Source organism: Mus caroli, unplaced genomic scaffold (assembly GCF_978045245.1).
Source record: "Mus caroli unplaced genomic scaffold, Mus_caroli_1 scaffold_19, whole genome shotgun sequence".
In the NCBI taxonomy this organism is placed as follows: domain Eukaryota; kingdom Metazoa; phylum Chordata; class Mammalia; order Rodentia; family Muridae; genus Mus; species Mus caroli.
Genome location: NW_028227274.1, coordinates 39,423,650 through 39,567,828, shown reverse-complemented (window position 1 = coordinate 39,567,828; position 144,179 = coordinate 39,423,650). Strand labels below are relative to the sequence as shown.

At 43.4% G+C, this 144,179-nt stretch overlaps 2 protein-coding genes across 2 annotated transcripts in view; one reads left to right on the top strand and one right to left on the bottom strand.

The window, feature by feature from the left end:
* The window catches only part of Plac8l1 (PLAC8 like 1), a 17,081-nt gene extending 12,203 nt beyond the window's left edge, over nucleotides 1-4,878 (top strand). Inside the window, exons 3-4 of the mRNA XM_021150997.2 lie at nucleotides 3,276-3,412; nucleotides 4,613-4,878. Coding sequence (XP_021006656.1) covers nucleotides 3,276-3,412; nucleotides 4,613-4,753 — 278 coding nt within the window. The 3' untranslated portion in view covers nucleotides 4,754-4,878. The remainder of the gene's footprint in view (nucleotides 1-3,275; nucleotides 3,413-4,612) is intronic.
* A 23,848-nt stretch (nucleotides 4,879-28,726) lies between these two features.
* Nucleotides 28,727-134,768, bottom strand: Sh3rf2 (SH3 domain containing ring finger 2). Its single transcript, XM_021150804.3, has 10 exons — nucleotides 134,674-134,768; nucleotides 133,066-133,550; nucleotides 85,522-85,791; nucleotides 82,860-82,955; nucleotides 75,564-75,884; nucleotides 46,986-47,077; nucleotides 45,510-45,680; nucleotides 37,820-38,064; nucleotides 34,255-34,613; nucleotides 28,727-31,371 (listed from the first exon to the last, which is right to left on the bottom strand). The coding sequence occupies exons 2-10, from the start codon at nucleotides 133,441-133,443 to the stop codon at nucleotides 31,096-31,098; spliced, it is 2,208 nt and encodes a 735-aa protein (XP_021006463.1). The 5' UTR covers nucleotides 133,444-133,550; nucleotides 134,674-134,768; the 3' UTR covers nucleotides 28,727-31,095.
* Between the last annotated feature and the right edge of the window lie 9,411 nt (nucleotides 134,769-144,179).

The following is a 144,179-nucleotide window of genomic DNA, read 5'->3' as shown; positions in this document are numbered from 1 at the left end:
ATCCCATGCAACAACAAGGGAGCTCTCTCAGTGGGTCTGATGTGGTGGATGCTGGCCTGGGAAGTACTCCGCATGCGAGATACTATCTCCCCTGGGCATCCATGGGAGGTTATGCTTGATCTTCACTTCCACAGAGACCCAGGGGATACTGAGAAGGAGGAGCAGGCTACTGCTGAGAAGGCTGTGACCAAGAAGGAATTTCATGGCTAACGGACCGCACCAGCTCCTGAGTTCACTGCTGCTCAGCCTGAGGTGGCTGACTGGTCTGAGGGTGCGCAGGTGCCCTCTGTGCCCATCCAGCAGTTCCCCACCCAAGACTAGAGTGCGCAGCCAGCCACTGAGGACTGGTCAGCAGCTCCCACAGCTCAGGCCACCAAGTGGGTTGGAGCCACGGCTGAGTGGTCCACGGCTGAGCTGCTGTACAGACACCTGAGCAAAGGGAAAAGGTGGAAGGAAAATAAAGTTCCTAAAAGCTGGAAGAAAAAAGAAAAGCAGCCTGTGGGTCCTAACAACGAGGCTCAGGAGTGTCAAGGCATAATCAGCTTCTTTATGGTGTGCTTACAGCTCCGAGCCGTGTAAACAGAATCGATCAGGTGCTTAATTTGCCAGCTTTACAATTAAGCGCATTTTAATTAATTGCTTTGTTTGTGGGAATTTACAGTATTTCATAATCTTCACCGAACGTGCCATTGATTTCAAATTGCCCTAATTCAAGGTTGCCGATGCTGGGAGCCCTCTGTTTTCTCGGTTGTTCAGACTCGTTGTCAGTGCTGGGTAGAGTCTCCTCATGCGCATGGGAATTATTTTTCGGTGCTGGGGACTGATCCTTGTACATTCTACAGACATACTACCATGGATCCGTATCTCCAGTCAGGATTTTTTTTTTTTTTAAATTCAGGTTAAAATGTCTCAGAATTACTTGAGGCTACCCTCAGTTTGCTCTCGGCTCCATGGTTCCTATCATACCTTTGTTTTGGGTGCACCAGAAGCTGCAGTGACTAACACTGTACATACACTCCAATGGCTAAAATAAAAGCTCTAGTGATAGTAAGTGATGGCGATGATGTCAAGCAAGCTGTTAGAAGTCTCAGGCGTTGTTGGAGGGGGTATGCAATAGGACAGATTCTTTGAATGATTATTCGTCTGTATTTGTGGAATTAAACATATGGCCTAGGAAGTGCACTTTCAGGAAACTACCCAAATAAAAGGAAACATATATCAACATATAGAATTAAAGGTATGTCCACATAAAGACTTAAATGTCCAAATAAAGGCATATAAACACTCATAAAGCATAGTGGTATTAATATAAAATATGGAGCTATAGAATGTTGATTACTGGGAGAATAGTTAAACAATTTGTAGAATATTCATACAATGAAATGCTATTTATCCAACAGTAAGAATTACAGATTCATAATAACACGAGTAGATCTAAAACAAACAAAAAATGAAAACAACCCCCCAAAATACATGATATACAAAACCAAAATAGTTATAAAAATAAATGTGATTCTCTTGAGATATGAGGGCTGAGAGAAGGCAAAACTTCCTTATGGGAATTGAAGTCATGGCTGTGTTTCTCTCAGGAATAGGGGTGGGAAGGGTGGGATTTACTGTATAGAAATGTGACAAACACAGGGAGAGCAACAATCCATAGTTCCTGATGTATAAGTGAATGCAATTATTAAACTCACCCAAAGTGAACACTTACGATTTGTTCACTTGTGAATATAAAATTACCCTCAGTTAAAATGTTTAGAATAAGCCGGGCATGGTGGGGCACGCCTTTAATCCCACCACTTGGGAGGCAGTGGCAGGTGGATTTCTGAGTTCGAGGCCAGCCGGGTCTACAGAGTGAGTTCCAGGACAGCCAGGGCTATACAGAGAAACCCTGTCTCGAAAAACCAAAAAAAAAAAAAAAATGTTTAGAATATGTGCCGGATAGTTTTATGTCAACTTGACATAAGCTAAAGTCATCTGAGAGGAAGGAACCTCAATTAAGAAAACACCTCCATAAGATTGGGCTGTAGACATGCTTGTAGGACATTTTCTTAATTAGTAATGGATGGGAAAGGGTCCAGCACATGGTGGGTAAGACCACCCCTGGGCTGGTGGTCCTGGTTTCTAAAAGAAGTCAGGCTGAGCGAGCCAGGGGAAACACGCCGTACGCAGCACCCCTCCCTGGGCTCTGCAGCATCAACTCCTGCCTCCAGGTTTCTGCCTTGCTTGAGTTCCTGTCCTGACTTCCTTCAATGATGAGCAGTTGTTTGAAACCCTTAACCCCCAAGTCGCATTGGTCATGGTGTTTCATCACAGCAGTGATAACTCTAACTAAGACACTGTTTCTGAAGTTTGGTCATCATGGCATTTTTGTTGGTTCATAGTCCCATTATTTGAAAATATCAGGGTTGTCATCTTGCAATGTTAGATGATGTTACATCTAAACTGCAGGTCAGGATCCCTTAACTTGTGGCCCATTCAGTGGCTCCATGAGTGCCATGAAAGGAATGCACAATTTGCCCACCTTTGGGTCTGTACTCTCTTTTCCCTTCTGAACAAGTTCATGACAGCCATTATATTCTCAAAAGGCTCTGTGGCCTCAAACATCTTTAGAATAGAATTCCCGTTAGACAGTCCATTTAGTCTGTGTAACAACCCATATCAATAGTTAACAGCCAATGAACTAATAAGTAGAAACCATTTCCAGATGACACTTACAGGTCCAATCACCTAATAGTTTACAGATTCAAATGGACAAGTGTCAGTGGCTCGGTGAAGCTAACAGAAATTAGAATAACTCCTGATCTGAGAAATAGAATAAAATCCTGGTAAGAATAGGAAACAGCCAGTGCATACCCAAAAGATTTTCTACCATTATTATCGAAAGGGATATCTGTTATTCAAGAATATTCTAGTATTCTAGGTCCATGTTAAGTCCTGAAATGAGATGAACATAACAAGCATCAATTATTTCAAAAATTGCTCACCGTTTTTGACAAGGGAGTAAAAGCCAGTTACCATAATCAATACTAACAGAATTGTGTCAGGTTCAGCTTTGGCAATGCTCAACAAAGAACACAATTTTGATGTGGCTAGGTAACGGCGATTTTCTAACTTCGAGTTTTGAAAATTGTTTATCATTCGCTGTCCCTGGTTACAGGCAGACAATGCAGTGTTGAAATTGGTGGTGCAGGGTTGTGAATCTATTTAAGATATGAAGTCGTTCCCTGAATATCTGAGAATGCTGGTTTTCTTTTATGTGCAATTGACAGGTTTCTGGGGTCTGCTTTGTCCCATGTGTCTTGAGTGTGACATTGCCAGGCATTACGGAGAGTGTCTTTGTTGGCCACTGTTACCAGGGTCTACCTTTGCATTGAGAATTGGCACCAGAGAAAGACATAGGATACAGGTAAGGTCAATTAAGGTATGTAAGAAACTCAATCTTTCTGAAAACCTGGATGCTTTCAAATCACTATGATTTCCTAAAGTGATAGAAAGAGGGTGGGCGGGGGAGAGAGAGAGAGGTGTATTGGTGAAGATGTTTATCAAATTCACACTTAGTGGAAAACCATGGGGGACAAAAGTTCTGATTTCATTGTTTACTTAACTAAAATGCTATATAGTAAGGGCTATTTCCTAGAAGAAATTATAATGAAGACTGTTGGTCAGCAGGCTTGGTCAAACCATTGGCCAATTTATACTCCATGAGATGTACTTTGATGCATAGAAATAAGAGGTTATGGCTACTGTCCCCTACCATCTACAAAAATAAAACCCCACATATGTCTCTTATTACTTCAAGACATGACAGATGGAATAAAACTTAATTTGGAGGATGCACTCGTGTAGCCTGTGTGGCACATGGAGACTTTATTTAGGAGGTTTCCTGGGGTCCTTATCTTTCAGTAGAGCCAAGATGCACAGACACAGATGGTCTTCAAAAAGGAACCTTTTGTGTTGGGCACAGACACAGATGCAGATAGACATACAGACAGACTGACTCCTCTTTCTCTCTCACATACAGTATCTAGTTATTTTGTGGGATGCTCTCTAAAATATCTTTATATGAAAAAAACAAGACATAGACTTATGTAACTATTCAAATAAAAGGAATATATATTATATAACACATATAAACATACATACATGTATATATACACACATACATGCATACACACACATACACACGAGCTGGTAAGAATAGGAAAGTTTGCCTGGATTGTCTCTAGGCAGGTAGCTGGGTGGCTGGGCCCAGCTCTGGGGGAAGGGAAGGGAGATTTACTCTTTACTTTCTATCCCTTTTTACAATGGGGATTTGGAACCATTTTAGTTTATTATTCAGTACAAAAACTTAAGTATAACGAGTCTAAGAGACACTAAAAAGAAAAATAGGAGATTTCAGTAAGAGGCACATGTCAAAAAGTAAAGGGGCATGGTTCTGAACTGTAGTTCTTGACCAGCCACTGCTGGACACTTGGGCTACCTAGTGTCTGAAGTGTTAACTTAAGTGTTTGGGGATCTTAGAAGCAGAAGGTGGGATGGGCCAGCAATAACGTTACACAGGTTCTTAGAGACAGAAATGGTCCTGTATAATTTGGTCTTGCCCTAGGGGACCCTCTGCGAAGACTGTGTGGTGGTGCATTGCTGCTGGCCTTTCTCCATCTGTCAGGTGGCCCGAGAACTCAAGATGAGAACTTCTCAACTCTACGAAATCTGTGAAGTCCCTGAACTTAAGAACACCCTGGTCTGAGAACTCCCCCCCCCTCCCCCTCCCTCTTCCTACACCCTCCTCCCAAAGCTACCTCAGGAAGACTGTTCTTTTGTTTGCTTGTTTTGTTTTCCATAGGTATTCACTGGACTAGGAGAATAAATGGTTTGCCCACTAGTGTATGTGCTGTGTTTTGATTTCATTGAGGTCTTTAGTATTTTCCCACTTTGCTGTTTCGTTCTAGCCACGTACAGTACCTTCTCCAGGTGAGTGATGTGTACTCTCATCCCCTGGGTTTGGGGACACTGACTTTTCTCCTAGTTTTATGATTTTAAAAAATGTTGTGTATTTTGCTTGCCTGTGGCAACAACTGGGAGTTAAGTTGTGCTTTCTGCTTTTCTTTCACTCCACAAACGTGTTGCAACCCAACCTCTGGTACCTGTGAAGGAGATCTTATCTGGAAACAGTCTTTGCAAATGTAAAGGGTGGGACCTAATGCAGCATGATGATAGGTGACCTTTAAAGAAGATGTAGAGGGAGACACACACAGGATGGTCATGGGAAGACTAGGGTGGAGATTGGAGTGATGGCGTCATCAGGCAAGGACTGCTCAGGGATGCTGAAGCTGGAAGAGGCAAGGGAGAAAATCCCCCCCCCCCCACCTTGCCAATATTTTGATTTTGGACTTTAACATCTAGGAAAGTGACAGAATAACTCTCTGTTGTTTCAAGACACCAAGTTTGTGGCAATTTATACGACAGCCCTAGGAAGCTAATAGCCAACCTACCATGTGAAGTGAGTATGGCCTCTACCCAGGAATTGCCAGGTCGAGGGCACATAGCTGAGGAGCCTGGATACCTATTAATTGTACACCTGTAGGCAGTTCTGCTACCTGTGTCTCACTTCCTCACGGTTAAAAGGGTTGGTGGTAGCTCCAATCTTATAGGGCTGTGAGGTTATAACAAGTCAAGCCATGTAACACTGTGCTGAGTGATGTGTATTGACTCAGCAAATGCACTATTGATATTTTATATTTGTAGTAAATTGTACTAATTTCCTATTTACAGTTGGCACATAAAGTTTCTTAACTGCGGAGCTATCTCTCCAGTTAGATGGAAAGTTTCTTTTAAAATTAAAAGAATTATTTTATATGTATGGGTGTTCTTTCTGCATGTACCTCTGTGCACTATTTGCATGTCTGACGCCCACAGACACTAGAAGAAGGCATCATCTCCCCCAGAAATGGAGTTACAGATGGTTGTGAGCCACCATGAGAGTGAGTACTGGGAAATGAACCTGGGTCCGCTGTAAGAGCAGCCAATGCTTTTAGTGGCTGAGATATCTCTCCAGGCCTGTCAAGTTTCTTTCAGAATTAGATTCTAGATGATAACTGAGTCAGTTAAATAGGAATGATGGTTGCCATGTACAATCCTATCACTTGGGGGACTGAGGCAGGAGAATGGCCATCATTCAGAATTAAATATGTCTCTAGGATGCCTGCCTGGTACGTGGATGTAGCAAACAAGCTAAAGGGGTAAAAACCAATTTCAAAAAATTAATTGTGTTTACTGTTATCTTTGTGTGTTGAGTTGTGTGTTTGCTCACAGTGCTTGTGTGCCATGGAGAGCATTTGGAGGTCAGAGGGCAACTTTTGGGAGTTAGTTTTCTCCTCTTACCATGGGAGACAGGGATGGAACTCAAATCCCCAGGCTTGAATTGCAAGTGTCTCTAACGACTGAGCCATCCCAATGGCCCAATATTAACAGGCTAAAACTGTTTTGCATGTTTTGAGCTAGTCAGTCCTCAACATTTCTTCCTGGGGAACACTTCAGAAAAGAGGTCTGAGCCCCAGAAATGTAAAGGACCTCTCAGGATCCCATGTTGTTCAAACCATTTCCTACTTAACAGAGGTGAATTCAGCATGGTCAGCCTTGCCACTGTTACTTGTCCCTGTCTCTCTCCATAATCATTTCCACAAAAAAAAAAAAAAAAAAGAAATCACTTTAGGAGCTATACCTCTTGAGGAAAAAATTAAATACTCCATGTTAATATTTAAGTCATGATCAATCAACAACTGGAAAAAGCAGGCCTGGTGGACAAGATGGTTAAATGAAAATAAACCTGTTTTTATTGTTTTGTGCTAAAACACATATTAGGCTTCACAGGCTCAAATTGGCAACAGTGCTTAGTTTTGGCAGGGAAGTCTGGAGGTAACTCTGCCCTTTCACACAATGGACCCTGTCTGAGGGAAGCAAAATGGCGGCTCAGGCACAAGACTGAGGCTCAGTCTGCCTCTCTGCTGATATAAAGATTGTGTGTGAGTGGGCCTTCCTTGGAGGGGCCCATATTCTACATGTTGCTTCCAATCAGTAAAGAGCAAACAGTGTTTCATCAGAGACAGGTCTAGGCAAGTCAAACTCTGGGCTCTGAAAACATATCTACCACAGGATCACAGTACAAAAAGGAGAATGTATCGGACAGTTCTTCACATTGAGTACACAGTTAGGGCTGGAGGGAGATGGCTTCAGGCCACAAGTTACAATTTTCTCCAAAAGAATGTGTCACAGCTAAGAAAAGGAACTTGACAAAAATGTGTGCTCCTTAAGAGCACCATTACAATGCCAGACATTCGTGTGACAGATAATAGCTGATATCAAACATCATCAGCTGCGGACACCCACCAGCTATGTGAGCTGAACAGAACAGAGACCCTGGTATGGCCCTAGGGGCCATGTAGATTGTAGATTGGCTGGTGCTACTGTTGGCTTTTTCCCATTTGTCAGGTGTCCAGAGAATACAAGACAAGAACCTCCCAACTCTGTAATCTGTGGAGACTGTGAAATTTGTTGTACAAATCTGAAAGTTATCCAAAGGTGAAGGCACAGCCTGCTTATCATATTAGAGAAGTTCATTTTGGCTTACCAGGATGCAAACTGTGGAACAAAGCTTTGATGGTCCCCTGTGGGTCTATGATACCAACACATAAGTAAGAGATGTTCCAAAGTAACCTGTATAGAATTACTATATTGTCATATGCATCACAAACCCAGGACGCAAGCCAGCAGAAAGCTCCTCGACCCTCTTCTATTTACAGAATAAGCTAAGAACATCAGTTGCATTCCTGGACTACTCTAACTTTTTTGAAACAAAAAAAATTTGAGTGTCCATTTTCCTATGCAATCAATTTTATCTGTTTACATATTTTATACAACTAGATTTTATCTCATATTCCATAATGACTTTTGTATAATACTCTGTTATGAACATTATTTACAAACAAATTAATTCAAAATTTCCTTTGGTCTTATAACAAACCCTAAATTTTTAAAGAAGTAAGCAAAGATAGAAGACTCTCTAGCACTTCTATTTAAATTTCTGCAGAGGAATTACTGTTTCTCCCAGTCTATTCTCTTGGTTCATTTCCACCTAAATGATATCACTCTGCCCGACCAAATGCAGAAATAAGAAGCAACGATTTTAGATGGAGTTCAGGCTTTTATAGTTAGAAATCTACTATTGGACAAATCATGGCTGAATTTATTATAATATTCAAACATTCCCCTTTGCTTTTGCCCTATCACCTTTTGACCATAATTACTTGTTAACTGTATAATGGAACTGAGTCCAGACATGAACACTTTAGAATGTAGGGAGATTTTTCTAAGCTATTAGATTGGGTAAGGGTGAAAGGATTTTTTTCATCTTGTGTGTTATATACTTTGGTTTACTGGATAACCAGGTTCAAAAGATGAGCTAAATCCTCATGAAACCCTTCATTTGAGCCATAGAAAGTTTCTAGAGACAACAAGACAAATCAACAGCATGTGTAAAAACGTGGAGCAAATTTCTGTTGCTCACATGGTTGAGAGTTGGAAGCCATCTTTGTTTCTGGCAAAGCAGGAGATTTGGTCAACAGGGCCAGGTTGACAAGGCCCTATAGAAACATGGTCACTGACTCCTGGGAACTAACTTATATTATCCCCTAATTTTTATGCAGACAGCTTGTTTGACCTCAACTTTTCCACATGCCATTTATAAAATTCAAATGTCTCCCAAATGTGGAGTTCTGTTGATGATACCCTGGCAAGCACACTCACTGGGACTCAGGTACGGGTGGCTCACAAATGATGCAGGGGCTAATATCACATTGACAGACACTTTCTGTGCAAGTCCACTCCTTTCCCTTATCGTACTTTGGCTGGTGCTCACTCTTGTTCAGAAGCAGGACTATATGGAAGACTGAGCAGGATGCTTCAGTGTCAAATTAGGATCCCCCAACTTTAAAATATCGGATGTACTCCATCACCATCATCTGTGATAGTCAGGGTACTGTGTCCTTTTAAAAACAGAATTCTCAGCAATGTTTTAAAAGAGAGGGAATGGAAATGTATGGTTCAAAAGGACCTCATAGAGGTAATGTGGACATTGTATTTTAGGTTAGAGTTTTATACACATACATGCACACACTCATGCACATACATGTGCAAATGCATGCTCATGCAAGAATAGACTCTCTCTCAGTGGCTTGCCTGTATGGTAGCTTTATAAACACACAGTTATTTCTACTTCAATAGCCCCTTTGTAGGCATGATACTCTGTGAATTCTGTCTGGTGCAATCCTGGGGTTTTCTATTAGAGGTTCTTGAACACGGTTCTTTATTTCCTTGACCATTATGTTGTAGCACCCAGCTTGTTAAGCTGTTGGTTGCCACCCTGTGTGGAGCTTTAGTTCTGAACATGCGACTGTGAACCGAGTACACAGACATATTACACAATGCTGATGGACGGATGGTGCATGAGCACTGACTTAGAGAAGATTGATGAATTTCAGCATTTTTAATTCACGTGGAAAATTTTCTGCTCTTGTTGGTTATGGAAAGCAAAGGCTATTGATATTTTCTATCATCCTTCCTGAGTATGTAACATCAAATCAGTACATCTTTGGATTGTATTGTGTTAGAATGTTTCATTTTAAAATTGCTCTGTAGTACAGCTTGAGGTCAGAGATGGTGGTCCCCCCAGAAGTTCTTTTATTATTGAGGATTGTTTTTGCTATCCTGAGTTTTTTGTTTTTCCATATGAAGTTGAGAATTGTTCTTTCCATGTCTGTGTTGGAATTTTTGTGGGGATTGCATTGAATCTGTAGATTGCTTTTGGTAGGATAATCATTTTTATGGTGCTAATCCATGAGCGTGGGAGATCTTTCCATTTTTTGAGGTCTTCTTCAACTTCTTTCTTCAGACAATTGAAGTTCTTGTTATACAGATCTTTCACTTGTTTGGTTGGAGTTACACCAAGATACTTTATATTATTTGTGACTATTGTGAAGGGTGTTGTTTCTCTATTTCCCTTTTCATCTCGCTTATCATTTGTATAAAGGAAGGCTACTGATTTGTCTGAGTTAATTCTATATCCAGCCACTTTGCTGAAGTTGTTTATCAGCTGTAGATGTTCTCTGGAAGAATTTTTTGGGTTGCTTATGTACACTATCATATCATCATCAAATAGTGATACCTTGACTTCTTCCTTTCCAAATTGTATCCCCTGGATCTCCTTTTGTTGTCTAACTGCTCTGGCTGGAACTTTGAGTACTATATTGAATAAATAGGGAGAGAGTGGGCAGCCTTGTCTTGTCCCTGATATTAGTGGGATTGCTTCAAAGTTTCTCTCCATTTAATTTGATATTGGTTGTTAATTTGCTGTAAATTGCTTTTATTATGTTGAGGTATGTGCCTTAAATTTCTGATCTCTCCAAGACTTTTAGCATGAAGAGGTGTTGGATTTTGTCAAATGCTTTTTCAGCATCTAATAAGATGATCATGTGATTTTTTTCTTTGACTTTGTTTATATAGTGGATTACGTTGATGGATTTTCATATATTGAACCATCCCTGCATCCCTAAGATGACGCCTACTTAATTGTGATGAATGATGGTTTTAGTGTATTCTTGGATTCAGTTTGTGAAAATTTTATTGAGTATTTTTGCATCAATATTCATGAGTGAAATTGGCCTTAAGTTCTCTTTCTTTGTTGAGTCTTTGTGTGGTTTAGGTATCAGAGTAACTGTGGCTTCATAGAATGAATTAGGTAGTGTTTCTTCTGTTTCTATTTTGTGGAAAAGTTTGAGAAGTATTGGTATTAGCTCTTCCTTGAAGGTCTGGTAGAATTCTGCACTAAAACCATCCAGCCCTGGCATATTTTTGGTTGGGAGGCAATAGTGATAAAAACTGGATGGTACTGGTACAGAGACAGACAGGTTGATCAATGGAGTAGAATTAAGAACCAGAAATAAACCCATGCACCTATGAACACTTGATCTTTGATAACAAAGCCAAAAACATACAGTGGAAAAAAGAAAGCATCTTTGACAAATGGTCTTGGTTCAACTGGTGGCCAACATGTAGAAGAGTGCAAATTGATCCATTCATATCTCCCTGTACAAAGTTCAAGTCCAAGTGGATCAAGGACCTTCACTTAAAACCAGATACACTAAATCTACTACAAGGGAAAGTGGGGAAAATTCTTGAACACATTGGCACAGGAGAAAATTTCCTGAACAGAACACCAATGGCTCAGGTTCTAAGACCAACAATTGACAAATGGGACCTCATGAAACTACAAAGCTTTTGTAAGGCAAAGGACACTATCAATAGGTCAAAATGGCAACCTACAGATTGAGGAAAGATCTTCACTAACCCTACATCCAATAGAAGGCTAATATCCAAAATATACAAAGAACTCAGGAAGTTAGACTCCAAGAAACCAAATTAAAAGTAGGGTATAGAGCTAAACAGAATTCTCAACAGAGGAATCTTGAATGGTCAATAAGCACTTAAAGAAATGTTCAACATTCTTAATCATCAGGGAAATGCAAATCAAAATGACCCTGAGATTCTACCTCACACAAATCAGAATGGCTAAGAACAAAAACTCAAGCAACAGTATATGCTGTCAAGGATGTGGAAAAGAGAAACACTCCTCCATTGTTGGTGGGATTGAAAACTGGTACAACCACTCTGGAAATCAATCTGGCAGTTCCTTAGAAAGTTGGAAATCACTTTAACTGAAGACCCAGCTATATCACTCCTGGGAATATACCCAAGAGATACTCCACCATATCACAAGGACATGTGCTCCACTTTGTTCATAGAAGCCTTATTAATAGTAGCCAGAAGCTGGAGACAACCCATATGTCCCTCAACTGAAGAATGAATACAGAAATTGTATTATACAATTATACAATGGAATACTATTCAGCTATTAAAAATGAGGACATCATGAATTAGCAGGCAAATGGGTGGAACTAGAAAATATCATCCTGAGAGAGATAATCCAGACCCCCAAAAATGCATGATATGTACTCACTGATAAGTGGATATTAGCCAAAAAATATAGAATACCCATGATACACCCCACAGAACATAAGAATTTTAAAAAGCAGGGAGGCCTAACTGAGGATGCTTCAACCCCACTTAGAAGGGGGAACAAAATAATCATAGGATGCAGAGGAAATGAGGGACCTGGGTGGGTAGGGACCTGTGAGGGGAAAGAGGGAACAAGATCAGGTATGGAGTGGGGGACAATAGAGAAGCCCAGAAGGCCAGGAGGATGAATGGAAATATGCAGCCTCTGGAGGGTGGGAGATGGGGGAGACCCTCTAGAAAGTACCAGAGACCTGGGACATGAGAGAATCTCAGGACTAAGTGAGGGTGACCTTAACCAAAATGCCCAACATTGGGGAAAGGGAACTTGAAGAATCCACCTCCAGTAGATAGAAAGGTCCTCAAGTGGAGGGACAGAGTTACCAACCCACAGTCAAAATTTCTGACCCAGAACTGTTCCTGTCTAAAGGAAATGCAGGGACAAAAATGGAGCAGAGACTGAAAGAAAGGCCACCCAGTGACCTGCCCAACTTGGGATCCATCCCATGCACACACACCAAATCCTGACACTATTACTGAGGCCATATTGTGTGTGCAGACAGGAGCCTAGCATGACTGAGAGGCTCTACCAGCAACTGACTGAGACAAAACAGATACTTACAGCTAACCATTGGATTAAGGTTGGGGACCCATATGGAAGAGGTCAAGAAAGGACTGAAGGATCTGAAGGGAACTGCAACCCCATATGAAGAACAACAGTGACAGCTAGCATAGACCCCTCAGAGCTCCCAGAGACTAAGCCCAAAACCAGAGTACAGCAGAGGACTTTCTTGTCTGGCCTCAGTGGGAGAGGATGCGCTTAATTCTGTGGAAACTTAATGCCCCAGGGAAGAGGGATATTGGTGGGGGTGAGGTGGGGGTAGGTGGGCTGGTGGGGGAGCACTCTCTCAGAGGTGAGGGGGATGGGGTGAAGAACTCGGAGGGAAGACCAGGAAGAGGGGCAACGTTTAGAATGTAAATAAATAAAATAATTTAATAAAAAAATAAAATCACTCTGTGGGTTACTGATAGTTTCTTTTCTTTTTTTTTTTTTTTTTTTTTGTTTGTTTGTTTGTTTGTTTGTTTGAGACAGGGTTTCTCTGTGTAGCCCTGGCTGTCCTGGAACTCACTTTGTAGACCAGTCTGGCCTCAAACTCAGAAATCTGCCTGCCTCTGCCTTCTGAGTGCTGGGATTAAAGGCACACACCACCACGCCCGGCTGCTGATAGTTTCATCAAAATCATTAAATTAATTCTGGTTTGGGATTAGGACAGCATTTCTAAGAGTTTATGAAGTGACACATAGTTCTGGCACGGTGTACTTGTATTTTTGCAACGCAACACTCAGGATTAAGGATCATAAAATCAGAATATGGATTAACTCAGAAAACACCGAAGATACTTCATGTCATCCAGTGTCAAATTCTTATCCAAAATTACTCTTGTTTTGTTTTGTTTTGTTTTGAAGACAGGATCTCATGTATCCCAGACTGGCCTTGAACTCATTACAGCTAAGCACGGCCATGAATTCCTGATGTTCCAAGTCCTTTCACTTCCCAGGTTCTGGAATTACAGCCATGTGCCACCAGGCCTGGAAAAATTCAATTCTTTATGTAGCAATCAAAGAACACATCCAACTAATTAGTATGCAAATTTGTTTTAGCCTTTAATAAAGAGTAAACTTATATGTATACTAACTTTTAAAATACATTTCTTTTTTTTTAATATATAGTTAAAACTTTTATTCCTGACTGGGTATATTCTAGTCATTCAAAGAACCTAATTATTTAGAGTAACTTTTAGTCAATCCAGTAGACAGATACTAGTTTGGTTTGGTTTTACTTTTGTTTAACAAAAAAATTATTGACCATACTTTTTAAAAAAATTGGATATTTTATTTATTTACATTTCAAATGATATCCCCTTTCCTGGTTTCCCCTCTGCAAACCCCCTATCCCACCCCCTCTTACCATGTTTCTATGAGGGTGCTCCCCCACCCACCTACCCACCCACTCCCCCATCTACCTACCCACCCACTCCCACCTCACCACCCTAGCATTCCTCTACACTGGGGCATTCACAGGACCAAGGGCCTCCCCTCCCACTGATGCCAGATAAGGCCCCTTCAGCTCCTTCAGTCCTTCCCCTAAATCCTCTACTGAGGCTCCCTGTGCTAAGTCCAAAGGTTGTCTGTGAGCATCGGCATCTGTATTGGTCAGGATCTGGCAGAGCCTCTCAGGAGATAGCTGTATTAGGCTCCTGTCAGCAAGCACTTCTTGGCATCAGCAATAGTGTCTGGTTTTGGTGTCTGCATGTGGGATGGATTCCCAGGTGGGGCAGTCTTTGGATGGCTTTTCCTTCAGTCTCTGCTCCACTCTTTGTCCCTGTATTTCCTTTAGACAGGAGCATTTCTGGGATAAAATTTTGGAGGTGGGTGGGTGGTACCATCCCTCAACCAAGGGTCCATGCCTAATATCTGGATATGGTCTTGACAGGTTTTCCCTCACCTTTGTGGGGTATTTCAGCTAATATCATCTCTGTGGGGTCCTGGGAGGCTCTTGCTTTCCTGGCATTTGGGACTTTCATCCTCCATTGCTACACACCTCTGTTCAATTTCCTGACCCTCTGTCTATCTCCTCCATTTCCTCCCATACCCGATTCTTCCCCTTGTTTTCCCCTCCCCCTCTTCTTCTCCTCCCAAGTCCGTCCCACTCTCTACTTCCCTTGATAATTTTGTTCCCCCTTCTAAGTAATACTGAAGCATCCACTCTTTGGTCTTCCTTCCTCTTGAGCTTCATGTGGTCTGTAAATTGTATTGTGGGTCTCCTTGGTAGATTTTTTCCTTTGATGAGTTTGAAGTGTCCTTCCTTATCTTTTTTGATAATTTTTGGTTGAAAGTCAATTTTATTCAATATTAGAATGGCTACTCCAGCTTGTTTCTTGGGACCATTTGCCTGGAAAAATGTTTTCCAGCCTTTTACTCTGAGGTAGTGTCTGTCTTTGTCACTGAGGTGTGTTTCCTTTATGCAGCAAAATGCTGGGTCCTGTTTATGTATCCAGTCTGTTAGTTTATGTCTTTTTATTGGGTCATTGAGTCTATTGATGTTAAGAGTTATTAAGCAATAGTGATTGTTGCTTTCTGTTATTTTGTGGGTAGAGGTGGAATTATGTTTGTCTGTGGGGCAGTGGGCTGCACACAGACAGCCTGGTCTCCAGTCGAGCAAAGATCTGGAACCCCAGTGACCCCCAGAGGTGGTGATTTTCACCTACATGGAACAGAAGGTATTTGATCATGTCTCCACATGAGAGGTGTGTGGCTATCAGTCACGTAGGAGCAGCACTGAGCCTTCCCAGATGCAAATATTTTCCCCAAGCTCTCAGTTCAAGCCAATGAGAGGTGCCTGCTGTTGAACCCTGAATCACCCCAAAAACTGTATATAAATCCTATCCAGGGAATAAAGGTGTGCGAGAAGTACTCTATCGTCTGAGCCTTTTGTTCTAAGAGCTGTAACACTTGGGAAGAGAGCTGCTCTCCCAAAACACTGCCTGAGGCTCCATCACACTCCTCATTGGCTAGTTGGCTGCTTGTTGGCCCTACCCAACCTGACTTAGTGCAGAGCAGCTCAGAGTTACCAAGTGATCTGGAAGGCACAGCACAAATGGAGGCTCCCTTGCTTCCCTTTGCTGGAACACTCCCACCAGGCCTGGCCAGAGATCTCCATGGAAAGCCTCAGGTACTTAGGCCCACATTTGTGTGGCTGTCTTCTTTTGGGATTGTTGAAATAAGATTACTTTCTTCTTCTAGGGTGTAGTTCCCTCCTTGTGTTGGAATTTTCCATCTATTTTCCTCTGAAGGGCTGGATTTGTGGAAAGATATTGTGTAAATTTGTTTTGTCATGGAATATCTTGGTTTCTCCATCTATGTTAATTAAGTCTTTTGCTGGGTTTAGTAGCCTGAGATGACATGTTCTCTTAGGATCTGTATGATATCTGATCAGGATCTTCTAGCTTTCACAGTTTCTGGTTTGATAGCTCTGCTTTTATATGTTACTTGACCTTTTTCTCTTATTGCTTTTATTATTCTTTCTTTGTTTTGTGCATTTGGGGTTTTGACTATTGTGTGATGGGAGGGATTTCTTTTCTGGTTCCATCTATTTGGAGTTCTGTGGGCTTCTTGTATGTTCATGGGCATCTCTTTCTTTAGGTTAGGAAGTTTTCTTCTATAATTTTGTTGAAGATATTTATTGACTCTTTAAGTTGGGAATCTTTACTCTCTTTTATACCTATTGTCCTTAGACTTGGTCTTCTCATTGTATCCTGGATTTCCTGGATGTTTTGGGTTAGGAGTTTTTGCATTTTGCATTTTCTTTGACAGTTGTGTTAATGTTTTCTTTTTTTTTTTCACGTTGCAAAATTTGGCTGCCAATTTATTAATGTATGATAGTTTAAAATTTAATGTTCCATTAAAGAGATATTGTTTAAAAATCTTTTTTTTAAATTAGGTAATTTCCTCAATTACATTTCCAATGCTATCCAAAAAGTCCCCAATACACTCCCCACCTCAGTCCCCCACCCACCCACCCCCACCCCTTGGCCCTGGCATTCCCCTGTACTGGGGCATATAAAGTTGGCAAGTCCAATGGGCCTCTCTTTCCAGTGATGGCCTACTAGGCCATCTTTTGATACAAATGCAGCTAGAGACAAGAGCTCTGGGGTACTGGTTAGTTCATAATAATGATCCACCTATGGGGTTGCAGTTCCCTTTAGCTCCTTGGGTACTTTCTCTAGCTCCTCCATTGGGGGCCCTGTGATCCATCCAATAGCTGACTGTGAGCATCCACTTCTGTGTTTGCTAGGCCCCGGCATTGTCTCACAAGAGACAGCTTTATCTGGGTCCTTTCAGCAAAATCTTGCTAGTATATGCAATGGTGTCAGCGTTTGGAAGCTGATTATGGGATGGATCCCTGTATATGGCAGTCTTTAGATGGTCCATCCTTTCTTCACAGCTCCAAACTTTATCTCTGGTGTTAATGTTTTCTATGGTATCTTCTGCACCTGAGATTCTCTCTTCTATCTCTTCTATTCTGTTAGTGATGCTTGCATTTATGATTCCTGATCTCTTTCTTAGGTTTTCTATCTCTAGGGTTCTCTCCCTTTGTGATTTTTTTATTGTTTCTATTTCCATTTTTAGATATTGAATGGTTTTGTTCAATTCATTCACCTGTTTGATTGTGTTTTCCTATAATTCTTTAAGGGATTTTTGGTTCCTCTTTAAGGGCTTCTACCTGTTTACCTGTGTTCTCCTATGTTTCTTTAAGGGAGTTATTTATGTCCTTCTTTTTTTTTTTTAAAGATTTATTTATTTATTATATGTAAGTACACTGTAGCTGTCTTCAGACACACCAGAAGAGGGAGTCAGATCTCGTTAGGGATGGTTGTGAGCCACCATGTGGTTGCTGGGATTTGAACTTAGGACCTTTGGAAGAGCAGTCGGGTGCTCTTACCTGCTGAGCCATCTCACCAGCCCTACTTATGTCCTTCTTAAAGTCCTTTATCATCATCATGAGATGTGATTTCAAATCAAAGTCTTGCTTTTCTGGTGTGTTGGAGTATCCAAGAATTGCTGTGGTGGGAAAACTGGGTTCTGATGATGCCAAGTAGCCTTGGTTTCTGTTGCTTATGTTCTTGACCTTGCCTTTTGCCATCTGGTTATCTCTGATGTTAGCTGGTCTTGCTGTCTCTGACTGTGGCTTGTCCCTCCTGTAAGACTGTGTGTTAGTACTCCTAGGAGACTAGCTCTCTTCCTGTAGGATTTGGGTATGGAGAGCTGTGGCACAGGGTCAGCTCCAGGAACAGATGGAAACTGGAAGGATCCTGTCCTGAGGGCTCTGGGTGGGTCCCTCAAAGCAAAAGTGGTGGTCTTATCTGTGATCACAGGTTTGTCAGCACTCCTGGGAGACCAGCTCTCTCCTGGTGGGATTTGGGTATGGAGCTAAAGTACATTTCTTAATGATTTATTATAGTGTCTGATTATACTTCTTTTATTTACCTATCTAACCTGGAGTTGCATAAAAATTTCTCAAGCAAAGAGGTTTCAAGTGGAAAAGGTTTACAAAGCACTCTTCTAACAGACACTCTCTGAGTCAGAAGGGATCACAGGAAAAGATGGAGTGGTTAAGATGCTGGCTTCAAGGTAAGGAGTCATGGGTGGCATGAAGCCTAGAGGACACTGTGTATGAGTGGCAACTTCTCTGGATCAAATCTGCATTGCCCTCACTGATGAGCTAGAGAGACAGGCAGACACAGGGCTGGAAAGCATAGGATGAGGGTTTTTCATTTGTTGGTGAGGTGTCAAGCATTGATAAGAGACAAGGCTGAGTATCCCTTTGACAATAGAGCTAGTAAAACAGGAGGGATGGGATGTGCAACCTACAGCCTCCTGCGACCTGCTTGCTTTCCTCCCTCCTGACTCACCACCCAATAGGGGCTAAAGACAGATGTCTTCCTGTCTTAGAGGCTGGACTCTTGTCTTCCAGTGCCATCCCCACTGTTCAGAGAATGTCCCATGGCCTACACACTTTCATGGGATTTCTTCTGTCTAGCAGGTCATTTGTTTCTTTCAGTATCCTAAATCTCCCTAGGTTTCCCAGAGCTGATTGCCAAGGCATCTGTGAAAGTGAAAAAAGATTGCAGAATCCATTAGGGCAGGGATGCAGCCTGGAAGAACCACAGCTCTTTAAAAAGCAAGCACTCTGGGCAGGAAATGATGTTTTCTTCTTGCAGAAGCAAAGATATGTCTGTCTGTCTGTGTTTTCAGAAGGTTCTTAAGCTTGTGATTCCCCGGTGCTACTGATACTGATGGACCTTTTGATCCCTGAACTATAAAGTTTCCATCTCCCCATTTGTGATTGATAAACATCTTGCGAGGAGATGTTCCTTGCTTCTTCAAGCTGTCACCCAACTAGAGTTAACATCCATTGATCGTTCCTGTCTGAATCAACTATTACTGTAGTGGCTGCCAAGAAGTGATGTCTTAATTCCACCAGTTTCTCTGCACTTAGCACATGTATTTTATAGCAAAGCATTTTTTTTCTTTATATCAGCAGAGATATAGAGATCCCATTTGATCCATTGGATTATCCTGTTGCTGTCCAAAGTGATGATTGTGTCTAATGTTGAGGACATAAAAGACAAATTCCAAATGAGAGACATCCTATAAAAGAAATGGTATTCTTCAAAATACCAAGACAATCTTGAGCTGTAACAGACTGAAAGAGACGGTAGAACTATGAAAGTCATCCTCCATACGTGGATCTGGAAGGGATCCGAGACAAGAGTTCCGTAAAAAAAAATTCTATAAAGAAAAATGGGACAATTGGAAAAGAAACCTAGTACGCCAACTGAATAAGATCTGCAGACTAGTTAATAGCACCATGTGAGGCCCATGTCCTGATTTCCCAGTTGAGTTGAGGTTGTGTGTGAGCATACCCTCGTCTCTGGGACATGAACCTCTGGGAATGTTCAACCACAACTTACCATTTGTTCCCCAACCTCCTCTCCAACAGTTTGGGGCGGGGAGAATCAAAACCAGCAGAGTAAAATGTTAATGTTTGGGGAACCTACTGGCAGGGTGCACGGAAATATTTTGTACATTTTTAGAAAACATTTATGTAAGCCTGAAATTATTTTGGAAATATGTTAAAATTCATGAGCTCCTAGAATTTCCCTGAGGCCTCAATCGTTTCATCTTGAATACCAAACCCGACCTGCATCTTAGCCATCCTCATGTAATCAACTGGGCTCTATTCAGCTCTTCCCTTGCTGCCCAGTCTTTTGAGACTTTTCCTTAGGAAAAAGTGCCACCATGCCCCCCTGCCGTCTTATTATGCAGAGAGGGCAAGTGGCCTGAATGGGCACTGTTGCCAGGGTGTGCAACAAAGGAAAATAGGACAACTCAAAAACAAAACAAACCAAACCTGGTAGGGCAAACGAAGTCTAAACTCACCATGCTGAAGGAGAACTGCAAAGACAGTCTGACAGCTTCTAAGACTTGCCTTCTAATACACCCAGCCTTGGTTTGTCACGAGTTTCCATGAAAACCCAGCAAAGAAGGAAGTAAGTTGTTTTCCACGTCCCTGCTGACTTTTACCTAAGCTTGACTTCCGAATCAGGGACTCCTGTTGATATAACGGGCTAGTTTGGATTAATTTTGGAAGACGTAGCCGGGACAGATGTTGAAAGCCAAGTTTGTGGACGGTCTTACCACACTTAAATTTGGGATTCTTATCCAAATCTCTTCTCTCTAGAGAACTATAATCCGTGGCTCCAGAGACTGCAGGGACTAAGGTAGCCCAAGCTCCACACGGCCATCTGGATCAAAGCCAAGCGGCTTGGAGTTTTCACTGAGCATGCTCAATGGAGCCCTTACTCATCAGCAAACATCTCCACTCAGCACAATGGCGACTGGAGCACCAGACATGGCAGGTGGCTGCTTCATATTCAGCAGAAGAAGCAGGTGTGAAAATAAAGTCTGAGCGTCCCCAGATGAATTCTGTACCACTGTCACTGAGTCGCACAGGAGTTGTCTTCACTAATGAACAGAGAGGCAGGTGTTACAGTTCTCTCTTCCCCTCCATCTATCTCTTTTTCAAAGGCAGTTACATTCTCTTTCACTTTCCCTCTCTCTCTCCCCTTGCCACCTCCTTCGTTTTTGTTTTTGTTTTTGTTTTTGTTGTTGTTGTTGTTGTTTTGTTTTATTTTCGAGACAGAATTTCTCTGTGTAGCCCTGGTTGTCCTGCAGCTCTCTCTGTAGACCAGGATGGCCTTGAACTCACAAAGATCTGCCTGTCTGACTCCTGAGTGCTGGGACTAAAGGCTTTGTGCCACCACGCCAGGCAAAGTTTAGCTCTTATAGAAGAATTCAGTCTGTCTCAGGTACATCCTGCCTCTAAGAAAGTTGGTTCCTGCACCCATGCTGGGCTTTTGACAGTGTAGGGCCAGCCTGTTCTCAAGTCAGAAAATGCCCACTGTAATCTGCACATCACTCCTGGTGTCATCTGAGGGAAGGATGACCCTCTGAGAGGGAAGGCAAGGTTACTCGAGACCACTGTGTGTGCGTCCCACGAAAACCGTGTTGGTTTGTTTGCCTTTTAAACGACATTGATTGTGATGTAGTGCTTCCGAGAGTTAGTGCAGACCATAAGGAGGAACTGTCAAGGGAAGGCCACTGCCACATTAATCTGATATTGTAGGTTGTACCCAGTGATGTAGAAAGAATTCTGATGGTGAGAGCTATTGACATTTTAATAGGTACCCGAAAAGCCCATTAATATAGGTGATGTGCATGTTCCTAGGCTAGAATCAGGAAGGACTGCAAAGCTGCCCTTGTTAGTGCTTCAGGCCAGAGCTCTTAGGACTAGGCGGGTAGTAGTTCTTTTCTTCCTGGGTGCTCAGGAGCATCGAGATGAGGTGGTGAGCAGGTACTGGATGCAGATTGCTTTTTATTCCCCACTAAACTTCATCAGTCACCAGCCTGTGACCCTGTGGATATTAATCTCTGTTGGCCTAAGATTCACTATGGTACCATGGATATTGTGATAGTACTTAGCTGTGGGGGAGAATTTTACAGAGTCAATACAGGCAAAGCACACAGAAGACTGGCCCAAAGCAGGGGTTCTAGAATTATTGGCTCAAAGATATTGTTACACATGTAAGCTTCCTTGAAGGCTATTCATCATGATCTCGCTTCTTGATTAAAGGATGTCAAATCTGATACATGAGATCAGACCACAGTATATGGTGACTCCTTGTTATACATATAACCAGAGACCCTTTTACCATTAAAAAGACCCCCCTCTCCGTGTTAGCTTCCTAGAGTTCTTAAAAATCACACATTTTAGTTTATAAAATAGAGATAATAATCTCTCTCTCTCTCGTATACGTATATGTGTATATGTTTATATATCCTATATTATTAATCCCATTGCATTGATGAGAGAATTGTCAGAGAGGTAAAGTGACTGCTCGAAGTCACACAGCAAGTCATGCTTTGTATACAATCCAGGGTTTCCAGCTCTACAGCCCAGGCTTTTATGTGCAATACCAGAGAACCTGGGTGAAGAGACGAGGAGGAGGAGGAAGGGGAGGAGGAGGAGGAGGGGGAGGAGGAGGGAGCAGGAGGAGGAGGGAGAACAGAAGAAAGGCAAGGGAGGGGAGAGACCCATCACTGCTATCTTCTGAGTGCACCAGTAGGTGTGGAATGTCAGCAATTCATCCTGATGATGAAAGAGATGACACTTTAAGCCTGTCTGCCCAATTCTAAACCACCATCTCACAGCTTTGGAACCACAAACAGAGTTGTGTAGCCATTTCCTTAAAGAGAGCCTGTCAATGGAGAGTAGGTTCCTTTGGGAAATGAGCACCTAAGACCCTGAAGTTCTGGAATTCTGATGCCTGAGCCATGTCCTTTGTTTTTAGACATGGAGACTAGAGTCAGGTAGAGGTGAGGGCAAAGAAAAGGGAAACAACTTTAGTGTTGCCATGGTAACTCAAGAGCATCTCTAGAGTCCATCTTTCCTACAAAGGCCTCTTGGTCAGGAAAGAGAATCATCTCCTTTCCCACTGTTCTTTCAAGGTATAATCACTGAGGTCAGGTGGTGGTGGTGCATGCCTTTAATCCTGGCCACTCAGCAGTGAGAGTCAGGCAGATCTCTGTGAGTTCAAGGCCAGCCTGGTCTGTACAGAGAGTTCTAGGACATCCTGGGCTACAGAGGGAGACCCTGTCACAAAGAAAAGAAAAATAGAAATCACTATTGTATGCTCAAAGGTGCTTGCTGAATGGAGGGTGGTTAATGGAGCTGGGGAGCCTCCTGGCACTGTAAGCTACTCTCGTTCTCTTGTCTATGTTTCATGTCTGGTTCTGTCCTAGCCTTCACATTTCAATTAAGATGTCACTTTCTTGGGGACGTCCCTGGCAATGCCACTTGTGCCTCTTAGCCATCCTCTGTCCCACCTCTCTGCTTCCTTCTTGACCTCTGTCCTGCTAACTCCCGTCCAGCTCCGATAGGCTTTGATGGTATTCCTGGCACAGTTAACTAATGAGCGCATGCGTTTTCTGAGCTACACAGTGTGCCAGAGACATTTGATTGCTGTTACTTGGCACCAAAGAGGAGGAGTTGCTATTAAAATCATCAGCCAGCTGGAAGCTTGTCCTGTCAGACCCATTTGCAAATCAGAATGGACATTTCATAAACTTTGTCAACCCTGTAAAGCTGCAAGTCCCTAGGGCAGAAAACACCAGTGAAACTATTAGTCATAGATGCTACAATATAGCTACATTCAGGGTTACAGGCAGCTGCCCTAAACATTAACGCTCCATCAGATGAGGTGGTGATGGGACAGAGATAGCTGGGAAAGACTGGCGAGGGCGATGGTGTAAAACTCATTTCAGGATAACTGTCCTATTTATTACAGCGAGCCTCATGTATTCATTCACCAGCTTATCTGAGAGGTAAAACAAGGTTGCCTGCTGCTGCCTAACTGTGACCTTAGATGAACGAATGGTTTATCCCCTTCAGTTGTTTGATCTGTGAAGAGGGAGTGTGGTACTTAACTCATGGGATGGTTCTGAGGATTAGATGAGAGAGTGCATGCGGATAATAATGACAGCATTACAGAGTGCTTTCTGTGCGCTGGGCACAGTGCTAATGACATTAGGCCCATTACCTTACTTAATCCCCACCAGGCCGTTCAAGGACAGCACTCTACACTTGCATTTTATAGCTGTCTCCTTAGGCTTCCTGTGGGTTTATTTGTGCAGGCCTCCCGAAGGCCAACAAATAGCTTTGACAATCTCCTTGTGTGGCCTAGGAGTCTTTATTTTCATGGGAAGGCCCTTAGGATGCCTCTGGCATGCAGCACCCGAATGCTCCATGGCCATCAAACCCCGGCGTCACAGTGGCTCCCACTAAGTCCGTCTATCAAGCTAGCCTTGGTTCCAAGGTGTCCACAAAAACTGCACACTCTGCAAAAAAGAAGCCTCTGCAAATGCCCCTTGCTTTCTTCCCAAGTCCTGGCTGGCATCCTCTCTGTCCTTAGCACGCTGAAGTTCTTGTCCATCAGCAGTGACCCTGTTTGCATAATCAGCTTGCATCTGTGGGAGCTGCCTTTGAACTTTGTATAAACATCAGCACGGGACACTGGAAGATGCCACCTCTGTGAACCATCTTATCTCCAGAGATCAAAATAGGATTACTTTGGAAATCATATCCCCCACGTTCTGGGAATCTGCTTTATGTCGTTTAGCGCAAGGACAGGCAAACCCAGAATAATATCATGGAGAGGATGATTCGGGAAATGTGAAATGACCCTTGTGCTTTTATGTCCGGTCGGCTTCATGTGCTCCGCTGTGGTTGGTTGCTCTGGTGGAGGCGGAGCTCTGTTTTCAGGATTACTCTGCACAGAACCCTCTCAGTTAACTTTCTCTCATCCTGGACTCCTTAGAGAAGGCAGCTAGTGCTCACTGGTATTCCACCACTGCCACACCTCTCGTGGACATCATCTTTGGTTTTTGTTTTTCCTTTCTAGGAAGGCTTGACTTGTTGAGAGGTACCCTTTAGCCTGATCTTCGTGAGCTCAGCTGCACTGACCTTTGGTCTCTCCTTTCCAACCTCAATCACATTAGAAGTATGCTTATAGCTGCCATTGAAGAAAAGGGAGGCTATGGTTAAGACGGAGGCTTGGGTTTAGAGTTACAGGTTACCGTTCTTGTAGTCTTGAACAAGTCATTTGAGCTTTGAGCCTTAATTCCTCTCTCAACAATGGTATATCAAAGCGACACCTCTCATCAGGTAGGGTAGGTTTAAAGGGAATTCATGAAACACATAAAGCCCTTGGTACGTCATAGGAGCTAAGTGAATGACATCATCAAATTCCCTCATTAGACGCTGTTTTTGTTTGTTTGTTTTTGTTTTTCTGTTTTTTTAATTTTTATTCCACATCCACCTGATTTTGTGACCTTGCACAAGGAACCACATCACTCTGAGCCTCAGTGTTCTGATCTGCAGTTTGGGACCAAAATAGATGTTCTCTGCATACCTCACAGGGTTCTTATGGGAATCCATCATTGTCACCGTCATCATGGAACTCAGCAGCCTCATCTTTGTCATCATTTGCCTCGTTTTAGCCTTACCACCACCAGGACCCTTTTCATTTCAGATTCCAACAAGCCATTTTGGTTTTCATAGTTGGCTACTGAGAGGTGCCAGGCAAAGGCTCAGGAAGGAAGTGCCAAAAAAAATCCCATCTTCAAACAGTCTGGGCATGGCCTCAACTTAGAAGCAACAAACAGCTGTTCTTAGAAGAGTCCTTGAAAAATCGCCATATCCAGCATCATGTCAAAACTAGACATGTCAGTTCATCTGTTCCCAGCAGCCAATCAGAGCCCTGGGATCCCAGTGGCAGGAGCCAGGTGGGGTTGCAAATCCTCAGAATGTTTACAGCACAGTGCTCCTGAGGTCACTTGACTGTTTACTGAGCATCGCACCCGGGAGAGCTGAGAATTCCATAGAGCCCATGGATGGGAACATTACTAGGTAAAGAGAAGCATGAGATTTTAGGACTGTGGTTGGGAGGGATCGAGTAGGGGAGAGGCACATAATGGGACCTCATTAGTATTGGCAATTATTTAAAAAGCTGTGTGCTATATATAGTTGTTTTATGATCTTATATAATTATAACTGTTTAAATATATATATATATATATATATATATATATATATATATATATAAAACATTTAATAATTAAAAGGGGAAGTATCAAAAGAAGCCCCCAATCTAGAAACATCAAGAAATCCCACACCATCAGGGACGTCTGTATTTCTGCCTCCTGTTAATTAGTGTGTCCCAACCACTTCTTCTAAAGCCTGCTCCAAAGTGACTGATGGACACCCTTGCTGTCTGCCATACTGTTTCCAGCTCCCACTTTCCTGGTGTTTGATTTGAAGGGATACCCTGAATCCCACCTCTGCTGTTTTCTATTTGTCGAAGTGTAGATCATGTACTGAGAGCCTCCTGGGAACATTTTGTTTCTGCTCTGGTCTAGGACATAACTCTGGCAGACAGCTTGATCATTTACGATTGCTCTATTTTAAGCAAAATGTCCTTGTGTGATTTATTCCCAATGACACCAACCTGCAGCAAGAATCTTCAGCTCGAACTGGTCCAGCGCTTCCTCCTAAACACATACCCTAAGCAGCTGCTTTTCATAGACATGCCAGAAGCTGCTAGATCTGTGAATATTCTCTTCTCTCATCAGATGGGAAGACTGGAATCTTTCCTTTCAAGGCATAAACAAGGGAAGCATCTATGTGGTCTTGGTAGGGGAACGGTGAGGGCATATTTGCTAACTTCTTGTCCCAGCTTCTCATTTCCCAGGGAAGGAGTCCAGAGGTGTGTGGCAGGCCTGTGACCGTCAGGGTTGAAGGGATACAGGTAGATGCCTGGTGAGCTCTTTGAGACAAATGATTTCTACCCCTGCCAATACCATGTGTGAATAGGAGCTGGAAAGCATCCAAGCATTGTTTATGCCCAAGGAGGGAAGTGTTAGCTAGAGGAGGCAGGGTCAGGGCAGAGGTTTTCTTCACTCAGTCAGCTCCTTCTCTGAGCCAGGATATGGTTGGGAAGAATCCAGGGCTTTCTGGCCATGTTCTCTGCTTTTGAGTGACCTCTTTGGCCCTGTTCTGCATCATAGGGCAACAGTCAGACTTTCAGTAACCAGGACACAGGCACTAGCCAATCAGAAGGAAGAAGGGCTTTTTGGTGGAGAGCCATGTATTTAGCAAGCTGCTGGGTGATGGAGTGGAGGAGAAGATTTGGGTTAAAATCTGGGTGTGGGATGTGGCGAAGCTGCAGAAAGCTTTGAGTGTTTGTAACTCACTTATTAGTACAGAGCGACTTCAATAGCGTAAGAACTAGTGTGGCCATGTTCCTGCTGAATGTCATTTCTGTTCTGCCCTTGACAGAGGGAGATGAAAGCCTCCTGCTTTATGTGCCTCTGAGCCACTTGGAGGAGCTTGTTAAAAACTTACGAGTGCCTGGTTTTCACCTAAAGATCACCAAATATGACTCCCAAGGTTCCAGATCGAGACCACTATATGAGACTTGAGAATCCCAGGGCGACTAACCCAGTAATTTAGCCGGAACTTGGGAGGGGCTTATGACTTGAGAGATGGAGTCCAAGGGGGCAGGGACTGTGCCTAAAGCAAGCATAGATCATGTGCATGGTTGGAGGGGCCCTGTGGGATTGACCAGCTGACAGATCCCTGGCTATTTTGTTGAAGCTGCCTCAATCCTGACCCAGCTATGTTAGGCTGCCAGAGCACCAGGTAGTAGACCTGGTGTGGATGGACATTCTGACGTTTCAAGAGCTGCTGAGACTCGGAGTCATTGCGTCTGTCTCATGACTCACCAAGGTCGACACTACTTCAAATTTCTCTTCTCCAGGAGATGCTCTTTGGAGATGGGTGACGGGTGAGGATGAGGGTGAGCGATATAAGAGAGGACGATGAGCTCTGATGGAGGGTCTTGGTGCTTAGTTCCTCTTCTCGGTGTGGTCCTCAGTTGGTTGTGGCTGTCATCTCTTAGCTGTCCTCCCTTTTCCTCTAAACAAATCTCGCCATTAACCCCTTCGGTGCTAGGGTCTGAGCCTGAAGGGCCTGTGAGTCTTAGCTGGGAGGTTTGTATGTAAGAGGAGAGCATTTTTTAATTTCAGACTTGGAGTGTTGGGTTCCTGGAATATTCTACTAAGGAGTAGATTTGTCAATGGAACTTGGCTTGATTGCTACATTTATGGCTAATGAAAGCCAAAGCTTTGTCTACTTGGAAGCCTGTTTCTCGTTGCTCATTCTTTCTGACGGTTGCTTTTCCTTCAGGAGTCAGACTGTGTTCTGACCTCAGAGACCAGGGGGTGTGGATTTCCTTTTAACTCCACAGTGCTGGACGGACCTCAAATTTAAAAATTCCTAGTCAAGATTTTAAAGTTCATTTTTTTGTTTTGTTTTGAGATAGGGTGTCACTACGTAGCCTTGGTTGGCCTGGAACTTGCTATACAGACCAAGTTAGTCTTGAATTCATATAAAGATCCTCCTGCCTCTGCTTTTCCAAGTACTGGGATTAAAGGCCACCATGTCAGCAAAACAAAACAAAACAACCAAGTCTGGCATTTTAGTTATTCATTAAGCATTGAGTTGTTTTATTATCTCAGGTAATCCTCACAATAGTCCACGGAGACTGGTTCTGTTACCCTATTTATGCAAAGGGATACCTTCCTGGTTGAGTAAGATAGCTTTCCTAGAAAGTGAGAAATAAAGCCCTGAACTATCCAGCAGAGCCTACTGGCCTTCTTTGCATTGGGAGCCAAAACTGTGCTCTGTTGCCTTCTGGCAACTGGGACTCAGTCACTGTTCTGGAGTCAAGGGGGGTCTTCTGGGTTTGTACACTATAGTCCCCAGCTGGGCTACATCACCAGGTAGCTTGGGTTCCCATGCTTGCCTCAGCCAGTTTGTGGCCAGTTTTAAGCTTCCGTTTCCTTGGCTCTCTAATGGGAACAGTCATAGTTGCCCTACACAGTTTTGCAGGAAGTGCACCAGAGGATGAGCGTACAGTTCTCGTTGCTGTGTCTGGCTAGCACGGAGGTAAACGCCGGACACATGTTGGTAGAATAAAGGAACAGAAGGTGCTTGTGAAATCAACTTTTACTTAGAAATAGCAGCTCATCCCGCTCAAGCACTCACAAAGCTCTACAAGATACAGGATGCTCTGGGAAGCATTCAGTTCTGGGAATGAATGGAAGGGTTGGTGCTATGGAGGTGGCCATCCTTGGAACTATGCTTATTTCTTTGGGAGGTTATCCTGTAGAGATAGTGGGCAGTGAAAATTTTGTCTCATGTTCCATATTCATTTACATTTCATAGGCATGCCCCTCTGTTGTCCTCTAAACAACCTGTTTGATAGCCACAAACATTAAAAAAAAAATAACTGGACCTGCTGCCGTTGAAGAATGGGCTAAACATTTAGTTGGCTCATTATGGTGTATGTCTGCCATACTGGGTATAGAGTGGGCTGCTATTCTTAATGAGAATGGTTTTCTGGGGTAAAGGTGAGGCATAGCTACTCCTACTTGGACAAATCATAGTGTCTTGCTGTCCTTGAGTGTCTTACTTCTCCATCTTAATGGCTGTCCTGACTTCAAGAAGGCAGAGATGTGCATGCTGATTTTATGACATACACACGAACCACTAGCTCACACAAGTGCAGGAACAACATACCACTTGTAGACCCCACTACTTCAAAAACTCTGACACATGTATCGTATTCCTTGGCTGGATTATGGTTTCATTTTATTCTATTAATGTCTGGAAAAGCCTACAGATAATTCAGTTTGCCAAGTGTGTGGGTGGGTAAGAGATGTATGTTCACAATCCAGAGACCTGCAAGAACTGTCTGTAGGAAACATCTAATTAGACCTGTCTTTTTTTTTTTTAAGTGGCACCCAGCCTTAGTAGCAAACGGCATTTATGCATTAAAGTGTCCACATAGATGGACATGTGATGAATGTTAAGTCACAACAATTACATTTAATGAGAACTAATGGGCTGTCTTAGATCGTGGCCCTGGTTTGCAGAGCTGTCTGGTTTGCAGAGCTGCCTCCCACCTCTCCCTCACCCTGTTCACAAGGCTCCCTGGCTGGACCTGCTCCTTCCAGCCCATCTGGATGGAGTCATCTAGTTTTGACCCTTTCTCCACGGCAGAATCTGGTCCTTTTCCCACCTTCTGTCAGTGTAAACATTGCTTCAACCAGACCTGTTTATATTCTTTCCCGAGAACTCTACTCTTCCCGCCTTTCGGCTCCTTCTTGTCCACATTTGTTTCATGCACCGTTCTTCCTCTGTTCCTCCTATCTCCCTTTTCTTCTCTGTCCACTTTCTTTGGTAACAGTTCTCTAAGAAGCACCCTCCTCTGCCCTGCCCTCATTGTCCTATAAGGGAAACTAGCTCCCTTCCCCACATGACTAGGAACCAGGGAGAACAAAAATACTGGGTTACAGGCAGAATAGAGATCTAAACCCGCTGCCTGGTCAAGTGCCCTCCAAGCACACTTTGTTTTGAGAGGAAGGATGAAAAGCCTATAATACCATACACATCCTTTATCTGTCTCTCCGTGCTCCCTGCTTATCTACTGTGTAGAAATATATGGGAAGAATCAGGCCAAGAAGCTTAATGCATGATCATCTTTGAGCATTTGGGAGTCAGCCAACTCAGAAAGTTACTCTCTTCAGTTTCAGTGGGTTCTCAGAATGTTCAAAATGTCCATCTCATATCCTTCTCTCAAATTCTCCCTTTGCAGCTGTAGTTGTAGAATGAAGATGATATGGCCTTAGCAGATGGCAGAGATTGTTCTAGTGTGGTGAGAAGAAAGGGAGATGGCGATGAGGTCAAAGAGGCCCTGAGAGCAATTTCACTACTGCCACCCACTGGCTGTTTTTTAGGCTACAAAGATGTTTTATATTGAGCGCATAGGAAGAAAGGCCAAATCCTGAATCCTGGAGGCACAGGTATTAATGCTTTCCTTATTCTTTGGCTTAAGCAGTGGGGTTGGCTGTATTAAACCACTAAGTTTAGAAACATGCTGGTTGGTTGTGCTGCATGCTTTTAATCCCAGTACTAGGGAGGCAAAGGCAGGCAGATCTCTAAGTTCAAGGCCAGCCTCATCTACAGAGTTCTAGGACAGTCAGGGCTAAAAAGAAAGAGAAGGACAACCTGGAATTCCTGCCTTCCCATTCCTGTGGACTAAAAAGGGACATTAAGGAGACTCAACCTTCAAAGAACAGTAGTATGTCTGTAGTGGAGGCAGGCTGTATTTATATGCAATTCACCTCTTTTGTGTCTAAGAAAAGCCACCCGAAGAATCATTTGCTGGGAAATAAGGTCTGTGTGGCTGAAGCAGTGGACAATAAGGGCATGGTCTTGCCAAAGGCTGACTTTCTCCGAAGGTCTGTTTGTTGCCCGGAGTGGCAGCCACTTCGGTGGGCAAATAGAATGGTCATCTCTCCTCCTGAGGAGACTGCTTCATGCTGGGACCCCTTCAAGGTGGCTGGATGGTCGTGCTTTCCAGAGGTGGGACTGGAGGCAGAGTGTTTGGTGGGTGGAGGGCTGTAGTTCTGAAATCTCACGGTTTTGACTTGCTGTAAAATAGAAAGAGCAAAGAACCATGGGTAAGATGTGTGCTTCGTCCCCAACCCTTTGATGATAGGATTGTGTGGTCTCTCTACAGTTGTCTCCATTCAAGACACCTCATTGATGCGGAATTCGTTCAGCAAGTACTTGTGTCTACTCAGCATGCTGTACTGTCCCCTGTCAGGTGCTGTTGATCTGAGAGTGAACAAGCCCAGACTGCCCAACTGGAAATACGTGTTCACCTTTTTCCTCTCCCCTCTGTTTCTCCTTAAACAAAAATGTTTCCTCTCCCTTCTTCTGTGTCAAGGCGTGGCTCTTCCTCATGAGCTCGACTACTGACCCTACTTGGAGGGTCTCCATAATAGCCTGAGAAATGCTCATCACAGACCTTGGTTCTTAGACACCTGCTGATGCTAGGTAGCCTTTCGAATGTTGACTGAGTTCCCTACACATTAACAACATAAGACAAACATGCAGACCAGCATTTCTTGTGTCTCTTTAAAAGATGGAAGATTCAGAGCTAGGTGTGGTAGGTCGGAGAGGCATTTGGAGGCTGAAGCAGGGGACTTGCCAGTTTGAGGCTGGCTTGAACTATAGAGTGAAAAAAATCTGTCTAAAAACCAAAATAAAACCTAAAAGCAAACATCATTAAGAATCTAAGAGCTGGAACTCTGGGCCTATACCAATTCTGGTAACACCGGGCTGGGCTGAGGAATTGCTCTTTTTTTTATTAGACGTGTCTTCAGCTTGCATTAGGCTCCACCTCACTTTGCTTCCTCTGGTGTCTCCTAGGTGGTTCTGTATCCTGCTTGGCAATTGCAGGTGTTTGTTTTAGCTGGTCACTGTTCCAGGGCTTTAATAAAGTGTCCTTTATGGGCTACTGCCTGCAAATTGCTTCTTTGTCCCATCACATTTTACCTTTTTTTTTTGTTGTTTGTTTGTTTTTGTTTTTGTCTCCATGTGTCCCCATACTTTCTGATTCTCACTGTTTCCTGTGGGATCTAAATGACTTCAGAGTTTGGGGGCTGTGTCTGATGATTGGGGTACTAGTACTGGACATCTGGGGCATGGAATCCTTTAGCTCACATGAACACCAGAAGCTGGAGGAAGCCCTCCCAACCCCTCTGTCAGTCACCACCACCTTTTCCAAATGAATTTCCTTAGAAGTGTAGTGGGAAACCCTGGGCTTTCTTACAGGATGCAGATGTCAGCTGTGTGGCTTTGGGCAATGCTGCCTAACTCCCCAAACCTCTGTTTCCTCATCTAAATGAGAATGAAAATACTATCTACCTCAGAGGGTTGTTATCAGGGTTTAATGAGATGGAACACATGGAGCACTGTACATGGTGTCTGCTAGCATCGTTAGTATTTAGTAAAGGCTTAACAAATAGGAGGAAGGGCCATCCCGTCCATCTCGTAGGGAATGGGCAATGGTGGGATGGTGGTGATGGTGATGAAGGTGCTAGTGTGGGAGATGATTGATGGATGTGGTGATGCTCAATAAGCTGAAGGCGTGTGGTGAATGTCACGTGATTCCTTTAACGTCACCTTTTCCTTTTCATCACCTCTCTTGCTTCGAGGACCTTATGAAGATCCATGCCTTCTAGTGGAAAAATGTCCAGACTAGATGTTAACAGATCTGATGATGGATGCCACAGAGGTCAAGTTAGCTGTTATAATAATCATTCGATATGACGTTGATGTCACCTAAATTCTCCTCTGCTTTAGTTGTTCCTGCCATCTGGTGAAAAAGTATGTGTCAAGCCCCGTCTCAGCACGATACACATCACACGTCTTACATCACTTAGTCTCATCTTCAAGTTTCTGTATGGCCATTATAATTATTTACTCAACACTGTTTTGATCTATTTTTATTTTATGTATTATAGGTGTGCTTTGTTTGCACATCTGTATGTGCACCATGTGTGTGCCTGCAAAGGTCAGAGGAGGGCATCAAATCTCTTAGAACTGGAGTGGTGGTGATTATGAGTTACCATGAAGGTACCAGGGACCTAACCAGGTCCTCTATAGGAACAGGAAGTACTCCTAAGTGCTGAATCATCTCTCTATCCTTATGTTATTATTTCTGTGGATTAGGCAAAGAAGTAAAAAAATGGGTAAGTAAAGAAAGCCTCAGAACAGCGAAGCATTTTGTCAAAGCCACCTAAGCAGAGTAGCAATTCTAATGGAGTCACGGTTTCTCCAGGCTGTCTCTGGATCTCAAAAGGAGCGTATATAAAGGGATGGGGGAACATGTCTAGCAAGGAGAAGGCATGCTTTGTGTTAGTGGGATGGGAGTATGCTCTGTGTGAGGATTTTATTGGAGGCTGCCAGTGTGGTTGCCAATGTCCACCAACATGATAGTCTCATGGTGTGCAGAACTGGGAGGCTAAAGGGTCAGGCTCTCAATGTTACTCTGTACCCAGTGTCAGTCATTCCCAATGTCACTCATCCCCAGAGTCAGTGTCAGTCATCCCCAGGGTCAGTGTCAGTCATTCCCAGTGTCAGTCATTCCCAGTGTCAGTCATTCCCTGTGTCAGTCATTCCCAATGTCACTCATCTCCAGAGTCAGTGTCAGTCATCCCCAGGGTCAGTGTCAGTCATTCCCAGTGTCAGTCATTCCCAGTGTCAGTCATTCCCTGTGTCAGTCATTCCCAATGTCACTCATCCCCAGAGTCAGTGTCAGTCATCCCCAGGGTCAGTGTCAGTCATTCCCAGTGTCAGTCATTCCCAGTGTCAGTCATTCCCTGTGTCAGTCATTCCCAATGTCACTCATCTCCAGAGTCAGCGTCAGTCATCCCCAGGGTCAGTGTCAGTCATTCCCTGTGTCAGCCATTCCCAGTGTCAGTCATTCCCAGTATCAGTCATTCCCAGTGTCACTCCATTCCTACCTTTTCAACGCCATTTTTTGAATTTTCTGGTTTCACGAGGATGGAGGGTGGCGCAGATGCAGGCGGCTTGGGTGGCGGTTCACTCTTGATGGGCGTTTCTTTGCCTTCCATGATGATGGAATTGCCTGCTGAGTGGATCCTGGTCTTGCTACCTCTGTTGATGCAGCTCAGGGCAGGCTCCCCAGTGTGAATAGATTTAGACCCCATCTCCACCATTATTGGTGTTGGGGAAGGGGTCATCCCCTGTGGCGGATAAAACTGGAACCTCTGAGGCCGGATCACCATGGTAGGACTGCATCTGAGGGAGCCCACCATGAAAGTGGGGACCCCTGATTGAACTGGTCTCTGCAGGGATCCATCTGGGGGATGACAGAGCAGGTATCAGCAATAGGGTAGATGACATCATTTTGCATGTAGGTTGCAATGTGTCCTGATATTCCAGGATAGACAAACGCTTTCCTAATGTGACTGTGCTCACTCTCGCCTGGGGTCTTTCAAAGGTGACCTATTCTTTATTTGGTGTCATTTGGGGAATGCTGGCAAGGGGGTAACAGTCTAGCTGAATGCTGTGTAAGGTGTCTGGAAGTATATTGCTTCAATTTACATTCCCTTCTCTTCTCTGGCCCCCTCCCCTGCCCTCCCCACTCTTCTCATTTTCTCTTTTTCTAGTCTTTTAAGATGGCTAGAGAAACAGATACAAAGTTTCACAGTGAGAAGCCGACACAGTGGCAGACAGACCAGAGAGGAAAAAGAAAGCGAGGGACACAAAATGAGCAGACAACAGAGAAGGAAAGCTAAACAGAGTAGACTGTGGTCTGCCTGCTGAAGAAATTACTAATAGACAAGTTAAGCAAGTGCCTTAAGACAGCAGCTGAGAACACCACCTGTGTTATTGTCCATGTTTATTTCCTGCTCAGTGAAGGTTCAGAACCACAGCAGAGTGCAGATTGCATCTTACAAGACACACAAACTTCCTGACAGCTCCCGAAGTCACCGATGTTTACCAGCTATCATTATTATGTGAAGGACAGCACAGTGTGCCTGTCCTAGCAAAGTCTGACAGTGTGGGTCTGTGCCTCACTGAGACAGTCCTTCCTCCAAGTCCTCTCTGAGAGGCTCAAAGGAGAAAGTCCCATCCCTTAGACATCAGTCCTATAGGTGATCGAGGGTATGCGACCGCCCTTGTCTTTGGGGGAAAGATTGGGAGTTCCTCTTGAGAGGCATTGTGGGACATCTCTCAAAGAGCTCCAAGTATTTAGTGAACCACATATCATCCCTGATGGTCTTTTCTGACACCTCTTGGACACATGTGTGAATGAAAGTTATTTGTGTCTAGCACAGAGGGCCCCAGCCAAGTCTATACTCCCTATTGTGGCTGTAAACTTCCACTGAGCAGGAAGTCAGCGTGGACAATTAAGCCCAGGTGTGTCTCAGCTGCTTGTTGCAAGCCTGTTGCCATGCACTGAGTGCTGCTTGCTGCAAACCTGTTGCCATGCGCTGAGTCTGGCCTTTGCATTTATATACAGTGCAGATATATGTGATAGCCCCGTGAGTGGCATGGGCCTTTGGGGAGACTGACAGCTTGACCTGTGTCACCTTGGAAAAAGGGAGAAAGGAAAGCTTCTGGAACTAGGGAAGACAAAACAACACCAGGCCAATGTGTCCTTAGCTCTGGTGGATAGGTGGGAAATTTGGCTTCTTGCCTGTTTATCTGTTTAGTTTCCTATTTTCAAAAGATTTAATGCTCTCTTATTATGTAGGCATGTAACACAAGCAGTTAAAGGTCCAGGTCAATCAAAACTTACACAGCAATACAGAAGGAGTTTATTAAAAATGGTGAGCTGTCATTAGTGGAATGCAATTCTCTGCATGGCTAAGGGATCTAGGCCGAGGGAACATCTCAACCCTAAACCAGCTCCTTCATGATGTAGATGGGCCTGTTTTGTTGTAGTAGTAACAAAGTGATTTATTTACTAATAATTAGTGTTACTTCAACAATAAAACATATATATATATGTGTGTGTGTGTGTATTTTTTTGGGGGGGGGTTTCGAGGCAGGGTTTCTCTGTATAGCCCTGGCTGTCCTGGAACTCACTCTGTAGACCAGGCTGGCCTCAAACTCAGAAATCCGCTTGCCTCTGCCTCAGGAGTGCTAGAATTAAAGGCGTGCACCACCATGCCCGGCTAAAACATATTTTTTTAAAAAGCCATGTTCTTGAGAGCTCATTATGTGGTAGACATGGTATTATTATGTTAAATTTGTCCGTTGGTTAAATCTGATGGGATATTATGCTAATGCTATATAACATAGGGATGGTGATAAGGTGAGTTTTATTATTTCCATTTTAGAAGTGGGGAAAATAAAGAGAGTGGTAACTTGCACAAGCTGTTATAGTGAATTCTAGGGGGTGGGGGCGGGGTGGCAGGAAAGAAAGGGCTGAAGACGGAGGCAGGAGAGTACATTTAAGAGGCTATGCAATTTGTGAGATGCAAAGACTGGGGTATGGGAAAGTGAAGACACTTTCTTTCTTTTGAATAGATATATATATTTATATACGTGTGTATGTGTATATATATACATACATATATATGTGTTTGTGTATACATATATATATATGTATGTGTGTGTATGTGTATATATATACATATATATGTGTGTGTATATATATATGTATATACATATATATATCATAGACATATGACATTATTCTCATGTGTCACACTGTCCCTTGTGCCATTCTTATGTCTGCAATGCTGCATCTCACATTCAGTCATTTGTTGAGTTTGTAGGAGAGACTGCAGGCAGGCTCAGTTTGATGGAGGGACATCCTACTCTTGGATTGTGACAGGAAGGAATCCTTGATGTCTTGTACAATGAGGCTTCCAGATTTTTTTGAATCCCCACAGAGGAAAAGTCATGCAGTTTAGTATACTAAGATACTAATAACAGCACGGTATTAATGGTAGCTCTATACAACTGCCGTGCATTCAGTGTGGATGTTATACAGGGGAGAAAGGAAGTCACAGGGCAGTGCTGGGAGTAACCATCAGGTACCTCTACTAATCTTGAAAACTTTGGACATCGTGGGTTCAGGATGTGAACCTTGCTTTTGTATAACCTTTGCAAGAAGAACCTCTCTGCATGCATTACACAAACAACATAGTAGAAAACGGGCTTTTAGTACTGTCTCTAGCATCCCATCTTTGACCTCCCAGCTCCTGCCTGTGCAAGGGTGTCCCTAGAACACTGAGGAGCACTGAGTAGTAATATCAACCTTTGGCTGATTTTGAATAAAAATCAGGACCCCTTGGCTATCTTCCAATGACAAACTGGCCCTCAGCTTGGTGTCACCCCATTCACCATATATGTTTAAGTGGACCTGGACAGTGGCCTTCGGGTAGTCTGGGCTACACTCAATAAAAACACTTGTCCTTTGAGACTTATCCTTTGCAGAGGCTCAGCCCAAAGTGAACACATTGTTCTAGTGACACACTTGCATCATGTCCCAGTTGGAAGCCCCATCGTCAGCCCTAGGCACGTACATACCTCTCGGTCAGTACTTACTCTTTCTCATGCTGCTCCGCACTTTCCTAAGAGACCCTTGTCCAGAAGTCCCTGGGCCAGGTGTGCTCCTCGAAGGGTTAACTACGGCAGTGGGCACAAAGACAGATTTGAAGGGTCCACTTTGCCGGGGATCACCTTCTGCAAAGCTACCCTGGGAGGACACAGAGGAGGTGGATAACGCCCATGTGGTGCAGACAGTGGGGCTCCGGGAATCAGGAAAACTAGATGTCTTTCTAGCTGTTGAACTATTTTTTAAAAAGAGAAGAAATGGAGAAAGAAAATGTTCAGTCAAGAGCCCTCTTGCCATTTTTTTTTTAAGTCAGCTTCCTCAAATGAATATAGCCTTCTCAACTATCTACCCCCAATCTTTCACCCTCAGACCTGGCTAAATTGATCCTAACCTCCCTGCATCTTAAAAACAATGTGGGTCCGGACAACAAGGAAGGGCTTACAAGGTCCTGGTAGAACTTGCACACCCGGACTTCATTCTTTTATATGGCCCTAATATCCCTTCATTCCACACTCCTTCAGCCTGAGTTCACTGTTCTTGCTTATTTTGTTTATCGAGTCTTTGTTTATCTAGTAGCTTTCCCACTAGATGTTGAACACTCTGAAGATGAAGATTTCTAAGGCTTATTTTATAGCCTCTGTGTTCTGTATGGACTGCTGATTAATGTGTTTGTCCACTGACTGCCACAATGCTTTCAGAACTCCCTTCTAGTCATTTTGGCTAACACATGCTGAGTACTTACACTGGCCAGGTACTTCACCTATATTAGTGTGAGTTTTTCATAACAGTTTTCTGGGGTAGTACCAATATGGCCATGGCTTTAGAAACATAGAGATTAAACAGACTATATGGGACTGTAGAGAGAGCTCAGTTGGTAATGTGCTTTGTGTGAAACCATGAGGGCCCATCATCCAGTGCTGCTTATCATGTATCCCAGTTCAGGGAGGTAGAGACAGGCAGATACTCGGAGTTTCCTGGCTAGCTAGCCCAGCCTAATTGTTGAATTCTAGGTCCCAGTGAGAAACCCTGGCTTAAAAGACACAGTGGGTGATTCCAAAGGAATGACACTTGAAGTTGACCTCACATCTACTTACACATAAATGTCTTACTTACACACACACACACACACACACACACACACACACACACACACACACAGAAGCAGAGACAGAGACACAGAGAGAGACAGGGAGAGACCGAGAGACAGAGACAGAGACTAATAAACAAACAGAGATATGATTACTTGTCTAAGCAATTACCAGACTGGAGGTTTGAAACCAGGTCTAAGCCAGCTCTCTGCCCTACTTCTGAACTATATTAGCTCCAGGGCTAGTTAGAGAAGCAGAGAAAACTTTTTTTTTTTTCCTGCCTGAAATAAACTAAGGTGGCTGGTAGCCCTGAAGTGACTTCATAAGATGCTGTCACTTCAGTCTTGGGCTGTGATATCATGAACAAGATGACGGTTTTATGAAGAGCAAGCTCCTTGGCACTGTTTCTAGTCTGAACCCCAGTGGAGTGCATGGTAGTAGCTGCTACTTGACATCCCTTTCTCTCCTCTTACTGGTCCAGACCTGGCATCCTGTCTCCTATGTGCAGCGTACCAACCACCCCATCACTCTGTTGATGAAATAGCCTCTGATAATAAATACTACAGACAAAGAACTCCATCAAGGTGCTGGTGTACAGAACCCTCCGGGTGTCCTACTGCCCAGGGTCTTCCACGGTTTTCTTTAGGCTGTTTTTCTTTGTTCTTCCTTGTCTTCTTTTCCACTATTCAGCTCATTATAGACCACAGTGTGTACTACAATAATGAGCCAGTGCTGTACAAAGGTAGGCTAGTTATTGTTTAACTGTGGCCAATGCTACACACAGGCTGCCACATGTTCTAGGAGCTTGACGCCTGCTGCAAGGGACCTTCGATGCAGACCTGTCAACCTGCTCTGGTGTCCATGGAGTGGTCAGTGTAGAACGAAGTAGTTCATCTAGTATTCTAGAGCTGCGGCCTGGGCACTGAGTAAGCTCTCTAGAAACTAGCTAACACCCTAGAGTGCAGCTGACTAGCTTTTGAACAAGAGGCTACTAGGAGTTACTTGCTTCAAAGCGCGTAAGCAATAGGCAAGATTAGTTCCCAAATCATTTCCCAGCAGAAGCCACAGAAGCAAGGACAGAATGCAGCTAATTAGGCTCAAGTCAGTCTTATTCCACTGGTCCCTTCTCTGAGTGACAGTTTATGGCACTAGCTACAAGCTCATCAACTGGGCTTGATTCCAGGAACTCCTGACTTGTGATTTTCCCACCCAGTGCTGACTCCCTCTATGTCTTTTGGCAAAAAGCTTACCACTTACCTAGCGTTTTCTTCCAACATCAAAGCACTTTGCTAACATGTATTAATTAATCCCCAGGAAACCCCAGACTTGAAGACATTATGATCCTTGCTTTCCAGAGGAGACTAGAAGACATTCTGGGTTTAAGTGGGAGGAGTGGATATTCTGGTTTGCTCTGCTAACAGGTCCCTGTGTCCTTTTCTCTCTGTAGTATTAGCGCTTATCCTATTTTCAAAGAGAGTACTTCACACAGCACTTCTACTGGGCTTGCCACAGAAACAGCCTTCTCTGAAGGAGAAAGGTTGACCCTTGGCCAACTTTGTAGTGTCTGTGTGGAGAATGAAAGGCCAGGAAGTGATGGCCCCTTGTCCCTTTCCTCCACCCATAAGGCCCAAGACAGGCATATGTGTCTATGAAGGCTACAATAAAGAACCATTCTGCATAATTACATAGAAGGGGATTTACTGGGAGGACAGGAGCCAGGTGGAAAGGACCTAAGAGCAGGGTTTGAGTGGGCAGTTGAAGGTTCGGTTGGGGACGTGATGTCAGAGGATTGGTGTTATTTGCTGGTCTCACCATAATAATCTTCAGCTTCTCTGTATCCTTTTCTCCCTGGCTCCAGTTTAGTCAGAAGTAGGTCTGCAAGATTGGTCAAGCTAAACTGCCATGGTGGCACATACCTGTAATCCCAGCACTTGGGAGATGGAAGGAGGAGGAGAAGTGTCTTAGGGTTTCTACTGCTGTGAAGAGATGCCATGACCACAGCAACTCTTAGAAAGGAAAACATTTGATTGGGGCTGGCTTACAGCTTCAGAAATTTAGTTCATTATCGTTGTGGCAGAAAGCATGGCAGTACAGAAGCAGACACTGTGCTGGAGAAGGAGCTGAGAGTTTTACATCTGGATCCTCAGGCAGCAGGAACAGAGAGAGATACTGGGCCTGGCTTTAGCATTTGAAACCTCAAACCCCACCCCCCAGTGACACACTTCCTCCAATAAAGCCACACCCACTACATTAAGGCCACACCTACTCCAACAAAGCCACACCTTCTAATAATGCCATTCTCTATGAGCCTATGGGGGACCATTATCATTCCAACACCACAATAAGCAGCTCAAGGTGAGCTTCATCTATACAACAACAAGGCCAGTCCAGGCTACATGAGACCCTGTCTCATGCACCAACAACTCCCAAGAAAAGAGAACTAATTGTGGTTGGAATGGGAAAGTTGAGGATCACCACCTACTGAAACCACACTGGAAAAAGAGTCAAGTGGACGCTGGTGCTGTTAAGAAGGGGTTTGGATGCTGGACAGATGGATGCATGACAACTGCTTTGTAAACCTGAGCCTGCTTATGTCTTGGGTTAGAGAGGATCCAAGTGTTACTTCCTTGATAATTTTCATACAAAGAAAGCTCCCAGGGTCTGGAAGGAGAAGAGACATCATGGAAGCAAAGATTTAGCTGTGGTTAATAGGAACTAGATATGTTGGTAGCTGGAGTATATATTTTGTCAGTACAAGTACATAAAATATCCCACTTATTGAATATTAAATAGAAACCTTGTAATTTTGGTCAATTTTTTTTGAGACAGTCTTGCTATGTAGCCCTGGCTGGCTTGATATTCACTATATAGCCTAGCCTTGTCGCAAACTCATGCCAATCCTCTTATCATAGCTTCCCGGAGTGTTGGGATTACAGGCACATGTCACAATGCCCAGCTCTGGCCAGTTCTTATCTACAGTTAATCCCTAAACTCTATCTCAGTTTGTAGGGCATGATGCTGTAAGAGCAAAGGTGTCAGAGCCCGGGGGTGGGGGGGCATCTTCCATCTCTGAGCCATGGCTGTTAGCATTATACATCAAAGGAGTTAAAGGCACCATAGAGCCAGCATTGTAACTAGGAAACAGACAAGGGAGGCAGAAAGAGCAGAAAGGAGCCTTGCATGAGTTGTCTAACCCACTAGTCTCTCATGTAGAACCTGATAATAATAGCAGAGACAAGGCTGACAATGGACAGCATTTTCCAGTCCTGAGAAACGGGAGGATGAAACTTAAAATGATGGACGTGTGGATATGAGTAAGGACCAGCTGTATCCAGCTGGATAAATTTGGCGTGTATAATCCGCCTCTAAGGTGAGTGGCAATGGGAGCTTTCTTTGTATGAGAAATATCAAGGAAGTAACACTTGGATCCTCTCTAACCCAACAGCATTTTGGGACAGAGGGGCTTGTTCTTGAGAATGCCACTCCCCCATGAGAAAACTATGCCCAGCTTTAGCACCTCGGTATCTGCTAATGTTCCAATTTCTGTGGACTTAGAGATGGGGATCAGCTCACTGTCAGTCTATGGTGCTAGAACCCCACCACTGTCTGGCACACAGCCATTTCAGAGGGGTGAGCGCAGATAATGCATGACCTGCTTGAGAACACTGGGTGCCTACCCAAGAAAAGACCAAGGAGAGACAATAGAAGAAGGAACATTGGGAAGCTAGAATCCCACACACACCACACGACCACACATCCCAATTGTTCCAGGAAATGGAGAGCTCTCCTCAGTTTATACTTCCTCAAAGTATTCATGTATGGATGGTAAATATATGACCACTTTCATTCATATTAGTACTTTGATGATCCATCCTGGACTCTGGGCTAACCCTGGTGTATAAGCAGAGATGGTGGCAGTCAGCATGGACCCTGGACTACTTAGGCCAGAGCCCATAGAAGAAAGTGTTCCCAGGTCCAGGTCAGGATAGGCATCTTTCCCTGTCCATCACTGACCCTTCATGGTTACTCTACATTCTTTTTAATACCTTCCAGCTTTGGTTCCTCTTATCAAACTCTTCCATCCATGGCAACTGTTGCAATGACCTTACCCTCTAGGTCTGTCTCTCCTCTTATTCTTTGGAGACTTTTGCTTCTGGCTCCCTATTCATCTCCTGACCTCTCATTATACCAAAATGATGTCATCTAATCTCATGGCTTTAGAAAGCATCACACCACCAGGGTTCTCTCTTCAATGCTTGACACGTCTGCTCAGTGGCTCACCAGCACCTTTACTTGTGTTACTAACAGGCACCTCACAATCTGCTGTGAAGAAAGCGTTCCCTTGCCCACAGCCTAAGCCCATCTGCCAATGTTTTCATCACTGGCATCCTAACAAAGTAGACACTCTATGGGTTTACCAGAGGAAAAACCTCACATTCACCTTAAATCCTCTATCCCTTCCCACCTAATAGTTAATGTTAGAAAACCCCTGATGCCTCTAGCTTTAAGGTAATTGTAGAATCTACGGTTTTCAATTACCACTCCATATGCTGTCAACATGATGACTTACCCTCACAGGAGGGCTGGTATGGTATTCTCTTAGCTAGATTTTCTAGCTCTGCCCTTTCTTCTCTAGTTTATTCTCAACCCAGCAAACAGTGAGATTATGGTTAAACATAGGTTAGATCATATTGCTCTTCTGCTCAAAACCTCTGCTGTGGAGCTAAAACCAAACCTTTCATTATGACGTAAGAATTCTAGATGAGTTGGCCCCACTTACCATTCTGATCTCATCTTCTATTGGCTTACCCATCATTTGCTCTAATCCAGTCTAGTTGGTTTTCGTGTCAGGTACATCCCTACCCCAGGCCCTTTGAACTTGCTGTTCTTGTGGCCTGGAATGTGCTTCTCTCCACAATCATCTTGGCTTACTCTAACATTTCCCCAATTCTCCCTTCTTCTTAGTAAGGCCAAATCTTTACACACAGATACAGGTGCATGTGTGTGTGTGTGTGTGTGTGTGTGTGTGTGTGTGTGTTATTTACTAATATTTTCCCAAGTGCAGGAAAGGTATGATATCTGACATATAGTGAACATTAAGAGACTGGAAAGATAGCTGAGTAGTTGTTGCTCTTGCAGAGGCCCAGAGTTCGGTTCCTAGCACCCATATGGTGGTTCACAGCCATCTGTAACTCCAGCTCCAAGAGATCTAATGCTGTCTTCTGGTCTCTGAGGGCATCAGACCTGCACACAGTGCACATATACATACACATGCAGGCAAAACATACATAGAAACTAAATCTAGAAAAAAAAGTCAATAACTGTTTAAAGAGACCAAAGAGTCAATTACACACAGTTTGTTACTCTTCCAACAAATTCTAGGGATCTTACATTGAAAGGAATGGTTATGATGTCTTATTCCAACTTCTGTCATATATATATATATATATATATATATATATATATATATCCCCTTTCTTTCTTGAGGCGCTTGAGGACCTCATTTTTGCCTGTACTCTTCTTAAATAGGGACCTTTTACCTGGCCAGCCAGTTGTATAAAGGTAATTCTATGTTAGGAAATGTAGCCTTATTTGAACCCAAGTCATCTCTTCTGCTGCCCTTCATGGCCTCTGTCTGGTTCCTGGCACACACGTCACTCCCATTCTTTGTTTCCCACAGGTTAAAGCAGCCTATGCCATCAGTTTCTCCAGTGCTACAATTCCTTCTTTTCTCACCATTATTGTTGCCCTCCTCTGGACACAGGTCTGCCAAAGTGTCTCATAGAGTCTGCCACTCTCCGGGTTTTTGACCCTCTGACATGTCACAAAGACAGGGTTTGGCGTGTGACAAGGGCCTCATTGCCTCATGGCTGGGCAGGTGGTGATGGAGGTAGGAGGAGTGGCAATAGATTTGAGCTCTGTGTGAACGTATGGGCAGAGTGTGAAGAGGCAGGGCAAACTGCCGGTCAGTGGCATTGATTAGGTATGTCACTGGGAGAGCTGAGAGGGAAGGGCTCCTTCAGGGTAACTGGTCTTTCACTTGGGCATGGCTGGACAACCATGGGGTTGATTCTATGGAAATTCTGTCTCACACTCAAGTGTTCTGAGAACCTTTCTAAGGTTCCCCCGGGGAGGCATCTGGTCACATTTTCCAATTAGTCTCATCGATGGTATTGTTTTGGTGTCAGATGTGATGTGGGAAATGTGGGCCTTGGCAGTAGAAAGCCTCAAACACAGTCCTAAGCAAGTCATTTCACTGCGCATCAGTGACTTCATGTGGAGAATAATACATGCCAGGCTCTTCAGCATGGCCAGGGTATTAAATGAGGCGAAGCTGGGCACTATGGGTCACACCTGTGGTCCTAGCACCTGGGAATCTGAGGCAGAAGGTCTGTGGCTTTGAGGCCAACTTGGCTAAGTTCCAGGCCAGCCTATAAATACATGGTGAGACCTCTGGAAACAGAAGTTATAAATATTTTGTGTGTAAGTTAATGGAATGTGAAGGCAAAAGTTATTACTTGGCTTGTACTCTGAAAAAGGCACGGGGTCTGCCATTATCAGTTCAACACACAGAAGGGCCCTGGAGACGTACCTGAAGACTGGGATGACATAGTCGCTTGGAAAGATGCCAGTTCGTCCAGTGAGTAAGGAGAGGCCCTTCAGCCAGCCATCCTGGTACTTGCCCAGAACCCTGATGCCTTCTCCCTTCTTCAGGTCCAGCTCTTCGGGTCCATGGGCTGAGTAAGTGTGTAGGGCTACAAACCTAGACACACAAGGATCTGGTAAGGGAAGCAGAACATGCCCGAGGAGATGACGGAGTGGATGAAGGACTAAGGGGAGGCCAGTCCCTGTATCTCACCTGCCAGCACCTAGCAACACAGATCACTAAAAATGGAAACTTAACCACGGAAGGCAGACAGAAGTGGAACAACCTGGCTGGAATGCCAGGGGAGGAAACAGGCTTGGTCTCTCCCCTCCATATAGCTGGAAATCACAGATAGGCCAACTTGGGCACTGTGACAATGGGGAACTGGCCTCTATCAGAGAAACGGCTTGAAAATCAGGATCAGTGGCAGAGGTATGTGACAGTCTACCTAGTGCCTTGTTGTGGGTCCAAAGACAGAAAGGCTCAGGACACCAGAGTCTGCACAGAAACTGAAACACTCTTTGGGCTGAGAGTAGGGTTTGTTTGACTTCTGGGAACAGCCTGGGAGACAGGTAGCTGCTGTAAAGTGCACATTAGGAAGTAGGAGGCAGGGGTGATCATCTCAGTATTTTTTAACATAAAGGTAGGTGGAAGGGAATTGGTTTGTGTCACGCAAAAATGAGTGAGAACTAAGATGCTATTCTAAAGTTCACCCAGGAATCAGGTGGGTGGCATTCAGGTGTGAGTCACCGTGGTAGTGCGGACAACAGGGAACAGTGAGGCTCAGCTGTGAGAACAGCTGCCTCGTGAAAGGCACTGAAGGAAGCACTTAATTGCTGTGCTGGATTTGGGGTCACCTCAGCCCGGCATGTCCAAGCTTTTGACTCTTGTGACATGAGGTTGTCATCTTCAAAATTTAGGCCCCAGAACTGGATAGTTGAGCTTATGAAAAAATAACAAAAGCAAAATAGATCTGGCAATGTTTTAAGTTAACTTATGATTTTGTGTTGGGTTGAATTCTCAGCTATGTTTGGTCTCTCGTGGCATGTAGGCTGCAGGTTGGACATGCCTAGTAGTCCTGAGATTTTAAGGACTGTGAGATACTCCTAAACTCTTTATCAAATGGTTCTTTGCAAGTGTTTTTCTTACCCCAATGTTGAATCTATTTTTCTTTTTACTGACTATAGCAAGTCAATATTCACTTATGACTCAATATTTTAAACCTGAAGTGAGACAATAGAGACCACTCCATACCCAACCTCCTAGCAATGTTGGGAATTCTATCTGTGTTTTGCTCATTCGTACTCTCAACCATTGGTGGAAAAGAAGGAAGGGGTGGTGTTGGCTGTTTGGATGCTATGGGGTGGGCATGGAGACTAGGTGGCAGAGGAGGGACGGGTTGGTTCTGAGCTTTTTACTCACATGTTATTTGAAAGGTGTTGCTGGGAACTAGGCACACTGACCATGGCTGTGGAATGTCCCGGGGAGGCAGGTGTGGGCTGAGAACTGCTGACCTGTTCAGGCAGAGGAGACAGCCAAACAGAACCAGTGAGCACCACAAGCTAGGTGCATGAACAAGACACAGAGAAGCTTGACACAGTTGAAAACCAACACCGTGTCCAGCCCCACCCCACCCCACCATTTCTGGTGGTTTTGGGCAGAGTGAGGTGGAGCAGATATCGTATGGCCTGTCTAGGGCTGGGTTCCCAAAGGCATGTAGCAGCAGAGTATGGCAGGCTGTCAACGGGGAGCCAACAGCACTGTGAGCTTCTCCTCCTGTCCCACCCCATCTAGGTCTTATCTATGTGGGAAAACCTGTACATGGAAAATAGTAAGACAACTAACAGGGACTCAGAACTTAGCTCCCCCACACACTTCATAAGTGCTTTGTAAGTTTCAACACATTCAGTTCTTATCAAAGGTAGCTTATTAATGAAAGGGGACACTGTGGGGGACAAGAGTTACTTAACTAGAATAAACACAGTTTAAAATTAAATCTAAGATATGAGTCCACCTGCTCATTAACTACTGAGAGTATTAAAACACATATATCTACTGGATGGAACACAGGGCCCCCAATGGAGGAGCTAGAGAAAGTACCCAAGATGCTGAAGGGGTCTGCAGCCCTATAGGAGGAACAACAATATGAACTAACCAGTACCCCCAGAGCTCATGTCTCTAGCTGCATATGTAGCAGAAGATGGCCTAGTCGGCCATCATTGGGAAGAGAGAGGCCCCTTGGTCGTGCAAACTTTATATTCCCCAGTACAGGGGAATGCCAGGGCCAAGAAGTGGGAGTGGGTGGGTAGGGGAGCAGGGCAGGGGGAGGGTATAGGGAACTTTCGGGATAGCATTTGAAATGTAAATAAAGAAAATATCTAATAAAAAATAAAACACATACATACATACATACACACACACACACATACACACAACACACACATGTCTTAGCAGGGTATTCAATAACTAACAGAACTTGAATCTGAATCCCTTTCATTTCTCCCAGATAAAAACACTGCAGCAATGATAGAAGCCTCTGAACTCTGCCTGCACTCCTAGGAAAAAAAGTCTATCTATCTATCTATCTATCTATCCATCTATTAATCATCTATCTATCCATCATCTTATCTATCATCTATCTGTCTGTCTGTCTATCTATCCATCAATCACTATCCATCAATCATCAATCCATCATCCTTTTTTTTGGCTTTTCCCAGACGGGGTTTCTCTGTGTAGCCCTGGGTGACCTGGAACTCACTTTGTAGACCAGGCTGGCCTCGAACTCAGAAATCCACCTGCCTCTGCCTCCTGAGTGCTGGGATTAAAGGCGTGTGCCACTGAGCCCGGATCGATCCATCATCTTATCTACCATCTATGTATCTATCATATAGGAATATATCATCTACCTATCAATTTTCATTCTCTCTCTCTCTCTCTCTCTCTCTCTCTCTCTCTCTGCCTGTGTGTGTGTGTGTCTGTGTGTGTGTGTGTAAGTCAGTTCTATCTGCCATACAGGTCCTGGGGATAGAATTCAGAACTCAGATCTTCAGGTTTGGCAGCAAGCACCTTTACCTGCTGTGCTATCTCATCAGCCTTCACCACTTCTTTATTTTTTGGGTCAGGATCTCTCATTGGAACCTGGGCCTTGGTGATCATGTTAGGCTGGCCAGCCAGTGAACCATCTCTGGGATTCCAAGTCCATCCCACTACATCTGGTATGGTCTTTTATCTGGGTTCTGGGGATTGGATTTAAGTCTTCTCATTTGTGTGGCAAGCATTTTAAAGGCTGAGCTTCCTTAGACTATTTCCCTGCTTCCCTTTCCAGCCTTGCGTTCTGTCTTAGCAATAGAAACCCATTGCTGCAACGAAACCCCATGAACAAAAAGCAAGTTGGTAAGGAAAGGGCTGACGTGGCTTACACTTCCACATCACTGCTCATCATTGAGGGAAGTCAGGACAGGAGCTCAAACAAGGTAGGAACCTGGGGCAGGAGCTGACATGCAGAGGTCATGTTTACTGACTTATTCCTCATGGCTAGCTCAGCCTGCTTTCTTATAGAACCCAGGACCACTAGCCAATCCAGGAATAGAACCACCTACAACGACAGGTAGGCCCTTCCCCGTAAACCACTAATTAAGAAAGTGCCCTACAGGCTTGCTTACAGCTTTCATCTTATGGAAGCATCTTTTGTGTTTGTTTTGTTTTTTGAGATAGATTTTCACTACTTTTGGTTATTATACAGTGCACGTAAGTACAAACTTATTGTTATGTACCCCATAAAACTCATACAAGGGATGGAGAGATGGCTCAATGGTCAAGAGCACTGACTGCTCTTCCAGAGGTCCTGAGTTCAATTCCTACCAATCACAGGGTGGCTCACAATCATCTGTAATGGGATCTGATGTCCTCTTCTGGTATGTCTGAAAACAGCTACAGTGGACTCATATAAATATAATAAGCACACCTTAAAAAAAAAAACAACTTAAAAACAAACCTCATACGAATATATCCCAAGAAAAACAAAGAAAAAAGTACCACACTATGACATCTTCTTATCACACAGTGGATGTTGTTTACTGAAAATGTGATCTAGGTGAGGAGGACACTGGACAGTAAAGTGGTCCCTGGCGTAAGAGCAGGGACTGGGAGATTAGAGGGACATCTGATATGTACTGTTCCTTTCTGGCTCACTACACACCACACACCAGTCTCTGTTTGTCCATCCATCTGTCCATCAGTCCCTCTATCCATCCCTTTCCTGTTAAAGGGTACACAGGTCTATTTGGATAGGTTAAGCCACGTAAGAACAAAGCACATCCCCTGTGCTTCATGTCTCAGCTTCATTAGGAGCTATTTACTCTTCTTTTTAGATTGTGTGTGTGTGTGTGTGTGTGTGTGTGTGTGTGTAGACTAAAGGAGCATGTGGGAATCCTTGAGAGGGTGGTTGGGGATCCGCCACAAGAACATCGAAAGTTCTTAACCACTGAGCTAGCTACCTAGTGCAGTCATTGTCTTAATTGAGGTTTCCTCCTCTCAAATGACTTTAGCTTGTGTCAAGTTGACAAAACTATCCAGCACAATTGACCCCTTGTCAACTTGACACATAAGCACATCACTGACAAGCCACAACTTTTGCTTTTTAATCTTCATCCCCAAAACGAGACATTAATATCACTATCACAGCATAACACATTTTATAAACTTAAAAATTCCCACAGTCTTTACATATTCAAATACTAGATTCATTCTATTTAAAACATTCAAAGTCTCTTTTAAAGCCTAAAATCCCTTTGAAAATTTAGTCTCTCAGGTGCAGGATACTGTAAAAATCAAAAATAAACACACTCTTACTTTGAGAGGGACATACCAAGATTCAGTCACAATTGATCAAAGCAATGTCCAGTATGGACTTCTCCTAAAACCTCAAGTCACTTTTCTAGCTCCAGCCTTTGTATCACACATAGCTTGTCTTCTAAGCTTGGGCAGGATCTATTTCCTACTGCTGCTGCCCCAGCAGTGGTTGTCCCATGGCAGTGGCATCTCTAAAATGCTGGGGTCTTCTGCTGCAAAGCATGGTACTAAGCCTCAGCTTTTTTGTATGGCCCTTTCAATCCTGGGCTGACAACTGCTACAGAGACTGCATCTTTACCAATGGCTTCTCCTGGCCTCTCACAGCACCAAGACTCAGCTGCTTTCCATGAACCTTTCATGCCTTCAAAATAGTACCACCTGAGTGACTCTCGCACTACCAAGTTTGGTTACCGGCTTTCGGTACAACCATGGACTCTGGTGGAATATAGCTTCTATGTGTTCACTTTCAGGAAGCACTTCCCAGAAGAATCTCCCTCGTGATGGTGATCTTTTCTTAACCACCACCAATTTCCCAGCTTCAGCTGACCAGCATCAATTATCCCAGTAACACAAAGATGACTCAGTGTTTCTGCTCTCCTGTTAATTAGGGCCAATTCTTCAACCCCCGATGAGCAGAACCAAAATGGCTCAAAAAACGTCACAAAAATGGCTCCGGTAGAATCTTTGCTTCCCTTTGGAACTTCACAAACCAGGCTTCCATCGTCTGCACCGCTCTCAACATTCTTGTTTTCTGATGTCTGACAAAGCAGCCCACTGAACTCTCCTACTAAACAGAACCACACCTTGAGCTACTCTTCCCAATACATTCAAGCATGAGTCTATGGGGCCATTCTCATTCAAACCACCTTTCTCTACTCCGGCTCTCATCTTTGCAGTGTGATTTCTTCGGCCATGTTGTTTGTCATTTACTTCTCACGTCTTTCTTCTGTTTTCTATAAAAAAATCTAAATCTTAAATATTCACGTGCATAGCAAGTGTCTATATAACTTTATGCATCACTTACCTAACAGTATAAGTGATGTGTGTATTCATACCACTCAACTCAGAGTACAGACAGGAATAGGATATTGTGCAGCTCTCTGCATCTTCCTCAACAACCAACCACATGGCTCCCCCTTCCTCCAGAGCAACAAAATAGCAACAAAGTAACTTTATGGTTGGGGGTTGTGGTGGTTTGAATATGCTTAGCCCATGGAAAGTGGCACTCTTAGGAGGTATAGCCTTGTTGGAATGGGTGTGGCCTTCTTGGAGGAAGTGTGTCACTGTATAGGTGGACCCTGGAGGGCTCCTTATGCTCAAGCTTCACCCAGTGTGGAAATGAGAGCCTCCTCCGGGCTGCCTTCTGATTAAGATGTAGAGCTCTCTGCTCCTCCAGCACCAAGTCTGCCTGCACGATGCCATGCTTCTTGCTATGATGATAACGGACTGAACCTCTGAAACTGTAAGCCAGCTCCAATTAAATGTTGTCCTTATAAGAGTTGCCTTGGTCATGGGCATCTCTTCATAGCAATGAAACCCTAAAACAGGGGTCCCCACAACATAAGGAACTGTATTAAAGGGTCGTAGCATTAGGAATGTTGAGAACCAGTGCTCTAATCATTGTGCTAAAATGTGCACTATTCATCCCAGGGTTTTTTTTTTTGTGTAGTTTCTCCCACTCTGGCATACATCCTTACACAGGCTTCTCTGTTTTGTCTGCTATGAGCATCATAAGAAAGCACATGGGGCCAGAGAGATGACTCAATGGTTAAGAGCTCTGACTGCTCTTCCAGAGGTCCTGAGTTCAAATTCCACAACCACATGGAGGCTCACAGCCATCTGTAATGGGATCTGATTGAAGAGAGTGACAGTGTACTCCCATATAGATTATAAATAAATAAATCTTAAAAAGAAAAGAAAGCACATACAATAAGTGTATCCTGTGGCATGGAGGCTTTCTGGGTATTTGTGGTTCCTGTCTCCGATTTCATGGCAGGAGTATAGGACTGATCTATCGCTTATCTGTCATTTGTGGGGCTTTTAGTTTGGGGCTGTTATAAACAGTGTTAGTATGAACATTCCTGTACATGTCCCCTGTGCCCGTGTACAAGAGTTTCTCCGGGATATACACCCAGGAACAGAATTGATGGGCCATAGGGTAGGAGCCTGTTCAGTTTTATTAGGTAATAACAAATTGTTTCCCAGTGTGGCTGTAACAATTTACAAGTCTGCCAGCCACAAATGACAATTCCTGTTATTTTAGAGTCTTGCCAGCATGAGGTAACACACTCTTTAATAACTGCTCATGTGGTGGTATGAAACGCAGACTCATTGTGGGTTTACATTCATGTCTGTGGATGCCAATGGATTTATTCTTTTTCCCTGTTTTTTAAAAGTTTACTGACTATTAATACATGAAATGCCGGTTCCAGATCCTTTGCCATCCCAAAGTCCTTGGGTTATTTATTATTTTTTTTCATTAAGTTGTGGAATTCTATTATCTTTAGATATAAATTCCTTGGAGCTTATATATTTGTTTTATTCTGTGGGATCTTTTGATGGACAAAATTCATTATATAATATATTTGCACACAGCACTTTTGAAAACTCTTAGCTAAAATGTCTTTTAATCTCAAGGTCGTGAGGTGCGCTTCTGTGTTGCCTTTTGAAAGTTTTATAGTTTCACCTTTCATATATACACGTTCTTTAGTCCACAGGGAATTGATTTTTGACGAGGGAGGAATCCAATTTCATCCTTTCCCCACACAGATACCCAATTAGCCCAGCGTTGTAGCTCACTCTTCCCTTGTGACCTGCGGAGTTGTTTGCCATAAATCACATCTTCACACTGGTTGTTTCCAGGCTTTCTAGCGTGTTCCACTGGTTTAAAAGAGGCTGAAGCTGAGTCCGAGCGACTGCACGGGTTTTATAACTTAAGATGCGTGCTATCTCCGAGCAAACCCCACCTCCTCACTTTAGAAGTCATTTGGCCCCTCGCTTTTTCATGTTGCGTTTGAGTTGTTACTTTTTGTGTTTCATGAAAACAAACTCTAAGAGCTGTTGACATTGGGGATATATTCTGGGGAGAATAACAACTTTAAGATATTGAAATGTGGGTGTGGCAAGATCGGAGGAGTACGACTGAAGGCCAGCTCCTGCCTTTCAACTCACTTCCTATCCCCTGTTCCCAGCTGTGTAGCTCATTCTTCCCTTCACCTGTTTGCCGTAAATTACATCCCCACACTTCCTTGTTTGCAGGGTTTCTAGCATATTACATTGGCTTAAAAGAAACTGGAGCTACTCTCCCTCCCTTCCTTCCTTCCTTATTTAATTTTCTGAGATGTCATACTTCCCTGTAGCTCTGGATGGTCGGGAACTTGCTATGTGAGCATGCCAATCACCTGTTTCAGCCGCCTTAGCGGTAACACCGGTGGGCCACCACACCTGGACCAGACGCCGTTTAAAGAGAGATACTGAGTTCTCCTGTCTAAAAGCCTGACACACATCACCGTCTATTTTGTCTTTTTTGATCTTAAGAACTGCAGAAAACTTGATACAATAATGCCCGTCTGTAATCCCAGCTCCAGGAAAGCAGAATCAAGAGAATCTGAACTTCAAGGTCACATTCTGCAACATACCACGTTTAAGGCCTACATGAGAGCCTGTCTCAAATAAAAAGAAATTAATTCCACTATAAAGCCTGTAACTTTATACCCAGTACTTAGGAGGCTGAGGCAGGAGGGATGCCATCTGAGAGCAACCTGGATTACATCGTGAGTTCCAAGTTAGCCTGAGGTAAAGATTGAGACACTGAAAACAAAACAAAATAAAATGAAAAGCAAAAGGAAATTAATTACCTTCCCTGTTTTCTTTTTGGTATGTAGATATGCAGCTGTGCTTACAAATACATTTAAGACTAGTAACCTTGATAACAGCATACCTAGTCTCAGTGTATTATTCTGTGTTCTTTTGAGTTTTCCATATAGAAAATAATATAATATTCATTTAATGATTATTTTCTTTAAATATCCAACCTTTACTTCTTGCTTAGTCTGTTGGCCAGGCCTCTAGGCAGGGCTAATCAGAAACATGGCAGGATCTTGTTCTAACCTTCAAGGGCCCAACATTTCACCATTAAGTAAGATGTTTGCTGTAGATTTTACATAGATCCCTCTCACTGAATTAAGGATTTTATTCCTAGCTTGGTACATTTTCTAGTGTATAAATATAGAATTCTATCAAATATTTCCATATATATTATTTTTCCATGCTATGTTTTTCTCTATATTCTTTATATAGGCCTTTTTTTCTTTAAGTAGTTAACATGATATATTAGTGGAGTTACTTTTCTTTTTCCTTTTGTTATTTTTATTTTATATGTACAGGTGTTTTGCCTGTGTGTCTGTGCACCATCTGCATACAGTTCCCTCAGGGGTCAGGAGGGGGCACCAGGTCTTCTGGAGCTGCAGTTATAGACAGATGTTAGTCACCATGTAGGTGCTGGGAATTGAACTCAGAACCTCTGTAAGAGCCATTACACCCTGTGTTTTTATTGTTTATACTACAATGAATATCCAAGGCTCCATGAAATACAGGGAGCGTGTTCTTTCTTTTCATGTTTGGAAGATTTAAGCACTATCCCTTCAAAGTTATAGAAGAATGTAAATATATACCTCCTTGGGTTGTTTGTTTTGTTTTGTTTTTGTGTTTTTTAAAAAAATTCAATTACCTTCCTTCCTGTCCATCTTTCTTTCATTTCTCTCTGAAAGGATCTGGCTATGTAGTCCCGGCTGGCCTCAAACTCAGGATCACATTCTTGTTTTCCACAGTGTGGGTGCTGTAGGCATGTACCATTTACTTTTGTCTTCATTCACTGTCCTCAATGGTTATATTCTCCTAAAAGGTATCCAGGATGCACACCTTACACAGGCATGCCCTCACATACATATACACACTCCTCCCAACACACACACATACACACACGTACTCATACACACAACCACATACACATTCACACAACTCACACACGCACTCACACACACACACACACACACACACACACACACGGTGTAAGGTGTTATGCGTCATACCTGTTTCAAAGACGCATTCCAACTAGTATGACCATTATAAGATGGGAGGCAAACGAAGGAGATGGGAGGCAAACGAAGGAGAAGTGAGGGAAAAGGAGGAGGCAGGCAAGAGGGCTTTCTCAGAAGGACTAATCTTGAAAAGAAGTTTTATCTATAAGGTCGAGGAGTCAATCATAGTACATCAAATTCCTTTAAGAAAGACCCAATTATTTCTAGGCAGCTGACCATCTGACTGGAAACGTGTGTAGGAATCTTTCCTTGAGGCTAGGGTAGGCTATTCTCATTCACCTTGAACTTCTAAGGATGACGGGGGTCCAGTGCTTCTCTATAGCTGTGGTTTGAATTGGTATATTCAGGAAAAGTACCCCCCCAAATCTACTTAAAGTGTTATTATTTATAGTCTAGCCACATTTCAGTAAGCAAAGTTCCTGCTATGTCTGTTTTGAGCCCCCCCCCCCTGTAGTATTTTTTTCACCAAATATTATTGCTAAGGATCTGTGAGAACATGAGGATTTATGACAGGGTTTTTCTCATGTATAGGGTAGACTATATGCTACTATGCCATCTGTCTGCAGCAGGATCTTGTCTTTATATTTTCCAGACAGACCAATCCCAAGGTGTGATGTGTCAGAACATCTAGTGAGTCCCATGATTCACCCACCCCTGACCCAAACAAAAGTACCCTTTGTTCTGAGAAAGTGCCTTTTGTGTTAGAAAGAATGGGGCTGAATTACGTTTCTCCACCAGAGAGTTGGATGGACCAAACTGGTCAAGCGACGACAACATTTTTTTTTTTCTAAGAAACTGGTTCTGAATTCAGATCCCTAGGGAATGGGACTTTTCTGTTACTCTTTTACCATGTAATCCCAGGCAAGTGGACCTGTTTGTCCCTGAATTCTTCCATCTGACTTAGGTGTACTGTAATAGGTTTTTCTGTGATGACTTGTCAAGAGTTCATAAATCTTAGAGTCTCACTTCAGGAGAGATAATTGGGGAGGCAAACCAAAGTTAGCTAAAAAGAAAAGTTAATTGAAAAAATTGTTTTAGAAGAATTCAGAGAGCCTCGACATCCTTTGACAATACTGTGTCCATCTTTGTGATCTTTACAAAATTTACCATTTACATTTTATCTATTGACTCAGGAAAAAAACAAAACAAAACAAAACAACAACCCACTTCTCTAAAGTTATTGGAAGAACAAGGGAGATAATTTTTTTTTTTTTTTTAAGGAAGAAAAGAAATCAAGTCTGGTAGTGCATGCCTGTAATCCAGCACACAGGAGGTGAGGCAGGAGGATTGTGATTTTTGACACATCCCTGTACTACATAGCAAGACATCTTCCTTCACCCTGACCCCATCCCTAAAAAAGACCAGAGGGGGAAAAAACCACCTACAACTTCCTACATTATCAAATCAGTTGTCCCTGTTCCCTTGCGGAGAACTGAGTTCCCTCAATAAAAATAAGCCTTCCAAATCATAGGCATAGCTCTTCCATGGTAACCTGAAGCTATCTGATACCTTCTTGGTGGCAGGTCAGCTTTCTTCTTTGAACTATTTTAAGGGAGACCATTAGAAAAACACCCCATACTCAGGCTGAGGCCTTGGTTGGTCATGAAATCTTTCTTTCTCTTGAGACTAATAACATGAATCCAAGGCCCATCAACAGCCTGGCACCCTCTCTAGAGGCAAGCCTGGGGTGCATATACAGAAGGACTTTTAGCATTTTCTCCAAAGCTACCTCTTTCCGAGAGCGTGAGGCTGGTTTTGTGCAACTATAAAGTTTAGGAAAAGCCCATTCTCCACCTTTCTTAACTGGATTTAAGCAGCTTGAATTGGCTGTCCCACAAGCCCTTGGTCTCTGCCTCAATGGCCCAGCCTGTGGCAACTCTGCAGGTAAATTTCTGCTGTCTTTTTCTGTCACCGAGATTACAGTATAATCTCAGAGCCCAAGGCTCTTTGGACAATGGCTATCTCTCACCTTCCAGAGTTCTTCTGTAACTGATGGGTATAAAGAGAGCCGGAAACATTTCAGACAATCTGTTTCCAAATGTGAAAGTTCTAACCTCAATGTGCTAAAAAGGCATGAGAATGTGGATCTGATTAAAGAGGAGGGAATCTAGAGAAGAGATATGTAGCTTTGCTGTTTTGTTTGTACCCCAACTTTTAGAGCATCCCTGAGTAGTCCACAAATGTTCACTGAGTTCTTCCAAGAACACTGCTGTCTAAACCACCTGGGTCTAGCTAGTTTCTCTTACACAGTTACTTTGTCTGTCAGTGTTAAGGATTTGGCAACACCAGGTAATTGAGGTGCATTACAAGTTAGGTGACATCACTTTTTTGTTTTTGTTTCTTTTTTCCTGGATATTCCCTGACTAGGTTTCTTTTTCCAGTGGATCATTTCCCACAAACACAGGTATGATCAATGGTGACCCTGGTCTGGCACTCAAGGATTCAGACAGACAGGCATTTGATAATTTAGGGCATCACTTGGGCACGTCTGATCCCTTCAAGTTAGCAAGTGCTCTGAGTGTCTGAGTTCTAGGTGAGGTCATCTGTGAATGAAAAGGGTTTTAAAAGAAAGGCTCAGGTCCCTTGTTTTGAGGGGGGGGGGTGTAATCTTGCTGAGATAAAATGGGAGGAACCAAAATAGATTTCTGAGACTGCACCTGCCACCAGAGTTCATGTTCATAGAGGCTACACATTCCTAATTTATTTTCTCATGTAATCTTTTTTTTTTTTTTTTGGTTTTTCAAGACAGGGTTTCTCTGTGTAGCCCTGGCTGTCCTGGAACTCACTTTGTAGACCAGGCTGGCCTTGAACTCAGAAATCTGCCTGCCTCTGCCTCTTGAGTGCTGGGATCAAAGGCGTGCGCCACCACGCCCGGTTCATATAATCTTTATAGTAAGTCAAAAGACCAAATGCTATTTATGTATGTGTGTGTGTGTGTGTGCAAACATGTTCATGGGGAAGCCTGAGGTTAAACTTGGATGTTATACGTCAGAAACCATCCCTGGCCTCCCTTTTAGATAGGTTCTCTGTGATATGAATCTGGTCCAATAGGCTAAGCTGGCTGGCTAGGGACCCACTTGTCTCTGCTCCTCTGGTACTCCAAACTAAACATTACTGTATCTCCCTCATTCATATTTTGCTGACAGGATTGCTAAGCAAACACATATTATAATAATTTGCCTAGGGCCACAAGGCCAGGTAGTTGGCAGAGGTAGGATCTGAACTTGAACAGTCTGATACGGAGTCCATTCCTTCAGCCCCACTTGCGATATCTAAGGCAGCACTTGTACTTTGGAGGTAAGATCAGGTGCCAGTGATAGGAGCAGAGGGTTCTGGGAGGACAGGCAACAGTGAGTAAGGGTTAGCACCACAGGCAACTCACCAGCTCTCTGTTTCTTATTTGTGAGGCTGAGCCAGGACAGGTTTGCCTAGTTTCTGAGGGACCTACAGAGTCATCTGAGAAACTTCCCAACCATCTCTCACCTGTAAGTTTTATGAGTGGATTTCACAAGGCAGAGGGAACAGAGCAGAGCCTGAGGGAGAGTGGCGGCAACATTTGAGTTGGTTCATACACAATGCTCACTGGTCAAAGCGGATGCTACCACACCTAGTACCATTGCGCTCCTGGTCAATGGCCAGGTTAGATGGTCATCCCTGTCTAATAGTCAAACATTATCTTTAAGAGTTGTGCCTGAGGGTCTTTGGCTTTTATTAATTATATGAGTCTTGGAAAACCCAAAGACCCTGGCTTTATTATTTTTTAAAGGGTTTATTATTTATGTCTATTTATATTTGTATGTGGGTGCATGTGTGTGTGTGTGTGTGTGTGTGTGTGTGCAGGTCCCCATGAAGGCCAGAAGAGGATGTTCGATGCCCTGGAGCTGGAGTTACAGATGCTCGTGAGCCATACAATGTGGATACTGGGACTAAGCTCAGGTCCTCTGCAGGAAATAGTCTTAACCGCAGAGCTGTATCTCTAGCCCCAGCCTCTGGTTTTAGAGACTCAGTATATGAGGGCTGGAATAGACAGTAAGGTCAATTTGATTCCCAAGCCTCAAAGAGTACAAGTGTCATGCTGATGGTCCCTGGCAGAGTTTAACATCAGTCAGGCAAGGCAGGGGGAGGGACCATGTCCCAGGAGCTGATTGCAGAAGGTGCTAAACTTGCTTTCCAGGCTCTTTCACTTATATTCCTAACAAACCCTTGGGGGCTTTCCCTGTGCTCACCTCTGCTCTCCTGGTGCCCAAACTCTAGAGAGCATGGGCAGCACAACAAATGAGTAGAAGGGACCAAGGCTAGTTAACCGCTTTCTCTAAAGGAACTGGAGATGGAGAGTGAATGAGAACTGTTTCTGATGGTCGTTTCCCTTTTGACTGTTTTATTCTCTGGCTAGAAGGAACTTGGCTATGAAGTTCATCTACATGTAACACATTGCTCCCCCACTCCCCTTGTACCTGGAATGTTTATTCTTGTGGTGTCCCTTACCTTTTGGGGTCCATTCCATTCACTTATGCCCATGGTGTTGGGAGCAATTCTATCTATATATGGGAGGCTAGACTCTAGGAAGCATGGCAGCCTGGCTTGAGGCCCAGGGTTACAGATGACTTTGCCTGTCTGGGGACAGAGCCCAAATAGAGAGCATCAAAGTATGGGCACACCATGCTCAAGGGAGGGGCTAGATTAAGCTCAAAACTGCTGGCAAGGCATGAGCCAGGAAGGCAAAAATGATGAGATGGGCAGAATGTAGCACCAACACCCTTTATCTCCTGTGTTTGGCCCATAAAGCCTATATTCACTTGGCATTCATCCACCCTAGCTAGAGACTACTCTCCTTCATTGCCTTCTTTCTTATTTATTTATTAGGTATTTTCTTCATTTACATTTCCAGTGCTATCCCCAAAATCCCCCATACCCTCCTCCACCCCACTCCCCTACCCACCCACTCCCACTTCTTGGCCCTGGCATTCCCCTGTACTGACATTGGCTTCTTTCTTAATCAAGTCCTCATCCATACAAGGATTTCCTCATTTGTCTGCATCTTCTCTTATCCAATCTCTCCATCACTTAGGTGTTCATTCATCCTGCCTCTTCCTTGTGTTCAGTGGCTCTCATACACACATGGCCAATGGATACATTCAAGAGGCTCCACTCCTTTGTCTATTTGTCTATTCAACTCACATTACTAAATGTCTTGCCCTGCCAGGCTTGACTGGACTTAACCCTGGAATGGTGGAAGGTACAAGTTGCCCTGGCCTTGTAGAGTTCAAAGCAGTAAGAGAGCATTTAGGCAGGCTCTCAAACAAAGTGGGTAGTAAGAGAGATCTCTGGCATGTGGAGTCAGCCTGTGTGTGTTGGAGTATTGACTGTTTCTTCCTCCCTATGGGGTTCAAAGTGACCAGACATGCATGTTCCCAAAGCCTTACAAAAGAAGAGAGATCACGGGCCGGGGCCGACCAACTTTTTTCTGTAAAGGATCAGAGGGCAGATATTTTAGGTTTTTCATTTAGTTTCAGTCAAAATCACCCAACTCTGTCATTGTGGTGTGAAATTGGCCACGGATAATAAGCCACAGAGTAAGCTTACCTGTGTGACAATAAACTTTACTTTTTGAGCATTGAAAATGAGATTATGCTTGCCTGTTATGGAGTAGTATTCTTTTGATCTCCTCTGCACCCTAGTTCCAAACCAGAGAGCAGGCAGTACTTGTCTCGTAAGCTGCAGGTTGTCAGTATTATTTTAGGTCAAAGAAATAAATGAACGGAAGATGATTTCCAGGTGCAACGGTGAGGTGGTCAGTCTTTCCCTGGGGACCCTGTTTTTCATGTTGGTAGTTGGAAAGCATCTAATACCAGGCTCAGGAATGAAAGGCAGGAAGTCCCCAGTTATATTCTGTCGCTTGAGCCAAGGCAGGTGAGTGATTAAACCCTAGACTGTGCTCTGGTGTACACCTGCTCACATCTGTCCAGGGACTGCTTCTTGACTATACATCCAAGTGTGGCATGTCACCAGGCCTCAGTCACTTGTACCCAGATAAAGAAATGCCTGGCACATGGCAGGCCACCATGTTTGTGAATAGAAGCTTAGTGACAGCAAGAATTCTTAGTTAGTCTGGCGTAGAGAGAGCCAAAGGCTGTGAGAAAAGAAGCAGAAACATAGGGACGCACTTGAGCTGAGCCAGTGGCTCCTTTCTGTCCCTGGCTTCTCTGGTGTCCTAGGAGTCAGGATGAGAAAGATGTCTTGGAAGCAGATACACTGGCGTTTGCAACATTATTTGCTATGTCAGCAGATTTTATTGTGCACCAAGCTGTCCAGTTTCCCACTAGTTGCTTGATTGTTCGGGGTGGGGTATGAGAAAAGAGGAAGAAGGGTAGGTTATTTTCTCTCATATACACGGACTTTGAAATACAATAAGCATTTTTTTAAATGAAAGAAAAATGCCCCATTTTTTTTCTGGGAAAATTCTCTATTGTTTTCTTTTCTTAGAATATTCTTACTGAAAGTAAAACTGCTAAGTTGTTAACAAGGGGCTGTGATGGAGAACATGTTTATTGTTTTCTATGGAAACAATAGAAAGTCACACCCATCTTTTCCCTCCATGGAAATGCCACCCTTGAAGAAGGCCCTCTCAGAGTACCTTGTTTGCTAACCAAACTTGGATGTACCCCTAACTCAGTACAGCCACCCCAAAAATGACAAAGAAAATGATTGTAGCCTTACAGAATCTTAGATTACAGACTTGTCACATGGCACATGTGATTCATTTCCTATGTCTGGGCATGACAGACATTACTAAGCAATCCCATAATTTTTCTCACTATGCCTGTTTACTTCCCAAGAATTGTTTTTCAACCATTTCTGTGGACAGCTGAGATTCCCACTTCTGCTGCTGGTGTAGGGAAAGACTTGGAAGATAGCCAGCCCCGGGTTGAATAACCCTGAGCTAATTATGGGTTATCCAATGAAGGGTCTCTCAGTTCCTTCATTTAAAATGGAAGCGGTGCTGTTTGTTTATTAGCAATACCCACCCTGAGGCTGGGTTGGTATTTGGGAAAATGGTGCTGAATCTGTTGTAAATGGCCTTTCCCTTCCTTTGGGTTGAGCTGAAGTGGAACGTGAAGCCATCTTAGTGACTCAATCTTTCAATTCTTTCAGCTTCTTTCAGGCCTGGGGTAGCCTACTTGCCCACTTCCAGGGATAGGACAGTGACAAACCTACTTGTCCCACCTTTGAAAAATGTCTCATTTCTCCGAAGTCTCCTATGGTCTCTCAGAGTGACTTTGGGATGCACGGCTTGCTGGGGTATTCAGATAGGAGGACACTATCTCCACACAGGCCTTGCCTTAGCTACTGTTTATATCACATTCGTTACACATCTGGTCTATACTCTGCACATCAGTGGCTCTCAGCTAGGGAGACTTTGTCCAGGAGATGTCTAACAATATCTGAAGAGAGTTTTTAAAAAAAAATTGCCGTAGGAGAGTGACCAGGTTTGCAGAGAGGTGTGTGCATCTCAGGTCCCTGGGGATGAGCCCTGAGTTCAGCCTCAGAGTTCAAGAATCTCTGTTAAAATGCTGAGGTGCAGGCTGGGCCACTCCCTCTTTCACGCAGACAGGGTTGGGTCTCCTTAGTGGTTCACCAGCCAGGATTAATTGGGCAAAGTGATGATGCAAAGTTTAACCACTCGTTGGAGAAATGCTGAATCAAGGAAGCAAGAGAGGTTAATTACCAAACCTGCTTTAGTCACCAGAAACCAGGCTTTCTCTAGAGTACCTTGGGGGAGCTGGGGCAGGGCTGGGGATGGTAGCATACAGAAGTAACCATGTACCAGGAGCCCTGTACCTGTCAGAGACTAGGCTGCTGAGCAGAGATGGCTGCAGCTCCTGGCTTGCCTTCTTCATTTATCTGTTTGACTGTTGGCCTCCAGGTCTCCATCTGCACACTGTTTCTCCTAGGCAACCTTCTTGCCTCCCAGACCACGTGGACCCTTCTCAGATTTTCTTCATGCCTTACCTTAAACCTTATAGCACTTTGCATGCTTTTAACTATGAAATCAATATTCAGCACTTTAGTTTGTGTCTACCTTGCAACCTGGGAGCTTCCCTAAGTGCAGTGACCAACTGCCTTGTTTGCTGAGTGTCTGGCTCAAGTGTTTTGGGCATAGTGGATACCTAACAAGTCTTTATTGACTGCTCCACTGACAATGTTAAAATAAAAAACAAAAACAAAAAAACAAAACAGGGCTCATTCTTGGCTTAGGACACTTATCAGGTGAGGACAGGACTCCTAGAAAGAGCTAAAAGGTTCTCTCTCTCTCTCTCTCTCTCTCTCTCTCTCAGTCTCTCTCTCTCTGTGTGTGTGTGTGTGTGTGTGTGTGTGTGTGTGTGTGTGTGTGTATGTGTGTGTAAAGAATAGTGGACAGGGAACTGGCCGTACCTCAGCCTATATCTCCCTTTTGCAAAGTCTTTTCTCCTATGTGTATTTTTTTTTTTTACTTTCTTTGCATGGATTTACTTGGGATTATAGTTGAGAGTCTGACTTTAGCAAGCAGAATTGTCCCAGGGGACACACGGATAGAATACCAACTTAAACTCCTGCATTTTTAGAATTATCACTGCCTGTCAAGGAAGCAAAGGGGCTTTTGGAAGCCCTCACGCTCCAACTCCAGCCAGTCATTCCTCTGAGTGACTCACTCCCAGTAAGGCTGGTCTGTACAGGTCGGCTCTGGGGCAGGAGTAGAGAGGATGCTTACAGCTTCCTGGTTTGACCTAATATAAACGACAGAGGGGACATCCACTGGGTCACTTTCCCCTGCTACATCCAGGCTATTATCTCCTGCACATGGAAAACTGAGGCTCTGAGAGAGAAAATATCTTTCTGTTCAGGAAGAGGTAGCGAATCCCTGCTTAGATTCTAACGATCCCAAAGCCTGCAGCTTTGCACAGCTCTTCGCTAAGTTCTTCGTCTCAGGGAAGAAGCCTTTCTGACCCTTACCTCTCTGAGGCTGAGAACACTGCAGGTGTGACTGCCTATGAAGCTGTGTGTGAGCAGAAGAGAGGAGGCTCCCAGCAATGGCCGTCCTAAACTAGATAACAGTAGTAGCTCCTCCCTCGGCTCTGTCTTCGGAATGTGTGGTCAAGTAGTTCAGCCGTTATTCTCTGTCAGGATAATGTCACCAGTCTCCTTAGCAGATGAGGAAACAGACCAGGACGGGCTGGACACCTGGAGGGCTACACACTGACCGGGATCTCCTGTGACTGGTGTTGCATTCATCACGTTTCTTGTGCAGACAATCACCACTGCCACCTGGGATCATGCCAGGCACCAGATTTTACACACGGAGACTCTTATTTCTCTTTTAAACTGCAACTCAGTGCCTATTAGGTGAGTTGGGGAGGCCTGAGTCTGACAAGGACCACTGCCTGCCAGTTTTCTTACATGTAAAACAAGATTAAGCCCCACCCGTGCCCAATTAAGCGCCTTCCACCCACCCCAATTCGGTTTTGCTAGCAGTTGTCAGGGATCTCTTGAGTCTTACAAATGACAATAGTTACAGCCTGTCCAGCCACTGAAGATGTTTGCAAGAGACTCTTCACGGAAAGACTTAGCCCATTTTGCAAAGGAGAACACTGATGCCCTTTAGTTAGTAGATGGGAAAGCCATGATAAGAAGCTCTGAGTCAAATACCTTTACTTTTAATTCCTTATCTGCCTTTCTGCAAAAGAGAAATTGAAAACCAAACAGAATACAATAGGAACGAGTGCCCAGGTTCCTCTAGGGCTTTCTGTATGCAGTGTTCAATAGTCCATGGGATATGGGAGCTTTCTCACTGTTTGTTCCTGCATCCTGTATCCTTTGATTTATGTGCTTTTTTGCTTCTGAGCACAGTAACACAATTCTAGTATGCAAACCCACATTTGGAAACAAGAAGGTCATCATTCATCCCCACATCAACCTTGAAGCCATTTCGTCTCCAGATTGCACAAGCTCAGGCCTCCTTCTCCTGGTCTTGGCCCAAACATGGAAACTAGACCTTGGGGAGGGCTCAGGAGTGAGCACAGGGCCAAGGAACCTGGGACACTTGGGCCGGCCTGAGGGCAATGATAAGGATGTAAACAAGGAGATTGGCATAGACAGGCAAGGCAACGATAGTCCAGCTGGCAATAGCCAGTGGAAAAAAGGGTTAGCAGTTCAGTTATGGCAAACATGCCAGGCTGGACATCGATGAGAAATGAGTTCTGTTTTTGAGCTAGAGAACGCTCAGAAACAAACTGGGGAGAGGGATAGAGACCAAGGAGCCCCTGACTTATGAGCTTCTGACATGCAGGTGTGGGATCTGGTGTGTAGCCCAGAGAAAGGTCTCTGTGTGGTATCTGACATACAAGGTGCTCTCGAAAGCAGAAGTCAATACTACAGAAATGCTGCAGTTAAAAAAAAGAAATCCAGCAGGATGAATCTGGAATGTCACCAAGAATGAAATGATGTTTAAATCATAAGGAAGAAAGACTGACGGGGAGTTTGGGAACCGATGGAGCAGGCTGGTGGCATCTCCACTTGAAGTCATTTTAATGCAAAAGGAGATGCAGTCAAATATTTTGAACCTCTTGATGTATTGTGATGAGTATTTAAGTTTTTGACAAGAGTGTCAAATTAACAACATGGGGATGTGATGCCCTTTTCAATAAATAAATAAACTGCAGTTGGGTCCTAGACACGAAAGTAAAAGATAACATTGTAAACACCATGAAGTTAAATATTAAATTTTGGTTAGGAAATAATTTCCTAGCATAGACAAATTAGACATCATTGTAATGAAAACATTTTGTATTTTAAATGATATTATGGAGAAAGTGGAAAAAGAACCTACAGAATGGGAAAATTTTACAAATCATATATCTGTTTTTTTGTAGAATATGTAAAGAACTCTTTTATAACTCAATTAAAAGAAGACAAATAACCCAATTAAAATATGAACAACACACAAACAAATATTCCAAAGAATATTCATTCAGTAAACTTATGAACAGATTCCCAATGTCATTAATTATAAGAAATGCAGATGAAAACTACACTCAGACACAGTGGTATGTACCTATAATTTCAGGACTTGGGAAGTTGAGGCAGGGGGGTAACAGGTTCAAGGCCAACCTGGGTCACACCTTGAGATCCTGCCTCCAAACAAAAACCAAAAACCAGGAAACCCAAACATACACAGTGCAGTGCTGTACTTCACATACGCCAGGATGGCAATTGTCCATAAGACACACAGTAAACACATGTTGGTAAAACCTGGAAAACTTGTAATCATTCTACTGTAGTAGTGTAAATGTAAAACGTCCATTCAGCTTGGAAAGCAGTTGTGCGCTTTGCAAACAGAGTTTGGTGAAAGAGAACCACTACATGAACGATCATAAGTATGTAAAAATGTACCTAGACAAAATCTTGCATGTAAATGCTCCTAGCAATATTATTCATAATAGACAAATAGAAAAGACCCAAATGCCTACCAGCTGATAAATGGGTAAACTAAATCTTATGGCATTTCCATACGCTGGAATATTATTTGGCTATAAAAAGGAATAAAGCACTAATATAGACTACTTATGTGGAGAAACTTGGAAACACAGACAGTATGAAACATTGTCATAAAACAAACAAAAATCAAAGACCACTGTGAAAAGGCAACTGTCGCTATCCAGAATTTTTTGAATTTTAAGAGGACAAAAGACTTGTACAGTGCAAGGGATGAGGAGGCCAGTGGGTGCATAGAGTAAGAGAAAATCGGGGAATGTAGTAAGCCAATGAATGCAAAGTGCTCACTCTATCTGCATCTCATTTGAGGAGAATGTTTATAAGGCAAATGTAGGAACAAACATGGGGTCTTGAAAATAGAAAGGACAATTTTGTTTGCTGTTTGCTAATATTATGATAGTGCTAAAATGTTTTAAAAGATACAGTTACTCTAATAGATAATTTGACCTGATGTTGGTCTTCCATTTATTCCATGGAGGAATGGGGTGGGGAAATAAACTGGCCCAAGAGTGTGTTCATTATAATATTCTTCTAATTTTTATATAGACTTGGAATATAGTGTTCATGATCTGGCTACAAGTCACATTCCAGCAGCCCTGGCTGGTTACATAGTTGTAAACATACAAGGACACTAATTCATGATAATGCAGAAGGTAGAGTTAATCTGGATGCAGCAGTACTCATAATCCCAGCACTTGGGAGACGGATGCAGGAGAATCAGGATTTCAGTGTCATCTTAGGCTACATAATAAGTTTGAAACTAGCTTGGGGTTTTGTCTGAACACATACCCACCTGCACACATGCTACATTTGAAATTCAAAAACCATGGGAAAGATTGGACAATAATATAGCAACTAATTACTGAGAAAAATTGACTTCAAAAATTAAAATAAACAATAAAACTGAGAATGAAATCCTTATTTTCATATTTACCAGCTTTTGAGTGTGGATTGGTTGAGTGAGAATCGTGAAATGAGTGAAACTTATATCAGGGTGATATCAACTTAGGAATATTAGCGTTATTCATCTCTGTACATTGTCTTAGATAGTGAGTTTAGCTAAGAATCTCAAGCATAAATTTGGAGAGAGAGAGAGAGAGAGAGAGAGAGAGAGAGAGAGAGAGAGAAGAAGAAGAAGAAGAAGAAGAAGAAGAAGAAGAAGAAGAAGAAGAAGAAGAAGAAGAAGAGAGGGGAGGGGAGGGGAGGGGAGGGGAGGGGAGGGGAGGGGAGGGGAGAGGAGAAGAGAAGAGAAGAGAAGAGAAGAGAAAGAAGAGAAGAGAAGAGAAGAGAAGAGAAGAGAAGAGAAGAGAAGAGAAGAGAAGAGAAGAGAAGAGAAGAGAAGAGAAGAGAGAAGAGAAACAGACAGACAGGCAGAGTCAGACCAAGGGGGGAAATTCTCTTAATACTCAGTAAAAAAAAAAAAAAAAAACATCTTTCACGCAGACCTGAGCATCACGTTAGGCTAAGAGTCCCTAGTGAAAGATGGGACACCCATATAATGGATCCAGACTTACAATAGTTCTAGAAACTACATCACAATATTCTAGACACAGGGCTAAAAGGAGAAGTGCCTTAGTAGATCTCAGAATTCTCCAAGATACGTGCTAGCTCATTTTTTTCTAGCAATGCAGGGAAGTTGCCTAGACTTGCTGCTATCACTCAGACATAGTCCGGAAGGGGAATTACACTCCTCACACTAAGTTGCCTTTGCCCTCTCTGTTTTTTCTACATTGCCTAGGTAATAAAAACAAGAGGGCTTCAAATATTCTACAGTGACATACGTGAGCAAAACAATATCTCCAACCCTGAGAAACTCTCCATCTATTGAGCAATGTAATAAGATATATGCACACTGTCTTTATATATTGATGTTCTAACACGTTGCTTATAACAACATGTTATACAAGTGTATAAACAGTGTGTAGTTAATATAAAAGAGACACTAATCTTTGCAAAGGACGACTGACAAGAACTTCCTTGAAGAAACATTATCTATTTAGGGCTTAAGGGATGGGTACTGCTGAAACAGGTGAGTAAGGCAGAAATACATTCCACGGGGAATTGCATTATTTAGCCAACAAAAAATTTGTTCATCGTCCAGAATAACTCAGATCTTTCAAGGGATATAAGACTAAAAAAGGGGTGAAGTGGCTGAATGTGTGTTGCCCTGTGGGTGTGGAGCAGATCACTGTATCATGCACACAGTTTGAGATGCTTTCAGACAAAACCACATATGGCCAGTTTCAGGCTAGTTACGAACTTAGTATGTAGCCAAGGATGCCACTGAATATCTCGTTCTCCTGCATCCATCTTTCAGATGCTGGGATTATGAGTGCTGTCACATCTAGATTAATTCTACCATCTATATTATCATGGACTAGTGTACATGTATGCTTATATGACTGTGTAATGAATTGAGGCTGCTGGGAAGTGAATTGAAGCCAGACTGTGGACCACTTGGCACCATACTTAAGAACTCTTTTGGGGGAGAGAGAGTGAGTTACACTCAAACCCTGGCTCAGTTTCTAGCCTTGAGTCAGGATCCGTCATCTTCTCCCCGCAGAGATCTGCTGTTTGTCAAAGGCGCACATCAGTGTCTCTTCAGAATAGTTGTACATGATGATGTCTGCAAGTCCTCTCATGAGTTTTTGGCTCTTAATAGCTACTTAATAAACTGCAGATTTATTATTTCCACTCCTTAGGACCTCTGGGAACCACTGGTGAATTGGGAAACAGAAATGGCTAAAAGAAAAAATTTAAACAGTCGCTACAAAACCATATTTGTGAAACAGAGATTGCGGGAGGGGTTGCACCAGGGTGATGCTATGTGATTGAGCATGGTTCTAGGAGGCCGGGAAAGAGACTGGAACTATAGTCTAGACAAGAGACAAGGTTCAAAACTAAGAAAGTGGCAAGAGCTGGACACAGCATTGACTATTTTGGAGGCAAAATGGGCTTGCCAAATAGCTGCAGGTAAGAGGTTGGGAAAGAGTCTATGGGAAGAAAAGATTACATAACCTGGGTCTGACATATAGGAAGAGGGGGGCTTTGAAAGGGACTTACAGAGCTAGAAGTGATATGGAGACAGGAAGGGAGGAAGTGGAGATGCCAAGGGAACAGGTCCTCTACCTGCAGAAAAGGAGACTGCCTCATTGCTCTGTGAGTGTGGCATACCTAGTTGACAGAGGCTCTACATCTACTGGGCCAAAGAGGACCTTGTGTTTGTGACCACCCTAAAGAGGTACTGTATCGCCAAAGGATGATTCTTTTGTAGTTTGTATGTCACACGCTTGGCTTTTTTTCTCCTCTGAATTCCCCCCTAGAGGGAATTCCCAGGCTCTCCTTAAGGTCAAGTGTGTTGGTGCCAAGACACCCACTTGATCTTCTGCACCGAAGGTTCAGCAGAACCCGCTCTAAGTGCTCAGGTCTGACTCAGTCATTCAAGTGCGTGTTTCTAGCCTACAGATGCAGTACACCATCTCTGAGGTTATTACTGCATGCTCTACCCAGGACTGTCAAGTGTTTCCCTACAGGTAGGAAGACACAAAGACAATGAGAAAATGCAATGCCTTTTTCTGGCTCCTTGGTGTGAAGGCAACAATTATACAAGGATGACTTGGGCAATTCCAGCCTGGTTTCTTCACAGAGGGAACCAGAACATGTAACATGGCTTCTAAGCTGACTGTGTAAAATAACTTCTTGTTATCCAGCCTCCTTCTTCTTCTTCTTCTTCTTCTTCTTCTTCTTCTTCTTCTTCTTCTTCTTCTTCTTCTTCTTCTTCTTCTTCTTTTCTTCTTCTTCTTCTTCTTCTTCTTCTCCTCCTCCCTCCTCCTCCTCCTCCCTCCTTCTCCTCCTCCTCCTCCCTCCTCCTCCTCCTCCCTCCTCCTCCTCCTCCCTCCTCCTCCTCCTCCTCCTCCTCCTCTTCCTCCTCCTCCTCCTCCTCCTCCTCCTCCTCCTCCTCCTCCTCCTCCTCCTCCTCCTCCTCCTCCTCCTCTTCTTCTTCTTCTTCTTCTTCTTCTTCTTCTTCTTCTTCTTCTTCTTCTTCTTCTTCCTTTTTTGTCTTCTTGTTGGCACCTACATGCGTTTTGCAACCTCCCTAAAAGAAATGTCCTGGACTTTTCACTACATAATCATACAGCAAAATAATATTCAATTATTCCTGGAAGGGCATAGTGGTGCATGCCTTTAACCAACACGTGGCAGGCACCTCTCCATGAGTTCAAAGCCAGTTTGATTTACATGGTAAGTTCAGGGACTATATGGTAAAAATTCTCTCTCAAAAAAAAAAAAAACAAAAAAAAACCTCTTCACATATCTTTCTGCCAGGGAGGTTAAACACCAAGATTATCTTTTTATCTGTGTCTGGAGTCATGTGTGCATGTTCTGGCTACACATGTGTTTACTTGGGATCAACATGATCTAATCTGTATTGAATCATGCCTTCATAGCTATGTACCTTATTAACTTACTGTTCTTTAAATATGGAAAATTTAAATTTAAATCAAGTATCTAAACATTTGTATGCCTTTCCTTCTGTGAACATAAAATTAATATCACTTGTAAGTTTAGAGTGTTGCTACCACACAACATAATAGAAACCTGGTATTTTTCAACCTGGAAGTGAGGCAATAACCTCCTATAGGATCTGAAGTTCTTTTCTCTTTTTCTTGTTTAGGGAGAGTAATCAATGTTCAAAAGGTGTTGCAGATAGACTGAAACAGGGCTGAGACCTTGTTACCCAAAAAATAACACCCCATGGAGCACCCTATGGAACACTGAGATGTGTTTTTCAGCTTGTTCTCTTGTATTCATAATTTCTGGGCCCTTATATCACCTAAGGCAGCGTGGGGGCTGTCAGGGACTTCATCTCAGGGAGCCCAGGCTCCAGTGCAGTTAGCCATTGAGTTTTGAATCTCTGCTAGATTGTGGATTCCTTGATAACAATTTATTCTTGATGGCCTTAACGATAAAATACACCATGAATGCTTAGATACCTCTGGTGGCTTGTAAGGAACAAAGTGGCAGTAAATGAAAGCCTTTAGGTGGAGAAGAGACAGGGCATTTGTTTTTGTTCTGTCCCCCCCCCCCCACCACTGGAAGGTATAAGGGAAGAGTGGTAGAAAGCCTTAGAGTCAAAAATACCAATGAAGACACTGAGAAGAGAGGATGTGAACTGAAGACAAACTGCACTGGCTTAATAATGATGCTTAGGTGGTAAAGACCACTAATGGCACAGTGAAATGCCAATCTTGTTTTAGCACTAGAAAGCACCAAGATCAAGGCAGACTCTACTAATGATGTGAACTTGGCCAAACCATCTTTCTTCTGAGCCCTAATTACCTTAATGTAAGGAGGTTTATAACTCTCCCACAAAGGTTCTACCATATTTGTAGGATGGAGAGGCAGGGCTTTGGAGATTGGATCTGTCCTATCAGAGTCTACCATGTATCTGTCAGTCTATATCTATCACTGTCTGTTTGCCCATATATGTGTCTATTCATCTAATATGACTATCTATCTATCTATCTATCTATCTATCTATCTATCTATCTATCCATCTATCTATCCATCTATCTATCCCTCCATGCCTCTATCATTTATGCATCCATCTGTCTCATATTGGTTTTGAAAGAAAGATGAAATTTCAAGACCTGTAAGTCATATAAAGTACTCAGAAATTGCTGGTTGTTTGTGAGCCTAGAGGCTGCCTGGGGCTGAGAATAAAGAAAAACAAACCCTGGCATGCCCCGTAGTTAAAGCATTCCTGGGAACAGCTTGACCATAAAGATAAAGAGGAATGTGAGGACATAGCAGGGCTATCTGAACTGAGTCAAACTGACCAGATACTCTGCTAGTATTGATAAACATCCAACTCACAGAACTCTGACACCCTGATCTGCACGTACATATAATTTTCTGCTGATGTTTGAATAAGCCAATAATGCTGAATTCCCCACCCCTAAGCCCTTTACCCCATAAAAACCCCTAGCTTTCGAGCCTCGTGGTCCAGTCCACTGTCCCCTGTGTGAGATATGTTTCAACCAGGAGCTCTGCCATTAAACTGCCTCATGTGCTTACAGCAAGAAGGATTCTCGTGCTTCTTTGGGTGCTCTCTTTTTCTCCTGAGACTAGAGTGGGGGTCCCCAAAAGGGGGTCTTACAGTTTCAAAATATTTTAGATTATTACTGCCTTGGTTTTGGAGCATGACTTCACTCAATATGGTTACCAGTACACACTGCTCACTCTCGATATTTGTTAGTTGAGTTACAGTCATCTGTGAGGCCTACAAGAGATCCCTTTCAGGTTTCCCTATGTGCTACCACCTATCCAGATACTTAAGTAAAAAAAACATCATTTGATTTGAGTTTTTGAACACCTACTTGGGTATAAGCATTGTATGAGGGCATGGGGGGCGGGGTAGGGGAAAATTAGTGGGCTAGACCTAACCCCGACTCTCAATAAGACTCAATGAAGAAGCAGGAGAGAAAGAAAGAAAGAGAGAGATTGTTCAATGCCCTGCTTATATATAGTTAGAGATTGTACATGGGGTTTGTGGGTATGTTTTAACAATACCTGTGCCATCTATATAGAAATAGTCACTGTTTACAGCCATTGCATTGACGGAAGGCTATCACTACTGCCCAGTGATTGCCTGTGAAGGCTGTGGTTTGGAATTATCATTCTTTGTGCACACTTGGAAGGAATATGATTCGTTTTGAGGGCTACTGGTGTTCTCCCTCTCTGGCTCATCCTCTCAGCAGATGAGGTAAGCATCCAGGAATAAGGATTTCAACGGCACAGAGAACATGTTTCTTGGATACATCTTTTGAGAAGCCAACTCATGGCTGAGCTCGCTTGCTTATTTTTACAGAGTGTGGGCTGCACTTTATATACCCATACCTCTATAGAAAGAATCCTTTAGAAACTTCTGACTTTTCTGCTTCATGTGAGTCATCAGGTTCCTGTTTTAGAGTGCTCATGTGTTTGTGTATGTGTGTGGTAGAACCACTCAATATAAAGTATGTATATGTTCATAAAAATGTGTTTACATGCATGTCAGATTTTTTAAAATGTCAGAAGATTATGTATGGAAAAAGTATATATGAGAGAGAGGAGAGAGAGAGAGAGAGAGAGAGAGAGAGAGAGAAAGAGAGAAGAGAAGAGGAGACAGAGACAGAGAGACAGAGAGGTAGTGTAGTGTAGGTAGCTGGTGCAGTTACATGAGAGACTGCCCTCTTAGCAACCCAGACAGTAGTATAAGATAGAGTGTTAATGGAGGTGGTTATTTTTCATGCAGACCAGCACACAGGTCTTTGAGGAGCCCTTGACTTTCTCCTTCTTCTGCGTCTTGTTATAAAGGGATTAAAGTCCAATTAAGCCATTTAATCCCAAGGTAGAAATTCATGTTTAAAAACAAGATTTACAGCTTCTTAAAAGAAAAGAAAGACACCAGCGCAAGTTGAAGTTTGTCCTTTCAAGTTGCCACCTGCATGGTTCCAGAGAGTGTTTTTAGCTGAGCACCCAACACGGCATTCTCCTTAATTACCTTGCCTCATACGTCTCCTCCTTTATCTTTTAAAGTGCCCTTCAGCCTAAATAGCCACATGCTGTCAGAAATACTTCAGCTTCTGGATTGCTACAACTCCCGTTGGCTTATCTCTCCTCAGCATCTCGCTGAGCAGGGCTAATAATAAAACCTAGGACGGAGAGCCAGTGCTGACTTGGAGCGTAGCATGTGCAGACACCCTTACAGCAAGTGCTTTACACCCATTACCTCATTAGGTGCCCACTGTGAAAGCATCCAAGGCTGGCTCCATGGGTGTGTGACTTGTGTAGTCACGCAGGGCCACCACTTGATTTAATGCGCTGCTGTTACCATCTTGAAATTCTTAATCATTTTTTTTGAATAAGGGACTTGCATGAAATAACATGACAAATGAGACTTAGCTATTGTACTATGTCAGAGAGAGAGAGAGAGAGAGAGAGAGAGAGAGAGAGAGAATCTCATCTGTCCTCTTATCTTTGGCTGCAAAAATGTAGAAATAAGCATCAGATCCACGAATTATATCATCATCCCAGGAAACACCTGCTAACCCACAGGTCTTATTCACTTTCTTCCCATGTGAAGCCCAGGCTATTGCAGAAGACATGGCATATAATGCCAAAACCCTATCTGGAAAATGGCTGCCAACATCTCCTTAGAGGAAAGTTCTGATGAACAGGCAATCATGCTTACCACAGGACAAGGAAAGGGAAAAGTATCTGGACATTTGGGCAACTTATTTAACCCTTTGAACATTCTCTTTTCTTACCTGTGAAGTAGGGATTAATAATACTCATACGAACTTGCAAGATGCTTAAGGATAAAATGAGATCACAAACATTTGATAATCAGTGCACAGGGCTCCAGGTAATATTCACACATTCTGAGTGCCTGCCAGGCAGTCAGCATCCAACAGTGCTTGGGACGTGGTGACGCTTTCTTGCCTAGTGCCCCAGTGCCCGTGGATTTATTCCCTACCTGTCCTGCAGAGCTGGTAGGGAAGTCTGCCTTGTCCCCATGCTGGGTGAGCACAGAGGGGCTGTTAGAGCTGATGAGCATCGGGGTGCTGATTTCCACCATCTGGTGACCTTCAGGAGAATGGACTGTGCGGTTGAGTGTGTTCAAAGCTGTAGTCATGGAGAACTGCCCAGATCCCTTCCTCCTGGACCCTGGGCTCTTTCGGAGCGAGGATGTGTTGGTCGCTTTGCCTCTGGATGGGGAGGACATCAGGGACAGGTGTCTTGTGCGTGATAACTGATGTCCTTTGTTCTCTAGGAGGTGTCTTGCCGAGACGTTTGGCTGCAAGGATAAGAGGAGAGAGAGAGTTACTCTCTGAGATAGTACAATAGCTAAGTCTTATGCTTGTTGGCAGCTGACATTATCTCCCAGTCTGTGGCTTGGTAGGCCACCCTTTGGTCAGTAAAAGCTGCATCTTTTATCCATTTGAAGTTCATAATTTGGTGTTTGAGACAGAGTGGACATGCATTTAGGGCTTTGACTACACCCTTCTGTTAATCTGCTTCTCCTATTTTGAATACTGCCATCTCTTCACACCCCTTTCCTGTTCTTTGTCTGTAAAATCACTTGTTCTGGTAAATTACCTGGGGGTGGGGGGACAAGAAAGGATAGAAAAACCCTGGCAGGTAGTGTTATTGATAAGCCAGTGGTTAACAGCTGGCAAGCACAATTTCTGGAAACGTAACAAATGGCATGTCTAATCTGGTGTCAGCCAGCCCAGTGCTGTATTGCTGTGTCACTGTGGCCTTCCCCACCATCCCGTTCATTCCATTAAGGGCCCCTAGGCACTCATAGCCTTTGGAAATGTGAAGTTGGTGGAAAACAGTGAGGGTTCCTATGACTCAATGCTTCTGTCTTAGGATGGTTAGTCAAATTCCTATTATTATAACAGTCACCAATGGCTCTCCAAAGCTGCATGTCTCATTCTAATTTAGAAATTTAACTAGAGGTTAAAAAAAAAAAAAGAAAGAAAAAAGAAAAGAGTTTTCCCATTTAAGAACTTTTAAAATGACAACGTGCAGAGGTTTAAAATAGCTAAGACAGAAAAGGTGATTCTTGTCTGAAAACACAATGTGAAGAACTCATCCAGTGTGTGTGGGGGAGTAGTATTATTATGTTTGTATTTGTGCTTGACTTTCCACATATCTGCATGTGTGTGTGTGTGTGCACACCTGCACATATGTGCACGTATGTATATAGGGCAGAGGTCAAATCCTGCTGTCATTCCTCAGGGGCAATCCCCCCCCCCCCGTATCTTCAGGTAGGGTCTTTCACTAGCCTGAAGCTCACCAAGTGCACTTAAAAAGAGTCCATTTCAAAGATAAGAAAGCTGAGGCCCAGCAGAAGCGGCACAAGTGACAGAGCCCATTTGTAAGCTAATAAACAAGAAGCTATCAGATGATAATAATCTTTCTGTCTAAGAGGGAGAGTGCCCGGGGAGAGTGGCTATTTTAAATTGGTCGGGGGAAGATCAAGGAAGAGCCTTCCAGAAGATGACATTTAAGCTGAGACAAGTGATAGGGAAAGAACTGGTTGTGTGGAAGTGAGGATGTGAACAGAGCAGGCAGAAAGAGGTAGAGAAGGATGGAAGGGAGCAGGTGAGGAGACAGGGAGAGGCAGCTGCAAGCCTGGTAGGAGCCTGCCTGATTGCACAAGGACTCAGGCGGCTTTGACTTATTTTCAGTGTAACAGGAAGCTCCTGGCAGGATCTGGGAAGAGGAGTGACACGGTCTGATTTATGCTTTTTAAAGCTCATGTTACGGTTTGGCAGTTTCTCATAGCTAAACACATACTTAGCATCGGATCCAGCCATCTCACTTCTGGGTAATTACTCGAAGAGAGAAAAATGTATGCTCAAAGCACAGTGTGTACTCAGAGTTGCCAACAGTAGGAGACAACCTTGATGTCGTCTACTGCCCGTTGATGATTGGAGCATGTGTACGTGCGTGTGGAGGCCAGAGGTCACCCTTGGAGGCTGTTCCTTAGGAGCTGCCCATCTTGGTTTTTAGGCAGGGTTTCTCAGTGGCCTGGAGTTTGCCAATGAGGCAGGCTAGCTGGCTACTGAGCTCCAGGGATCTACCTGTCTCCACCTCCCCACCTCCTGCCTTTTTAAAAACAAAACAAAAACCAAACAGGTACTGGAATCAAGCTCAGGTCCTCACAATTGCCTGGTAAGACTTTACAGACTGAACTGTCTTCCCAGGTGCCAATGTCTTTTAAATGTTGAAAATACCATCTCTGGAACAACTGTGCTTCAGGACACTGCTCACTAATAAAAACAAGTAAGCTACAGACACAGATGAAGCTCAAACGTGCTAAAGCAACACAAAAGAAGCCAAGCTCACGGAGCTGTGTTCTCCGGAGTTCCATTTATAGAACACTAGAAAAAGAAAGCCATAGGAGCAGAAAATAGATCACTGGTTACTAGGTATTGAGAGTCTGAGAGGGAACAGACAAAAGGGTGCAGAATGAGGGATTTAGGGGGGACAGGTTGGAACTTTTCTATATATTGACTGTAGCGTGTTTACATAATTATATATTTGTCAAACAGAGATCTAGATATATAAGAGAGCAAAGAGATATTACTCCATATCGATGAAAATCTCATTATTAATGTTACCCAGAAGTGATGATGAGAAGTAGGGATACCAATTAGTAAGATATGGATCTTGTTCCTGCATTCTCTAATGGTAGCCCGGACTAAGGCCTTGCAAGCCCCCATAGCACCTGTCCACCCATGGTTTGCATAGGAAGAGAAAAACTGATGCCTTTCAGATTGAATGAGTGATGGTCTTTACCACCCTCTGCAGCAGAATGACTCAAGTTCATTCTTTTTCATTTGTCCTGCCTGTTCTGGCTTCAGGTGGGCCACGCCATCACCTTCTTAATTTATTTATTTTTGTATCAGTAATGCCAAACAAAGGGCCTTGTGAGACTGCTTCTGCCCTGTCCTCCACTGGTGTGACTGATAGTTCCTCAGGGGAAGGACTTCGGGGACTCATTTGGAACAATCTCCTTGAATATCCCAATGTTCATTGGGCTGGATGAGGCTCACAGACTGAGGCTGCCCTACGGAGAAGTCCAGACAAGAGTGGGCAGAAGCTCTGCTTCTGTTTTACCACCCTCTGTGCAGGTGCAGTTCAATAAATCAAATGATGCATTAACAGGGAAAAAAAAAGTCTTGTTTATGCACAAAAAATTCCATGTCATTCCTTATAAAAAAGCCTTCCTTCCAATTGCTCTGCGTGGCGCTGCCAACGAGCAAACTTAAAGAGTTCTTAGCACACACGGGTCTTAATGAAATTACTGGAGTCAAAACTTTAAGTACTGCTTTAAAAACTCAATTTAGATTTGAAGCAACATTTGAAAAGTAGGTTCCCAATTAGACAAACCACTTGATTATCTTCTTCCTCCTCCTAGCAATTAGCAGAACAAATGAAGCGATGGCTAGTTTCATGATAATTTCCAGGGTTCTCATCATTACTAATTTTAGAGGTAAATTTGTAGAGAGATTATCCAAATGGATAATCATTAAATACAGAAATTTTGAAAAGAAAAAAAAGTTCTCAGAAACGGGTGATAAAATTAACGCTTAACCCTTCAACCCCAGAGCTATAAAGAAACATCTCAAGATACTGCAGGAGATCAGGCCAAAGTCTCCCCCTTCCTGTGCTTTTTTAGGTACCAAGTGCAGGTCCTAGGAGAGTTAGCTTTGTCTCCTAACATCCTTATTCTTTCCTCTTGGCAAATGGCCCACCACGGACCTAGGCACACAAGTCATAGAGTAGTGATGCCCCAGGTTGCTTTCCCAGGCCCTCCACCTATGCAATTCCCCAGCCAGTCCTCCTGAGAGGTAGAATTTGAACTTGTCAATTCATTTCCAGCCTAGCAGTCAGTGCTGCATCCTTTCCTAAGGGAGCCGTCATGCAGCCATGCAGCCATGCAGCCATGCAGCCATGCAGCCATGCAGCCATGCAGCCATGCAGCAGCCTACTCATCTGTCCTTCCGTGTTTCTCTCCCCTCTTTTGAATTTTTTTTCCCCCACTGTATCCCGGAAACCCAAGTCTGGGCCTGGTCATTCACATCTATGACCAGAGCATTTTGGAAGCTGAAGAAGGTAAAGGCTAGCCTGTGCTCTACGTCCAGTTTCAGGCCAGCCTGGACTAGACAATGAGACCTGGTCTGAAAACAGAATAAAGTCAACCCCTACCCACCAACCCGCTGAAAAATGGCAATCAAACAAAACAAAACAAGCCTGGTCAGGTCACTGCTTTCCTAAGAACTTTCTATGGCTTCTATGGATCTCTGTGTTAGATCTTAGTTTATTACTGTAGATGGTGTCTCCTCGTGTATCCACATGGTCCCCTTTCCTCTGCTGACTTGGAGCGATGTGACTGGTTCAGGCCAATGGGCAGTGGGGGGAGGGGCAGTGTTACTTCAGAAACCCTCCACCCTGAATATATAACCCACTCTCCTTTCCTGTAGAAACCAGGAAGGACGCATGCTCCAGATATTGCAGCTAAAAGATGGCCCAGCCTTAGTGTCAGCTCCCAGGTGGCTGTGAAGAGAGTCACTCAGCATTCTGTGCTGAACATACATTTTAGGTAGGAAACACCATTTTCTCTGTTAAGCCAGTGAGACTCTGGGGCTGCCTAGTATGACAACATTACCTGACCTTTTCTGATGGTTCACAAAATGGTTTATAGTTTACTACAATTTACTTCTTTGGCTTGGTGACTTGGCTTCCAATCTAGTCGTCCCTGGGTCCTTCTGGTGCTACTTCTACGTCCCCAGCTGCTTTTTCCTCCATTCATACACACCTAACCTTAATTGCTTCGCAGTCAGCTCAGGTGGGGCTTGCTGACCTCCCTGAGTTAGCTGCGCTTCACAACTCCCTAACAGTTCTCTTCTCCCACCTTTGGCATCATCTATCATCCTTGTAATTCATTACCCGAGTGCGGGACTCTGTGACCTCTGGGACTAGGGACCCATATCCATCCTGTGTCTTTAGAACTTATTGAAGAACCTGATGGAGCCAATGAATGATTAAGTAAGTGAGAGAACCGGACAGGGTCAAAGCGAATGGTTTCTTTCTTTCTTTCTAACCATCTTCAGATAGGTTTTCGTTTATTCATTTTAATGCTTTAAAAATCACTGCATTGTTATTGAATCCTTGTATAAACTGGGCAAACTTTTTTTTTTTTTTTTTATGGAGAGCCTGTTCTGTGTTAGCTGGCCTGTAAAGTCTGACTAACTCGTCGTGTTCAGAGAAGACAGAAATCAATCAATGCTCACCTGGCTGCTGACATTTTCTGAACTTTTTTTCTCCCAGCAGAGCCTCATAAAATGAGTGAAATTTGAACAGACAAGGAAGCACTGGGCAGGTGTGCCAGGAAGAAATAAGGCTGGTGGAATGAGACCTTTAAATGCACAGCGCTCTGTACGGCTCTCCCTCCACCCTTCCCTCCACTGTTGCTTTGACTGGCTGAGTGAAGGATACCCGTCCCCTTGAAAGCTGGACCATGCTTAGGAAACACCCTGCATTGCAGAACTTGCTTTGGCTTTCAGGCATGGAAGAACTGGCTTCTTCTCAATTCTGCCTCAGTTCTGCTCCCCCACCCTCCTGAAGGGTGGGGCCACCACCTTCTCCTCCTTTTATAGCTTCCCGATACTCACTTTCAATACTTTTATGCACGGTAAGCACCCAGTAAATGCACTTAAACAATGAAAACTCTCTTTTGAATTTGCAAACGACTTGCTTCGAGCTAGGGCGAGGCTTGTGGCTAGTGAGGTTAGAGACTAGAGGTTAGATAATTACACTAGAGAAATAGATAGCCTAGCTTGTTTTTTAAGTTAAGCGTATTATTATTATTATTATTATTATGCCCACAGAAGTAAGGCTGGGGAATTAGCTCAGTAGGTAAACTGCTTGTTATGCAAAGGTGAGGACCCCAAACCTGTGCTTGGAGCCCAGACCCTGCATAAAGGCTGTGGTAGCACATGCTTGAAACCCCAGTGCTGGTGGTGACAGTATGGAGGCAGGCAGATCCTGTTGGCTAGTATCAGCAAACAGCAAGTTCCAGGTTCATTGAAAGACTCTCAAACAACCCCGTGGAGAACTGTAGAGGAAGACACTGGATGTCAACCTCTGAGTTCCACCTGCAATTTTAACCTTTAGTAGTCACTACTCCCAATATGTTGGTATATGTTGATACATGTTCTTGTACCCCTTGTACATTTTATGCACACATTTATAGAGCTGCTTTCAACCTAGTTCAACTTCATTTTACTGTGGTAGAAAACACATAGGGCACAGTTTCATTGATTTAAGTGCCTGGTTCAGCAGTATTTAGTACATTCACATTGTTATGAACAGACAGATCTCTGGTATTTTCTCATCTTGAGGATTTGGAAATCTATACCCATTTAATTTGTTTTCAGCTCAGCAGTAAATCATGTATTTTCTCATTATATCAAGTGCTCTACAATATTATTCTTTAACATTTGAAATGTTATATAACATTTTTTTTTCTAGGTGGTGGTGGCACACACCTTTGATCCCAGCACTTGGGAGGCAGAGGCAGGCAGATTTCGGAGTTCGAGGCCAGCCTGGTCTACAGAGTGAGTTCCAGGACAGCCAGGGCTACACAGTGAAACCCTGTCTCGAAAAACAAAACAAAACAAAAACAAACAAACAAAGAAAAAAAGTAGGCCAGGTATGGTGGCACACATCTTTAACCCTAGCACTCAGGAGACAGAGGCAGGTAAGTCTGTGAGTTTGAGTACAGCCTGGTCTACACAGTGAGACCCTGTCCCTCCCTCACAGTGAGTGCTTACTGTTGGTTATTTCAATCATTTCCACGTCTTCACAGTTACCAGTGCTATGGTGAGCATTTTGTATGTTTTGTATAAACAGCTTTATATGTTTGTTTAAATATTTCCTTACAATCAGTCTTCAAATGTTAACATAAAGTGTTAACATGCAATTGTTAACATAAAGTGGTGCACACTTTAAGGTTTTTTGTTTATAGGTGAATTTTCATTTTGATGCGAGAACCTTACCACTTAACATTCTAAGAAACAGAATAGAAAAGACCCATTTCTCTAGATTCACCAACATTGTGTGTTACTGGGTAGAATGAGTCTCTTTAGAGGCTCTAGTGAAATTTAAGTCTCATGTTAAATAAGAATTTCTTTTAGCCATCACTGGGGCGTACAGACCCTTTTGAGCAACTTCAGATGGGAAAATCACGTACCTCTACAAACAAGATGGGGAAGATGCCCACTTTATCTCCGAGCTTTCCCTCTGCCCAGTTCTCATCTACACGGCTGATCACTGTGATGACATCATCCTGAAAGAGAAGGCCTCACGTCAGCTCTACCCTCCACTTTCAGGTGATAAAACCTTCCTCTGAGATCAGTCTGAAACAAGGAGCAAGGGGGTGAAGTCTTGAGTAGGTTGTGTGGGAAATATTTCTGGCATCACAGAGGATAGTGTTTGGGTCACCAAGATTTTCAAAAGGAATGGAAGTGATTTGAGGATCAATGGAACTTGATAGGAGAAAAATCGGAATACTCCAGTCACCAGCAAAGTCTGTGGTTTTTCTTTCACATTAATCACATGGAGAAGTCAAGAGGGAAGTCGTGGGTGATAGAGCTCTAGCTTGGTGAAGTGGAATGTTGTTCATTCGAATTTTGAAGACTTTTCAGAACACACTCAGTTTTAATATGTCAAAAATAAAGCAGCTTTCACTTAAAAGTTTCTAACTACAAAAAAATTACATATAAAGTTGCAGAAACATTTTAAATGTTGATAAGCAAAACAAGTGGGTTCTATCCACATAATCTGCTAATAGCGTGGTTGACTTTTTCTTGATGTTTTTGTAGTAAGATAAAAGATATATACATATAAATATTGATTTAAATTCTTTTCAAGACATACATATATGCATTTAGTAAAGTTCATACATTTTGGGGTTTTTTTGTTTTGTTTTTGTTTGTTTTTTTCGAGACAGGGTTTCTCTGTGTAGCCCTGGCTGTTCTGGCACTCATTTTGTAAACCAGGATGGCCTCGAACTCAGAGTCCTGGGATTAAAGGAGTGTGCCACCACCGCTCGGCTTCCAGTTTATTTAAAAATGTATAAACCGGGTGTGGTGAGTGCCAGGACAGCCAAGGCTACACAGAGAAATCCTATCTCAAAAAACCAAAAAAAAAAAGAAAGAAAGAAAGAAAGAAATAAGCTGGAACAATCAACTATAGCCACAAACCCCCACCCAAATTAGAATATAACACTCTACATCTCCCATGCTCGAGCATCATGACCTCTGACCTCTGATACTGTCCACTTGTTTTGTCCTACTTTCCCACTTCATACAAATAATGTCATACTTAATACCTCAATAGCAACACTTTTTGTTCCCTTCCCACCCATGTGTGTGACATGTACCATGGTGGGTTTGGAGGTCAGAGGGCAACTTGTGAGAGTTGTTTCTCTCCTTGGACCTTGTGGTTTGGGGATTGAACTCGAGCCAGCAGGTTTGGCAGCAAGTACTTTTTATCTTCTGAGCTATCTCCCTAGCCATCACGCTGTCTTTTTGCTTTTCTCTGGAGCCCAGGCTGGCTTCAGTGATCCTCTTCCCTTAATATCCCAAATGCTGAGATTATAGGTACAGATATGAGCCACTACATTTACCAGAGGGAAGATCTTTGGTTGACTTTGGACATACTGTGTTTAGGACTGAGTTTAGGACTGAGTTTAGAATTTTCTAGTGAAGCTTCAGTATTCCACAGTGACAAAATTCTCTGATCTGGTATCATATCTTCCCAGTGTTGTGCATGTGTCTTCCATTAGGCTACCAGTTCAATGGAAGGAGGGATATCACTCCATCACTGTTCCAAGTGACTGAATTGTCAGTTGGTGGGGGAGGGGAGTGATGGTGGTTAAGAGCACTTGCTCTTACAGGGGACCCAGAGTTGGTTCCTGGCACCCACATGGTGGTTCCTAATCATCTGTGATCTGAGTTCTAGAGAGTCAATGCCTTCTTGTGGTTTCCACAGGTACCAGGCACACACATGGTACACATACATGCACACAGGCAAAACACTCATCTATATAAAATGAAAATAGATTAAATATGTTTAAAAGAAATTGTCAAATAATTGGTTTAGGGAATGAAGGAGAGTGTGGTACAACTGTCCCTATTTGCAAATCCCTAGAGAAGTTGGGGAAGCAGATGCTGTTTTCTGCTATGTCTTCCTAGGAACTCAGTGTCTAACGTGTACTATACGGTTGATACTCAGCAAGTGCTTGTGACATTAGACTTTCTCTACCTATTTATTGTCTAAGTGTGAAGTTTGTAGTTCAGGTTACAGGATGGCCTTGCTGAGAATACACCGAGGAACCAAGAAAATAAAGATGATCATCATATCGGAACACACAGGGCAGTGAGGTGATTTAGTCTGAATCCGAGGTGAAATCTCATTCCTCATACTAGTAAATGAAAACACTTTACACAAGACGCTTACGGAGGAATTATAATAGCACCACTTCATGTGCTCCCATGTTAACCTGTCATAGAAGAGAAGAGTAAAGTAACCCCAACCTAGATTTCTGTGAGAGGATTTCAACAGCCTTTGAAAACACAGTTGATGTCCCAATTAAGTGTTTTCTTTTGTAAGTGTTGCCATGGTCTTAGTGTCTCTTCATAGCAATAGAACATTGACTGAGATAGTGCCCATGTAGTTGAAATTATACACATAAGCACACATTGCTTACATATTTGTGGTTGCTCACACACACAAACATACACACACATGTGCATTCATGTGTAAAATGTTTATTCTTCTTAAAACCCAGCAAGTATTAAACAATGGACTCTGGGTTCTGCCATAGTCTGTCTGTGGTGTGGGACTCTTACCTTGAGGAAGGTCAGGCAGTCCTGGTTCTCACTCTTATCCTTGTCTCGAAGGTCAAAGTTGTAGAGGGCTCTGCAGAGTGGGGGTGGTTGGGGCAGCTGTTTGATGACCTCCACAGAGCTGGCCGGGAAGATCCCACTGACCCCATTAATCTCCCCCTGGTACCAGTTCTCATCAAGCTGTCTCCGAAGGAGGATGACATCTCCTTTATTAAACTTCAGGTCGCCAGGATTCTTCCCTCTGTAGTTGCACAAGGCCTTGGCTCGAGGCACCTGTAAGTGACACAGGGCAGAAAATAGGAACTGAGATTAGGGGTGGAAGAATGGAGGGTCTCATACTAACTACTAATGATAGTTGTGTGTGGATCATTTGTCTTATTTAATGTAAATAGCGGTCTTAGTTTCTCCAGCTTTCCTCCCTTCAAATACTCTCACATTCCTTTCTCCACTCTCCTTCAAATTCAAGGCTTCTACCTTTACCAATTGCTATTGCATGCATATATGTCCACACATATATTCCCAAATACAACCTCCTCGGTTTGTATAATAATGTTCCTTGCTTGTTTTCAGGGCTGACTGTTTGGCACTGGATAACCAACTGTTGTGCTCTGATCTGGGGAGCACTGCCTCTCCTGAGGAGCACTGCCTCTCCTGGTCCTAGCTTTCCTTGGTTGTCTGTAGTGCTTTGTGTAGGATTGAGATCTCATGGGCTTTCCCCATCCACCTTAGCAGCACCTTGATTTTATATTTTGATTTGGATGGTGGTTTGTGGCTATAGTTGATCGTTCCCATTTATTTATAGCACTTTATTGACTATATATTCAATAAATATATATGAAAGAATTTTAAATCAGTGTTTATATGCAGATATCTTTTATCACTACAAAGGTATCTGGAAAAACTAGTGGTATTGTCCTTAATCAGCTTATACTGGGATTGCATGTTGGTGAAACCTCATGGAAATGGCTTCTGATATTACTACGAGACACAAACTCCCCGATTGCTTGGCTCTCACAATCTTTCTGCCCCTCTTCTGAAATGTTATGTAAACCTCAGGTGCAGGACATCACTGCTCTGCTCACAATATCTAGGAAACAGAAACAACACAGTAACCTTTTGAGAGAGAAGTTCACCATCCAATTTACTGATGAAGCAGAGTAACGGTGGTTTGGTAACTTGCATAAGATGACACAGGTGGGGAACGGTAAGTATCAGCAAACATTAGCTCTGAACCCAGGAGACCTAAGTCTAGAGCTTTTGTGGTTAATCCTGATACTGGGAGTACGGGTTAGGATTGACTCACTGCTATGTGACTTTGAGTGAGTGTCTTAGTCAGGGTTGCTATTGCTGTGATGAAACATCGTGACCAAATGCAACTTGGAGATTAAAGAGTATAAACCCTTTGGCTTATCCTTCCACATCACTGTTTCTTACTGAAGAAGTCAGGACAGGAACTGAAGCAGGGCAGGAATTGGGAGGCAGGAGCTGATGCAGAGGCCACAGAGGGGTGCTGCTTACTGACTTGCTCTTTGTGCTTGCTCAGCCTGCTTTCTTATAGAACCCAGGACCACCAACCCAGGGTGGCACCACCCACAATGAGCTGAGCCTTCTCACACCAGTCATTAATTAAGAAAATGACCTACAGGTTTACCTACAGCCCTGGTGCTATGGAGGCATTTTCTCAATTGAGGTTCTCTCCTCTCAGATGACTTTAGCTTATATCAAGTTGACATAAAACCAGCCAGCACAGTGAGTCAATGATTCTTTCTGGCTCCATACTGATTTTGCATTCTGATTGTACCTCTTTCTACTTATGTGATTAGGGTTGTTTAACATTTTTTGAACTATGTTCATGTATAAAATAAGATGTTAGTAGAATGTCTACCTCATTATGGCTTTCGAGAGCAATAAATAGTATCCATAATGCATCAAACATCTTGCCTAGAATATAATATGTGCTCGGTGAATGTCTTCCTTTATTTAGCATCATGTATAATGGGGAACTAATGACAGCACTTTTACCTACTCCTCAGCATTGATGGGAAGAAAATGGGAGTGGAAACCACCTGCAAATAGGAAGTGGATTGTGAGGGTACTGCAGCATAATTTGGCTCCAGCCTTCTGCAGAACTGTGGACCTCATGAGCAGCTGGATCATTAGGAAATGCAACTGAGACAAGAAAACAATTAGTCAGGAATCAATCATAGCTTTTGAATAAAAATCGGCTCGTGAATCGTCATTTGTCAGATCAGTTGTCTGTCTAAATAATTAATACAGTCAAATGTTTCCCTCCACTCACCCATTGAGACTGGTGTCTCCACACAGGAATGATCTCAATATGGTTTTATTTGAGGTTGGCTTGGCACACTGAAAGTTCTAACAACTCAGGTTTCAACAAAGGCCTTTCTCTCACCAGAGATACTTGTGTATGTTTTCTAAGCAGTGGGATGAAACAATTCCCTTGCTGTCCCTAGGGGAGTTGGAAGAATTTAATTCAGGTCTTCCAGCATTTTCTAGTTCTACAATGCTCATTTGAAAATACAATTCCAAGCTAATTGTAGAGAGCTCTCACATCCCCTTGGCAATGGATAACGGGGCTGTGGATATTGTAAGGAAAGCCTGGGGCTTAGAGAAATACAAGAATACAGCTCACCCTGCAGAAACTGGAGGGTAAGTGAGCAAGGCACGTGGAAGTGGTTCAATAAAGTATGACACACATTCTCGTGGTGAGAGCTCTGTAGTCATTAAAGCTGATGTTGATCCTTTAGCATGAAGCATCACTCTAAATATGCTGTTCAGTGTAATAGAAGTCAGAGTCAGGCCTGTGGACTAGATTATCATCACATATTAGCTTAACTGCTTTGGAAAATGTTAGATGTCTGAACCACACAGCACAGATTATTTTTAAGGAACAGTGTTTTCCCCTAAGTGTTTAGTTCTGGTTTTTAAACTTTTAGAACAAAAACGATCATGTTGCCTATTAAAATCAGACAAACCTGGGAGAAAAAAGAATGGGGCAAAGCTTATAGATGATGGGTGGGCCTAGCCTGTGACCTGTGTTGAGGGAGATGCTATGTGAGAAACTAGCCTGCAGAGGATGAGATCAGAGGATGCCCAGGAAAAACCTAAGTCTGTGAGCCATCCTGGCTTGGAATTTAGAAGGACAGACATTGACCAAGGGTCACATGGGTCACATTTTTCTGGGCACATGACTTCCTGGCTGAGTATACTTTAAGTCTTCCTAGCTGCTGAGTTCTGGTCCCTGGAGTGGAAACCTTTCAGAAAAGTCTTTCTGAAGGAGACTGTCTTCTCTTCCCTGGCTCCATCCATCCCACAGATGCACCTGGAGCTCTGACTGCCATCTTGAGTAATGAGGATGAAGGCTACTTCTAAATAGGGGAAAGATCCTGTCACACGGCCTTGGACTACTTCCTTACATAAACTTCTATTTTGATGTATTGTTCTTTTTGATTTATAAAAAGAAAAGAATGAAATGATAAAGAAAGGAGAATTCAAGTTCTTTACACAATGATGCTAATATATATAATAGTTAATACTATTTTTCATATATACCAGATACCATTATTTCATAATGTATCTTATTTAATTCTCACAGCATATACAAATTATATACTTCAAAGTATATACAAATTAAAATTTCGAAACTTAGAAAATTCGAAATCAGAACATTCAAAGTTGCCCAAGTTTACAAAGTGAGACGGTGGTAGATTCAGGATCTGAATATAGGACTCTTTTTGTAAAGTACAGGGTCTTAACCATTAAGTTCATGTTCCTCAAAATAAACTATGTGGTTTACCTGTCTCAGAGGGTGTTAAGAACACATAGGCCAGACCCCAGGCCTGAACTATTTGCTCAGTCTTACTTGGAGTAGGCTTTCTCTTTTTCTGTAGCTGCATTTTAATTTTTACGTAGCTATTCTTCCATCCAGTTTGATGATATGCATTTAAGCAACGCCTTTTTCAGAATCAAATGGGGGCAAGGGAGATTTGATACAAGCTTGTAAATTACTAACCTACTTTCTTCTTTTCCTTCCGGGAAGATATTTCTAGTGCAAGTGGCATGCGTACGTATTTTAATGAGTACCGAGGGAAGGTATTAAAGCAAAGTGGTAGAAAGTGTTTAAAGTCCTTTGAAGCTGCCTCAACTTTGAATCTCTATGATGGTCCTAATTGTCCGCCTTCCTCACTTCTCCATTCCTCCTCAGCACGGGGAAGTTCGTGAACACGAATTACAGATTCTATATTCGGCTCAAGTCTCTCCCTCTTCGTTCCTCCTTCTGGATAATATGTCCCTGGTATTCTTGGTACTCCCATTATAGTGAGAGAAAACACTGTCCTCCATTACAGGAAGGGTGGAGGGAGGTAGGAGGGGACAGAAGGGGAAAGAGAGAGAGAGGCAGAGAAGGAGAAGGAGAAGGACTCTGAAAGGGGGGGAGGGGAAGAACATGTCTCAGGGTTCTTTCAGGCCACTGAAGTTTCTCTTATGTTATCATACGACTGAAATTTTCATCTGTGAATCTCACAACCCTACAGAGCAAGTGGTGTCACCCTGTTGTATCACCCTGTTGTATTGATTGTGAAATAGAAATTCTGAGATGGTTAATCTCACCAGATGAAGTCTACACTCAGCCAGTATACACCAGGCCTGAGAAAGACTCGGGCTCATCTAACCCCAAGGTCCTGGTACTTCTGCTACACTCCTTCTATGCCAGCTGAACTCACCAGAGTGTCTTCCCAGCATAAAAGTCGCTGGGGCTGTTTAGCAATCAAAATCTGAATGGAGTATGAATGCAATTGGCTTGATGTTGGCTGCATTAGCATGAATTATTGAACTCCAGAGCCCTTGAATAAAAGCTAAGCACCTGAAAATTCTCAGATGGTTGATTCTATCTAGTCCTTAATTGTTTCCTCCGGGGAAAATGACTCTAAGTTCTGCATCCCTATGTGCGGTTGGCACCAGGTTACTTTTATGGCTCATAATTGTGTGTGTGTGTTTTGTCTCTGCAGGTGCAGGGGTGAAAGGGTGGGGCATAGAATGGAAGACTCAAAGGCCATTATCCAACTTTGCCATGGTATTTTACAGAAGAGCCCTTCTTGGATTCTGTCTCATGTGTTCCTTTCCACTTCTTAACTTTAATCTGTATTCTTTAGCTTGAATAGACCAGATTTACCGATTTCCAGTGATTTGTTGAGTGTGAAGGCATCTGGGGCCCTTGGACACACTTCCTCATGGCTGTGTTGAGAGGACTAATGAGACACATTATGTAGACTACCTAGTAGAATGTATGACAATACTAAATACTACACAAACCAGGATGCTTAGAAATTCATGCCCAAAGAAAGAGGAAAGAAGAATCAGTCTGCTGTTAACATCTGGCTTGACTTTCTCTGCTCTACATGTCAACCATTTATTTGATTTTCTTTCAACAAATATAATTTGAGAATCCATCATGCCAGGCATTATACAAAGTGTTTGATTGATCTAATAGTTCACTTGGCCAAATGAAAACCAAACTTATACAAGTAAATATAGAATTACAGGCTAGAGTACATTTAATAGAGGAAAAGAATAGGGGACAGGAGCCCTTAAGGCAGGAAGGAGGGGAAGTACAGGGAAGATTAGCATTGTCCTCACATCTGTATCTAAACCTCCACTCTATTCTTTTCTGTGTGTTTCCATTTTCTGTCTGTGACCCTTTGTTCTCGTCTGCACTCTAGCACCAGGGCATCCCAGGGCTCCTTTATGGACCCATGTCATGCCACATAGACGCATGGCATCCTTCCTTCCAGTTCCAAGGTGATACCAGTCAAGGGCTCAGGACATGCCAGCCCTCTTGCCCTGAGTCCTGCCACTTCCTGATTCTGGTAGCAAGAAGAAAAGGAAGGGAAGCAGATGTTTGTATCAGGTGGGCAGAGAGCGGGCCGTCCACTTCGGTCACTGCCTTTTAAGGTTTGCCATTCATGTACTTTCCTGTTTCCTTCTGAAACATTTCCCCAGTGTTTGCTCTGGAGTGATCTCATTTATCTAACACTGAAGGTAATACCAGAGATGTCCACTTCCATATCTCAGGCTCTAAATGCAAGCTGATTCTTAGCCAATAACTAAGGATTGTTTTGGAAGTGGGCTATATGCCAAATCCTGCAGATGTTCAAACAGAGAGCATTGAAATCCTCAAAACTCAAGATTTCTCTCACCATCTCTTTCTCCAGGAGGGCACAAGGCATGTGTCAGAAGGTAAGAGGTGAACAGCCATCTGAAAGATGGGAAAGCACTATGATACTGCCCCCCCCCAACCTGGCAAACAGCTCTACTCTCTCCCATTTCTTGTTTCTAGAGTAAGCTTTCCCAATAGGTGTGGCAAATGGCAGATGTCTCTTGTCCCACATGGCTGGAGAATTGAGCCAAATCCATCACACTGAGTGAGAAAACTAAGCCAAATGGTATTCTAGCTACCACCTTCCTACTAGCTTAAGATAAAAGGGTGTGCTGGCAGCTCTCCTCTGCCTTTATCCCCTAACTTAATTGGTCCCTTTCATCTCGATGTGGAGGGCTCTGGAGATGAAAGAGGAACAATGAGAGATAACATAATCTAGGCAAACAGCCGGGCATCTCTGAGAATGGGGCCATCCAGGATGAGGTTCTAGACATGGCCCCTAGATGGGATCCATAGGTCTCTTACCATGCCCTTGGATGAAGCAGTAAATTCTCTGCACCTCAGTTTCTTCTGATCCAAAGAAGGTGGTTATTCATTTATTTTTTACTATTTCTTCCAACTCTAAAGATGACAGTTTTTTTAAAAGGTGAAAGATTCTAGAAGTATCTTTAAAATATACTTAACACAAAGGTAATGGGTGAGATAAAAGCAAATTGTCCAAATGATAACTGTTGGACTGGAGTCATGGGTAGAAGGCAGTTCAGTATGTTTTTCAGGTTTTCTGTGTCCAGTTCTTCTAGGAATTGCTGGTGAGGGTGTCACCATTGGGACAGGCTGTTGTGACAAGGAAAGAAATGGCTACAGCTCCCCTTCCCCCCCGCAGGCCATTGGGGAAAGTGACTTTGAAGAGAGCTAGCGCTAATGCAGCTGGAAGCATCTATTGTTAAAAAGTGACATGTCTTCAAGAGTTGCAAGTGTGTGCACAAGTGCATGCATGTGATTATGAGGTGTGATCTCCTTCCTGGGGTGTTTCCTAGGTGACTTCAAAATCCAAGCATGTAGACATTGCAGATTAACCACAACAGGACTTATCAAGGCATATTCTTTGTACCTTCTTTGTCTTCTTGAGACCCCTGGCTGGATTGCACCCCCTGTCTTGTGAGGGGTCCTATACATCTTTGAGTATAGCATTCATCAGCCCTCACTGTAATTGTTGGCTCACATGCCTGCATATCAGATCGAGTTCTGTAACATTAACATAGTCACCTCCTACCCTCTGTACCTAGTGACATGTACACTTATGTAGTCATCAGAAATTTTCTGAGGACCCACAATAAATAAGATGGACTCAACTTTTGCCTTTATGGAACTCACATTCTTCCAGGGCCTAGTCAACACTTATTAATTTGCTGAACAAGTAACTGAGTGAGTGAACATTATTTAATCAAGCCATCCCACTTAAGCGCCACTCAAATTTTGGCATTTTGTTTACAGCGTTCTTCCAATAAGACTACATCATATACAACTAATTATTTTCCCCAAAGTGGAGACAAAACAGACATAACCACAGATAAATACTGCATTTTTGTAAACTGCCCATTGGAAAGGTGCTATCATTTTAAATGTGGTTTGAATTGTATCTGTGTCCAGGGTTTCCAAAGGCATTTGCCTTGGGGATTCTTGCTTGTGGTAGACATTTTCCTTCCCAGCATGCCTGTCTGCATTAAGTCCCTAATCTCTGGTGCAGGTAACCATGTTGAGTGACAAAAATTGACAGATGGCAGCCCCAGTGAAGGGAGCAGTTGAGAGCAAGGAGCTATCTTTTTCCGTCTATTCAGAACATTGAAATCCAGTTTATTGCTAGCCACATATGCCAAAGAAAGCAGTTCTCAGCAGCTGTTGACCTGAGAGGCTCCAGGCTCATCTCTGCAGGCTGGGTGTCACTGACAGGCCTCTGGCATGTCAGGAAATAGGTTGGCATGAGGAAGTGGCTCTCCATCCTGGTCTTCTCTGAGAGGGCTGGCTTTGGGTGCTCCTATCTCATATGACAGAGAGTTGTAGCACTGTTTTTTTCAGAAGTCACAACAGATCTGTGTTGCTCTTTGTTATAGGAAAGCTTTCTTGTGTCCAGAGTCTCTATTCTTGTCATTCCTTTTGCATGCACACATGCAATGCTGTATGTCCATTAACTTTTGCGGAAAGACTCATGCCAAACTTCCCAGTATGAGCCATCCTACCTTGTTTACCTACGTGATATCACTGAGCATGGTGTTTGGAAGAGATGGGCACTTGACAGTGGGTAGGAGCTGTTCTGACGTACCCATGCAGGGTTCCTTGCATTCACAGTCAGACATGAAACACTTCTGTAGCCCAGCACTATTGCCTTTCCACAGGCGGGACTTTAGGATACAGTTTGTATCAAACTTTTGTATTTGTTGTCACTGGGCTCTAGGTGCAACACTGCATGACACCATTATGCCTATTTGATAGCAGAAGAAACTGAGGCAGGAGGACACATGGCTTGCCTCAGATGACACTGCTGAATTTCTTCTCTCCACATCTATCTCTGGGCATCTTCCTCTCACATTGACCACTGCAGGTCCTGGTCTGTATCCATCTCTGGGCATCTTCTTCATGCTGACCACTGCAGTCCCTTAGAGCTTCTTTTTGAAGCTATTTGTGCCTCCTAATTTCTTATCTCTTAAGTGTCTTCCAGAATAGTCTCCTCCTTCCCTTCCTCTACTGCTCAGTTGCTACGTGTTGCTCAGGTCTCAGCTTAAACATCACATCTTTAAATAGACAGCCTGAATTAAGGATCATCCCACTAGCTTTAATGACATTCTCCACATTGCATTGTCAATTGACACCTGACCCTTCTACTAGACTGCACACTTAGCAGGGACTGAAAGCTTTATGTCTCTAGTGCCCTAATGCCTAACACAGTATCTAGCTCAATAAATGTTTTTCCCCAAAGGACAAATGAATCCATTGACAATGGTTATCTGAACCTCAAAATTTCCACATTCTTTCCTACCACAAACACCAAAATTGATCACAAATCTCCATAAATTGATTGAGGTGTTTTCATTTTTAAAACATTTATTTATTTATTTATTTATTTATTTATTTATTTATTTATTTATTTATTTATGTGTGTGTGTGTGTCTATGTGTGTGAGTGTAGCTGCCAGAAGAGGGAGTCAGATCTCCTGGAGCTGGAGTTACAGGAGGTTGTGAGTTGAGTATGTGGTGCTGAGAATTGAATGTGGGTCCTCTGGAAAAGCAGGAAGCAGTTGTAACTGCTGGCTTGTCATTTCTCTACTCCCATTTATTGAGGTTTCTTTAGGGGCTGGTTAGGTTTCTGCTAGAATTCACCATGGGTGTGGCTCACGTACTCTGCCTTCACATGGCCCCCTTGGGCTTCGCAAAGTGTCTTGGGAGGAAGCTGAAACCTACTCAGTGTGCTATAAAGTGTGCTTGTTGTATCCATGCCAAGACAGAAATACACCAAGGGAGAAACCTCCAGAGACACCTGCAAGAAAAGGCTGTTCTGGAAGCAGCAAGCCTTTTAATAACCGAGTCTTACAGATAGCACGAATTCTCTCAGTTTCCATCTGAGGAGGCAGGAAAGGGCTAGGCTGCTTGTCTGCTGGGGAGCTGCTGGCCTTTTATTACATAGGGAAAGCTCTCCTCATAGCATCTAATCACCTTCTGTAAACACAGATGCTGCCACTCATAACAGGCAGGAATAGAATCTGGCACATACCGTTTGCTTCCCTTATATGACCTGAGCATGCATGTAAGTTCAGGGTGTTCATCTTTGCTCTTTAGTGTACATAGGGAAAATGAGGTGACAGGCATCATATGATCTATTGAAACTTCTAGAAGCACCGCTGTTCAATAAACTTCCTACTGTGAGAGAAACCTGCTATAGAGTAGTACTTGCCTCATGTGGCTTGTGTAGCATTGGAACTGAATTTCAAATTTCATTTACTTCAAATTAGTGCAAATGAAGACAGGCCAAATGTGCTGGTGGCTACTGCTCAGGGAGGGTAATGTGTGTATCTGTCAGCCACATGAAATCCGGGGACTGTAGAACAGATCCATGGATGGCCCAGGGATGCAATAGGAAACATTCAGGGGGTTGGAGCCTCTTAGGAAATCTGTTCTTTGCATGTGAAAGAAGAAGAAAAAAAGAATAGATTTGTTATGGGGATGAACCTACAGAGTAAAAAAAATTAAGAGATGTATTCATTAACTACAATACACAGAACTTTGTGGGTCCTGATTCAAACAACATCTACCATTATTATTATTATTTTATTTTTTTTGAGGGACCAGAAAGATGGTTCGTGGGCAAAAGTGCTTTCTGCTAAGATTGAATTTTTATGTGATTATGACATGGAAGTGGTGTTAAAAATAGATCTTTATCTTTGAAAGGCAGCTGCTCACATGCTTGCTAAAGATGGAAGAGCATGACGTGTGGATTCTGCCCCGATTCTATTCTAATTGGAGGACAGAGTGGGGGTGGTGGTCTAGGAAAGACCTCAGGTTGACAGCTGTGTAGGTGCAGAGGAGGACTCGCCATTCCTTATCATTGCCTTCTTGTTCAGACTTACAAATTACCATAACAAAAAGCTTTCCAAAGTCAGAGGAAGATCTCTGCTGAGAGAGGTATGCACCAACGCCTCTCTTCTGGAATGCTTAAAATTCCCTACTGCTGATTTGTGTACATCAGTCAAAATCTAAACTGTATGTTGCCATGGACCTGATAGCCTCAGTTTTATGAATTTTTTTTTTCTGACAGACTCATGCTAGAATTACTGGAAACAATTGTGTAGAACAGGTTGTTTCATAATGGACCGAAAGCCTAGACTGGTAAACAGGCTGAGAATCTTCGACCCCAGGGTTTTGAAGTCACACTCATTCTCCCACTTGCTACCTATTTGACTTTGGAACTAGTAATTTGAGTCCAGGTTCCTCACACATGAAGCAAAAGGAATTATCAGTGCCCTTGTCACAGCTGTGGGGTCTCAACAGGACAGTGCATGCTAAGTACCTAGAAGGGGGAAACACCTGATATGTTTCTGCTCCTGAAGTATGTATATATACTTCAGTATACCAAAATCATACACACACACACACACACACACACACACACACACACACATATATATATAAAAATTTGCTGCTTTCCTGTGTTCTCATTTCAATCATCTGATGACCCCTGTGAGTCAGTACTGTGTCTATCCATCCACAGTACAGATGAAGAAGTTAAGTCTTAGAGAGAGTGGTGGGTGTTTTGGAATCCACTTCCTGGGACTTATGAGAGCCAATTGCTGAATTTTCTTGAAAATTTCCAGTTGGCTGACAGCATATTGATTGCTTGAAGGCAGTCGAAGTGTTGATTGATGCTTTGGGAATGGACAGACATGGAGTTCCTCTGAATCCCTTGTTCAACTTTCAAACACTAAGATTGGCTAGGTTACATGTCTTATGCTCCACTGCTGTACAGTGGCTAAGCAGAAACAAATTGTGTGGCTGTGTGTGAATATGTTTCATTCATGTCAGTTCCTCCTTCAGTCATGTTTTGGGACCCAGTTACTAAGCTGAACATCATGGACCTAGAGAAATGATGCTCACATTCTAGAGTATACCAGAATCATCTTGAGGGGTTGTTCAAACAGGCTGCTTCTTCCCAGCCACTTACTGACACAGTAGGCCTGAGGTGGGATCCGAAAATCCACACATCTGGCCAGTTTCCAGGGATGTGGATGTTGGCCCAGGGGTCACACTTTTGAAGTTGTGTGCTGTGCATCTTGTCATAATTCTATTGAGATTCTATGGAGATCAACATACCAATGTGGTAGGATAAATTTGTGTCCCAGAAGTCTGAACACAGGAAGATAAGACCCAACTCTTTGTGTCTCTCTCTCTAGCTGGCCCTCATTTAACTCTGGCGGGTATCCCAGGAGCTGGAACCTCTTTCTACACATAACAGTAGGCAAGTGAAAAAAATAAACATTTCAAAGTCTATCTTTAAAGCCTGGCAGAAAGCTGCCCTATAATTACCCCATGAACTAGTTACAACTTCTCTCCGACTGAGGTAAAATTATTATGTGATGGCTCATTCAGTCCTATGGAATTCAACAAATGAATTTAGAGCTGATTAAAACATATACACAGACACACACACAGAGACAGACACAGGCACGGAAACATACACATGCGCGCGCGCGAGCACACACACACACACAGAGACAGACAGACAGATAGACAGACAAACAGACACACTCCTGGATCACAATTATTTAATTATAGGAACACAACCAGGAAAGAAAATAAGATACTCCGAGTTGATGGTCCTAATCTGAGCATGTTTCCTGAAATGATGGCAGTGAAGAACACCGTTCTATTTTTCTAAGTATCTTCTGTTTGCAAATGCATAAAGACTCTCTTTGAAAAGGCCATGGGTCTAGAAACACTTAGGAGGTGACCTGACACACCTTTTGTACAGTTAGCTTTCCCTGTAATAATGTCTTCTCACATAACTCCAGACAAAGTAGGAGGACATTAACCAGCCCGATGGACTTCACTGGGTATATTTATAATCTCCAGTTTGGGAGACAGAAAAAGGCACCCCTAGCTTAAAATGTACCAGAGGGCTTTATCATCCATACTGTGTAGATTCAGGGAGTCAGAGAACAAGAGTCTAGAAATAGGACCCCTTAGAAACAGAATTTGTTTGTTTGTTGTTGTTCTTAAGTTCTGGAGATCAAACCCAGGGCTTTCAAATGCAAGCAAGTACTCTACCACTAAGCTGCATGCATAATTCTGGAGTAGAATTCTTACAGATAATTGGAATCTCAAGTTCTTGAGAGTAGAAAGTAAAACTTAGTACTCATTATTATAACCACACATTCCTGAGCACATAATTGGTGTTTAATAATCTACACACACACACACATGTAAAAACTAAAACAAAAAACCCTCAAAAAGTAAAATATACTCAATAAATAATTATAAATGATTATTTGTTTGTTTCTCTGGGTGATTTGTTGGTTAGTTGGTTGGTTTTCGGAGACTCGGTTTTTCTGTGTAGCCCTGGCTCTCCTGGAACTCACTCTATAGACCAGCCTGGCCATGAACCCACAGAGATCTGCCTGCCTCTGCCTCCTGAGTATATAAATGACTTATAAATGACAAGATACTATTGTATAAAGAGCAAGGGCTTTATAGCCAATGTGCTTTGCACTCAAATCCCACTTTGCACTCATCTATAATGTATAATTTTAAAACAAGTCATTTGTAGCTTCTTCCATATTCTATTTCCCTCTTTGTAAAGTGAGAATCAGATAAAATTTACCAAGGGCCTGTGTATGCTAACACTGTTCTAGAAGCCAGGGCTAGCCAGTGAGTAAGTCAGTCAGAATTCCTATGCACAAGATGTGTGTAGCTGTGACACTGCCTCTCAGGAAGACTAGCTGTAGGCTATGGATCAGTCCACTGACAGTCATTGCTGTCCATGCCTACAACAGTAACACTTACTGGCTGACGGCAGCTGTGCTCCAGTGTAATGAAGTACATTGTCTAAGGTTCATAATGATCCATGAGGGAGGGACCTTCGGTTCTCTCTCTCTCTGACAGATAAGGGACATGAAACACAGAGCAGGATAGGCTGGCAGCCCCACAACTAGAAAATGGCCGAGATAGACACTACCCCCAGCTATGAAAACACAAATATTTCCTGCTACCTTTTCTTTTTTTTTTTTTTTTTGGTTTTTCGAGACAGGGTTTCTCTGTGTAGCCCTGGCTGTTCTGGAACTCACTTTGTAGACCAGGCTGGCCTCGAACTCAGAAATCCGCCTGCCTCTGCCTCCCGAGTGCTGGGATTAAAGGCGTGCGCCACCACGCCCGGCCCTGCTACCTTTTCTTTGTGCTAACATCTCAGCACTCCTGCATAAAGTTGAAACTCAATCCAAGTTTATCAGTGGGCTTAGCTCTAGGAGGGTTGGCTTGGATACACGGGACATAGTTTTGCTGGGCTTTCCCTTTGGGTAGGTGAACTAGATAGACACGGAGGAAGCCAGTGAAGGGTGTTGCCTAGAGAAAAGGCAGCTAGGGTGAAGATTAACAGACCTGCCTGTTCTGGGCTGGTGTAAAAGGGATCTGGTTTTCAAATCTCTTCCTTTCCCCTACATGGCTGTGAGTCACTGTGTCTGCATGAGGCTTCCCATGGCATCTGCAACTATCCCTTTAAGACACAGGCTCAGCCAGCTAAGAGAGGAGTCAGAGCTATGCCATGCCCAGCCATCCTTCTTCTAGCAGGTGCTGGAAAGTGTTGGCTTCCCCAGACTGACGCTGAGCAGCACTGTCTGGAGCCATCTCATTAAAGTGGCTATTGGGAAATTGAGCTCTAATGTCAGGTGGGAAGGACAGAGTGTCCAGGAATAGAATGGGACATCGCAAATGAGCTGTGAAAAACAAACCCAGGCCTTGGCCCTGCTGCTGGAGCCCAGATGTGCTCCTGCAGAAGTTTGGCAGAATGCATGTGGAAAACGCTGCCCACCTGGGCTGAGTATCCAAGTGTCGGCACACGGCTTGGCTGCAGTGTTTGGCTCTAGGTTCTGATAAGCTAAGGTGGGCCAGGAAGGTTCGGAAGCTTGAGATCCATCCAGGCTCCTACCAGCTTCAGTTCAAACCCATGTGCTTTGTTGGGTTTGTACAGAAACTGGACAATACATTGTATACCAATGAATTTTTTCCTCTCTTCTTCCCTCTCCTCCTCTTTTCTCTATTACTTTGGATAATGTATAATGAAGTCCAGGCAGGCCTGCAATTCACAGTGTAATTGATGTTGACCTTGAACTTCTGATGTTCCTGCCTCCTCCTGTGAGTTCTGGGATTGAGCCTAGTGCCCTTGGCATATGGGGTGAGCACTTTAGCCACTGAGCATCCCCAGGTGACTGCCAGCTCTCTCAGAAATGAGTTTTCAAATGGCTTAGGAGCATTGTTTTCTCTTGTTCCGTCTTCCACGCCCTCTCTTATTCTCTTCTCCTATTTACCTCACTTCTCAGACTAAAGTACATGGAAAAAGCTTGGTTTATGGTCTAATAGGAACCAGCGTGGCCCCTGCTTTTTCTTTTTACGTTTGCGAGCCTGGAAATTTTGCTTCTCTTTTCTGAATGCTGGCTTGAAAGTGATGATAATAGTAAAATGGCCACACAGGGTTTGGAGGGAGATTAAGTTGAGGGAATGCATGTGAATAATGAATATCTTACAAGCAGCATGTCATTAATAAACATTATGAATATGTAGAGATATTTCCATTATCCTTGTTCTTTGCCTGCTTCCAATTCCTACTCATCTATGGCAGACAGACTTGAAGGTGGCCCCATGGTCTCTGCTATGAGCAAACGTGTGCATCCTTTGTGATTCCCTTCCCCCAGGAGTAGGCAGGACCTGTGAATTGCTTCTTGCCATCAGAACAAAGTGAAGACTGTGGGATCTCACTGCTGGGGTTAGTTCATGGTCACAGCATCATGTTGTTGGTGCTATGTTGCTAAAAAGCTCCAGTGCAGGCTCTGAAGACATACATGGCTGTGTTAGCAGGTCTGTATGGCAAGGAGCTAAGAATGGTCTTTGAGAGCTTCAAGTGGCCTCCAGTCAGTATCGCTAGCGCCCTCGGTGTTATGGACATGCGTAAACAGATTCTGTGATATGAAGGTTTGGTGGTGAATCCTTCCTCATGCTTCCAGATGAGAACCCACCCTGGCTGGTCTCTTAGCTGCGGGAGATCCAGCTAGTTAGGCTGTACAGCACTCCTGGCTACAGACACGGGGAGCAACATGTGTTTGCTCTTTTATTCCTCCATATTTGTGAAGGTTTGTGACATGGCGACATAGAGAAAGAATGGAGCACCTCTGCATTCCTCAGATACTTTGGCCTTTGTACTTAGTCTCTCACAAGATGGGCAACCAACATGACTGGGGAGTAGAAATGAAGTATAAATAAAGCCTTTCCTATCCTGATAGGATGCTAGAATGTTCATTTTCCTCCCTCCCCACTTCTCTCCCTACTTCCCTCCCTTCCTCCCCACTTCCCTCCCTCCCTCCCTCCCTCCCTCCCTCCCTTCCTTCCTTCCTTCCTTCCTTCCTTCCTTCCTTCCTTCCTTCCTTCCTTCCTTCCTTCCATGATCTACTCTCCTTTCAGATGAGTTGATATTAAACTAAATAGTGTGTTCAAGGCTATTGGCTTGTGGGTAGTATAAGAAAAATCCCAACAAAACTGGCCGTCTCTGTCATCTGAACATTTTTCTACCTCAAGATAGGTGACCTCGGCCTGTGTCCTCCCCTAAGATGAGAATGTTGGTAATAATATGAACTGTATGCTGTTCTCATGAGACTGGGAAAGAAGGTGCATGTATCCCAAGTAGAACTGGGATTATTAACGGTCTGTTAGCCCCTTCTATTACTACTTCTCTATCTACTGAAGCCACAGGTGCATCTTGAGTCCTAACTGAGGGCTTGTGTCGGTCTACCCATTGTACCCATGAAAGTTCTGTCAACCAATGCTCTGCAAGAATCAAGTAAGACCACAAAGTTGCTTCTTAAGCACCTAGCACATGGCAGGCTACGGCTGGCATTCTGTCAGTCCTTGTGGTGTAACTGATGGGATGTTTGAACATCATTTTTATTTTAACCTGGAAGTTTTTATCTCCATTTAGCTTCTCTTGTCCTAGTGGTCAGCACAGTATTAAGCAATAATCACAAACTTTGTGGCCATTTGACAGCTGAAAGACAATGAAAAAGGACCTGTCTACTTTAGATTTCAGTTTCCATACCTGCCCTCTTGGTACAGTCATTCTGGTCCCTCATCTTTTCTCTCAACCAGCTCTGACAACCACAGCAGGTATCTTCTGATGTCTACACCCAGGAGGCACTCGCAAAGGCAGACTGTTGTTTTTATGGCTTGTTGCTTTACTCTCTTACAAACCAACCAGTCTGCTTTTGGTGGTAGGAAAAAAAAATCAAGCCCAAGGGCTTAATTTTTAGACAGAACAAATATCGGTCTTTGTGGAGCTTTCAAGCTCTATGGCAGCCACGGAGGTGATATTCGCAGGATGCTTTAGGCTAGATTTATAATTTCTTGGCAGAGAAAGCAGAAGTCTGGTCAGAGAGGAACCAGTCCAATCTAAAAGTAACCCCAAAGGCTACAGAATGTTTAGGCTTGACAGGCCTTGGAACACGGCACCCATTAATATTCCCGATGACTAGAAAATGACCCAAAGATTGCTTTTCTCCGTTTTTCAACTGCTCTAGAATAATGTGAAGATCAAATTGCATTTATAACCATGTCAGTGAAAATTACACGCTCATAAGTTATTGGAAGTTTTCCTACTATACACCCAATCTATACTGTTCATTTCCTTCTTTGAAAACGTTCCTGTAGCACTGCGCTCATGAAGTAGCCCGGAAGCAAACAGATTGCCTGTTTTTTTTTTTTTTTTTTTTTTTTTTAAACTGACTCTCAGTTTGCTGGGGGGAACAAAGGGCACAGTTGATACCTCAGTGCCAGCCCTTAAAGGCAGCAGGAATGAATGGGAGCAAACGAGCCATTTATTGTTCACAAGTCTCCATTTCCTGATCTTTAAAGTGTCCTATAATGAAGAAAGCTAGACACTAGACCACTGATTCTCAACCTGGGGGAGGCAGTCGAGACCCCTTTGGGGGACCCAAATGACCCTTTTACAGGGGTTGCCTAAGACCATCAAAACCCACAGATATTTGCATTGTAACTCATAACAGTAGTAAAGTTACAGTTATGAAGTAACAACAAAAATAATTTTGTGGTTGGGGGTCACCACCACCTGAGGAGCTGTATTCAAGGGTTGCAGTATTAGGAGGGTTGAGAAGCACTGATCAGGAAAATAGAAATTTCTGATGCTTTCCTCTTGGCCTCACTCCCCACGAGAGACAACCTGAACCCACAGTTAGACACATGGGTTTCTAGACTGTACTGTCCACCATGGAGGCTGTCAATCACTTGTGACAGCAGCACCGCAGGTGAAAATTTCCCACTGGATTTGGAAGGCGTTTTTATATTAAGATTTTTTTTTTTTAAAAAAGAGCAAGAGTAAATATAGTTTTTGTGTTGATTCAGTGTAGAAACAATGCCATAGCAAGTCAGATGAAGTGAAATATATCTTTAAAATTAGTTTTACTTTTCTTATAGATTACACATATTTATTTAGCTTGACAGCAGATTTTGCATCTCAGGATAGCCTGTAACTTGCTACATAACCCAGACTGTCTGTTCTTAACCTCTCAATCTGGCTGCCTCAGCCTCTCAAATGCTGAGATTATAGGCAATAGGGTACAATGACCTGTGGGGTGTGTGTGTGTGTGTGTGTGACATTACTTAATTAGCAAGTAAAATACTTTAAACCTTGAGAGATTATTAGACTGAATCTTTAACATTTTGGGGACATGGACCCTCTTGATACTCTGAAGAAGACTATGGCTGTCTGCAGGACAGTGCCACAGGGCACACACATCCATGGGGGTTTGTTTGTTTGTTTTGTTTTGTTTTGTTTTGTTTTTGTTTTTGGTATCAAGGCATCATGGGTAATCTTAAAGCAGTTATGGTCTTCTCCAGTGAAATATTTCACGGTAAAAGTAATATGATTATTGGCTAGAAAAGACAAAACAAGTCTCCTATTCCACACATGAGCTCATAATACTCACCTGTTATTACAGTGTAATCATGTGGACGTACCTGAGGTTCATCTAGCACCCATTTCCTCCTCCTTGAGGCAGAGGAATAAATGCATCCCTCATGGGTCTGGCGCACACACCACAGATGCTGAGTAAATACTGCTCTCTTTTTGGCACTTTGGTCATTTGTTTTCCTTGAGGCACCTGTGGTTTGTTGGACCCCACTCTCAGGAGACAGGATTTCTGTGTGTAGCCCTGACAGTCCTGGAGCTCAGTCTGTAGAGCAGGCTGGCCTTGAACTCACAGAGATCCACTTCTCTTTGCCTCCTGAGTGCTGGGATTAAAGGCACGCACCACCATGCCCATTGCACTTTTGTTTCTCGACAGAGTCACACTTTTAGTGCAAAGCTACTGGTCTGAGACAGACTTAAAATGTACATGGGGCTATCGAGATGGCTTGGTGAGGGAAGGCACTCAGGGCTAAGCCTGCCTCTGAATTTAATCCTGAGAATTTACTTGACCTCCAGGTGTATGGCATGGCACACATGATACCCTTAGTCCCCAAAATAATAAATCAAATGTAATTTAAAAATTTAAAACCCACATAGGTAGGCAGGGAGGAGTCAAATATGCATTTAGAGTTTTCACATTACTTATTGTTTTAAAGCAAAGGTTTTAAATAAAAGACTTAAATAGTATCGAGTTCATACTAGGATTTCTGTCACATTAAAGTATTCTCAACTAAGTTACAAAAGACTTCGTCAGCTCACTGGGTGTCTACCTATGAAATAATTGCTTCTAAAGAATAACCATTTCTCCCTTTGCATCCCCGAAGTTGTTCTGGGTGCCAGACCATAGCTCTCCTCTCTCATGTGGTCCCCCTCAGTGGGTGGACCAGTGCTGGATATGGAAAGCCTATTTTTGTTCTTGGGAACTAGAACAACTTTCTTGGGGTTTTCAAAAGAGAAGAAAGTGAAATTTTATGCAAGTAACATGCACTGGCCTGAAAACACTGATGAACATTCGTGAAGTGCTTACAGTATGCCAGGCATGAGCAGCATTCCAGTGTGTACCCTGCAACCCTGGGGTACCATTCTCACCACTGAGGGTGGAGTCTTCAGATTTCAGATACCATTACCATGTCTCCCTGTGTCACCTCCTCTTTCCATGAAGGTGGCCAGAAAGATCTTCACAAGATGCAAATTGTATAATATCCTTCATGTTTATAACCATTTAGTGGCACCCTGATTTTAACTGTGTAGTTTCTTGTTCCCCACTACTTCCCCCATGGTCCCTCTTTCCTTCTTCACAAGGACATATCCACTCACAGCTCAGAACCTTCCTGGAGATTTTTTCCCTTTCTAACTTGGACGCTTCTGCTCAATTCTTTAGTTCTCATTTTGACCTATCCCCGATCTCTTGGGAAGTTCACCCTTTCAACCTTGATACTCATTTTAATTCTTTCCTACTTAATTCCTGCCCGAATATTCCTTGTGAAATAGATCAGAGTGCTTGACCCTTTCCTTCTCCTTCTCCTCCTCCTCTTCCTCCTCATTATTATTATTATCATAATTATTACCATTATTATAACTATCATAGTATAATACATTTTGGTTTTTGAGACAGGGTTTGTCTGTGTAGGCTTAGCTGCCTTGGGATTCACTCTGTAGAGCAGGTTGGCTTCGACTCATGAAGATCGGTCTACTCCTGCTTCCTGAGTGCTAGGATTGAAGGCGTGTGCCACCCGGACTCGGCTCCCTTCTTATGTCTAACCACACTTTAATATGATATAATTATGTGTGTGTGTGTTGCTACTGACCACTTCTCTGGTGAGAACAGAGACCAGCCACATCTCTATTCTTCTCCATGTTTACCTATGGCTTCACAGTCTGTCTGGCATGTGGTGGTTGATAAGTAAATATTTGTTAAAAGGGTGAATGACATTTAGAACAGTTAGTGTAAATAATAATTATCTTGGTTCTTTTCAACTTTGAAAGCCCACAATGGCACATCTTAAGGCACTTGACATAATAGGCAATGTTTGTTTAAATGAATACAATCAAATCTCCATTTTCATCTTCTCTTAGTTTAATAGAAAACTGCCATAATCCTAGTCCAAAACAATGATGGCCCCAGCCAGTGACAGATTGGTGTCGCAGAACAGTTCTGAGTTGTAACTCAACCTGTCAATTGCCCTTTTCTCTGGGGCTAACCTTGGCCCACACAGCATTCTTCCCTTGATGTCCATCTACCAAGTTAGACTTAGCCTGAGGGTAAACGGCACCGACAAAACATGGCAATGCCTTTTCCAGGAGAAAAACTGGAAAAAAACCAATAAGCTTAGTCATAGGAAGGTAATTCTTCTGTTTTTGTTTTTAACAGTCTTGTCAGAAATAACAAAATCACAAACTGTATCTGCCACTCTTTCCTTATTCTCCCAGCGTAGGAAAAAAAAATGTCTTTTTACTGATGTGTGCTTTGGGAGAACTGAAAGGAGCCCTGCTGTGGACTCTGAAGGAAATGCAGGCATAGTAGGCCCAGAGTCTGACTCAGCCTAAGGAAGACTGCAGTTCAGGGACTTCCTAGTGATAAGAGACACATACTAAAAACCTTGCAACTGAAGGAAATTCCAGGGAATCCTAGAGCTGGTGGGTAATAAGGTACTTCTTCATATTATTTGAGACACATCTTTGGGGGAATTGGGAACCAGTTACAGTCTGGAAGGATCTGGAATGATCTAATCATCCCTGTAGTAGAATGTGGAAATAGAGTCTCTCAGGCAATTGTTAAGATGAATCATGTTCTCTGAGTTTGAGGCCAGATGGTCTACACAGAGTTCCAGGTCAGCCAAGGCTACATGAAAAGTCTGTCTCAACAAAACAAAACAAAACAAAACAATCCACTTTTTATCTGTTTTCAGTAAGGTATTAATACCTTCTGGTATGAAATGTTTATTATGAACTCAGTGAAGTTGACCTCTTTATTCTGTACCTGTCTTTCTCAGTAGAACCCAGGGAAAGCTTGTCAGAAACTACAAATAACTTGATATAGTTAGTAATTCATACATCTAGTATGGATTCCGTATTTATTTATTTGTAAATATAATTATCTGGGCTTTTTATCATACATTTGGAGAATATTTTCCCTCCCCAACTCCTCCCAGATTCTCTCTACTTCACAACCCATTCAGCTTCACATTCTTTCTCTCTCTCAGAAAAATCAAAACAAACCAAAGCAAGACAACAGTAAAGCAAAACAAAAAGCACGCACAAAGAGCACAGTATCTATTTTGTTGATTGCCTACTGCTAGGCATGGGCCTGTCCTGTCCTGTCCTGGACCGTGGTTGATATACCCAGGGTCACTCCATTGACGAAAACCGATTTTCTCTCTCTTAGCAAGCATCAATTGCAAATGGCTTCTTGGTTAGGAATGGGGCTCTGTACCCAATTCTTGCTGATTTTTTGGAGGGGTCTGGCCTTGAACTTGTACAGGTCTGTGTGGGGCTGTCACAGGCGTATTCACTTTAGTGCAGATGACTTTTTAAAGGGATTAGTTGAACATTGCAGAGTGAGGGCCAGTGAGAAGTCTAGGATGAGAAAGCTGTAAGGCAAATGCCAGGGCCTGGGAAAGGGCTCAGTGGGTAAGAATGCCTGTTATGCAAGCTCCCTGCACCCACATAGAGAGCTGGGCTTGATGCTGCTAGCTTAGTTGTAGCTTAAGTGAGATGTTTCAAGGGAATTAGGCAAAGAGTGATACAGCAGAACTAAAGCCACTGGCCTCAACACACATATATACATATACATACACACACACACATACACACAAACACATGTGTACACACACATATACATGTGTACACACACATACACATATTGATACACACATACACACAAGTGTGTATACACATACATCCGTGCACACATGTACACTGACATACACACACATATACACCCATGCACACACATACCCACACACTCACATCTAGCCGTTCACACACACATATATACATAAATACATACACACCCTCACCCACATACATATACATATGCACACATGCACACATGTACACATGCATATACACATGTGCACACATATACCCATCCATACACACTTATACCCATACACACGTAATACATATACATATACATATACATATATATATATATATATATATATATATATATACTCACATACACACATATATCCACATACCCACACACCCTGCCACCACCACCCACACCCCCCGAAAACATAATAAGAGGCAAATAAGAGATTAATTGATTGTTAGAATAGATGAAATGCTATCCCAGATAGGCCTTTTTTTCTTCCTTCTCCACTTTCTCCCTTACTTTCTTTTATAACACAGATGGTGGTGGTAAGGAACAGGAAAAAGAGCAAAGTACATCTAAGTGAGACAAGAAGGGTGGGGCAGTGAATGGGTGATGGGCCAGGTGCTTCTTGCTTTTGAGTGTGAGAGGTAGACATTCTTAGACGGGCCAAAGGAGTTCCTTTCTAACTGGGTGGTGTTTGGAGAGAAAGAACAGGACTTCAGTGGTCTGAGTTGTAGGGTGGTAAAGGGGTTGGATAGAAGCCAGATAAGGCTTCACAGAACTCAGGTTTCCTTTTGAAGTATTACTAACTCTGTGAACATACTCAGGACTGAATTGTTTTTTCCTAACAGAGTTTATCTGTGCAGAATTTCTTCCTTTTGTGAACCATTTTCTCTATTTGTTCCTTAGCAATCCTGTTCAGTTCATGGAGTGTCAGTGAGCTAACTCCCCATGTCCTGGCCTCTTGGCTTCAGGGAACCAGGTGATTTCATCCTGACCAAACAGTATTTCCTATTCTCCAGCATGGTTCCCAGAGGCATAGAGAGGCCAACAAGGAAAGAGAATTGGAGTGTTCGTGGTAGAGCTGTCATGGAAGACACCACCACAGTTTCTCTATAGTCAAGCACTTGAACAGTGCTGTAGATGTTGGTTGTGGGCATCATGTCCCCAGAAAGAATGCAAAGGACCAAAGCAACAGCAGAGGGGGCTGAGAGACAAAGAACCCCGTTATAGCACTCAGGGTCTGCTCATCAGCCGTGCCAGGGAGCTGCCGACCAGAAAATTATTTCTGTCATCTTTTGTTTTTCTTAAGTCTACTTGAGAAGAAATTTTACAAATTACTATTTAAAAAAAATATCCCTCCTATACAGAACTGATAAACTGTGTCAACACAGAGAAATTGTCTGTAGATAAGTTGTTCAAATAGGTATTACCATCTAGCCTGGACAACTTTTCTTCCTTGGTGAATTGTTAGCTTTAGAACTAACCAGTACCCCCAGAGCTCATATCTCTAACTGCATATGTAGCAGAAGATGGCCTGGTTGGCCATCACTGGGAAGAGAGGCCCCTTGGTATTGCAAACTTTATATGCCCCAGTACAGGGGAATGCCAGGGTCAAGAAGCAGGAGTGGGTGGGTAGGGGAGCAGGGCGGGGGGGGCTGGGGGGAGGATAGGGAACTTTTGGGATAGCATTTGAAATGTATATAAAGAAAATATCTAATAAAAAAAAGTGGTAAGACCCCTGCGGTTACCATCTACTAGCTGTCAAGTGGCTGCTGATACGTCTCTAAATCAAAACTACAAAGATTCTTTTCATCTCATTATGTTGATTGCATCCTGTCTTTTAAGTATCCAAGAACTTTCATTCCAAAGACTCCTCAAATAGTTTCTGAGCTGCAGCTAGAACCCGAGAAGAGTTACTCCATCCACTTCTGAAACATTCTCTGTCAGCTCTCTGGTCTCCCCAGGGCCAGAAAGAGGTGATGGTTCTTAGAAAGAAGTCTGTAAGAAACAAAACAACTCTTAACTAGTCATTCCATTCTTCTTTCTGTCACCAAGTAAGGGAAACTGTCACAGTGATAGCTGAAGATGACCCCTGGGGGGGTCCTCCCACTACAGTTCCGTTGAGATTGTCATGGGGATAAGCAAATGAAGATGGATGCGGGAAGACAGCAGCTCCTGAAAAAATCCTGCTGTCTTCAAGAATGTTAGCAATTTGCCCTCTTCATTTACTCTCCATGGGCAACTTGGCAAGAGTCAAAGTTGGGCAGCATTCACTCGCGGTAGGAGTATGTGTTAGCAAAACTCGTTTCAGCATTTGTATAAAATTTCCATCAGTTGCTTGCTGCTTACAAATATGACACTACCTGGGAATGCTCTTTGAGGGGTTGTACTTTACATTCCTGCCCTGTGTTCCAGGGAAACAGAGCATTGCCAACTGCTTTGCCTGTTGGGTTCTTTTGATCCACACTTTGACCTGGCTAATGAATCTCTAAGTGCCAATAGCAATTTCACATCCTGTTACTATGCTTCAAAGGTAAGAATCTCATTTTCTATTTCATCATTATTCCAATGGTAAAAATACCAGTCCCCCCCTTTAAAACAACAACAACCATTCCTTTTGTTTTCTGCTCACAAAAAGAAAGTAGACAGAGAGGTTAGACACAAGTGAGGTAGATACTGGAGACATGAAGGAAAGAAGAAAATGCATGTGAGGAGATAAGATTTAGTTTTTTCTTGGTTTTGTCAATAGATGCAAGAGTATTTGGACTTAGATCCAAGCCTTATTTGTTAAGCTTTTGGGTCATATCAGATCAGCAGACCCTAATTAAGCATCACTAATCAAACCAGACAATGTTGAAAGAGGCTTCTGTCTGGGGTAGTGGTGCTAAAATTACACAAGTCTCAGCTTGATGTCATGTTTGCTGTTTTGTGTTGCTTTTTTGTTTTGTGTTTTGTTTTTTTGTTTTTTTGAGACAGGGTTTCTCTGTGTAGCCCTGGCTGTCCTGGAACTCACTTTGTAGACCAGGCTGGCCTCTGCCTCCTGAGTGCTGGGATTAAAGGCATGCGCCACCACTCCCGGCTTTTGTTTTGTGTTTTGTTGTTGGCTTTTTGTTATTGTTGTTTTTGTTCTGTTGTTGTTTTGGGTTTTTTTGGGGTGGTGGTGGCACTTGCTTGTGAATATGTTGAATTTCTTGTACCAGAACCCCTCTTCTGCTTTGGTAACTCACCCACCCCCTTCTGTGTGTTGGTGACTGGCAGGATCTGCTTCAACACTGGGAAGCTGAGCACATAGCTGCATCTCTGTCACTAGTAGCTAGGGGTCTTGGCTGTGTCAGTAGGATGCACCTGACTTGACTTTTAAGTTGGGAATTAATGATGGGGAAAAAAGTATCAGAGATGCCTCCTTCCCTACTCTAGGCCAGAGCACAATGACCTTCAGTATAGCAGCAGGTCTGGGATCAAGGGGAGCTCACAGTGTGAGCAAGGTCACACATGCAAGCCAGCAGTGCTCTTCTGGAACAATTGTTCCTCATAGGATAGCCTTCAAACAGGTTTTCTAAGCTCCTTAAAACTGTGACGGCCTACCATTTTCAGTTTGGTTGTTTTTTTCTGCCTCCTCCTCCTCTAGTAGATTTTACTCTCTACTAAAAGTCCTGGCAGAGTCACCCATCTTCAAATGAAATCATGGAGAACACGATTTTCAGTTGGAGAGAATAGTGCTCACACATGGAAGAAGCAGAAGCCAGGCAGAGGAGAATAGTCTTCTAGAACTCTGTGGGTCCTCTGAAGCACTGAGTCCTGCTGAACTGAACTTTCTAGTCTACCAGCTAACAAACTCCCATGTTTGTTTAAACTCATTTGAGGTGGTTTCTGCCACTTGCAACTAAACGTTTTGGCAAACAGAGATGAAAGCAAATGAATATGCCCAGAGTGCTTACCCCTTTTGCACTCCCTCCCCCCACCCCATTCTTTGGAGATTATTTAAAATGGGAAATGATTTAAAACGATAAAAACAAAAAACCAAAGTAATTAGTTATATTGGATAAATGGGTGCGGTGCCTAAGACACGTTGTTAGACAATAGTACCAATGAAGAAAAGAGACATTTCCTAAGAGCTCATGCTTATCTTAACAACATCCATATTACATTTTAAAGATAATCTGATTGCTGCTTTTCTGGACAGTTTATCCCTTATGCTTTTATGGGAGTCTTAGAAAACTGCCCTTTGAGGTTCAAAATTGGCATGAACTTGCACAAGGCCATATACACACCTGGTTGCTGAGCTCTGGAGGTCTGAAACACCCCCCCCCCCCACGGTGAAGCACCACCCGAATCTGCATATTTCAAACACATCCCTTAGGGTGCTACCTGCTTTAGAGGCAAACAAATCAAATGGCCTATGGAAGAGTCAAAGCAGGTTGGGAAAATATAGAGTTCTGCCCTAGAATGAGCCAGCCTGAGGTTTGTTCCTTGTGTAAGATGACTGGCAAACTGTGTGACCTTGGAATCCCCATTTCTCTCATCAAACTGTATACTCCACAGTTGTATAGTAAGACATTGGAGCAGATGACTTTTTTATTACCCACTCTTCTTTAAGGGTTCTTGACACCTGCATTTTATGACTCATTATCAGGTGCATTTTCAAGGAAAGTTATCCGAGAGCTTGGTTTAGATGACCCTGGCAATACCCAGGTCAGACTAGGCCTCAGGTTGCCATTGGAAGAATTTGGTTAGATGAATTCTTCTACGAAGACAACCCAGGTCTTTAGAGTGAAGTTTGCAGAGCGTTTCAAGGATACAGGTGGGCTTCACTTCACTGTGACTCTGCTCTTGCCTGAAGTGAGCTGTGCTCTGTTTCTATTCCCTGCCCCTCCCAGAGCTGTCTGCCTCTCATTCCTCATGCATCAGCGCGAATGTGGCCTCCAGAGTGGCTTTGTTTGACCACCCTTGGCAAAGGTCGTCTTGACTTTTACTTTGTAATACTTGATGTTGACAGATACAAGCACTAGGTGTAATCATTTCTATCATGGTGGTGGTGGCGGTGGCAGTGGCGTGTGTGTGTGTGTGTGTGTGTGTGTGTGTGTGTATATATATATATATATATATATATATATATATATATGTATGTGATGCTCTTAGGTTTTACTAATATCTCTTCCAAGCCCTTCACCATTTTGTCTGTGTGATAAGGAGTCTCGCCAGCGAGGACACACACACACAGGACACAATCGGATCCTTCTGCAACAAATAAGCTTTAATACATCTCGAGAGACAGATGATCAGCTTCTGGGGAGGAGGAGGCTCAGAACACAGGAAACCCGTCCCTTTTATAGACCACAAGAGCAGTTGGATACGTATTTTACCCTGACTGGTTGCTCACTATCAGCCCAGCTGACGCCACGGGACAGGCAGGGCACAAGGAATGGAAAAATACCCCAGCACATGCGCAGACTACTTGTTTACCAGTTAGAACACCGGATATCAGCGCCATCTTGTAATGACGATTGCAAGGGCGGCTCCTCACACCATTTCTATTCCAGTCAGCTTTCTTTCTTTCTTTCTTCTTTCTTTCTTTCTTTCTTTCTTTCTTTCTTTCTTTCTTTCTTTCTTTCTTTCTTTCTTTCTTTCTTTCTTTCTCTCTTTCTTCTTCCCTTCCTTCCTTCCTTCCTTCCTTCCTTCCTTCCTTCCTTCCTTCCTCCCTCCCTCCCTCCCTCCCTCCCTCCCTCCCTCCCTCCCTCCCTCCCTTCCTTCCTTCCTTCCTTCCTTCCTTCCTTCCTTCCTTCCTTCCTCTCTCTCTCTGTCTGTCCCTTTCTTCCTTCCTTCCTTCCTTCCTTCCTTCCTTCCTTCCTTCCTTCCTTCCTTCCTTCCTTCCTCTCTCTCTCTGTCTGTTCCTTCCTTCCTTCCTTCCTTCCTTCCTTCCTTCCTTCCTTTCCTCCTCCTTCTTCTTTAATAACGTTAATGAAAGTAAAATTCAGTTTTAAACATGAGACATTTGGGATCTAAGATTTAAAAACAGCCACTTTTCAAAATTAAATAAATGTACATAAACACATGTTTATTAATAATTAGAAAATCCTTACACATTATGCTAATTAAGCTAAGAGGGTTCTAGTAGCATGTTTGGTCAGAAATGGGTTGATAAAATGAAGAGAAGTAGTAAAAGTGACTTTCACAGATGGTTATCGTGCTGTCTAGTTTTATTTCAAGTTGACATAAACTAGAGTCATCAGAGAGGAAGGGACCTCATCTGAGAAAAATGCCTTCATAAGATCCAGCTATAAGATATTTTCTTAATTAGTGATTTAATGGGTGAGGGTCCAGTCTATTGTGGGTGGTCCCATCCCTGGGCTGGTGGTTTTGGGTTCTATAAGAAACCAGGCTGAATAAGCCTTTTGGAGCAAACCAGTAAGCAGCACCCCTCCATGGCCTCTGCATCAGCTTCTATCTCCAGGTTCCTACCCTGCTTGAATTCCTTTCCTTACTTTCTTCAGTGATGAGCAGTGATGTGGAAGCATAAGCTAAATAAGCCCTTTCTTTGTCAGACTGCTTTTGGTTATGGTGTTTAATCACGGGTATAGTAACCCTAAGACAAGTATAAAAAATAAAAAAAATAATTTTGATCAAATAATTTATTGCACTTCTAAAATGGAAATCTCAGGCCTAAAATAAAATATTGAGTAGAAGTACAAATTTCTTTTAAATGTGTGCATAACATAACTCAATTGTATTTACAAACAAATTATTTATAGGGATAAGTATATGAGTTAATTTAAAGTAGAATCAGAAGCTGATAATTCTTAAGTAACCACCAAAGTAAAACGATATAAAATATTTAAGATTGGTCAAGAAATATGGATAGAATGCAGGTGAAGTTAGTATGTAGGAATCATGTTTGAAGAATTTCCCAGGACTTTTGGAAAGTGCTGTGTGAACTCTCTGTAGCTGTCATACAAGCTGTTCTGCTTAGAACAACAGAATTTTGTCTGCCATTCCTGAAATTCTACAGAATTCTACAGAATTTCTACAAGAGTATCACTGGGCTGAATTTAAGATGGTGGCTGAATTTAAGATGGTACCACCTTCTGGGGACCTCATCGGGGAGTTCATTTCCTTGTAGCTTCTAGCTTTCAGGAGCTGTCTGCATTCTTGGGCCCCCTTTCTTCACCTCAGCTGAGTCCTTCAACATCAGATTACTCTGACCACCTCTTCTGTCTGCTTCTTCTACAGTGTAAACATGGTTGATTACATCAGATTTACATGGGTAACCCAGGATGATCTTTTCACTTGGGGTCATCTGATTAGTGACCTAAACTAATCTACAATGTTAACATGGACTGTTCACTGGAGACAAAGAGATGAGCACCTTTGGAGAGCTATCTTCCCATCACAGATACAGACATCGATCTATAGATTTAAGAGGCTGTGTAAACTTCAAGAAAAATAATAACACATACACACACACTGCACGAGTACACTAGCTCAAGGACATTATAATCAAAGCTCAGACTAACAAATAGAGAGGAGTGATATTTGATACATCTAGATAAGAAGATATAGGTTACCTTAAAAGACTAATGAAAACAGACAACTGAGTATTCATTAAAACTACCAATGAAAATCAGAAGGTCTTAGAATAATGTTTTTTTTTTTTAAGATTTATTTATTTATTATATGTAAGTACACTGTAGCTGTCTTCAGACACTCCAGAAGAGGGTGCCAGATCTCGTTACGGATGGTTGTGAGCCACCATGTGGTTGCTGGGGTTTGAACTCTGGACCTTCAGAAGAGCAGTCGGGTGCTCTTACCCACTGAGCCATCTCACCAGCCCAGAATAATGTTTTTTGTGTGCAGAAGAAATACTACAGTCAGTATGTAGTTGAAAACTGTCAACAATTACCAGCATGGTATTCTCTACTGTGTAAATAAGTGTTTTAATCCAAAACAGAAGTCTTGGGCTGGAGAGATGGCTCAGCAGTTAAGAGCACTGACTGTTTTTCCAGAGGTCCTGATTTCAATTCCCAGCAACCACATGGGGGCTCACAACCATCTGTAATGGGATCTGATGCTCTCTTCTGGTGTATGTCTGAAGACAGCTACATTGAACTCATATAAATAAAAATAAGTAAATAATATTAAAACAAACCAAATAATAATAATAATTAAAAAAGAACAGAACAGAAGTCTTGGCTGTCCTGGATCTAGCTCTGTAGACCAGGCTAGCCTCAAACCTAGTGATTCATCTTCCTCTGACTCTTGCGATAAAAGGCATGAGCCACCACAACTGGGTATTTTCCTGTTTATATCTTATTTAAATTTTCTTACATTTTTGAATATTCTATCCTGTTACTTTAAAAACCTGTTTAGATTCACAAAAAAAAACCACCTAAAGAAATACAAAAATTTCTTATATAGCCTGTATATAACCACACCTATGGCTAATGTTTTACATCTAGATTGGTATATTTAATATTAATAAGCCAGCATTTATGAGTTGTTAACTAAAAGTCATACTTTATTCAGACTACATTTGTTGTTTTAAATATTTATGTGTCTGTGCCCCAAATATAGTCACTTGTTTCTTGTGTGTGCTCATTTTCTATGGTCAGCTCATTTGGTATAGTCAATACCTGCAATTTTTGGAACTCTTTTCTTTCTAGAGCCTAGTTTGCTCCTAAGGATGACATCACAGATGTGTGTGTGTGGGGGGTATAAACATAACAGATCTATCACCTGTTAGTAGAATTTGTCAATCATCTCCCAGAATTTTACCCCAAGGATTAAACTTCAGAGCTAGATGGAAGCTGGCTTCACTGTATATCCTTACGGCTCATCCTCTGTTCCCCAGGTGATGTCTCCACACCCTCACAGTACTCTTATGTCTTCTAAATAATCAGTGAGGGGACCCAAGTAAGACTGATCTGTCTTGTTCATGGCTATCTCCTAGTGCCTAGTTTACTGTCCAGTTTGCAGAGAGTCAGTGTAGGTTTTTGTAAATGATGAATGTCAGTTGTTACTATTATTGAACTGCATAATTTCTTCATTCCAATGAGCTTAATTTGAAGCAGTCTTCTACATACACATAATGACAGGAGCTTTCCAAAATGGAAATCTGTGGGGCCAGGGAGTCATGGGACTTGGGGGAGCAGGCCCGGTTGAGGTATGTCCAAACCTGTGAAATCTGGTCCTGAGCTTGGCAAGAGTAGGATCACACTCTCCCACTGCCCTGGACTTGTGTGTCCTGATGCTCATAGCCCTTTGCCCCTATCTTTGCTTACCAGAGGAGATCACAAAGCGGGGAGCTACGTTAAACTTCCTTTCCCCTTATAAGGTCATGTCCAGCAGTTGCTGAAATCCCTTTTTATGCAAATGAGGCATGCTCAGTGCCCTGATCCTAGCCAATAATGTACACTCACAGTGAGATCCCTCTACCCAACTCCCAAAGGTTTAATTAGCCTTTGTTCCCCTATCAAAGAAGCTGTCTCATTGAAGCTGTCTCCCAAGATTCTGTTTTCAACGCCTCCTGAATTCTCTTGCCCCTGAGGTTTCTTTAGCTCCCAGCCATCCTTGCGCCCGAGGTCTTGTTCCCAGCCGTCCTGCCTTGGTACCCATCTCAGGATCCACGGGTAGATGCTGCAGTGGGCAGGATGCGGAGCCGGAATAGCAGAAACTAAAAATATTTTCCCCTAAAAGGTTTTGAAGAATAGCATGCCTGTTAAGGTGTTTTAGCACAGTGTGATATGCCCAGAGGCTCTTTACAAGGAAAGGATGTCAAAAAGGATTCTTAGGAGTGTGTCACTTCTTATTGGAGGCACTCGAGGTGTGTTCCTCCTGGTGTGGGGTCACTTCAGAGATCTTTAGCATTGGAAACCGCAGCATGGATATTTGTGGGTGCTTTAAAATAGAGAGTAACTGGACCTTGGACCAGGTGCATACAGTGAAATGATATGGATTCTTGTGAAGGAGTTATAGCAATAAAAACATCTAATAATAAAAGTCAGGAACACAGGTTAGTCCTTGACTATATTGGTTATTCCTGAGAACTTAGTGTGGTGTGTTGTACATTACCCCATCCTTAATAGACAAGAATAGTGGGAGTGTAAAGCCAGTTATGACTACTTAAACACCCCCCCCACACACACCTTCACATACACCTGCCACTCTCAACCATTGTTCTATACTGCCCCTTATGTCAATAATACTTAAAACTAGCTCACTGGGTGAACTCACCGAAATCTTCAGTTTGAAAAAATAAGATTGAGCCGGGCGTTGGTGGCACACACCTTTAATCCCAGCACTCGGGAGGCATAGGCAGGCAGATTTCTGAGTTCGAGACCAGCCTGGTCTACAGAGTGAGTTCCAGGACAGCCAGGGCTACACAGAGAAACCCTGTCTCAAAACAAAACAAAACAAAACAAAACAAAACAAAACAAAACAAAACAAAACAAAACAAAACAAAACAAAACAAAACAAAACAGGGGGCTGGTGAGATGGCTTGGCGGGTAAGGGCACTGACTGCTCTTCCAAAGGTCCTGAGTTCAAATCCCAGCAACCACATGGTGGCTCACAACCACCCATAAATGGGATCTGACACCCTCTTCTGGTGTGTCTGAAGTCAGCTACAGTGAATTTATATATAATAATAAATAAATCTTAAAAAACAAAACAAAACAAAAAACAAAAAAAAATAAGATTGAGAATAAGTTATCATTGACAGTAAAATGCACCTGTTCAGAGTTGCCTTTAAAAAGTTATAGGTTCCTATTTAAGACAGGACAAGGTGGAGAGATGGCTCAGCAGTTAAGAGCACTGACTGCTCTTCCAGGGGTCTTGAGTTCAATTCCCAGCAAGCACATGGTGGCTCACAACCATCTGTAATGAAATCCAATGCCCTTTGTGTCTGAAGACAGCTACAGTGTAGTCATATAAATAACTATATCTAAAAAAAGAAAAGACAGGCAGATGTGTTTTGTGACTCAATGTCAGTGAGACACTTCCCATTGTTCTCCAGAGGTGGGTGGAGGGAGTGGGGTAGCTGAGGCTCTGGAGGTGGGCCTTTCTCCGGAAGCCAAAGAGAGGACGGAGGTATGGGAGAGGTAGCCAGCTGGCTTTAGAGAACCCCCAAGATCTCTTTTAGATGTCAAATTCCAGAATATAAGAATGGGATGGCTTATGTAGATAGACCTTGGATGTTTGTTTGGGAGTAATGAGGTTTAAACCAGTAAGGAGACCTGAGAGAAACACAAAACTGCACGGTAAGTAAGCAACCTTGTGCTATCCATACTCTGACAGCTAAGCAGAGCATCACCAGGAAGCCTGTAGTGTGGGGGTCTAGAGCAGTTCTTCTCAACCTTCCCAATGCTGCGGCCCTTTAGTACAGCTAGTTCTTCACGTTGAGGTGACGCCCACCCCCCATTTTTGTTGCTACTTCATAACTGTAATTTTGCTACTGCTATGAATTGTAATATACACATCTGTGCTTTCAGGTGGTCTTAGGCGACCCCTATGACCCCAGGGGGGTGGAGACCCATAGATTGAGAACCACTAGTCTAGCATGTGGCTTTGGAGTCAGTGCACATGAGTGACCTTAGACATACGTCTTACTTCTCCTCAACCTTAGTTTTCCTGTTGTGAGAAAAGGTATTGCTCTGTGGTTTAAATCACCCCAGGCCCTTGAAAACTGGAAGGCTTCAAGATCGTAGCTATTTTTCTTTTTTACCTGAGAACCATTAACATTAAAAGCCTCCTTAAAATTATATGTATATAGATATTTCTGTTTCTTCTGCATAATCTCTAAAATCGAAAAGGGAAAACTTTTACATTTGGGATGCTAGAATATTGAGAACGAGAATGTGAGACTTTCCCCCCAAGCCATAGTCGTTGCCAAGGTTTGGTAGTGTTCTGGTGCTCTGATGAATTCCGTGTCCATGGTAGCTGGGTTTTGTTTTTTTTTTTTTTAAACTGAGACAGGGTTGGGAGCTGAGTTTCCTGATGTTCAGGCTTGGCTTCCTGCCACCTGCCCGGATGACAGGTTTCTGTAGGGAATGAACATAAATATTTTGCTCTAACTCTGTTTATATTTTGGGGAAGGCAGACTCGTTCTGGCCCAGAGCTTGTCATAACTCCCAGTAAAATATCTGCCCCCAATTTCCCATCCTTGCACATCTGATTTCCTATTGGCTTCCCTCTTGCCCTCCTTGTGCCCAACTCCCCCCACCCGACCCCCACCTCTAGACCTCCCATCCATCCTCCTTGCCTCTCTCCTCTATCTTCCTTTTTCCCCCCTCCTTTTTCTCTACTTATCTAGACTTGCTTCTTTTATGATTGAGTTTTTAAATCTCTGATCAGGCTGTCCTAGTGAAGACCAAACACACCATTGCCATGGAGCTGAGACAGCTAGGGATTAAGTCACTCTCTGGAAGCTTCTGAAAAGCATTAGCATGGAGATGTGGGTGCCAGCAGGAAGCGACCAGAAGCCACAAATCATGTCTGTGCCACAGGGTTCCAGGAACCCGTCCTGTGGTCCTGGTCCCTGTGGTTTCCCTGCTAAGTGCTCAGTGCCTGGGCTTCAGGCAGATCAGGTTCAAGTCCTGGCTCTGCTACTAATTTGCTGTTTTGGGTTTTTAATGTAAAAAAGATGAGAAATGCCGCAGTAGCCCTCCAGGGAGTAGTGGAGGGGGTAAAGAGAAACATGCTTATTTGGCTCATTGCCTGCTTTAGGTCTCCGTCATTGGTGAGGCAAGGCTTAACCACAGTATTCATCCCTGGTCCTGATTCTTTTCCTAGCCTTCCTGTCGTTTCCGAAGCAGTCAGACACTAGTCAACACTCGTCAACACTCATCTTGACTAGTTTTGTTCACTCTCCAGGGCTTGAGATGCGAATAGAAGGTAGGAAGGCACCACGTCCCGCCTCCAACTTAACACGTGGACGAACCTGGACCTCAGAAAACAAAAATAAAGCTGGGTGGCGGTGGCACACAGCACTCAGGAGGAAGAGGCAGGAGAATCTCTGAGTTTGAGGCCAGCCTGGTCTATAAAGCAAGTTCCAAGATAGCCTGGGCTACACAGAGAAATCTTGCCTTAAGAAAACAGAAATGAGGTAATAAAAAGGAATGTTAAACACATGCAAAAAATGTTTCTCTTTCCAATATAAAGGGAACTCAGAAGAAGGGATGGGAAGATTCTGTTCTGTGAATACGCTGGGGGGAGGCAGCGCTGGGGGGAGGCAGCGCTGGCGTCTCCTTCCACCCTCTCACTGGGTTCCGCCTCCCTTTAAGCACAGAGACAAACGCCTTGGATTTTCTCGATCCACTGGAATTCACTCCAAGGAGACACTTGAGCTTTGCAAGATCACCGCTGTGCTTCTCTAGAGAGAAGGGAGGGGGACTTTTCTCCCTCCCTGCTCCCTTTCCCTTGTTTATCAAAAGTCCCAAATAAGATTTATCATCACCCCGGCTTTCTCATATCCAGGCAGCTTGTTAATATTTCAGATAAACACCGTTCCTGAACACAGCCCTGCACAGTTCTATTCCTGTTCTGTGCCCAGTGATTCTGTCTCATTGCCTTGGTAACCAATTAAAATACCCGGATGTGTATGGCGATATCGTTCCTAGTTCTGCAAAAAACCAGGGCGATCTACTCAGAAGACATGCCAGTTACCTGGCGTTCTTCTTGCAATCTGCTCCATTCTGGTTTGAGTTCTCTCTCTCTCTCTCTCTCTCTCTCTCTCTCTCTCTCTCTCTCTCTCTCTGTCTCTCTCTGTCTCTCTCTGTCTCTCTCTGTCTCTCTCTCTCTCTCTCTCTCTCTCTCTCTCTCTCTCTCTCTGAAATCTAACTACCCTTGAATCCTCTGCAAGCACTTACATGCCATTCCTAGCACACCTGGCTCTGGGAGCAAAATGGCTGGCTTTCCGGTAGCCTTGGGGGTGGGGGGCAGGGAGAAGAGGAGCCAACAGTCTCCAGGGGAGCTCTCCAGCCTTGAGGCTGATGAGTCTGAGTATGGTTTCTTACAGAGTGGCAAACATTAGGCGTTCAAATAACTATTTAGTGATACAGAGGAATGAAGGCTACACAGACCTAAGAGTGAATCTCAGACAACTACATGGGGGTGGGGGTGGGTGGGTGTCAACTTCCTGATTAGGAAAAATGTCACATTTTTGCCCTCCTATTTCTGGCCCTTTGATGGATGTCCTCAGCGTGGGTGGTCTGTTGAGCTCTCTGGCATTATCTTCGTTATTTCTCCTTCTCCAGGATAGTATCCTCTTATTAGCTTTTTGGGGAAAGGGCTATACCGAATGCTTTAAGTTGTTTGGACTCTCTTGACTGTGAATGATACCCAAAGGCATGTTTTCCAAAGCCAGAAGCCTTGGGACCATGGGTCCAGGACTCAATCCTTAGCATAGATGCCTCAGTGTATTTTGAAGTTTGTAGGCTTAATGTCACCTATCAGTTCTTAGATGATTAGTGACCCAGACCATGTACAAAAAAAAAAAAAAAAGATGCTGAACTCTCCCACAGCTACTGCAGAGATGCTAAAATTTGACCTGTAATCATATTCTCCTGTAAAAATAATATCCACACCAGCTGAGCCTGGGGCTACTATATACAATATAGAGATTCCAGCAGCACACATGTCTGTGGCTGCATGTAGATTGAGAGTCTTTGGACTGGAGAGATGGTTTACTGACTAAGAGCACCGGCTGTTCTTCTAGAGGGCCTGGATTCAATTTCTAGAACCTACACAGTGGCTCACAACTGTCTGTAACTCCAGTTCCAGGGATCTGATTCCCTTTCTGGACCTGTGCAGGCATATGTGTGTGCATATGGTGCACAGACATACATTGCAGGCAAAATATTCAAACTCATAACAAATTAATTTCTTAAAATTAAAAACACATTAGAGGAGACTCCATGGGTTCAAGTGTTTTGCCCCAGGAATGACACTCAAGCAGTACACTCTACATGGACTGTGTTGGCAGAGCGGACCAGTCCCTCACCTGTTATCTTAGCACACTGTGCTACTTTTAAGATGTATTGACTCATCACCGTGGCTAGTGTATAAGGCTCTTTGAGGACAAGGGTCACATCTCATTTGCTTTCATCTTCACTGAAGCCAAAGAGAAAGGTTACAAGTACAGTGCCTATCCATCAGGCCCTGTGATAGGTAATTCCTAGAATTTTTCTTGATTAATGCACTCAGTGGCACCAGGATTGTTATTTTATTTAATGTGTGGTTGCGTGGGTGAGTACCTGTGCATGGGGGAGGGGGGCAGAGGATACCTCAGGTGTAATCCTTAGCAAGGCCATCTACTTCCTTTAAGACAGGGTCTCTTGGGCTAGAGAGAGGTTGCTTTTCCAAAGGACCTAGATTCAATTCCCAGCACCCACATGGCGGCTTATAAGTGTCTGTAACTCCAGTTTCAGAGCATCTAACACCACACATTTACATACATGTAGGCAAAACACCAGTGCACAGAAAATAAAAAAATTAAAAATTATGTGTATATATATATATATATTATGGAGAGAGAGAGAGGGAGAGAAAGAGAGGAGAGAGAGGGGGAGAGAGAGGGAGGGAGGGAGAGAGAGAGAGAGAAAGAGAGAGAGGGGAGAGAGAGAGAGGGAGAGAGAGAGAGAGAGAGAGAGAGAGAGAGAGAGAGAGAGAGAGAGAGAGAGAAAGAGTCTCTCCTGGGCTAGAACTCACCAATCAGATCAACGAGTCCCAGGGACTCTCTGCCTCTGCTTCCCTGGTGTAGCACCATGCCCAACATTTTGACATAGGCTCTGGGGATTGAACTCTAGTACTGATGCTTGCTTTACTAAATGAAACATCTCCACAGCGCCCAGGATGCTCCCTACCTCCATGTTCACAGCACAGAAATGTGGTGTACCATTTAAGTAGATACATGTGGCTACCTGGATGAGTATATCTTAAGCTAACCTTAGTAGGCTGGATACTTTATAAATACTGTCTCACTGAATTCTCCATATTGTCCTGTGAGATATTCCCCTCTATTTCTGTTTGATACCAACAATGCTCAGAGTTGCTAAGTAACTTACCTAGAAGCACACAGCCACTACCTATCAAACCAGGGCCTCTCTTCAGAGTCATAATGCTATCTTTTCTGTTTGCTCATCATATGGTAACTCTAATCAGAAGTAGCAGAAAATTTGAAATATGTATTTTAAAATGCTACTAAAACATCTGTTTCCTTATTCAGGTATACACACACACACAAACAGATACATAGATATACACACAGACATACACACACACATACAGACACACACATGCATACACAGACACACATACCCACACACTCATTGACACACACACGTAACACAGACACACAGATACACATACAAACACATATGCACACACAAACACACATCCAGACACCCAGACACCCAGACACACATATACACCCACACCCACACAGACACACATGCACATATAGACACACACACAGAGACACACAGACACACACATAGACACACACAAGAGGTGGGGAGACTTATGCACACACCAGGTGTTGGGGGAAGGAGAGACTGAGAAGCTATAGTGGGTCCTCAATTTCATGTTGAGATGATGAAAAAGTTCTGGAGATAAGAGAGAGTGACTATGGTTGCAAAAGATGAAGGCTGTCAGTGCTGCCCAGTGATGAGCACAGAAGGGCCTAACATGGCAGATTTAACATATACGGTAAAGTTAGGATTTTGGCAGTAACCAAGTCCCCCGGCCATGTGCTTATCCACAGTGATAGTGGAAGTCAGATCAGTTCAGCTTGTAACTCACAGGCAAATTATTTTGGAGCCTATTCCTTTCTGTGACTAACACCAATGAACTCTGATGAAATGTGCCTACCAAGACCCAAGAAGGGTGTGTGGACTTGTGGTGTGCGCCCAAGGAGGTTAACCTGGTGCAGAGTGGCAGCTCCAGTCTTCAGGCTAGCGATTCATGACCCAAGTGATTGTGAACCTGACCCACCATGTTTTTAACAGAGCGATGTTCATCCATCAAAAAGGTATTTAAGGAGGTGACTCATGTCAAGAGCATCTCAGGCACCATGTGCTTTGCACCTAATAGAGTGTGCAGCTCATTCCTCACATAGCTCTGTAATAGCTTAATTCATGAAGGACTCATTTCTGCACCGAGAGGAGGTAGCACATGGTTCCATAAAGTCTACTAGAGACATGAACTCATCTACTTATTTACTCTACCTTTCAATAAACACTTTGGAGTTCCTACTGTGGGTTAGGCTGTAAATGAGGGGCTCTGAGCACAGTATTGAAGGATGAGGTTTGTGTTCTCTTGGTAGCTTGTAGAAAGGCTGAAGAACTGACAGAGATCTGAATTCAGTCAGAGTTCCTGGTGTGACCTGTCAGGACAGGGCCTGTGTGAGTACTCTGGCCTCTGAGATGGAGCTCTGGGGTTGTGTGTCAGCACTGCTGCTGACAAAGACCAAGTTGCTAGACACTGCACACAAAGGGCCGTGTCCTGTGCTGTTCTGTCACTACTGTTTTGGGTGCCGTGGCTGGCGTTCCTATGCGCTGTGTTTACCAGGTGACCTGACCATGCGAAGAAAGATTGGCTCTGCTTTCAGCTGCTTCTCCATTTCCCAATGTGCTTAGCCACCACCTTGGAGCACCACCTATCTCACTTAGCTGTATCAAATCCATCAAGTATCTACTGATGTGATGGCAAGGCCACATTGCTGACATGCAGCCGGTTTGGCATGGCTGTTGGAGTGACTTTATTACTGGGAGCAACTGACACACGCCTTCCAAGTGGTATCTAGTCACCCTGATAAGAAGTCAGGACACCCTGCCTCTTCTCCATCTGTTCCCTCCCTTCCAGCTGCTGTTCTAATTCAGCACATCTCTGTCTGCCTTTCCTTGTAGTCTGTGTGCAGGTCAGACCCTGCCTCAACCCTTCAGTCTTTAAAAACATCTATTTTGCACAAAGTTTCTTTTAATTGCCCAAGCTTCATTCCCCTCAAAAATGATCTACCTCATTACCTGACATTCTCATAGTATGTTTGAGTCTGTGTCTTGTCTTAATCAACTTTATTGAATTATAACATACATATAGATTCATCCATTTAAGCACAAGAGGATGAATGTTGATAGATTTCCACACAATTACACTAAACATCTTTATTAGCCTCCAAATTATTATAGTTCACAATTCTGTATTTTCTGGAGCTTGATATACATAGAGTGAGGCAATACTGTGTTTAGCACCCCCAGCATTCCTAAAACTGGAAGTGTCTTACAATGAATAGCTAATATGACCATGTTTCTTTTTTTCCCCTGTACTAAGAATACAGACAACGTATCTTATGGATGTCATCTTACAATCAATATCTAATTTATACACAGACACACATGTTATACCTGGGTTTGTATTCTTGTGTGCTGATAGCTGGGTTCCCAGCCTCTTAGGGTTGGAGGCTTAGTCCTGGAAAGGTGATAGCCTGACTGTGCTGTGTCGGTTACCATAGCTCCTGTGGCTAGAAACCAGTAGGAGGAAATACTGCAAAGGATGGAGATAGTGGGTTTCAGAGTTACTTAAAACTAATGTCTGTGTGATGACTGAGCATGTGAACTCCGAGGCATCTCAAAGTTTCTATTACTAAAGTCCTGACAAGAATGGGGGTATAGTATCACCTCGTTCCACAAGCCTGCAATGCTGGCTGCTCAGGAGGCTGAGGCAATGGGACTGAGGTTTAAGGCCCATCTGGACTTCGGGGTAAACTCAAAATGAGCTGGGCAATTTATCAAGACCTTTCTCTCAAATAAATAAACTAAACAAGAAGGCATGGGGGAAAGAGCTCAGTAACTGAATCCTCGCTAGGTGTGGGCAAGGCCCTAGGTTCAGTCCCCACCACCGAACAGGAGGAGGAAGAGGAGTTTGGGAAATGGTTTTTTGTTTTGTTTTTTTTTATTACAACCTCTTACTTGGAGATTCCCAGTTCATTAGAGGTTAAAGTCTTTTGAAATCTTAACAGCATTCTGAAAAGAAGTTTATAGTTTTGTGGTTTGACTCTGGAGCTCTGTGGGATACCCATTAAGGGTTTATAGTGCACACACGTGAAAGAAAGGCTGGTCTCTGGATTAAGCAAAAATGAAAAGAATGCAAAAGGTAGCAGGCAGAATCCTGGAATGGGTCAGATGAGGCCATAAGTTACACAAAGTACTTTCTCTCGCAACCCTCTTTGTAGTATGATGAGATGTATGTAGCAATCCTTCGTAAGCAGAAAGGAAAACAACACAAAAATATGCGTATGCTAATCCCCAAGGTGGTGTTTCCCTTGTGGTAGATAATGGATGTCAACTAGGAAGAACTTCATGCCCCACCCACCTGCCTCAGAGCTGAAGCCTCTCATGGGGAATGAGCCAGACACCTTTAACCAACCGAAGCAGGTCACACGTAACACTGGGCTCACTGAAACAGTGAGGAGCCCCCTGCAACAGGCATCTAGGAGACAAGAACTTAACAAAATAAAAAGTAATGCGATAAATGAAAACTACCATAGCAAAGGCCACCCAGAGACTGCCCCACCTGGGAACCCATTCCATACACAGACACCAAACCCAGACACTATTATGGATGCCAAGAAGTACTTGCTGATGTAACTGTCTCCTGAGAGGCTCTGCCAGAGCCTGACAAATACAAAGGCAGATGCTCACAGCCAACCACTGGACTGAGCATGGGGTCCCCAATGGAGGAGTTAGAGAAAGGACTGAAGGAGCTGAAGAGGTTTGCAACCCATAGGAAGAACAATGATATCAACCAAGCAGAGCTCCCAAAGCTCTCAGGAACCAAAACACCATCCAAAGAGTATACAAGGAGGGACCCATGGCTCTAGCCTCATAAGAAGCAGAGGATGGCCTTGTTGGACATCAATGGGAGGAGAGGCCCTTGGTCCTGGGAAGGCTCGATGCCCCAGTGTAGGGGAATGCCAGGGTGGGGAGGTAGGAATGCGTGGATAGGTGGGTGAGCACGCTCATAGAATCAGGGGGAAAGAAGATGGTATAGGAAGTTTCTGGAGAGGAAACATTTAAATGTAAATAAATAAAATATCCAACAAATAAAAAAGAAAACCACTATATCGAAGCTGTACAATCCAAGCCAACAGAAGAATAAAAGAGTCCCAAGAGAAGGCACAGAATCACTTGTTTATACTTTCAGGAGTCTCATAACAGTAGTAAAGGGCAAAGCATAGTATGTATACAGAGAGCTTGGTGCAGATTCGTAGACCCTGTGCATGCTCCAGTCTCTGAGTTCACATGAGCATTGTTCAGTTGTTTTAGAGGGCCTTGCTCCCAGCTGATGCTTTGTCATTTACTGTTGCTAATATGCCTTAGCACCTGTTGGGTACCAAGCACTTATGCTAAGCTCTCAATATGCATCATCACGTTTTAACTCCATAATGACCTTATGTTGTATGCATGCCGTTATTATCTGCATTTTACAATACAGAAACTGAGGATTATAAGTGGTAAGTGACTTGCCCAAAGCTTCACAGCTAACAAATGCTAAATCCCAGCACAAAGGCAGCTTCATTGGACCAGAAACCCGTGAACACAGCAATGGAAGGGAGAGTAAGATATAATTAGCAATTGGTGCATTGAGGGCAGGTGGCAGCAGTGATCTCAGGACCCCGTGATTTTCCAAAGTTGTTGACAAATAAATATGAGTGAAGCCAGAGAGTTACCCGTGTCTCCAGGTTTCTCACCCTCAGCTTCTATGTACTTGAATCCTTCCACCTGCTACCTATGGTCATTCCAGGTGTCACCTGACTACTGTTTTCAGGGACTGGAATGATTTTAGTCTCTGCACACTTAGCAAAACCCACCATCTGTATTATGGCTTAGAACACATCTGAGACCCAAGAAAGGGGCACAACCACCTTGTGGTTTCTGCCCAACATCAGCTCCCTCAAGTGCTTTCTGACCTCGGTTATTTTTTTTTTTTCTCCTCAGTTGCTTGCAACAGCAGCTGAGGAAGTTTCTATAACAATGCCACCTGGTCTGTGCGTGGTGACAGCAGGTGTGTTCTTGCTGATTTGGGGTGTGATTGTCACAGTGCTTAACAATGCAGGTAGAAAGTCCAACCCTGAGAGACCCAGGTTGGTGACAGTTATGCTGAGGAAGAGGAGGGGGCAGGGAAACGAGAAAATGCAGTTAATGAAGAATCAGCGTTGCTTGGGAGGTGAGACAGATTCTTGCTCTCTGTATATGGTTTTAAAATTTTAATTAACTTTTGGAACTATCCAGAGAAGTGAAGCTTGTGAGCTCTCTCTGAACACCAACCCCACAGCTACCTAAGGAGTCTGAAAGGGCCTCAAAGCCAGCTTGTGCTGAGATGTCATATACCTGGATTATGGCCCATAGAGCATTTAGAAACTTAATTCACAAAGGAGTGAGAAAGGGTGGGTAGTTTTGAGTAGAAAGTGCTGAGTCACTTCAGTAATGGTCACAGCTAATATTTATTGAGGCAGTCAATGCACTAAGAGTTAATGGGTGTGAATCAGCTCCTTGTATCTCGCAACAATACTCTGAGGTAGGTACTACTATTATCTTCAATTTGCTGATGGAGAAATGAAGGCCCCGAGGTTTAAGTGACTCAGTTAAAGTACACAACTACCAAAGGAGCAGACTTTATTTCATGCCCTGAATTTCCTGAATAGTAATTCAGAAATATTATTAAACTGAACGAGGAGGAAAAGAGAGAAGCTCTTTGGCAACTCAAAATCTTTCGGAAGGTTCGTGCAGTTCCTTTGGCTTGTCTGCATCATGAGGAAGACCCAGGAGCTGAGGGATTTGTACCAGAAGGAGCCCACCAGAGCTCCCAATCCCGGTGGAATAATTGTATGTTGTAAAAGCCCGTAGCTATGTCTCAAGTTTTCTTTTTACACAATCAGCTTGGGAGGGAGTTAGATGTGTAGGCACAATAGGCTAATTTTTCTCTCTCTTGGGCTGGCAGTATGAGGTGTGACCATTGGCTCCACCCTAGCATGCTGGCTGGCACAACAGGCATGGGGCCTCTTTGAGCCAACAAGAAGGATCCTGATGAGCTTGTTTGGTGGATGAGCCTTGGCGAGCAGAACAGACTTTGGGCTTGTGGGTAGGAAGTTAAATGAACTCCTTCAGAGTGCCAGGCTATCAAGGAGGCCTATGAAAGAGGTGTTTTTACAAAATGGTACCCTATGACAACAGATTATTTTCCCTGCTCAGGGGAGTACTTTGACTTGGTGTCACCCCAGCTTCACCACAGACTCATGCTTAATAACAATGCCTGTTCTGCTTTGCTGCAAGGGCTCTAACTCCTGTGTTTTTGCAGAATGCCTCACAAATGGCAGGGCACAATAAACAGTCAATAGTGATGTTTACTATGATAACAATCTCCCAATGCCTTTCATCTGAGGCTCTCAGACTGCTTCGCAAGCACTAATTAGTTAGGTGTCAAGGTGGCTCTCTTGTTTTTACAATATATTTTCCCATTTTACAGAATTTTAAATTGAGACCCAGCCAACTTAAGTGGCTTGGCCAAAGTCATACCGAGAGTTGAAATTAACGATAATGATGGTGCTTTGCATTTCCCTGGCAGATGTTGTCCATGGTGATACAGCATGCTGCAAAGATAATTTCACAGTGCCTTAGAGAAGGAGTGGGGGTAGCGATATTGGCTTGGTTGGATAAACTGAGGCAGAGAGGGCAAATAACTCTGGGGGAGGCATTGAATGTTGCAAGTCCAGTCTCAGAGTGACTGTGTTGGAAAGCACGATGGTTTCATGCTTTCATACAGATAGTTACATTTTTCAAGCAGAAACAAGTTGTGGAATGACACCAAATTAATGTCTGGGAATGGGCTTGTTCATATCCCAGCAAGAGGCAAAGGGCATGAGATGAATATTTCACAGAAAGAAATAAGTGAACTGGGGATGCTAGTGGTGGGTTGCCAGCTCCTCTCTTTGAAAAGCATGTTTATTCAGAGTCTGTTGGAAAGCATAAGCCCTCAAGGACTCAAATCTGTGCTCCAGCCTAATGACAGGCCTAGGTCCAGGACAGCTTGGTGATTAGGCAAAGACACATCACTGTCTCCCTTGTCTCATGTTCTAAGTCCCCAAGAAGAGGTCCAAGGACATGCACTATCTTAATATCTTACATATTATCTGTTCTCCATCTCCCTTGTGGAAGAGCATGCTCTATGACTTGTGGATGGCTCAACTCCCTGGTAACCATGGCATCACTTTTCTTAGCAACATGTAAGAAAGACAAAAACCTAAACAGAAGTATGCAGAATGTACAGGGGACCTGTCTCCTTCCAGGCAACATCCCCACAGTGATGATGAGCATCTCTTGAAAGGCAAGTCAGACTTTCCTAGGGATCAGAAGAGAAGAGGCTTCTAGGTATTAGGCATTCACGGGAGATTTGCCAATCCAGAGACAGATAGCATTTCTCTGTTAACAAATCATGTTTGAAAAAAGGGTTGTTCTCCACCCTACTCTACCTTTGCAAGCCTGTGGATTCTGATGGATTGAGGAGACTGCCAGAGAAGTGAGCGCCCATCCCTCCTCTGGAATGTGTTCACACACACAAGCACAACAGCAATAAAAAAATCTTCAGCAAAGAAGCCACAGCAACTTCCCGCTCTCATTTTTGAATCTTTACACACACACAACCCTACCACATGGCTGTCTTAAAGGCACTGTGAACTCCAAGAGACTGAACTCTCAGAAGAAAAGCTTTTGGAAACAGTTGGTAATGCACACCCCAGACCTCTTCTGTGTGAGGAGAGAGTTGAGGGCTGAACACTAACTCGTACCCACTGCAACTCACCAGAATAGTCTTGGGACCCTGCTAGCATTAAAGCTTGCGGTAGGCAGGACTTCAAAGAATGCATCTTTGATGGCCTAAGTATGCTAATAGTCTAAGCCATATTGTTGTGTCCATTTTGGTTCAGAGAATCTGGGGATGACAATGTAAATAATCTAGATGGACTCAGGGCACTGTGTTCTCCTCCAGATTTGTGCTGTTGCACAGCAGCCCAGATAATGTCCTTGGAACATGCTATTAGGAGTAGACAGAGGAGTATAGGAGGCTTCACTTGATAATCTTTATGGTTTGGGGTCTGTATTCTAGCGCTTACCTGGGACACATTTTGTATTTTCTCTCGCTTTGTAGACATACATTACCAGTGTTCATATACACACGGGTTCCATTATGTATCCTAGCCTATGCCATCAATCAGTTCACTCACATAGACACATCCCTCCCGTGTGATTTCAGGCATCAAATATCTTGATAGATATACTTTGAACACACCATTAATGAGCACCATTTTAACAGTACTTTAAGACAAGGGATGGGAAGACAGATTTAGACAAATTTCAAGCAACACCTGACATATGGAAACATCTCAGAAAACCTCAAAAGCAACTTTCAGTTTTAATTTGTTCCTCACCACCAGGACATTTCCCATACATTGGCCCTGGCCCTTGAGCAGCACACGAGAAAGACCAAGAACGATCATCAACAAGTATTTTTCTCATTCAATTCCCTCTAGAAAAGATCTAAAGACAATCTAGCAAGTGTTAAAAGTTCTGAGACCAATTGTCAGATGGATCAGGCTCAGAGTTCTCGTTGTGTCTCTGTAAAGTGCTCACAGCTCACTCAACTGATTTCTAGGCAATCATTTCCAGCGCTCTGGTGGAAGTCTGTCTACATGTGGCTGAAGGAAATCTGTTTCCTAGCTCTTGGCATACACATAGCCAGCCTCTAAAGTGCACATGATACGAGCAAGCAAGAATTCTCTTACCCCATCCATGTGGATCCTGACACTGGGCACCAGCCGGAAAGGGCTAGCCTGTAGACTTCTGGGGCTGCTCTTGGCTTTCCTGTTGTCCTGCAAGGTCAGTATCCGAGGCCTTCGGAAGGAGCCTCCTTTCCACGAGCTCTGTCCGGAACGCACACCATCCAGCAAACGCACCAGCAACAGGTTGGCTGGCAGAGCCTCGATGCTGCAGAACACCAGGGTCCTGCATTCTGGGCACCTCAGCTCCTTGTGGGCCTTGAAAATCCTCTGTAGACATGGTTTGCAGAAGGTGTGCTGGCAGGGGAGAACTTTGGCTGTGACATCGAGCTTTTCAAAGCACACAGGGCACTCCAGGAGATCAAGTAACGTCAAATCATCCATTTTATTTTAAAACTCCAGTCCCAACCTGGAGAAGCAGGATCCACATTGTAGGGGCAGCCGAGCCGAGGGGGTAGAGCCGGTCTTTTGGGAGCATCAGAACTCCCTGCCTGTTTGAAAGGAGGAAAAAAAAAATGTGACTGCCCTGAGAGGTGTGTCCCACCTACATGGAGGCAGTGTCTTGAGAGGCAGCTGCAAGTACTTTGTTCCGGGAGCGTCAAATGACTCATTCCGTGCTGCAGGTTAGAAGACTCAGCTTGTGCCTGCTGCAGGGATCAGAGGGAATTCTGCACAGTGACTGACTGCTCATTGCCTCTGAGTGGAGGGCCCTAGCAAGGAGAGAAAACTGTCCTGCTGAGGCAGGGAGTTACTTGTCTACCAGGAGAGTTGGAGGGATGCTTTCTTCTGCCTGAAGCACAGCCAGTCTTAACTCAGACTAAGGCCATGGCGATTTCTGTGAGGATATCTACCTACCTTTCCTTCCCTCCCCCCATAGTCCTCGCCCCCCCACATCAGTTTGTCTTATAAACTCCAGCAGCACAAGCAGACAAGCTTAGGGAAGTGTTTATTGGGGGACCCCATGCAGATGTTCTTTTCCCCACAGTGAGGCTTGTTCCACTATTTTGTTCTAGCAATGTACAAGACAAATTTCTATTCACCAGTACTGTTTGGTTTAACTCTGTCCCTTGTCCTTCTCCCTGTCCCCCTCCTCGCCTCCCTGCGATCCTCCATTCCAGATTACTTTAGTCAGAGACATTCTTCCTCCTACCAGGTGAGGTCCTGGGGCCTGTTTAGTAGCTTTGACAATTGTCCTGGGTTTCGGCTGAAGCAGAAAGGAATTCAGGCTTGTGGTTACAGCCTACAGAAACCCCAGAGGAAGCAGAGTGAGGAACGGGCAGGCCTGTGTGTGTGTGTGTGTGTGTGTGTGTGTGTGTGTGGTCCCAAAACAATCCTGGCTTTAGAAACAGTTTCATTTCGGATGCCTGAAGCCTGAAACCAAGTGTCCAGTTTTGAGAGATTCTTTCCCCTCCCCTACAAGTCAATCACACCCAGGCTCTGAGACATCAAGGGTGGGCTTGGCAGGAGGGCCAGGGGCCCTCAGCTGTTAGGAAAGCTGAAATGTTTTGTGCTGAACAAAGAAGGCTCCTCAAGGTGGCAGAGTGGGGGTGGAGGTGTGGGAGTTGTCTTCTCCAGAGCTGTCAGCGCACTGAAGAGTTGTGTGAGGTCACTAACCTTGTGCCTAAAACTGCAGTTACACTCTGCTTGCCGGGTTCTGGGCTGGGCTGGGGCTTGCTCCTTCTAACTGGCCAGCCTTCTTTCCGCTGAAGGGCTGGGCAGCTGACTGCCAAGCTTTGAAAACTTCCACAAAGTCCTTCCAGTTTCAAGGGATCACCTTACCCAGCCCTGTTAACACTGTCACTGCCAGCGGCCGCCTGCCAGCCTTACTGTGGCTGACCTATCCTTGATGTCACAGCATCTAGTGCCAAGCAGTAAAGAGTCTGTACACCCACTTTACTCATTTTTTTCTCTCCTACTCAGCAGCTTGAGCTTGCTTAGTTAGAAACATGCCAAAGTGCTCATACTTATTTTTAAACTTTTATAAGTATTTCCTGAGAAGGTCAAACATATTAATGATAGCTGTGGTGCAAAGATAAGCCAGTCTCTCATAAAATACTGGTCTTAAAAGTAATAATCACTCCTTGAATTCTGAGATGACAGGGACTTCAGTAATCTTTGGCTCAGTTTCTTCCAGTTAAAAGAGTGGGGTGTACATGCATATGCTTTGAAAAATCGAGGCACAGGAAGGTCTTTTCAAAAGACAAGAGTAATGGTGGCAGATCTCCTATCTGTTATTTCCCCTAGTCATTCCACACCCCTAAATGATGCTAAAGTTCCATATTTTGGTTTACTGATAATGTCTCCTGTGAAGTTGCACTCGGCCTGTAAGTAGGTGATGGTGTTACATAACAGCAGGGTGGCCCCTGTCTGGGTCAGCTACTAGTACTCTAGGTACCTTCCCTGCATTCACCTGCTTAACCCTTCCTTACCTTAACCACCCCGATGGGGACGCTAAGACAGACAGGAAAGCAGGTCATCCGACAAGGGGCATCAGATGGAAGGCAGGTGGTCTGTGCTCCTAACTACTGTGCCACAGAGTAAGCAGTCTTTGAGAGAAGAGAGGTTTGAGGGCATCCAAGCTCATCTAGGATGGCACGAAGTCAAGAGAAAATGACCTGGACTGACCAATCAGCATGCCTTGCAGATGAGGCAACTGTGCCCAGAGAGATCAAGAGATTCTCTCAAGTTGCCTAGTGACTGAGGATAAAGCTGCAACTAGAAACTGGATTTTCCTCTTCCTCTTCCTCCTCCTCCTTCTCCTCCTCCTCCTCCTCCTCCTCCTCCTCTTCCTCCTCTTCTTCTTCTTCTTCTTCTTCTTCTTCTTCTTCTCCTTCTTCTCCTCCTCCTTCTTCTTCTTTCTTCTTCTCCTTCTTCCTTTTCTCCTTCCTCCTCTCCCTCCCCTCTCCTTCTCCTCCTCCTTCTTCTTTCTTCTTCTCCTTCTTCCTCTTCTCTTTCCTCCTCTCCCTCCCCCTTCTCCCCCTCCTCTTCTTCTTCTGCTTCTTCTGCTTCTTCTTTTCTCCTTCTTCTCCTTCTCCTCCTCCTTCTTCTTCTTTCTTCTTCTCCTTCTTCCTTCCTCCTCTCCCTCCCCCTCCTCCTCCCCCTCCTCTTCTTCTTCTGCTTCTTCTGCTTCTTCTTTCTCTCCTTCTTCCTCTTCCTCCTCTTCCCCTTCTTTATCTTTCTTTCCTCTACTTCTTCCTTCTCCTTTTCTTCCTTTTTCTTCTCTCTCTCTCTTTATTTCTCTCTCTTTCTTTCTCCCTTATTTCTTTTTCTTTTCCCTTCCTCTTCCTCCTCTCCTCCTCCCCCTCCTCTTCCTCCTCCTCCCCCTCCTCCTCTTCCTCCTCCTCTTCCTCCTCCTCCTTCTCCTCCTCCTCATATCTTTTGGCTGTTTGTATAGCCCACACCTGTAATCTTAGTACTGGGAAACCAGAGACATGACCTTGAGGCTATCCTGGACTACATTGTGAGACTCTGTTCCCTACCCCCAAATACACATCAATTTTCCTTTTTTCTTCCCCCCCCCACCCTCTGTCTACCTAACTAATTAATCTTATGTTTAAACAGAGGGGTGACAATCTTTGGGGGGAGGGGAGCGGAACAGGGCGTTGAACTTAGGACTTCATACTTGCTCCAATGACGCTATCACTGGTCTGAATGCCCTGCCTGATAATAATTCTTTATCACATGGAAGTCACTTAGACATGGCTTCTTTGAAGGTCCTAAGAGGGAATCTGGGAGTCTGTATGATTTGTCTTTCAGTATTAGTCCATGTTAGTTCAAAAAGAAAAAAAGAAAAAAGAAAAGGAAAGAAGCCGGGCAGTGGTGGCACATGTCTTTAATCCCAGCACTTGGGAGGTAGAGGCAGGTGGATTTCTGAGTTCGAGGCCAGCCTGGTCTACAGAGTGAGTTGCTACACAGAGAAACCCTGTCTTGAAAAACCAAAAAAAAAAAAAAAAAAAGAAAGAAAGAAAGGAAGGAAGAAAGAAAGAAAGAGAGAAAGAAAGGAAGAAGCAAGCTCAGAATGAAGGAGATGTCAGAAAAGAGCAGGAATAGTCTCTTCTGGTCTCAGACCTTAACTTCTGCCATGTTCAATTGAAAGAATACTCATAACTCTTTTCAAATTCCCCTTTGAGCTTCAGGAGCATCCATTCCATTCAGCTTTGCTGTGTCTTACCACAAGGGCAGTTTGAAGCTCTCTGCTGGGTCTTCATTCTCATTTCCTCTCAAGAAAGCTCAGCTCCTCTGAGAACTTCCCTGCACTCCCCTTGCCTTCTAGTAAGTACTGCTTCAACACTGACACTTCTATAGTAGGATCTGGGAGTGTCCCCTACTTCCCTCTCTGATTCTTTTTTTTTTTTTTTTTTTTTGGTTTTTTGAGACAGGGTTTCTCTGTATAGCCCTGGCTGTCCTGGAACTCATTTTGTAAACCAGGCTGGCCTCGAACTCAGAAATCCACCTGCCTCTGCCTCCCGAGTGCTGGGATTAAAGGCGTGTGCCACCATGCTCGGCTATTCCCTCTCTGATTCTTAAATAAACTCTATTTCCCTGACAATCTCCCCTCCATCTGCACGTACATATACACATGCACACACAAGCTTGAACCAGAAATGTATTGTAAGGGTCTATGATTTGCCAAAGAATGATACACTGACTCAAATAGTATGTAAACACAGAGTGCTTTATACTGCAGAAGTCCAGTGTGCTGGGGTCTCCCATTACCAAGATAGAGAGAAAACCAAGTGAGCTAACAGGCCTGGTTTAAAGGACATTAGGGGAATTCCTGGGCAGGTGACCTTTACTTTGCTCCATTTCTAGAGACATTCTACCGGAACCATTACAGGGTGTGGGGACTGGAAACTGTTGCTGAGGAAGTCTGGAAACTGCTGCTGACCCATTGTCCTTGACTCAGGCCAGGTGGTGGTGGGAGCGAGGGAGGGGTGGTTCGTGGGAGGGGGTGGGCAGCTTCTGAGACCTGGATTTGCCTGGACTTGCCAGGTTCTTGGAATTAGAGATTTAGGACTTGTCCCCTGAGCTGCCAATTTGAAGCCTGTCATGAAGTCAGCCTAGTCTTCTCGGTATACACCATTTGTAAATGGGTAATAAATGCATAGCAATAATAGAAATGTTATAGATAATATATACCAGATATCAGTGAGAAAACTTTAAGCAAATTACCTCAATGAATCTTCCAGCAACTCTAAGTGGTAGGTGCTGTAACTTTTCCAGTCACAACTTTTGACTTGAACCTGAGTTTTTTTTTTCTTTTTATGTTGTAAACTCCTGTACACACAATGAGTCTATTCAAGCCTTTTTACTATGTAAGTCCACATATATCTACATATGAAGTCCACTGTGTATCCAACAGCAGACTGTAGATGCAACCCAAGAAAATAAGAATAATGGAAACTAGGGTTCTTTGGCACTCCTCTCCTTCTGTGTCACCATCTCACACACAGCCCCTCTCTGTTTCTGTACAGTCAGTGGGTCACAGAATTCTTTGACACCTCCCATTCCTGAGAAAATTCAGTCACATCTGCTCCCCTGAGAAGGCAGGCAGGAAAGACCAATGAGTTACCCTTCCCTAGTGCATTTGGCAGCTGGAATTTTAAAACCAGAGTGAGGATGGAAGATTTGGGGGTACAGGAACAGGACAGAGAAAGTTTACACTAATTGGGGGCTGGGGGTGGGCTCTCAGTTCATGCCTGTAGGTGGTCCCTAACCACCCACAGAGAGGTTAGTCTCTAGAGGAGCCTTTCTTTTGAAGTATTGGAAGACTGGGTGGGGATGGGGGTAGATTTAGATGGAGATTTGATTTTGGCTTTCCCAAGCACTACCTTGGCATCAAATCAGACAAACAGCTTAGTTCCTAAAAAACAAACGAAAAGGTGAACTCTGCATCCTTCCCAGACTCCAGGCCCCCTGCACCACAATCGATTCATCAACTCTTTACAAGGCAATTCCAGGCTACATGCTTGTTTAATGTCTGTGCGGCTCTTAGGAGTTTTCACTGCTTGTACTCACATGTCGATTCATGCTAAAACTAGGCTAATCTGATCATTTGGCTCCCCCATTCAACATCCTTCCTACTGGCCTTAGGCTGAAATCCAAGTCTTTCTTCTGGCCTGTAAGACTGCATATGATCTGGCTTATCTGCCTGAGCTTGTGCGAACATATCCCCTCTGTATTCCAGAGGCACTGCCATTTTTTTTTCCTCCAACCTTCTTTCTCCCTCGCTCTCCTCTTTGCCTATTTCACATTCCCTGTGACTTTGAGCTTTAATTTATGCCCCTTCTTCTGGGAAATGGTCTTGATTTCTGTGAGTAGCAAGTTTGTCACCCTATCCTCTTTCATAAAGGTTTTTTACAACTGCCACTCAGCCCTGTAATCATCCATTAATGCCTAACGCTCCCAAATAGAGCAGAGGGGAGCGAAGTGCTTACTTGTCCAACTATGTGACTGGTATGTAGCTTATCACATATGTACCAATAAACTCGTGGACAGAAGAGTGAATGTGTGAATGGATGAATACTGTTTTAAAATTGTTGTGTTTGGAAGTCAGGCATAGTGGCCTATGTTGAAGCACTAGATTGTGAGTTCAAGGACAACTTGAAAGACTATCAAAAAATCATATTTAGGATATTATACATCCTACCTATATTATAGCAGACACATCTTTGGAGTCAAATTGAATACCCTAAGCTCTACCTTTTACTTGAATTAAGAATTTTCACCAGGTTTAGGTAGATGTCACTTAGCAGTGTCTTGTCTCAAGATCTTGCCTCCAAACCCAGATGTTTGATGGTGATATGGGTCACCTTTGAGAACCTGATGACACTCACAGGGCCCTGATCCAGAGGCAGAGTCTTCTTAGGTGGTGGCAGCTGATGGAGAGCATTCCCATCTCTCTTCTCCTTGCTTGATACTCCTGAGATTTCGGTAAGTCCTGTGAGCAGAGGTAGGTTCATCTACAGGGGACACCACACAGAATGACTGCCTTTAACTTCTGCTGCTGAATAAATTACTTTCAAGGAACCAGCCTTTCTCTCAGATGAAGAGAGTTTCTTTCAATGCGAAAATAATAAAATAAGTGCACCTGGTTTGGATGTAATTTTAGAATTATCATTTTAGTGGTATGTCATCTAAAACATACTATTTGGTAGTATGTGTGTGTCTGTGTGTGCCTGTGTGTCTCTGTGTGTGTCTGTGTGTGTATGATCAGGTGTGCCTCTGTGTGTTGCTGTGTATGTCTGTTTCTGTGTATGTGTGTGTCTATGTGTCTCTGTGCAGATGCAAGTGTGCATGTGATAGCACAGATGTGGGGATCAGAAGACAACTCCTGGGAGTCAGTTCCCTCCTTCTACCAAGTGGGCCAGGGGTTAGATTCAGATGTTCAGGCTGTGGAGCAAGTGCTTTTGCTGCTAATGAAGCTATCTCACTGACCCACGTAAATACTTTTTCTTTTCTGCTCTTAGGTTTTGTAACCTCAAGATCTCTCCTGTAAAGCTAATCATTTGTAACCCATCTGTAGAGTTCCCATGACCTCTCGTTCTCTGGAGCAAGAGCTGTGACATCAAGATAGCCTCTCTTGGATCTCACTGCATCCTGGTGGAGGCTTGCCCTTCTCACCCCCTCCCTTTAATGAGTAGCATATACTTGCATATGTATGTATAATATTTACATAGAGATATGCTATTTCCTGATGTTTAATTAGCCCCTGTGAATTGATTTTCCAGTGAGTGCTTGGGAACTTTTGGAGTTCTTCAGGAAGTAGAAGGCATATAGAAAATGGGCACCTTTCTATCAGTAGACTGGCTATGGGGCATCATGTCTTTCTTTGAGTTGAAGTTACCTGAGAGATTTATTTTCTCGTCAGGGGATGTTTGCAGGTGAGGAGTGTATTTCAGCGTATTCCTATGCAACCATTAGGCCTGCAGTAAAGCCATTTAAGTCTGAGACAAGGATAAAGAGTTAGTGTTAATGTTCTCAAGAGGACCCGGGGTCCTTAAGTTAATGAGGAGCCATTTGAATCCATGTCAAGAGCATGGCTGTGGACTCCTGCAGACCTGCTCTGAGTCCCAGCTCTGCCAGTTGCTACATAGCCCACTTTATTCCTCTCTTCCTTGGATCCCTCATGGATCAAATGAGGTTACTGATAGAATACACCTCATGGGTTCTTTCCAAGGAGTCTGTTGATACAATCAACAAGTGCTTACTAGATGTAGAATTCTTCTCTTTCTCCTCTTTTTCTTCATTTTTGGTAAGCAGGTCTTAAAAAAGAAGTGCAAAAGACTTTTCACCAAATTAACTCTAAGGAAGAAAATAGCACTATGTTTGACCAACCAGTTCTCTATCGAATGGAATGCTCTGACCAATAGAGACTCCGTGGTTCACAGCTGCATCCCACCCTCATGACTCTTGTCGTAGGAATTTAGTTAAAACAACGACAACAACAACAACAACTAAATTGTTTTTCTGATAAAAAAATATCTTAAAATGAAACTTCAAAAATAGTTCTGTAATGAACCAATCGGTTCACTTGGTATATTTGCAGGGGAGAGTAAATGCTTGTGCAGTTATGACTCAAAAGGGAGAATTTACAAGCTCTGGAGACTATCCTCAGACTGAAGTGTCCTTGGTATAGTCAGGAATGAAAAAGGGAGGCAAGATTCTTCACCCTGAGACTAAGAGAGAAGGACCCTGTGTTAGGGTACCTGGCTTTGGGACACTGTACTGGCATCTTATAAAGAAATGAGTAACTGGAGGGACATGGGAATCTGTCCATTCTGTATCACAGAGTGGTTTGTCCATCTATGCCTCTGGTTAGAATCTTCCTCCTGATTTTCAGTAGACTGGCCTGATAAGTACACCCGTGTTTTCTCTTCAGACTAGAAGGTGACTTTAAAGGCATCATGGGAGAACAGAAAATAGAAAACTAGGTAAGAATGCATCTTGCCATTCTATCAATAGTGGAAAATGACTCTGCTTCTAAGTTCCAGTCAACTGTATGCCCACGTTAGTTGCTTCCTGTCTATCATGCCCTGTAAGATGCCATTAGTGAGGACTATGGAAAGCCTACAAGGGGTCCTCTGTACCATTTCTACAAACTCTTGTGAAAAAAATTCCTTGTCTGACCTGATCTCCCAGTTCTCCCAGAGTCTAGACTACCAACTATGGAGTGTATCTGGAGGGATCTGTGGCTCCAGATACATATGTAGCAGAGGATGGCCTTTTCTGACAGCAATGGGAGGGGAGGCCCTTGGTTCCCAGGAGGTTTGATCCCCCAGTGTAGGGGGATGCTGGAGCGGTGGGGTAGCTGAGTGTGGGTAGGTGGGGAAGCACCCTCATAGAGGCAAAGAGGAGGTGGGGGGTTGGTGGAGGGGGTAACTGGGAAGTGGGATATCATTTGAGATATAAAAGAATGGAATAATAATAATAATAGTAATAATAATAATTCCTTGTATAGTTGCAGCCCTCTAAGTATATCCTGTTCACCCACTGCCATGGCACATCTAGAAGTTTATTCCAATGTAACAGACACATACCCAAGTGCATTTCTCATGGCATTATTTACACTAGTGAGCAGTTAAAAAGAGCCTTAATATGAAACAATGGAAACCAGTTAAATACATGTGATATGAGAATGCTTTATAACTTTTAGTACTGATAGAGGGAAGTGTATTTTATGTCCTGAAGCCCATTCACAAGTAACTGAATAGAAACTTGAAAAATCACACATGATTCCAGAATGCCTCCTTTTGTTTATTTATTTTTGTTCTTTTTGGAAGGGGTTCTTTGTTTTTTGAGACAGAGTTTCACATTGTAGCTCAGGGTGGCAATCCACTTGTCTCCGTGTCTCAAGTGCTGTGGTAACATGTGTGTACCACCAGGCCTAGCAGAGTTAAGGTTATATTAAAAGAGTGCAGAGATATACAGCATTTTGATTAGAATATATGCCAAAATTTATAAGTCAGCTTATTAGTTGGGTTTTGTTGTTTTCAGTTTGCTTATGCATCTTTGTAATGTCTTAAAAATGAACATGTGGTTCTTCCATGATACACACACACACACAGCATTATGGCACATGCTGTAATTCTAGTTCTTCGGAGGTGGAAGGGAGAGGATCAGAAGTTCAAGGTCAAGCTATGATGCATAGTAAGTTTGTGGTCAGTCTGAGCTGCATGTTTTTCTAAAAACAACAGAAACAAAACAAAAACCAAACCAAACAAAAAACCCAAACAAAACGGGGGCTGGACTAATAGTAAAGTGCTTAGCACACAAACATGAGGACCTGAGTTTGACCTTATTACCCATCTGAGAGGCCACATGCTTGTGATCCCAGATCTGGGGAGGTGGAGGTAGACTACCAGGGCTCACTGGCCAGCCAGCATTGCTACTCGGCAAGTTCCAGATCCTTGGCAGAGACTCTGACTCAAAAAACAAGTTTGATAGCTCTTGACAATGGTATATAAGGTTGACTTCTGCCTCTACATATATGTGCACACATGTACATACATGAACACACACACACATACATACACACACAAACCATAACCCCCCAAAAGCTTAAATCATCAAAAATTGCAAGGAGGAGAGGTAAATCCAAGCAGCCTGCCCATATAACTGAAATAATCATTAAGACAATGAATTCCACAGGCTCTGAAAGTGCAGTTGGCCACCAGCAATCCAGAACAGGTACAAACCTGGCAAAAGGAAAGGCTGTGGCTGGTGTGCTGTGGGCTCCCTGTCCCCCCTCCCCCTCCCCCCTCCTCTTTCTTTTGTTTAATTTTTTTTTTTCTGTTTCCTTTCTGAGGAACTCAGTAAATGCTTTGATTGAAACCAAGCACAAGATAAGGCCTTAACTTTTATACACTAAATAGATTTGTGCAAAAGCTGGCAGTTTGCCGAGGCTATTGGGCAACCACAGTCTTGCAGTTTTGATTACACAGGTAGGCAAACTGCAGAGCTGAGTCACACTGAGTGCTATGATTAGTTTTAGACATCCATCCATTCTGAGTCTGGTCTTCAAGGACAAGTGCAGAGTACATGAGAAATAAGCACTCACTTTTCTGTTCCCGAATGTAAGACACATTTGTCAAATCAATTAGACCCTTCTGAGGGGCTCC

Bases quoted from the DNA above. Each gene is read 5' to 3' on its own strand.
- Sh3rf2 (XM_021150804.3), bottom strand. From the start codon at position 133,443: ATGGATGATTTGACGTTACTTGATCTCCTGGAGTGCCCTGTGTGCTTT. The intron at 85,792-133,065 runs GTAAGAGAATTC...TGTCACTTACAG, and splicing joins TCAGGATCCACATGGATGGG to GTGCCTCGAGCCAAGGCCTT. The intron at 82,956-85,521 runs GTAAGAGTCCCA...CTTCTCTTTCAG, and splicing joins ACTGCCTGACCTTCCTCAAG to GATGATGTCATCACAGTGAT.